The 144,179-nt window shown below is 39.0% G+C and overlaps 1 protein-coding gene across 1 annotated transcript; it reads right to left on the bottom strand.

Moving 5' to 3' along the window:
• Positions 1 to 62,099: 62,099 nt before the first annotated feature.
• Positions 62,100 to 118,309, bottom strand: LOC136874412 (uncharacterized). Its single transcript, XM_068227789.1, has 6 exons — positions 118,087 to 118,309; positions 115,833 to 115,962; positions 114,240 to 114,335; positions 97,209 to 97,289; positions 80,433 to 80,515; positions 62,100 to 62,223 (listed from the first exon to the last, which is right to left on the bottom strand). The coding sequence occupies exons 2-6, from the start codon at positions 115,896 to 115,898 to the stop codon at positions 62,100 to 62,102; spliced, it is 450 nt and encodes a 149-aa protein (XP_068083890.1). The 5' UTR covers positions 115,899 to 115,962; positions 118,087 to 118,309.
• Positions 118,310 to 144,179: the final 25,870 nt, after the last annotated feature.

The following is a 144,179-nucleotide window of genomic DNA, read 5'->3' as shown; positions in this document are numbered from 1 at the left end:
AGGAAGTTTAAGTTTCCTCCTACTTGAGTATAGGGATAAACTAACCGAGTGGGCATCATTGACCAGTCCTACCTAAGCGCATTTTGTAATAAAGGTTTCCATATTCACCTTAACACGATCCATTCTTTCTCTACATGCTTCTGCAATGTTTCTGTTTCAAAGTCAGCATTTTCATCATCTAACAACAACGTGGCCTTTTGATCGTCTAGTTTATCAAGATCCCCACGTAACCTATCTAACGTAGAAAACTTTCATTTCACTATTTCCTCATTCGGATTCTCAGAATCTATTTCTTGTGTAAAACTGTCATAAGTTTTATTAAAACATGCTCTCACCACTTTACGTTTCTTAAGTACTGCCTCCATTTCTGCTATTACGATAATAGACCTAAGACAACCAGATTGAGACCCGCCAGAACGGTATCTGCGTTATCAAACCACGTCGGAGTCACCAAATTATTTTGGTACAGCAATGAAACTATCCGGTTCACTACTTCCTCAAATACTCAACCGTACCGGTATATTTAGAGATTCAGCCAATTTCTACAGCAATCACATAGCACAACAAGGAGCGTCCGTCTTCGTTTTAAAAACTTAACGTACAAGTGCATCGCTTCCTCAATTCACAGTAACATTGGTTGTCCAGGCGCAACAGTACGAACCGGTTAGCCGCAAGGAACGATATTCTGTGCGTATTTCCGCTAAGTATTTTTCTTAATAATTAAATAAAATAAAGGAAGGAATCAACTGAAAAATCAATAGGGTATGTACAAGTTGCTTTTTTATCATTTCTATTTAGTCTATCATAATGTAAAAATTCAGGTGGCTAAAATGGAATTAAATTTAAATTTTCCTCCACAAAGTTGGGGGCAATTGATTCCTTCGCGCTTCCTAATCACAGCTACTAATCACAGGTTCATTTCGAACCAACAAAAGAGAACACTAAACCTCAAATATTGCATTTCATTTTAACAGATCTGACTATAAAAAGAAATCCATGTTATTCCTATAGCAGTAGCTCTGCAGTGTCTTCCTACAACAATTTAGAAGTAAACGGGAGTGAAATACGGCACTCTGTTATCTTCATAATTAATTCAGAATTTTAATGCGATAAGTAACGCATGCTTTTTAGTAAGCAGTGGCGATCTGTCGGAGCGAAGTCTAGCACACCTATCCTCCCGATTCCCGCACCAATCGGACGTACAGCAACAAGCCATGAGAGGTGAGTCGAGGGGGAAAGGGACGTAGAACGTGATCAGTCTCCTTTACCTTGCTCTCAGTAATACGTGCAAGGTTTTTTCTGATTGCTTTCAAGTTTTGTAAATGGAAAAATGTGTCAGATGCTTAAATTATAAAATGCTTTAGATATCCATAGTTCTCATTTGAAGTTTGGGCTTCACTGATAAACAGCTTTGGCAGCCCTCTACATTGCACCCATAAGGCGAATAGCCTAACGGATAATTAATTAATTAGTTTTAATATATAAAACTACGTACAGCAAATTCACTGAAGATACTTCCCAGGTTTTGCAACAAAGAGACATTCTAGAGACCAGAGCAAATTCCCAGTACTAGCTTAAAGTCACGCACCGGAAGACCTGAAAATCATGAAAACCTTAAATAAAATTTAATGGACCGCCTTGCAACATTTCTGTTTGGGCTTTTGCATGGGAAAGCGGATGTTCGGAACAATAGAGACCGCACCCCGAAGTAAGACGGAGAAAACAGACGATAGTACGATATGTAACGATTCCTTGCACCCCTTAAGAGAAATGGTTTAGTCCCTGTTGGAAGACCTTCATTAGAGCCTTAGACAGAATGCAACTAATCACAAAATTGATAAATATAACCGCCCTATCGAACTAAAATGTTAGTTAGTTATTTTTGAGATTGTTGAGTAAGTTAAAGAAGGAATACCCTGCTCTCATCTTATCTAATTAAGGATAAATTTGGTGATGATTTTAGTGATAAATTATTTCATAATTAATTAATAATCAACAGCTACGTCGTAAGTGTAATTGGAATGGACACATCCAAAGTGAAAACGCGCATGGCAGAAAATCATAGATGATCTACCTAGGTAAATAACACCAGTGACGCAAGTGCATTTATGTGAAAATGTACGATCGATTTCCATAATCATTTGAAACAGTGGAACGGCACCAATTTATGGAATCACAGCCTATTATTTAATGTTAAATCAAGGGATGAACATAAAAATTTCAAAGAGAGTTAATAAATATCATTCCGCCATCCCTTCTCCAGGGTAGTTCCGGAGCGTGGCGTAGGAAATATACAAAATGAGGCGTGGAAGCCGTGAAAACATTCAAGCTATATTCAGTCGTCGGAACGCAGTCTTCAGTTGTCGTCAGTGTGTGTCAATGTCAGTCAAGGTAAGTGTCAGTCCTAAACAATGACAGTCTTCAGTATTCAATCAAACTCACTCTTAACCGTGCAGTCTTCAGTATTCAGTGTTTAATCTTGTTTTTGAGGAACTGTTAACAATGTTTGATCGATGTGTATGATTCGAACAGTCTATGTAAATTGTCACGAACAGTCTGTGTATATGAGTGAAAACGTTGCTTTCTCACAATTCTACACTCAGTTTTGAATAGTCTACGACATTTAAATGAACTTAGCAGTATTAAATTAGCAAACGTTGAGACACGTATATTTATACCTTTACTGTAAATTAGAAATCTGAGAAGATTTATTTATCAACGGGAGTTCTATGCAAGGAATTTATCGTAAGGAAAGTCGGCACCATATACAGCGATTGGTAACATTTCGTAAAGACAGTAGCAGTGAAAGACTGAATGAGTCACACAACAGTTTGTCCGAGATGAATGGGTAAATGACCGCAGAGAGCAGATAACGGTAAGTGCAGATAACCAAGGACGAATTCCATAGTTCGAGAGAGACAAGTAGTTGACCGGTAAGCTTGTTCACAAATATATCATGAGGGTAGGAGCTGTAGCCGGAAGAGGATAGCTGACCAGCTTATCGAGTCAGAACGAATGTCTCATAGCGGAATTAGGTCATTCGAAATAGAAACTAGGATCAAGAATGTAAAAGTAAATTGAAATTATATTAGTTGTATAAGCTATATCATAGTGTAAAATCTCAGTAACTCGTGTGCAAGAATTAATGCGTATGCTTCGTGATATCATAATCTATTCAATTTGCGTGCCTTACACATGTTTTAACGCAATCATGAGGTCCAGTATGGAGTCAACCGTCATGTAACGGGGACCAGTAGGATGCAGTGTGCAGCAAACAGATAAGGTAAGGAAATGTTTAGTTTATTATCTATATAAATTAATGCCGTTGATCAGTGTGTTGTCCGTGTAGAATATCATGATATAGTGTAATTGCAATGTTGATTTCTTGCACCTGATAATAATAACAGTTCTGAGATATTAACATAGAGAAATAAATAAAATGGATGAAAGCCACTATATATATATCGATATAATGAAACGGGAATGCCCTGCGAACATTCGCGTTCATGTATTTCTTGAGGAAAACTCGCTAACACCCGGCTGTATGCATTCAAAACTAGCGCCGAGCGCGCAGCATTTTAGGGGACAGCATGCAAGCAAGCGCTGTTACAGCGTGCCAGCCAAGGCCAAGTGACGTCACACCGAAAGTTCTTTTCGATTCTATGGCATTTTATCACGAACGTAAGGTTAAATCATAATTTCGATAATGTCATATTGTAGGCCTCGATAACAAATGCTACTACCCAAAATTTCATTAAAATCGGTGGAAGGATGGCCGAGATATGAATTTTTTAATATGCTCACATTTACAATCTCGCCGTCCGACCTTGGGCAATAAAAGGTCACCAGCCTTGAGTGTGTCAGTGTGTCACTGTATGTGTCAGTGTGTAACTGTATGTGTCAGTGTGTGTGCGAGCGAGTGCATCGTCGTGAACCAGTCGCCTCGTTATGTAATACGGTTTGTTACTCTGTCCGGCTTAAGACCGGGGTTCGAAAGTACGTAATACTAGTGTCTAGTGTTGAAAGCCTTCTCTGTGAACTCTAACTTCGCGTGTAAGCGAAAGCTTATTCAATGATAATATCGCTCTGTCGAGCCGAGTAACATCATTTCGTTTTGTGAATTGTGCAATTGAAGAGACTGTACATTTTGAAACTGTGCTTAAAGGACTTAGGGCATAAAGACTGTGCTTTAGTTGTTTCCTCTACATGAAACTGTCTTAAGCTATCTCGTAAAATTGTTTCCTAGTGACTGAACAATTCCTTTTATGGACAGTGTCACTTTATTTCGTAAAGAACAGTGCCTACTTTTCTTTCAAAGACTGTGTCAATCTCTCCGTGAGAAAAAACAGTGTCGACATTTTCTTTTCATAAAATTGTGCCAACCTTCACTTTTAAAAGACTGTGTCAATCCATTTCACAGAACTGTGCTAACATTTACTTTCATACAACTGTGCCGATATTTCCTTTCAAGGACAGTGCTGACTCGTGGAATACGGTACCTTTATTTCTCTTCGAGGGACTATGTCAATTCCCCTCATAAAGACTATGTCTAAATTTACGTGTAAAATCGTGCCTCAGTGATAATTTTACCTCTGAGAAGTTACCGTACGTGATTTTTGTTAAGACTGAGTCGTAACAGAACTTGGTTCTCATTCGCAAGACTGTGTTATAAACTGTTTCCTTCTGTCTTCGCAGAAACTTTCATTTATTTCTACGAGTGTATGTGCTAGGACATTGCATGTTCTCATTGCAAACAGTGCAGAGACTGTGTCCGAAGGACTCAATTTATTTTCTTTTGGGATTGAGTGAAGTGGTAAACCATCGTATCTAAGAAAGTTCCAGATTATTTTCCTTGCTTATCACTTCAAGTGCGATAGTGACTATTGCATTATTCTCACAGAACTGTGACTTTGAACTCATCTCTTTTTTCTCAAATGTGCGTCCAACACCATTTACAGTGGAACTTACTCGACCAGCAAACAGTGTCTCGCCTTAATTCACAGTGTAGTGCGGTAGAGAAGTGTCGTGTCAGATTCCATTGACATTCTGTGCGAAAGCTTTACATTTCTCTGCTCCTTTCATGGGACTTAGTGGAATACAAAGCCCAACAACTATTCCAGGCCGCACTATCATCAGACGACCGCCCCAGGTTCGAGTCTCCTTCAACATCAAGGGCTGACAACAGCCGTGGGTCGACAGCGACAACGTGGGACGACTTCCACAACGTGGGACGACGCCGGCGCCGACGACGGGAGACGACGCCGACGCTGCGCAACGACGCCTCCTCCACATCTTCAAGGACATTCAAACTATTCGTCTGTAAAAGGTGATATAATTTCTATGCATTTTTAATTAACTGCCAGTTCCACTTTAAATATGAACTTATTTCACTACCCTTCTCTCGTACTCTCTAAAGCATGAACCGTACACGCCTTGGCGTTATGCATGCTCTCCGCAAAACTGAAGTACGAGCGTTTCTGTTTCAATATATATATTTAATAATAAAACCAAGCTTCATAAGTCTTCATATCACCACCCCTCCCAAAAATCAGCTCTCCTTCGAACGTTATATACTAGGGTGAATAATGTTGTAGACGATGATAACCGCTCGAGTGCATTGAGAGAACTGATAACATCCATGAAGAAAAACGGCTATACATCAGGAGACATAACACGAGCTGTTAAGATCAAGGAGCCTAACTTGGATAGTACCAACCAGAACTACAGCAAAAAGAAAAAAGTATTGCTTCCTTATGTGGCAGGTATAACTGACAGAACAGGGCGCATTCTTAAGAAGTACAATATAATTCCAGTTTTCACCGCAGACCGGAAGCTCAAAAATCCTGTTTCGACCAGTCAAAGAAAAACCACATCTTGAAACACCGAGCGTATATGAAATTCCATGTGGTTGTGATTGTTCGTACGTTGGCATGACAAAAAAGCTTGTTAGCACCAGGTTCAAAGAGCACATCAGGTCAGTAAAGCATGTAGCTCTTTCATCCTCCATGGAGAACGCTATAAGCCAGTCTCCCATAGCAGAACATTTCTACAGTACAGACCATGAAATCCTCTTTGACCAGGCGAAGGTCATCGCACCTGTAAAATACTCTTATGCTCGTCTTGCGAGGGAAGCCATATAGAGCTGTGACCAAATAACATCAACAGGGAAGACGGTTTCAAGTTATCAAATACATGGAGACCTGTACTGCAGAAATACATGCATAACACCACCATGGCACAGCGGGTCGCACTCAAACTGTCGACAAAGGGCAGTGAATCAGTAAATTCCCTCCCAACCACCACAGCACAGTGCCACGATCCTTGAGTCCAGTTAATGGGGTAGACCGTGTATAGTATGGGCATGACTTCCACGTTCCTTCGGAGAATTTCTTTCCTCACTGTCGGAGGCAAAACTTCACATGCCCTGATGAAGGCGAATGCAATTTGGCTGAAAGCTTGGCTTTATTATGAAATAAATATCTATATATATAAAATAAGAGTTTTGTCTGTACATTGCTCAAAATGAATAAAGGATGGTATTTCTGTATCAGTCATGTCCATAGTAACAAGGAAATGCATTTTTTAATTTTCCGTAATTTCTCTCTGTCTGTCTGTCTGTCTGTCTGTCTGTCTGTCTGTCTGTCTGTCTGTCTGTCTGTCTGTCTGTCTGTCTGTCTGTCTATATGTACACGCACCACAAGAAAACGGCTGAAGGGACTTTAATGAAAATCGGTATGTAAAGTCCGGGAGTAAGTCGCTACAATCTAGGCCGCAAATAATCGTTTTCATGCTGAGAGAAATGGTAGTTTAGGGGAAAACCTAAAATTTTATCCGCAAATATTTATGTTATTAGTGGTCCCATCTTAATTAAAATAGATATGCAAAGTCGGCGAATAAGTCGCTATAATCTACGCTATAAATAATATTATTCACGCTGAGAGAAATGGTAGTTTAGGGAAAGGCCTAAAATTTAATTCTCAAATATTTGTTATTAGTTGTCCCATCGTAAATGAAATCGGTATGCAAAGTCGAGGAATAAGTCGTTACAATCTAGGCCATAAATAACTTGATTCACGCTGAGCAAAATGGTAAAGTAGAGGAAGGCCCAAAATTTAATTCTCGAATATTTGTGTTATTAGTGGTCTTATTGACAATTACTAAATGAATGAAGTTACATAGTATTACATTTCCGATCATTTATGTCTTATACATTTTGACCGTACCGGCTATGATAAGGGAGATATTCGTGAATATGAATTTTTTTGCTAAAATTATATCAGCGCCGTTACGAGTAAATGGGTAAACAGAATTTAATAAAAATCGGTATGTAAATTCGGGGAATAAGGAACTACAGTCTACGCTATAACTAATTTTATAAGACGGCCTTATATTAGAGAGTCGAAAGAAAACTGAATGTGAAGGCCTACAATACAGAAAGCTCATAACATTGATCAACAATAACATTACATTGACCATTGAATATTGAATTTTCACGACCGCATTGTAACTGAAACCGACTTTCAACTTATTAGGTCGTGTTACGTACATTCAGTACGTTTTGAGGAGATGTTAAGTACAGAACAAAAATATAGATATTTATTTAATAATAAAGCCATTTTTGTTCTGTACTTAACATCTCTTCAAAACGTACTGAATGTACGTAACACGACCTAATAAGTTGAAAGTCGGTTTCAGTTACATTGACCATTGTTTGTTGTGATTTGCTTTGTGTCTCTGTTGCCATTCGTCTCCGATAGATGAGATTAATGCTGTACACCGAGTTTTTTAAATTGCTCTACGTCGCGCTGATACAGATAGGACTCATGGCGACGATGGGATACGAAAGGACTAGGAGTGGGAAGGAAGCAGCCCCTACGTTAATTACGTTATAGCCCCAGCATTTTCCTGGTGTGAAAACTGGAGACCACGGAAAGCCATTTTCAGGGCTGTCGACAGTGGAGTTCGAATCCACTACCTCCCGGATCCAAGCTCACAGCTATGCGCCCCTAACCGCACAGCCAACTCACCCGGTCGTACCGAGTATAACAGCCTGCCTGAAAATTGGCGGGAAGTAGCTGGGGAGTTAGATAAATTTCTGATACTACTGATACGTAACAAACTGGTTCATCATAGCATTCAAGCTATTCAATTCCTACTCTGAGGCACTGATTGGAATGACCATTGTGCATATTTAACGGAATAATGACAGAGAAGTGTTCACGGCTGTCTGCGGTTTGGTCATTGCAGCACTGGAACTTTGGACTGTTAGATCAGCACCGTAGTACTGTTTGTTAAAAGTGAGAAAATGTGCGCTTTATTAATTTGATTGAGTATTTTATATAACATTGCTTCTAATCACTACATTCCTGACGACTTCAGGTAGGAAAACCAGAAAGACAGTCTTTCTGAGAATCCCGTAGCGAAGCACGGGTACATCAGCTTGTATATATAGTGGCTTTAATCCAGTTTATTTATTCCTTTATGTTAATACAATGAGCCACAAAAACCTACGTTCATTAATTAGTAACATCTATGGAGAGGATATGTACTTGAAGGTTAGAAACTTCGGTGAATTGAGAAAGAAAAAGTCAATCACCAGACTAGCCTTCTTGAAGAGATGCCGTTACAGTGACATGATACCTTCATGGACCATGATTAAACATCATATGAAAACAACTGGAGTCAAGAAGATTCTGGCGGAAGCCAGCAGACGTTTGCTACGAAATCAAATTCAACAAACTAGGAGGTATTTGGGTAAGTACAATACAATTACACTCAGTCTCTTCATGGAGATTAGCATTAACTTTCAAACTGAACATTGGGCCTTGATAGACAGGATATCGTATGAGCAGGCCGAACGTGTAAAAGAGTATCGTAGAGACAATCAAGAAAGGAAATTTCAGAAAATGGTCCAACGCAAACCACCGGAATTAAATTATAACAAGTTCATAGTAAATCTGTCTGATAAAGTACTGAACCAGAGCTCAATATCAGTGCTAAAGAAAGGTTTTAACTTCGCCGTGGCGCCGAGGAGAATTCCAGTAGAGAAGATTGTCTGTGGGGCAGAGTGTGCCATCAGAGATTTACCGTTAAATAAGGCGGAAGAAATTCATCAAGATGTCTCTTACGTGCTGAGAAAAGCGAAGCCACCGCGTCAAAACCTGACCAGAGGTGAACTTAAAGAAGCTAATGTGTTTCGCAAAGACGAGAGTATAATTGTAATTCCAGCTGCCAAAGGTAATGTTTCAGTCATCATGAATACAACTGATTACGAAACAAAAATGAACAACCTACTAGAAGGAGAAAAGTATAAGAAAATTAGGAATCCCACTAAGAAAGTTAATACACAAGTCACTCGACTAGTGAAGAGTTCTACACTTCCAGAACACTTGCAGAAGTCCTTACTAAATTCAGATCCGGTATCTCCAGTCATTTATGGCCTCCCAAAAGTACACAAAGATGACGTGCCACTAAGACCAATCGTGAGTGCCATTGGTTCTGCGACCCATGAGTTAGTCCGCTATATTTCATCACTCCTACAGCCAGAAACAGGGAAGACAGAACATCACATTAAAGATGCGAAACATTTCTTGCAGAACTTACGTACACTACGGGTGGACGAAGGTGACATCCTGGTAAGCTTTGATGTTACGTCACTTTTCAGTAATATACCTGTAGAAAAACACTTGCTTACATCGGATAATACCTGACTGAGGACTTGACCAATCTGGCAGCATTTTAAAAAAATCTAATTACTTCTACTACTAAGGGGATTATTACGAACAGACAGAAGGAGCAGCAATAGGTTCACATTTGTCACCAGTGGCTGCTAATATTTTTATGGTTACGTGGATGACACATTTTCGGTCTGGCCACATGGAAGGGAAACATTAAATGAATTTTTGGAGCACCTCAATTCCATTAACAGTAAGATCAAGTTCACAATGGAAGTAGAAAATGAAGGAAACTTACCTTTTCTTGATGTGTTAGTATACAAGAAGAACGATGGTACACTAGGCCATGCAATGTACAAGAAACCTACATATTCTGAAAGATACTTTCATAAGTCTTCACATCACCACCCCTCCCAAAAGGAGCTCTCCTTCGAACGTTATATACTAGGGTGAATAATGTTGTAGACGATGATAACCGCTCGAGTGCATTGAGAGAACTGATAACATCCATGAAGAAAAACGGCTATACATCAGGAGACATAACACGAGCTGTTAAGATCAAGGAGCCTAACTTGGATAGTACCAACCAGTACTACAGCAAAAAGAAAAAAAGTATTGCTTCCTTACGTGGCAGGTGTAACTGACAGAATAGGGCGCATTCTTAAGAAGTACAATATAATTCCAGTTTTCACCGCAGACCGGAAGCTCAAATCCCTGTTTCGACCAGTCAAAGAAAAACCACATCTTGAAACACAGGGCGTATATGAAATTCCATGTGGTTGTGATTGTTCGTATGTTGGCATGACAAAAAGGCTTGTTAGCACCACGGTGATAGAGCACATCAGGTCGGTAAAGAATGTCGCTCTTTCATCCTCCACGGAGAATGCTATAAGTTCTACAGTACGGACCATGAAATCCTCTTTGACCAGGCGAAGGTCATCGCGCTTGCAAAAGACTTCTATGCTCGTCTTGTGAGGGAAGCCATAGGAGATAGAGCTGCACCCAAATAACATCAACAGGGAAGACGGCTTCACGTTATCAAATACATGGAGACCTGTACTGCAGAAATACATGCGTAACACCACCATGGCACAGCGGGACGCACTCAAACTGTCGACAGAGTGAGGTGAATCAGTAACTTCCTTCCCAACCACCACAGCACAGCGCTACGATACTTGAGTGCAGTTAGTGGGTTAGGCCGTGGATAGTATGGGCATGACTTCCACGTTCCTACGGAGAATTTCTTTCCTCACTGTCGGAGGCAAAACTTCACATGCCCTGATATAGGCGAATGCAATTTGGCTGAAAGCTTGGCTTTATTATTATATATAGTGGCTTTAATCCAGTTTATTCATTTCTTTATGATAATACAATGAGCCACGAAAACCTACGTTCATTAATTAGTTCTGAGATATATTTGTAATAATAATCATATCCCACTTTAGAGAGTAGAGCAATCAGATTTACGACCGGAATCTGAATGTTGTATACTCGCGTTGTGAATAATAATAATAATAATAATAATAATAATAATAATAATAATAATAATAATAATAATAATAAAGTTTATGATGTCATTTCTCATTGTGTGTGTATAAAGTGTAAGATCCGACGTATATTCTGAACCATAATAATTATTTCTGTTTCACGGTGGTGTTACCATAATAATCATTATAATAATAAATAATATTAATAATAATAATAAGGAAAAGACACCTGAATTTTTATGGACACTTGGCCCGTCTGGATTTCGAAAGACTCACCAACAGAATATTCACAGTCAAAGACTTTAATATTACTTATCTATACTCACAGAGCGCGCTGGCGCTATGCGGTAAATTGAATATCTTCGCGCATCGCCATGTTGCGGGCACTTCAGTTTTGAATGCATGGTTAACACGTGGTGATGTTGACAGTTTCTTGTGTGTTTTTCATGGTGATTCCTATGGGTTAGCGGATCTGTGATTGTGTTATGTGATAAAGTGATAATTTATAGTACTGGCAACTATTTCAGTGATAAGTGCGAGCTTACATTGATCGGCGATATTAAAGGAGAGTTGGCCTAAGTTAAGCCGTAAGTGCGGAGTGGAGATTTTTTCACGATGGTGTCCTCTTGTGCAGGTTTCAATTACCTAGTCGGTATCAGAAAGTATCTGGTATTTCTTTTCACAAGCGTGTAGAAATTGAAATGTTATAAAATTACCATAATCGAGAATGGGATACAGATTGATGGATTCAGGGATGTATGGACATGGCATTCTCAATATTTAAGCTTGTTCTTCTTAGCGTTGTTTCATTTCATAAGGGACAATTCTTAAGAACTAATCAGCTATTCTGAAAAAGCGCACATTTTGTTCTTACAGACTGTGTACCCGTATTCAAATTTCATTAAACACAGGCCTAGAATCCGAAAAATATGATTGATAAAGCTTGGTAAACCCATCTATTTTTAGGTCAAATTATGACTTCAGATAATTGACAATTATCAGAAAAATGATTTATTGATAGATACCATTATCCATGTTTTCACATCTTCTTTATAATATAATAATGGTTAAATATGCTGTTCCAGAGAAGTTTGACTAGGCTGACTCCTACTTTGCGCTAGAAAACACTATCAATCTACCTGTTTAACAGTTATATTCATATATGCTTAATATTCAAGCTCCTTTATCCTCTTGCTTATGTGAATCATAATGTTCCTGTAATAAAAAAGAACACATTTTCAATTTTAATTTGAGCTCAGAAAATCTCCTTTTAGTTTGAGTTGATAAAATCAGTAGGCCTAATATTGGTATTCATGATGAGAATAGTATGATAGGGAATTTTGCATCCTAAATGATATGTTTTTCCTCTCTTAAATTTAACCAACTGGTAAAAATATATTTAATTCAGAGAAACTTAAACTTAGCTATGTAATCTTTTCATTGTTAGACACATTTAGAATTATGAGGTAGAGTAGCACTAGTGTAATGAGTTTTTTTCAGGAAGAATATTTTCAAAATGTAAAATAATTTAGTGAAATGTGAATGATTGCTGGCTCCCCCACTCTGTTCTGAAATATATCACAGGAGGTTCTATTTATGAAGTGGAAGAATATTTTGTGATAAATCAATGGGAGAATGTTCTGTCATTGTACCAGGAAAGGTTGAGAAAAAAGGAGGAGATAGAAATATATATATTTCTTTGATTTCAAATACATGGCTAATGTTTTCAGACATATTGCTTACAGTTTTCCATTGAATAAGCCTGAACTTCTGTCGAAGTGGCTTGTTGCTGTTAAAAGAGGCAAGATTTTACAACTTATTCCCATAGACTATGTTCAATTCACTTCACAGAAGCAAGTTTTTGGCAATCTGAAGGGAACAAAATTCTGAAAGATGATGCAGTGCCTACACTGTTCGACTTTCCAAAGCACCTAAGAAAGGTACTTGTAGGTCAAGTAATTTAGATTAGATATTGTATTACTTCATTTTATTTTTATTTTTTATCAATGATAGGGCTTTGCTTACGGTAGACCCAATAGGCCTATATATTTTTATTTTTTCAGACTGACAAGGCTCTCCATAGGATTTTAAAAAGGAAGTTAGATTTTGGAAGGACAAATCAACAGAATAACACCATAGATCCCAGTCCATGTATCAGTTTAGTTAGTGCTGTTACACAGTGCATTTCATCTTAGCACAATTAATTTAGTGCAGAAAGTCCCACAAAACATATAAACATACAAAACAAATAAAAAAGAAAAATTTCATTCAGATGGGAATTAGTAAAGTAAGTAAAGTTACTTGTGGTGAACACTGGGCATAATTTTTTTTTTTACAGTTTTCTGCAGTCATGTACCTTTTCAACAATCTGTTCATAGTACTGAATAATATCTGCTGTGATTACTGATCTGAAAGGAAAAATCTGCCAAGTAACTTTCATAGAAAACATTCTCTTTCACAGGTTTTCTTTTTGCCAATGTTACAGATTCATGCTTTTGATACAGCTGTTTGTTAATACTGTAAATATTGAAAAAAAAAATGATGGATTATTGATGTTCTCCAGTCTCCTAAGTCACAGGTATAGGATTGTTTTACTCCTCATGATCTGTAAATCATACTGAAGTTGTAAACTGCTGAGATTTTAAAATGTCTTGGTATTTTCATGATAGCTTAACTGCCGAGTCTAGGATTTAATTGAATGTGTCTATTCCGAATATGTAAACAAACCAGTTAAAAACATGGTCATTATAGTAGGCCTAATGTGAGCTACATATTCTTTCTTGAAGATTATTAATTCTATGTACTGGTATACAATGCTTTTCTGTTTCTGGGGAGTGTTCTCTAGATTTAAGACATGTGTTTATCCACGTAGGTATATATTTACTATCATTACTAGTGTATTTTGAAGTCTTCTTATCCAGTTTTCTAAATGTTGTTTTATTACGTCTGTTACTTATAGGCCAGCTATCCTAATGATTTGCGGAGGTTTGTTCAATAACAATGCAAATGTGTTCAGTTTGTATGTATAAGTACCATTTCCATGTTATTACCGTCTTGATTGTTGTATATTTATAGCGTATATTCACGTTAGTCGGTGTAGGCTGTGACATTTTTATTAATGAATTAGGACCTGTGAATAGCTAAGTTTCCCTGGTGCTTGGAATGCAACATTTCCTTAAGGATCTTCTGTTTTCTAAAGCGGCGCCTTTTTAACATTTTATTTTGGATGCATCTAATGAACATATTTTCGTACCGTGTTATCCTGTATCACAGGAATAAAAATAACCTGTCGAGAGGTGTTTTCATTCGTGCGTAATTGAAGTTAATGCATGAATTCCATACTACTATTTCCTCAGCGAACTGTGGAGTGCCCGCAACATCGTGATACGCGCATGGACAGCTCTTCCCCAGTCACACGCTACTGCGCAGCCAACGGTGTAGGGCCTTGTTCACAGTAACAGGAAGAGGCAAGGCTTCTAAGAACAAATGGATCACGTCAGTTAAGTCGCATATGGAACAACTAGATATCCCACCGGAACAAACTCATGACCGACTATTGTTCCGTCAAGCCATCCGACACGGAGTTATTCCAACGTCCCTTACAAGTAAGAAGACTACAGGAACTAAGTGGATAGAGGAGAGAAAGCTGGCTCATAGCCAGCAAATGAAGGATAATTGGAAGAAGAATAAAGCAACAACTTTACCGAAGCGTAGATACGAGCCCCGTGGTCCTCAGTAGGCCTAAACGAAAGAGGAGAAAGAAGATTAATAATAATGAAAGAAATATACGTCAGTTCAATATTTTGTCAAATTATTCAGTTACTGATAATTAGCGTGCGTTTGATAAATAATGATCACAGTGATAATTTAAGTCTATAACAATCAATAGTCAACATGAGGTAATAATAATAATAATAATAATAATAATGTTATTTTGCTTTGCAACTTAAATAATTTGAGCTGAGGTGCCGTATAATCGTCAGATAGTGAAACATAATGCTATATTTTGAATAATGCTCATGCTATTAATAATATGATATCTGAAATTAAATGGATATATTCATCGGTATACGCGAATTTGAGTTGGGGAGCAGAAAAATCTATTGAGTAGACAGATATGTGTAATTGTAGATAGTCGTGCTGCATTGTGTATTAGAGGACTCATTGTTAACCTGAAGAAAAGAAATACACTTGAGATGAATACGAATAAGAGGTCCAAAAGAAAAGCTAAAAATAATGATCACAACTGTAAAAATGGTATCCGTGAGAATGAATAATGAAATTCGTCTTTAAGGAATAGAGGACGACTGATGACAATAAATAAGTTAAATGAGAAAATAGAGCCTATGAATTGCCATACTTGTCGCGAAAGATAAATTATATTCGTCTCTGAAGACAGAGGACGACTAACAAGTAATGATATTAATAGCTCAATAAATTGGAGCAAGTCTACGGTGATAAACATGAGGGAAATAGAGGTGTTGAATACACCGATAATGAACAGGGGGAATAAGGGATTAATTGAAGTAATGTGCTCATAGATACTATAGAGAAGAAATAGTGGAGCAGTAAGGAGGAAACAGCAGAGCAAGATAACAATGAGAATTATTATGTGTTGTTAATGAAATGTTTAATTGTGAGATGAATCTGATATATGATAAATGTTTAACAAGTGTGGAATGATTACCGACCACAGAAACTCGGCGTCTATAAAATAATACAAAATAAAACTTGTAACCGTATGTAAATGAAATGGCGTATGGCTTTCAGTGCCGGGAGTGTCCGAATATATGTTCGGCTCGCCAGGTGCAGGTCTTTTGATTTGATTCCCGTAGGCGACTTGCATGTCGGGATGAGGATGAAATGATGATGAAGACGACACATGCACCCAGTCCCCGTGCCGGCGAAATTAACCAATGATGGTTAAAATCCCCGACCCTGCCGGGAATCGAACCCGGGCCCCCGTGACCAAAGGCCAGCACGCTAACCACTTAGCCATGGAGCCGGACACAGTACGTCATTACCTCATTAACCGTGATGGTGATTTGTTAGATTTGTCGTGTTAACTCATGTCATTTAAAAATATTCTTTGATTAATTGATCTCGGTTAACGTAATTTCATGCAGGAACTTGCGTTATGTAAACATAATATTTTAATTGATGGATCGTGATTAATAAATTCAGATAGTAAAGTCGTGAATTTCAAATCATGGTATTAAAACTCAATGTACGTGTAAACTCAGATTTAGTGTTATGTTGTTTTCTTTTGTGTAACGCTAAGTTGACAGTGTTTTGTATATTTGTAAATGATGTACATTTTAAAGGGAATTTTGATCATACAGGAGTTAGTTAGATAGAAAGGATAGCCTGGTGGTCACGGTCTAATAAATTACAACATTTATCTTTACAATAAGAAAAGGCACAGCAACCATAGAAAATCTATGTCATAATAAAATGATTGCAATTTAAACTTAAGTCATGTCAACAAACCGATCTTGGTAAAGTGAATCAGTGTAAATCAATGCCGAAAACATAGTGAATGAGAACGGAAACTAACGCCAGTGTAATTGATGCAAAATGTTGCATAATAAATAGGATTGTTAAATGTGACAAGCGGCAGTAATAATTCTCAGGTGTAGAAAGAAGGTTTCAGTTGACCGCTGACAGTAAACGTGTATTTTGAGATATAAAGATTGTCCAGTACGTTTCATAGTGTATAGTTCTATTTCATTATGGCTGATAAATTTTTCAGTAACGTTATATTTGTGTTAAGTGTAAAGATAGCCACGATATGCATCATTGAGACATTTAAGAATGGAGTGTGTTAAATATAACAAGAAGAGAAGTAAAGTTTTATTGGAAAATAGCGTATGTTCATGGTGTTTATAAACTGAAGTTCAGTGATTTGACCATGTTGGAGTCATGAGTTTCAGTGTGACAAGTGCGTTTAAGTATTGAGTTGTTTAATCAACACTTTTCTCTTTTCTGTGAATTATTCATTAAATTTTTTGTGATTTTCAATCATTCTTTTTGAGTTCAGTCAGTTGACTAGATATATTTTGTTGGTATTTAAACGTAGAATAGATTTCTAGTGATTGTTATTCTATTTACAGTTACGTCTTTTGTATGACAATAAATGGTATTTCAGTTTTCTTTTACGATTTAATTTCAATTTCTTTCTAACATTTGCGTAAATTTAATTTCATATATTTTTATTACGGTATTTTTTCATACATTTGAGTTTAAATCTGTCTCGGCTTCCGTTACTTGGTAGTTACCTTGACCCGTAGTTATTTAATTACACTCCCAGCAGCCCTATATACGAGGAAACAACGGACGGTCCTGGCTGAGGTGAGAATCCACGTGTGCCGTAAGTAAAGTTCTTTTTCAGCAGCCGAGACATGAGTCTACGAGAGGATCACTGTCACACATGCTTTTTTGATAAGGGCACAATATACGCCACTGGTGATAATGCAGATGCGAGGCTGCTTACGAAACCTGTTGGGTAAGTAAGCCGCTAGCCTCTCTTTACCAGAACGCGGGTAGAATTATTCTCCTCTTCTACTTCAGCTATTGAGTATTCAGTTTTACTCAATTATGAGAGCCTTACGGTGTTTGTGCGCTTGTAGACTACGTCGTAACTCGTCTCATGAGACAGAGAGAGATATGTATTAAGAAATAATAAATCGTCCGTCCTGCATTGAGGGTGAACATTCAGATCCGGAATACAGTCAGCTTACAATTTCAATGGAGTTTAACCTATAAATGCATGAGACGAAAAGGGATATGGCGGAGGGTTTGCCGACTCCACAAAAGTACGGAAGACACTACTTTTAAGTGCGGGATGAGTGAGGTGGCAGGTGACGCCAGTACGTACACTCCCTTACAGGCCAAACGCCTGAGGGATGGTGCCTTGTCCTCTTCTTGGGGGACGTGACTTCAATACTAAGATCGTGAAAAAAGAAAGCACGGTCTCAGAGCGCAGCACTGATTATTCAGCCTGTTGACAGTTTACAGAGTGAAAGAAATACACATACAGAGAGGAATTACAGATGTTCATCTTCTCTCAGTTCTCCACATCATCCCAATCCTGGTCAATCTCGAGAGGGAAGACCAGCATTAAAGGCCGACTGACCTTGGTCCCGTTAGCCAACTGAAGGATGAGGGTTTGTACTTTACCGTCTCCCCCTTGTTTGCTTTCGGTAATTTGCACATTCTGTCCCATATATCTAGGTCGCACGTCATCCTGATGCAGTATGTTTTTTCCTTATCTGCACTCCCTCGTCTCAGTCTAGCGGAAGCCAGTAAGGAGAACAGACGTGTCGTGTGGCGTGCGCCTGTGGAGTGGAGTGGAGTAGGAGTGGGGAAGCGGTCGGGCCAAGTGGACGGAAAAGAGATGGATAGGATGAGCTGGGTAGACGTAGAAGTTATGAGAAAAGTGGTTAAAGAGGTAGTACAGGAGTTATGCCCGTTCGAGCAATTAAAAAAGATGCTTCAAGAGCAAGTCCAGGAGCACGGAAAGACGAGACAGTGGATCCAGGATTACATGGAAAATACGAAGGCAATGATGAAAGACAGCGAGAAAGAACTGGTGTCACTAAGGGAGAAAATAAAAAATATGGAAGAGGAGGTGGTAAACCTGAAGAAAGAAATAGCTGTTTGCAGACAGGAACGTAAGAAATCCATATTTATATACGGGGTGGAGGAAGAAAAGACAGAATCTAAAGTGGACATTAATTTTTATTTTTTTTTGCTAGGGGCTTTACGTCGCACCGACACAGATAGGTCTTATGGCGACGATGGGATAGAATAGGCCTAGGAGTTGGAAGGAAGCGGCCGTGGCCTTAGTTAAGGTACAGCCTCAGCATTTGCCTGGTGTGAAAATGGGAAACCACGGAAAACCACCTTCAGGGCTGCCGACAGTGGGATTCGAACCTACTATCTCCCGGATGCAAGCTCACAGCCGCGCGCCTCGTGGACATTATTATTTACAAAGTGGTAGATGTCATACAAAAGAAAATGAAAATTAATTTCAGTGAGGTCTATATAGACAATGTGGAGAGAGTTGGCAAGGTGGGAGGGTACAGGCCCATAAGAGTGTAGCTGCTATCTTCATTGATGGCAGATATAGTGATAAGGAACGCTGGTAATCTGCAGAGTGAGAAAATTGGAGTTAAGCGGGATTTCGGAAGAGAAGAGAGTAGGAATTTCAGAATCCTAAAGAAACACTTAGTGAAAGCGAAAATTCAGGGGCTGAGAGCGTATATTAATGTTCAGATACTTGTGGTGAGCGACAAGAATTGGACCCGAAAGTGGACAGTATCGAAACTGAAATCAATGGATGAGAGTTTGAGGCAAGAAGAAAAAAGCAGGGCTGAGAGTTCGAGGCAAGAAGAAACTACCAGGGCTGATGTACATACTGTAAAGGAAGGAGCACTGAGTAAATGGGATTCCTGGGAGGCGATCGTAAAAAACGCTGAAGAAAAAGGAAATGCAAGGAGGATGGAAGTAGTCAGAAAATTAATGAACGAACTAGTGTCGGAGGTCAGCGCGAGTGAAGAAAGCAGTATGCAGGAAGAGAAGATGGAAGAAGAATCACAGGGGAAGACAAGTGGACAGAATCGGAGCGAGAATAATGGTTTGAGGCAGGAAGCAGAAGTAAGAAGTGCCGTGGTTAAAGCGAGAAGCTTGAGTTTGAAGGAGCTATGGGGTAAAAAGGGAAAAATGGAAGAAGGAGTAATTACGAGAAGTAAAAAGACAAGTAACAGTAGTAAGTAACATGGTTCGCCTGTGTTATGAAATAGATGTCTGTAAGGGACGGTGGTAAGTGTAAGTGATTGTTGTGTCAAAGTTGAAGTGAATGATGGTGGAGTTCAATGGATGGATGATGTGGTATGGAATTGAAGAGAATGATGGTGGAGTGAGATGGATGGAAGATAAGAGAGGTAGTGAAGTTTAGATGGTATTTATTCAAGTGAAGAATGATAAGAGGTAGATATGTATTGATGTTTAGAAGTTGGATCAGAGTTTAGATGGATAGATGATAAGAGAGGTAGCGAAGTTTAGATGCTACTTACTCAAGTAATGATGTCTATATGTGTAGTGTAATTGTTACGAGTTTGGAGATATAAAGGAGGTTGGATGGTATCTACTGGAATTGAATGTTATGGATGAATGATAGGTAGCGAGGTGATAAGGTGTTTTTAAGTGTACTGTAATTGTATGGTACTTATTCAAATAATGGTGTCTTGAGATATAAGATGGATGGATTGTCGAGTTCGAAGGGCATTGTAATGGTTAAAGTAAAGAAGTGATGGTGTCTGCATGTGTATTGTATGATGGATGAATGATAAGAGAGGTAGCGAGGTGATAAGGTGTTTTAAGTGTACTGTAATTGTATGGTACTTATTCAAGTAATGGTGTCTTGAGATATAAAATGGATGGATTGTTGAGTTCGAAGTCTAGATGGTATTTATTCAAGTGAAGATGTCTTAATGTGTACTATAATTATAAAGTAAATGCGGACTGGAATTGAAGTGTTAAGTATGAAAGATGATGATGGATGAATGATAAGAGAGGTAGCGAAGTTTAAATGGTATTGGTAAGTGATTTATTAGTTAATGGTAAATCGGTAAGCAAAGTTGATTGTAGATGATTATTTAATTAGATTAGGCATAGATGAATAAGATGAGCAGGAACAGTTAGGTAGTGCAGTGATAAAGTTACAACATGAGTAGAATACGTAGTAGCAGAATGTGAGTGCAATGGAAGTATGGAATCAGCAATCACGAGGCAGTCAAATAGAGGAAATGTAGGAGGAATGGAATGTGCTAAGGTTAGCGTGTATAAGGTCTGTGTCATTCATAATACCGCTGAAGCATGGAATCAGCAACCCCGAGAGAGTCAAGTAGAGGAAATGTAGGAGGAATGGAATGTGCAAAGGTTTGCGTGTATACTCAGCAGGGGCATGGTGGCGAATGAATGATAAGAGAGGTAGCGAAATTTAGTGGGTATTTATTCTAGTAAAGGTGTCTTTATGTAAGAGGTAGATATGTAATGATATGTGGCTGATAGTGGTGTCATGGGCGGAAAGGATTCCCTCTCTAGCAAGGGATGCCACGATCAGCCAGTTGTCTTTTTTTCTGTTAGTTAGTTGTAGTAGAATATTAGTTTTAATGTAGGGTGGTGATGCTTACGGCCCGGAAATCCGCCTCTGCAGCGCCACCATACAAGTTAAGATATTGTTTGATTAGTGTAGGGTGGCACAGCCCAAGGTCTGGTGATCCGCCTGGGGGATGCCACCAAATTAGTTAGGGAAGGTAGGTAGTAGTTTTAAGAAACATAGATTAGATTAGATATTGTTTGTTCAAAGTTTTTTCTGTGTGTTTTTGTAGTCTTTATTGCCTGTATACCGATGGTGTATACTAGGGTGGGCAATAAAGAGATGTTCTATTCTATTCACTCCCTCGTCTGTCCATTCGGGCGTCGAGCTTCTTGGTAGTTTATGAGAGCAACAACATACCCTTCCATTGATTTCCTAGGATATCCTTCTCAGTTTTCTCCCGTAGTCTAATCTCCTTCGTCAGATTTACCTGGGTTGTGGGTTCGAAGGCAATTGACACAGCAGTCCGTCGTGTGCCGTTTAGGGAATGACATGTAGTCTGTGTTTCTGTCCCATCTAGAACCATTGTTCTTCTTCTCTTTCTTCCAGAAAAACAGTTCTTAGTGGCTCCTCACTAAGTCTTGTCTTCTCCAGCATTCCTTCCTAGGCATCTGAATCAGAAAGTGTTGGACCGAACTAGATGGAAGAATATTCTGGACGTAGTGCTGGAAAAACTAGATAGTTCTATATAGAAACCGAAGTATGAAATGAAATAGCATATGGCTTTTAGTGTCAGGAGTGTCTGAAGACAAGTTCGTCACACTAGATGCAGGTCTTTTGATCTGACACCTCTAGGCGACCAGAGCATCATGATGAGGATAAATGATGGTGAAGACGACACATACACCCAGCCCAGGGCCAGCGAAATGAACCAGTTATGGTTAAAATTCCAGACCTTGCCTGGAATCGATCCCGGGATCCCTGTGACCAAAGGGTAGTACGCTAACTATTTAGCCATGTATCCGCACAACCGAGGTAATAGATGGTATTAGTGATCCCAAAATTTTTGTCGAAGTTCAAAATAAACGTGATAGAAAGGAAGTTCGTAAAAGTAGGACTATTAGGCAATACCATATGGCTGATAAAACAGGCATGAAGGAGATTTAAAAAAGTAACTATGATCGGTAGAAAATCGTAAGCAACAATGTAAACACACTCTGGGATTGTTTTAAAGCAATTGTTGAGGAATGCGAAAACAGGTTGGTATATTTAAATGTGGTAAGGAATGGTTCACACATGCTATATTATAACAGAGCTGTAAAAGGACTAAGAAGGAGGTGCAGGCTACAAAGAAATACAGTTAAAATGGCTGTGGAAGTATGGATAAATTAAAGGAACTTACTAGGAAAATGAATCTAGCAAAGAAGTTAGGTAAGGATAACATGATGTATGTATGTTGGGTATTCAGCCCAAAGGTTGGTTTGCTCTTCTTCAGCTCCACCAACAGCTGTCATAGATAGCCTATGTGCCACTGAAGAGGCATACTAGGGAAATGAGGAGTGAGGTAGTTTCCCGTTGCTTTCCTCAATGAGCCAGAAGTTGCTATTACATATCAGTCTGCCAAGCCCACTGAAATGCATGCACCAACCGACCCTATGAGCGATATTTTTACACCATTCATAGCAGGGACTGGCTGCATAAGGAACGGTATTACTAGAATCGCTCATACCTCAGTCACTTTCATATTGTCAAAGTCAAGGAAGAGATTGAGACAGGTCAATGAAAGTAACAAATTTATTCTAGCCCATACCAGGAGACATAGTGCACTGTAAACACTGCATCCTGCCAGCAAAGGCATGATATCATGATAGCAAGCATAATTGGCAGTCATACGAATTTTAGGGAAAATGGAAGGATATGTATAGGTAGAAACAGGTTCCAAGAAGGATATTCTAGGAATTATTAATTAACAAGGAGAATGTGTATGTGAGGAGCTTCAGAGGGTAGAAGTATTCAGCCAGCAATATGTAAAGGTTGGCTGATACGAAGTTAAAGTGCAGATGAGGAGGTGACCAATACTAATGAAGTATAAAAATGTACCTATGATAACAATTAATTTTGCAATAAGATAAAAGAGCTGAAAACTAGAGAAGTTGCTGGAATTGATAAGATTCCTGGAGACATACTAATGATAATGGGTTGGGATATATAGTACCATATCTGAAGTACTTATTTAACTATTTGCGTGAGGGAGCTATACCAAATGAATGGAGAGTTTCTGTAGTAAGTATAAAGCTGAAAAATAACGGGCTACCACGTTTGATATGCCTTGCATGTAAGCTTTGGGAAAGCATTAATTTTGATTACATCAGACATGTTTGCAAATTTAATAACTGACTCGATAGAAGGCAGTTCTAGTTTAGGAAAGGTTATTCCACTGAAGCTCAACTTGTAGGATTCCAAGAAGGTACAACAGATGTCCTGGGTTCAGGAGGTCAAATGGACTATATCACGATTGACCTATCTACGTCATTTGCTAGGGTGGATCATGTGAGACCACTGGAAAAAATCAGGGTTATTGGACTAGACAAAGGAGCGATTGGACGGGTGGCTATATTTCTAGAAAATAGAACTGAGAGAATTAGAGTAGGTGAAGCTTTATCTGATCCTGTAATAATTCAGAAGGGAATTCCTCAAGGGAGTACTAATCAACCTTTATGTGTTCTCATATATAAATAATATGAATAAAGAGCTGGAGTCAGAGATAAGACCTTTTAAGGATGATGTTGTTCTGTATAGAGTAATAAATAAGTTTCGTAATTGTGAGCAACTGCAAAAAGACTTCGTCATTGTTGTGAGATGGATGATAAACGGGGTTAGAAGTCAGTTTGTGAATTTCACTTATAGGAAAAGTCCTAAATAATAAAGAACACTGCGTTGAAAATGTTAAAGTTCCTTATGGGGTTCACTGTAAGTACTTGGTGTTATTATAAGGAAAGATCTCCATTGGGGTAATCACATAAATGGGAGTGTAAATAAAAGGTGCAGATGTCTGCACATGATTAAGAGGTATTTAGGGGTTGTAGTAAGGATATAGGGGGAGTGCATGTTAGTCTCTGGTAATACCCCAATTAGAGTATGATTCCAGTGTATGGGATCCTAACCAGGATTACTTGTTCCGAGAAGTGGAAAAAATCCAGAGAAAAGCAGCTCGATTTGTTCTGGGTGATTTCCAACAAAATAGTAGCGTTATGGAAATGTTGCCAAGTTTGTGCTGGGAAAACTAGGGAGAAAGGAGACGAGCTGCCCGACTAAGTGGTACGTTCCTAGCTATCAGTGAAGAGATGGCGTGGAATGACATTAGTAGGCGAATAAATTTCAGTGATATTTTAAACGTGGGAAAGATTACAATATGAAGATAAGTTTTTAATTCAAGGGAACAAATTTGGGCAAATATTCGTTTAAAGGTAGGGGAGTTAGGAATTGGAATAATTTACCAAGGGAGATATTCAATAAATTTTCGAATTCATTGCAATCATTTAGGGAAAGGCTAGGAAAACAATAGATAGAAAAATCTGCCACCAGGGCGAATGCCATAATGCAGATCAGTGTTGATTGATTGATTTATTCGTTCCTGATACGTAAATTAATCTCTAGCTAAGTTATAGTATTCAGCAAGCAAATAACCAACACCGTTGGTGAAAAGTTAAAGAAAGCGCTGAGAAACTTGAAATAGGAAACTCACTAGGTAAAGTTCACAAGAAAACACAGGCTGACAAAAACATGATCTTAAAATTTACCTTTACTTTAGAAAAAGTATAAAATTTGCCATTTCTATAAAGTCAAAATAGGGGTGAACACACTAAAACTATACTCGAATATGACTGAGAAAGGAATGTCACAAATAAACGGCACAGTTTTGAGAGAAAACTAATTTAATTAATGAAAAATTACACATTATTTGGAAATGAATAGTTAAACACTTCCTTGGCAATTAATATATATATGAAAATAACTTTGTAAGCCGTGTAGTAGAAATTATGTATTAATATAAAAATTGTGGAATAGTCCAGTGGGCAATTAGTTTGGGAGTCAAATATTAATATCTAACTGAATTCCCAAGATTGATGACGTTGATTAATAATGCACATCCAAAAAGTTATCATTAACAAGAGTGTGGATTAATAATAATTCCAGCATAAACCCCAAAATATCACATTAATTAAGAGCAGTAACCAACATTGATGTCTATTTAAGTCAAAGTCTCCATAGCACTTCCCCATAATGAAAACAAAGCACACACTCACACAATGGGGGTGCGATCAAAGAATGTCATAAAACAAAGTACTAATTCCGCACAATGGGAGCAGTATTGCATGGGAAGCAATCATGAACCAAAGAGATTAAATAATCAGTTTTCAACGCCCATAAAATTACGGATTAAAGTCTCATTCAAAACTGACTTCATTACCTAGACTATTAATAAGGTTCCCCTCGAAAGTGAAAACTTCATGAGGTTCAGCAGCGGATACGAGAATACAGACTTGGAGGAATAACGATTACGCGGCCAAAATAAGAGAAAATATTACCACAGAACAAGGGAATATGTAGAAGAACAGAAACGAATGTAACTAGCCCTGCAACGTAAATTAGGAAAAAATAATCAAAGGATCAGTATCGTCATCACAGAGAGGACTGCGATAATAAATTTCTAGTGTTGTTATAAATTGAAGGAAGAAGGATGAGCTAAAAAAGGGTTGCGAAAGTATAAGAGAGAAAAATTAGTAAAATCGCGGATAACGCACGACTAAACTAGCCTCTGAATACGTTGTAGACTGATAAATATATGATAATTAAATAATATTATATTCTGGATACATTACGAACAGCATAGAAATAAACCATTTCCCTATTTGCGATAATTAAATAATCATAAATATATATTCCGGTCATGGCCATCCGTCAACGGCTACTAATTTCAGATAGAAAACAGCTATAAGGCATAGCCTGCACGTTACTACGTCTGACCTTCCATTCATACCTTGCATCTTTACCTACAGAGTTGCTACGGTTACACTTCCATCACACATTTTGTTGCGTCACGTTACACAACTTTTGGATGATCCCCAACTATAAGTCATATTTATGTCAAAGTGCTTGTTTCACTTTCATAAGGGGCCGATGGCCTTCGATGTTAGGCCCCTTAAAACAACAAGCATCATCATCATCATCATCATCACTTTCATAAGCCTACACAAGATTTCTCCTAAGAAATATGAAATAACTTAAAAATGATTCACCAGACTTCATACATTCCTAGTGCTGTTACAAAATTTAAAGAAGAATGGGGAAAACGAATTAAATTAATGCGTAAAGAATTGATACAAACATGAGCTCAAACAGGGCAGCGAAAATGTAAGACAGTTACAAGAAAATAAAATGAATAAAATAGCGCATAACGCACGATGAAATTAGCATCTGAAATTCATGGTAGACTGAAAAAACATCTTCTCATAATGTTTAAGGTAATATTTACTTGCTTCACATAATGGTGATTTCAAATTATTTGATACGTACTCGAAAGCAATGGCCCCTTAAAATACAGCAAATATATTACACACTTATGATTCATATCGTCTTCATATTCAGTAATTGCTTTACAATTTATTCAAATAATTTTTATTCCTTAAGACACAGTAACTCGAAAGTATTGGTAATGGTTTTAGGACGTTGATCAATTTCTTAGGCAACATAGACTTTGTAGTTTCGAAACAGGATTTATCTCACTGGAAATTTAATTAAACCAAACCGACATATAAATATAAATTGCAAATAAATATGCCGGTAGAAAGTTTTCCAATTGAAACGTATATTGCACTGGTAGTTGTCATGACGTTTCGATGAACCATCCAAAATCACGGAAGAATGTGACGAAAGTAGAATTCCAGTCTGAAATGCACTTAAATATCTACACCTGTAAACCCAACGTAATTAGACCCCACAATCACGTCAAGTGCCAGCACAATTATTGCTCTGACCATACAGGAAATAAGTAGTACAGATCAGAGATATGGAAGCGTATGAGACCCATAATAACAAGAAGTAAGGAAAAGAAACTAAGTACTCACCATAAATAAATCAGGTGACTCCAGAGGGGTGGATAAAATAAAATTCTGGTCATTGCATAGAATTCTTTACCATAAATCAAGAAAACCAACACCTTTTCATTAGGAATCAAAGAGGCTTTCAATTAAGAAAACTAAATTAATTACAAATAATTATGAAACGGACATCCTCGTTGGAAAGAACGGAGCAGAAAATGATGCTTAGTACTCAACTGACAAACGAAATTAAATATGGCTGGTCTTCAAAAGTTAAATAAAGAATTTATTTAAAGTGACGAACTTTCCTACAATTCTAAATTACCTTCTCAGATCTGAGATATCATATTCGATTAACTTCAAACACCTTCAAGTTTTCATCCTTCAGTTACATGCTCTTTTCAAATTAGTAATGAATTTAAATTAAAGTTCGACTTTCTTCATAGGATTATACCATTTGACGATAAATATCATCCAAGGAATTCCCATTGGGAGGGACGAATATTTGCATCATGTTTCCACGATAAAGATTGAAAAATGTTGTTAAGTTGACGTGATTTGACTGGCCAAACATTGCACGATAGGTGAGAAATATCACCCCAAATAATGATTAGGAGAATCAAACGTGTAATACAACCACCAAAACCACACCCTTTACAAGGACATCAGTTCATTTCCATAATCATTCCTTAACAATTAGCCATTCTCCACATCAACACTGGGATTCCTACGGCAACAAAAACACGCCAAACTCTTTAGGGAAGGGCCAATAATGGGCCACCAAACAACAATAGACAATTACATTAAAGAACAAGAGAATGTCAGGTCATCGAAAGACCACGAAATATTTAAAACAGAAAGAGAAAATGAAGGTAAAATGAGAGTGGGACAAGGTCTTAATTTCCAAACCCTTATATAAAATCACTTTGTTAATAACCCTGCCAAAACCACTTTAAGACATACTTAGTAGCAAGATACCTTCGCCAAAAGTCGTGTAGTAAAGTTACAATTTCAAATAATAGAAATAAGGTTTACAACTGACGCAAGTCCTTTTTGTAATTACAATGGGTTTTACTTTATTTTTCTTTTACGGCGCGATAAATGTTTTAACCCCCAGATAAATAATAGAATTTAGTTGATGCAATTTCGAACCGTCGTACCAAACATACGCACGTTCATGCTTTAAAATTTTAGTTCATTAGAGGCCAACATCACACGTAGAATTAATAACCAAGTAGATAAAACGTACAGTTTGTAGATCTTGTAGGAACCGTAAATGTGCTTTATTAGCACATCCTTACTTACAATAGAAGCAGTCGTCAGAAGGCACTCAAATCACACGAAGAAATTCCAAACGAGGACGGTAAAAGATAATTAGAAAACAGTAAAAATCTTTGAGGGGAGAAGCCTCCTCAAAAACTCATTACTTCATCCGGGATCAACGGGAAGTTCACAAGCCATTACGCGGAGCGGATACCTATCGCGTCCTTCCTCCATCATCGACCACAGAACACTCATGGATGACTTCACGATGCCGAATCAAGCGTTACCTCAGTATCAATATTCCGTGCGCTGATTGGCCCGACGCAAGAGGGGGCTAGAGGCGAACTATACTGAGAGTCAACTCAAGACCTTAGCGATCCCTTTGATGTTAGTCAGACTTCTGATCGGTGTAAGGGCTTTCGCAGCGCCAAATAGTTCCCTAGGTTGTTCCTGAAGTCAGGAGCTTTCTTCAGTTTGGTTAGATATTCTAGTGAACTGACTTGACGAATTAACATTTTTTTGCCCTGTATAAATATGGAAAATATATCACAGGTTGTATGTTATTCGGGTTCGTTACCAACTGTTATATTTCATACGTAGATGACTATGAATAGTTATTGTTCTTAGTGGTGTATGTAGCAAAATAATAATTATTTAATATGATATTGATATCTTATTGCACTGTGTACTTAGTAATCTTTATTCGAGTTCATTCCATTGCTGGTAAGTTCGCATAATATGTTGAAGATGGATCCAAGAAAACTGTTGGCAATACTCGCTGCAACAGCATGTTCAGTATTGATAATGGCTGCCAGCTGTGCGCAAGACGTGTGTGATGCTGTGACGCTTGAGTCCCCTGTAAAATACTTTGAAGCTAACAAAGTGGAAAAAAATTAAGTAGGAAATCTAAACCAAATTGTTTGAAACGTTTACAGTAGCCTACGAGATTAGAATCCACTGTGGACTGTGGAAGACGTGAAGAAAGACCGCGCAGCTGCGGGCGTTATTGTGTACAGTGTTTACGCCGCTCGCTTGGAATTTAAACTTCACGGAAAATCCCAATCTCCAGCGAAAGATCGATGTGTCAGCTCAGTTCAAACTATGCACTCGCCGTAAATAAAACAGGAAGGGCCTTAACATGGTATGGAAATAGGATCCTTGCCGTATTCGATGATAATAATAATAATAATAATAATCATAATAGTAATAATAAAATTTGTACTTTACTTTATATTCGTAACCGCCGTCTATGTGCAGAAATGTTGTCATGAGAGGATCATGAGTTCGGTTTTGAACTTCCGAATGACGAGACAACAATATTTACAACATTCCTGGAAACACTGTAATTTGCAATCCCACTCACGGGTGGGTTTTTCAGCTTTTTGAACTGTGAGAAAATGCCACTGACAGTCGTTGCACGAGAACGGAATCGTATACTTACGCTGTAAGTCTCCATGTGTCTCACACAAATTGCATTATGAAATAAAAGTAAACCTTGCTTGTCTTGCCTGGGTATTCGTCAGTAATCTGTATATTTTACATTGTCAATAAAGGAATAAATAGGTATGGTACGTAATCAGAGTACAGCTATGTGAAAGGAAGTGATTTCGTTTGATGCTTCACTATTTCAGAATGAAGCACTTGTCAGAAGGACGCATAGCGTTAATGATAAGCTGGTTGTGGCGGAGATGGAGAACGGAGACGGAAAGGGGGAACAGGGGACGTGCTCACATGCAGAGGCTTTTCCTAAGCTCCTGAGTTGAATTTCAGTATAGTTTACGGCACCAGAACGCTGCATTATGCATGAGCAGGCTCTCACTTGGCATACATAGCAAACTGTGACATATCCAACTTTCACACCAGCAGAAGTTCATGTTCACAAGTAGGGAATATCATGGTAACATGTGACTGGGAATCACGTATTAAATAACGCTTCGGCAAATATTGCCGGAGACACAAATTTCAACAGCAATGCAGCCAGCACTCAAAACGTTTACGGAGAGGATTTAAATACGTTACTCCGGTCATACACCTTTGCTATAGATTCAGGTTATGTGGTCATCATTTTAGAAACAAATACAAAGTGAATTATCCTTGCTGGTTTCACAAATTATAGATCGGGGTATCTCCATACACTTGGGTAGCTGAGAAACGATGCTAGCATAGATACTAAAAGAAAAGAACACCGTGTAGCAGGTAGTTACACCCCAAGACTTAACAAACAATGCGCTATCGTAGCTTGCGCGAATTTGTCAACTGCTCGCAGTCACTGGGCAGTCTGCTATCGCACAAATTTCAAATGCAATTGAAATTAAAATTACCAGCAATGCCTTGATTATTTAATTAAACACACCACAATACGTAATTCTGGATTAGAACTTCAGTCTAAGTCACGCAAGATTAGTACCGCGGTAGTACCATGGTTACCGCTTTCATCGGCAATATATACGCGCGGTATGACTGTTGTATGTTTATTTTTATCGTAGACGACTCGCACGATTCGCCGATGCTGCCAACTGCTGTACGTAGGAACTAGTCCATCTGTTAGCAAAGGGGGTCTGGGGGCGTAAGCCCCCAGTCTAAAGTCGCGATCCAGCGAAGGGGGTCTGGGGGCGTAAGCCCCCAGTCCGAGGTCGCGACCCAGCGAAGGGGGTCTGGGGGCGTAAGCCCCCAGTCTGAGGCCAGTTAGCCCTGGACCACAATTACTTTTCTTTTCACATGTTACGGAAATTAGCCCTGGACCAAAATTACCTTCATTTTCAGATATTAGGATACTTAGCCCTGGACCAAAATTGCGTTTCTTTAGCCCTGGACCACAATTACATTTCTTTAGCCATGGACCAGAATTACCTTCATTTCCAGATATTGGGATACTTAGCGCTGGACCACAATTACGTTTCTTTAGCCCTGAACCATAATTACATTTCTTTTTACATGTTACGGCATTCTATGTTGGTTACTGCTGCCCAAATGATAGGATTGATAGTAGCAAAGCCTACTACTTCTTTCTTCGTACATAGCGCATCGAGTTCATCTGTTCATTGTTGATACGGAAAACATATATTAACATGGCATCGTGTGATGGATGTATTATTAACGACTTCTTCAGCAAATTATAAGAACAATTTGAAGGATTTAGTTCAATTCTACGTATCTCCTAATTTGCTTACAAATAGCAGAGTGTGTGAAAAGTGTGGTCGTGACGTTAAGTTACTTGTTAATGAAAAGTTCAATCGTATTGCTTTTTCATGTCGTCGACGAGTACAAGGCGGTCACGAATGCGGTTGGTATGCCACTGCTAGAAAAAATACTTTCTTTGGTGAGTCTGTTTTGAACTTGTACCAAATAGGTTGTTTTGCTGTACTTTGGTGTGTCTTACCTAAGCCTCTGGGACCTGTTATCAAGCTGGAATTGGGTCTTGCTCCAGCGACTATCGTCGACTGGTGCAACTTTTGTCGCGAAGTTTGTGTAGCATGGGTTGATGCCAATAAGAAAAAAAAATGGTGAACCAGGAATTGTCGTTGAAACTGACGAATCTAAATTTGGAAAATCCAAGTACCACAGAGGGAGGCATGTTCAAGGCCAATGGTTGTTCGGAGGAGTTGAGAGAGATAACCATAAGAACTTTTTCGTTGTACCAGTCGAGAAAAGAGACAGAGAGACTTTGCTGGAAATTATTAAAGAGTGGATTTCACCCGGAACAATTATCATTTCAGACTGTTGGAAGGCCTACGACTGCCTTGAACACGAGGGATTTGTGCATCTTCGGGTAAACCACTCCATTCAGTTCGTGGACACCAGCAAGAGTGGTAAAGTTAATAGGGCAAACAGAAGGGTTATGCCAGACAACAGACCAGAAGTGCACACTCAAAATATCGAGAATAGGCGGAGGCACCTCAAGCACGGCAGCTACTCAGTGCCAGGGTTCGGGAGGAGAAGGCTTCATTTCGTCGGATACCTCGCCGAATTCCTATTTAAAACAACTTTTCCACTGGATACGAGGGTGCATGAATTCTTCAAGGCTGCCAGTGTACTGTATCCTCCACTACATTAAGGTTGGTTCCATTTACAAACATTCTTCTTGTTTATTATACATTGCATAACATCCACGTTACATTTCCTTGTGTTTTTTTCTTCCGCTACGTACTAGTAATAATTATGTCTCTATTCTCTTTTAATATTCAATCATAAGTTGCGCGGATTTAAGACTCTATTTCCTATTCATATTTCAGCGTAATTACCGCCATCTATAATTTATAGTGTTTAGAATTGTAATTACTGCGTTGAAACTTCTCAACTATTTCATCACATGCTTATTTAATCGTCGATTTCATCACGTGCTTATTTAATCGTGGCTGGCGTCGGCACGAATAGACTCTCCATGGCCTGAAGATTTGCCCTATGAAATGTCACTACCATAGTTCAACATGCCTCTTATTTGTTTCATATGCTCATTCTTTAACATTGCCTCACTCTTAGGTCTTTTCATCGCGTAAGTTGGTCATAACTTCTCTATTGAATTATGGGAACGACATTTTATTGGACTAGCCTTCAACCAATGAGAAAGTCCATTCGCCCATCGTCAACCATGATTAATGTAATACAAACTTGCGTGACAAGGTCTAAACTTTTACCCCTTCTGGGGATAGTAGAGGATTTAGCAAGTAGTTAAGAAATAATAAGATGTAAAATGACACTCATTTCTATACATTTCAAGAGTTGTGTCCTCAAGAGGAAAACATGTTCATAAAGGACGTTACAGTCGCCACCATTCTCCCCCATCAAACCTACCGTGATGCTGATGAATTCCACCGGACTCCGTTGTGGGCGAAGTCCTGGCTCGTTTATGGATCTGTGACGAATTTGCTGAGCTGTTTCAACTTCTTGTGTGCAACCTGGAACGTTCTGGCGTTGTTCTGATAGACAGTGTGCGAGAGTCGTCTTCTTCCTGTGAATCGTCTAAGAAGCAATCAGAAACTTCTTCGTACTCATAGGCGAAGCTAGTTCAAGAAGAAGTGCCTTTGAAGTTGCACTTGTGAAGAGTACAGTATACGACATCCGCAACCGCAAGCCCCCCCCCCCCGCCTACCTTGACGTGAAGTGGTCCTGCGAAGTCGACACCTGTGACCGCAAATGGTGCTGTAGGCTGGACAAGGTCCGCGGGCAAAGGGGCTTACATTTCGTAACCTAGCTGTGTCCTGGCGATCTAAGCCGACAGACAGGCTTTGACGTCCTGTTTTACAGGCCTGGCGGGCCTCCAGGATCCGAAATTCTTCTCGTAGTATTGACTGACTCCGATGTGGTGTAGCCGTTCGTGGGTCTGCTTGATCTGAATATAAGTGAAATGGAGTGTGCCGTCGAGTAGTAGTGGATGTTTCTGCTGTATCGGCAGGTGCACATGCTGGGAGCGTTCTACCATTCGAATAAGACCGTCCTGTGAGAAGGAGTGTAACGTGCAATCGTAGACTTTACAGGCAAGTGTTTCCTTTTTTTTCCAAGGTGCCGTATTCTTCTTAAAAACTCTCTCATTGGGACAGGCACAATGAGTGCATCTTTCCATTTAATTGGAATTTTGCCTGAAGTAAGACAGGTATTAAGTAAATGCGTAAAAATGGGCAATATTATATCGATTATGTAAGTCACGAATGAAATGGAAATTTCATCAGCTCCTGTTGCGTGAGATTTAATTGAAATAACTTCCCTTCTTACTTCATGCTCTGTAACGGTCACAAATTCAAATACAGGACGGACTGGGGATTGTTGCCTTAATATATTGTCAATGGTGTTTTGTACTGTCTTTGTGTCAGGAGTGAGACGTTCCGTGGAGAAATATGTATTTAATTCATCAAGGGACACGTCTGGATCAGTATGCTTCGCAAGTGGTTTGCCAATACCCAGTGACCGAAGTAGTCGCCATGTGGAACCAGTGTTAATGTTTTTGTTTAAATGCTGGAAATAATGAAATTTCTTATTACGAATTACAAGCTTAATTCGGTTTCGAAGAACACGGTACTGCTCAACGTCAGCTAGTTGAGTCTGCTTATAGCGTCGCTATAGTGCGTCTTGTTCTTTCATCATATTCTTTCATCGTAGTCTTAACATCAGTAGTCAGCCAAGGGCAGGGTGGACGTGTTACTCTCACATAACGCTTTGGTGCGTGTTTGTTGTACAATTCATGTAAATGGGAATTAAATATTTCCACTTTCTCGTCAATGTCACTCTTCATCATTATGACATACCAGGGGCAGAGTTGTGCATCTTGTCTCAGTTGTATTAAATTCATCCTTTTAACGTCTCTAAACGTTACAAATTTCGGTTGGTACTTCGGCACGCGAAGAGAGTATGCTAAGTACATGAGGTCATGTATAGATATGTCAGGAACAGATACTTGACCGTGGTGAAGTATTTTTTGAGGGTTATTTGTTATTACTAGGTCTATGAATGTATCCGCGGAAATAGTGGAAGTATGGACGTGGTGGGTGAGTTTAAGGGGTAATATAGTCATGTCACAGGATTTAAAAATATTTTGTAGTCGTAAGGCGTCGTTGTTCAGAGTTAATAAATTGGTGTTAAAGTCTCCAAAAAGTATCACGTGCTCGTATGATGGTAGCAGTCTCAGTAAGCTGTCTTCTAAGTTATTGAAGTCTCGCACTGCGTCAGGAGGCCTGTATACTACACCTACAAGTACTTTTACAGAATTGACAAGTACCTCTACAAACATATATTCAGAGGCCGTTTTACAGCAGGAGTAGACGTGTGAACAACTCTACTCTTGAGCATTGATTTCAAATATAGGGCAACCCCACCACTTCGTCTGGTCGTGCGATCATGCCTGCGACTATCATAGCCCGATCAGTCAACCATGCTTGAGGGAATCGAACTACGGAGCCAACTCTCGCTTATAGCAGCGATATGAGTAGGACTGTCTTCAAATATCGTCTTCAGTTCGTCGAGGTGAGCAACGATGGATTGGCCGTTGACATACGCACACAACAGGGCTCGATTAAATGACATCAGTTCCATCTCTAAAATGGTATGGGTAGAATAGGAAGGAGACAGTGTTGAGGAACGGTCAGAGGCAGGCCGTGTCCTTCCAGACGTTATGTTCCGGTGAAAGGGCTGTGAGGGAGAGTGAGGGGGTCTGTCATACAGAGGAGTGCTGAGGGGTGAGGGAGAGAGCAAGGAGGGGGCCTTTTAATAGCACTTCTCAACTCAAGCATGCTAAAGGAATGTAAAACATGCGGCTTACCTTAATTTCCTCGTACATACAGTGGCCAACTGATTCACACAAACACACACATTCACAACTATACACTAAATTAAAAATAAATAAACTACGTAGAATGCACATTGTTCATATGTTGCTTTCACCATATTTCCTGATCAATGATTGTAATTTCACGAGTGAGTTCACTTGGAATTTCTTGCCGGATACGTGAATGATTATCCTTCCATCTTGGCTGTATGTGTTCCGCAGTCCAAAAGTGTCTCGTGCCTTGTTCGAGATGTCTTTTCTCAGCCTAGTGAGGGATTCAGTTATGAGTAATTTGGAGCCTTTCAGCTGTCGTTTAGCTCACCAAACTTGATCCCGCTGGTGGTAGCGGAGGAATTTTATTATGATAGGCCGATTACCCTCAGTCACTACATCAGCAGTCGATCTACGTTGCCGTCCTAGTCGATGACAGCGATCGAGGGAGTCCATGGACAGTTCGACTTTCAGTTTGTCATGGAAAGTATCAATGACCTTTCCATAGATGTCCTCACTGGGATATTTCACTTCTAAAATATTATTCAGATCCCATGAGTACATTAAAATCACAATCTAATTACGGCACCTTAAATTCAAAGTTTACATTTACCATCTACTTGGTTTCGAACATTTTCACACCATTATAGGTTGATTTTATCTATAGTGAACGATTCAAGTTTAATTCTAATCAGGTGCTGATATCCATGTTGCAGATTTTGAGGCTAGAGTTTGTAACGCGGTTATAATGTCACCTAGGTCCTTCTATATTGCGGTTTCCTTCTGCAAGCTCAGAAAGGTTCATATTTTTTGGAAGTCGGGAATGTGGCATTCGAACCACATGACTTGCCCAGCGCAGTCTCCTGTCTAATTATTATTGTTTCAGTTCTTGTCATTTAAACCCCTTCCAGCATGCTAATATTGACGCGTGTGTAATACTATTTTATTCTGAGAATCCTCCTTATGATGATATTGTTCGAGATGTTCACTTTCTGTCCGACAATAATATCCATATAACTGTGGAACTCTTCATGGATACTTTTGTTCGACGGACAAAGGATACACCAGCACAGCCAACACGTCGCTGTTTTCGTGCATCAGATCAGGCTACCCAGATAAGAGAGCGATTTCACAACCTCAAAGATTTTCTCAGTTGGTGGAGACTTAACTACTCCTGGGTGTTCATCTGATACTGACTGACTTCGATGTTCGAGTTACTGCACCCTATCGGACATTTTATGAGACAGTCAGAGAGCTGCTAGTTCTCACACTTATTGGCAGGGAAATAAAACGATATGGGACTAGTTAAAGACAAACATACATTTAATGACTGAATGAATTTATCCTTAAGGGATTATACATTGGAAATATTTGACAATAATTAACATTCATTAATAAAGTTTGCACTTGGCAAAGAATGAAAGAAAAGGAAAATTTGGTAAATATGCCACATTTTTAACAAATATCAGCATTAAACTCAAACAGAAACAACTCCTCACATTCAGTTAACATTATTGTGGATACATTTTCCTTTAAAGCTAATGCAAGGATTGACCTTAATACAATCTTTTCTCTCGGAGAAGTATTATGTAAGTCATTACGCATGTGTTTGATCATATAAAAATAGAAAGGGAAAGAGGAATGAGCATAAAGTCTATTATAACAGGTCAGATAGCTTGACGTGTGTTGCATGTAAGCTATGCGAAGGCATTCTTTCTTATTATATTTAACATGTAGCGATTTTACTAATTAGTGTGACAGAAGGCAGTTCGGGTTTAGAGATGGTTATCAACTTGCAAAATTCCAGCACGTTATGATATATATTTTAAATTCAGGAGTTCAATTGGTCTGTATCGTCATTGATCTATACAAGGATTTTGATAGGGTATATGAAGATGATAAAATGAAGGCCATTGGACTAGATAAAAGAGGATAGCAATTGTCCCTAATCCCACAACGTGAAAACGACAGCAGACAGAAGATCTCTCCATATCTCAGTACACAGCAAAGATAGAACACGTTCACAGAACGACGTTTACTTAGCATTTACAGAATTGATCTGCTCCAAACATTATTCTCGAAAACACACGCACAGTCACAACATACATACTCTTTCATTTTACATCGGAAAATCATAGTGGACGATAGTCGCATTTCATAAGATGTCAGATATCAAATTCCTGATTTTCCACGAAGAGAAAACTTTTCTTTTTGTAAATGACCTGTAATAAACAAAATTGAATTGAATTGACAATAACATCAACATCGCTACAACTCCAACTCACTTCATATCGTGTTCACAATATCAGCATCACACAACTACAACCACTCGCTCACTCATCTGGAACTGGTAATTTACAACAACTGACTAACTAAACAGATCCGGAAACATAAAATACATGCTAGATCATGATTAATCCGCCTTTGCAGTATCAACATAGCAACAACTCTACAACATCCTGAACAACTCTCACTACTCACTCGACTCATACAAGTACCCAGTAGATCATGAGTGATCTGATGCGATCAATGTCAAAACAGTCGAGCTATGGCACCACAGCTCCACTACTTACAACTCACTCTCACTCCGCTGAACTCAACACTCTTAAATATATTTTGGATAATTCTAATTGCTTAAGACATAGTATTTTTGCAACGTTCTACAATTAATATCCAGAGGTCCTCGATGATTTCATGTTCTAGAATCATCATTACAGTGTAGTAGCTAAGGATAGCTAGAAACACCTAGAACACTATAAAGATGTCCTTGGTACAACATGACACCAAAATTGACAGATACAACTGGAAATTTGCTGAGCTCTTGGAACACAAAATACGAGTATTATTTACAACTGAAAACCACGACGTAACCTCAATCTACAGTTCCCGAATTGAAACACATTCAACTAGAAGTTTCCTGTAAAACTTACAATACACGAAGGAACATTTACAAGCGGTAGTCATAACCTAACTTATAATACACACGATTACACCTAAATAAATAACCTAACCTATAACTTATGAAAATTTGTTTTCAGCTATACTGATGTAACGATAACCTAACAAAAATTCACATCTATTCTAGGTGATGGGCTTGACAAGTTTAGAATGGAGGAGTGTAAAATAACAAATCTAATAAATTTGTACTTGTACGTATGCAACAAAGTGTGAACGACCTTGGTATCAATACAGTAAGATGGGAATAGAAGGAATTAAGACAGGAATATGTCTACACCATCCGTAATGATGACATATATATATATATACGTACAGTAAATCCGAAATCCTACAATCGGTAACACTTCACCTGATTGAAGAATTGATGACCATAGGCATAAATTTCTTATGAGATGGCGGAGAGCTCAGTCATAGTGTAAAGTGTGTGTCAAGGCTAACTCGTAAATCTGCAAGATAAACAGCAACTAAGTGCCATTCGAAACCTAATCTCCATAGTTTTAATAATCACCGTCCAATACTGACAAAAATCATGACGCTACGGGATGTAGTTCAAAAGGTATCGGCAATTGAAGATGCGATGCAGCATTTTCGCGCCCAACTCAAGGAGGCGACCAGCAGCGCCAACCGGGAGGAGAAACTACAGCGGCTGGAGGAGGAGTTCTGTGCGTTTCAATAGAAAGTGTCTGGTGAACTGAAAGACATAAAAAACAATATTTTAAAAATAGAGGAAAAGCTGGACGAGCAAAGAGAACGGATGGACGAAGCGGAACAATACAGCCGCCGAAACTGTCTAATTTTGCATGGCGTCCCGGAAGCACCAGGTGAAAACGTGTACGCTAAAGTATTATCAACTATTAAATAAAAACTGGATATCGAGCTTAATATGTCAGACATTGACCGTTGCCATCGCCTAGGTGTTCCGAAGCGGACAACGGCTGATGTGGTTGCCACGGGTAAACGCCCACTGATTATTAAGTTCCTGCGGTACCAGGATCGTGACCGCATTTGGAGAGCTAAACGTCGGCTAAAAGGCACGAACCTTCTCCTGACGGAATCGCTCACGGGTACCAGGAAAAACATTTTAAATCGTGCACGAGATCACATTGGCTTAAATCGTGTCTGGAGCCAGGACGGTCGCATTGTTGTGCAATGTGACAATGGACGAAAGGTGTTAATTACTACAATGGTACAACTTGTTAGTTTAATGTAAAACACGAGTGAGCATTGATACGGACTCATTACTGAGATGGCATTGATGGATAATGTTGTAGTTTTAAGTAAATGTGCGTGTATGTGTGTGAGTGAATGTGATTGTGCCCCTGGAAGTACTTGCGGTGAAAACAAGCTGAGTAAGCAGAAGTCTTTTCTAGATAATGGCTAGTCACAATACAAGTGCTATTTCTACCGATTGTAGTGACCTTGATGTCAGTGACCCGCTCCCACCCCCTCCCCAGTCGCCCCTTTCACCCTACCCTTCAACAGCGTCAGTGGGAAACATTCTCAGGGAAAGTCTTTCAAGATATCGGCGAGCCCTACAGTGTTGTCATATTAACACGCAATCGTTAATGGCTCACATTGACGAAATACAATTCCTCTTTCATGATAGTAATACCTTGCACTGCATATGTGTAACTGAGACTTGGTTACAACCCTCACTAAACTCAGGCCTGGTTGAATTAAATAACATGACTTTACACCGTCTAGACCGAAGAAAACGTATAGGGGGAGGGTGTGCTATATACTGTCGTAATGACCTCAAAAGTAAAATAGTGGCTACTTCAGACCAGACAATTCCCAGTCGACCTGAGTTTATGTTTATAGAAGTTTTGGCTAACAATCAAAAAGTACTGATCGGAGTAGTTTATAAACCCCCGGACGTAAGACATATATCGGACCTTGAAATTTGCTTAGCCAAGTTAATTCCACTGTACGAAAATATAATTATACTTGGAGATTTTAATACAAATCTGCTGACTGCGACAAACGACTCATTGCATTTACAAAATATGTTCTTTAGCTTAGACCTGAACATCCTACCTCTAAATGCTACTAACCATCTACATACAGTAAACCGGACGACTCATACTTTGATTGACTTGATCATAACTAACAATACTCAGAAAGTTTTAAATCACGGACAGCTTGCAGTGCCAGGTATTTCTACCCATGATCTAATATATGTCTGCTATTCATTAAAGATGCCAAAATATGAAACTAAATATATAACACGCAGGGATATAAAAAATCTGGACAAGGAAAGAATACGACACGAAGCATATTATCTGCCGTGGAACGATATTTTACACATGGATGATATTGACGTAAAAATAAATAAACTATCTGATCTGGTGTTAGAACTGTATGACAGATTTGCTCCCAAGAAAGAGATCCGGGTGACTCGACGACCTTCTCCGTGGTTGACTAGTGAGATTAAATCAGAAATGACAAAGCGTGACTCATGGTACAGAAGTTTTAAACGAACGGGTAATGCTAATGACTTTGAAAATTACCGCGTTCTCCGCAACAGGGTTAAACAGTTAATCAGAAACAGTAAATATAAACACATATGTCAAGTATCGAAATGCAAGAACTCGACAGAAATACGGAAACAATTACGAACGATGGGTATAGGTCGAAAGTTACTAAAGCAGGCGCCGAATGTATCCCTTGATGACTTAAATTTACACTTCACGTCGGCCGAATCCACTGTCAGAGCAAATAATAATAATCATAATAATAATAATAATAATAATAATAATAATAATAATAATAATAATAATAATAATAATAATAATAATAATAATAATAATAATTTTCATAACTGTACAAGTAATAATAATAATTTGTATAACAGTAATAATAATAATAATAAATAATAATAATATTATTCATTTTATGCCAATTCAAGATACATTTGTGTTTAAAGAGGTTGGTATAAATGACGTAAAACGAGTTATGTATTCTATCAGATCAAATGCTGCTGGACACGATGGCATACCTCTGTCTTTCTACAAATACATCATTGGCGCCATTCTGCCGATCGTAACACACATTATTAACTACTGTTTAACCCAAGGAATTTTCCCTCATCCCAATCCCAAAAAAGGATCGACCCAGTATTCCTTCAGATTACCGACCAGTTTCTATCCTACCACCCTTGTCCAAAGTGCTGGAACGCCTGGTACATGAACAAATCCTTACGTACTTACATAAATATGCTTTACTCGACTCTTACCAATCAGGCTTTAAGAGAAAACATAGTACCATGACAGTTCTGCTGAAAGTGACAGATGACATTAGATATGCAATGGACAACAAACAAGTGACAATACTTACTCTTTTAGATTTCAGTAGCGCATTTGATACTGTCGATCCTAGGTTGCTTCTTTCCAAATTACAGTCCTTAAACTTTAGCCAGAAAGTGCTGGAATTTTTCTATTTTTACCTCACAAACCGCCGGCAGTGTGTGGTTGCAAATAATAATAAATCAACGTGGCGAACAAAAAATATTGGTGTTCCACAAGGGTCAGTCCTAGGCCCTCTCATATGCACTTTATACATAAATGATATCACCAGATCAATTAAGCACTGCAAGTACCATCTTTATGCTGATGATCTGCAAATTTATTACCACACTAGAACTAATAATATACAAAAAGCAATATGTAATGTAAATGCTGACCTTGAGTAAATTAATAGCTATGCAATTAAAAACAACCTTAAATTAAACCCCCATAAAACGCAAGCCATTATCATAGGTACATCAAAGAATCTTCACATTTTAAAACAAAATTGCATTCCTCCCGTAACTTTAAATAATACTGTTATACCTTATTGTGAATCAGTTTTTAACCTTGGTGTTATTATAACGGAAACTCTAAACTGGACAGCGCAAGTTAAGAATATCTGCAAAAAGGTCTATTGTGGCTTGCACCCCTTAAAACGTTTCAGAAATGTATTCCCTCAATCACTAAAAATTCAACTTGTTCGGTCATTAATATTTCCCATTTTTGACTACTGTGATGTAATTCTTACGGGCATAACAAAAGAATTAAGCTTGAAACTACAACGCACTCAAAATGCTTGTCTTAGATATGTTATGGATTTACGGTATGACGCTCGAGTTTCTCCCTACTATAAACAATTATATTGGTTACGAATAGATGACAGGCGTAAACTACATGCAAATACTCTTGTGTACCAGGTACTTTCGGAAGACATCCCTGCTTATCTCTCCAGCAATTTTCGTCACCTTGGTTCTTTACATCCTCATGATACTCGCTCAGTGTCCCTCCTAGAAATACCTGTCCACCGAACAACCACATACCATCGATCATTTACTATCACCGCTTCGGGATGGTGGAATGCTCTTCCCAAAGACATCAAGGATGCTGCATCAAAAAGTATATTTAAAACCTCCTACCAGCAGTTCCTCGTTAAGTGCTTCCAGCAAGGTAAAGTACCTGTATGAGTGGAACGAGTGATTGTGTGTGAAAATGATATATTGTTGCACAATAAATTAAATATAGGTTTAATAATAATAATAATATGTGTGGTTAAGTGTAAGAAAGGGCCAAGAGCCCTAACTTCGCCACAGAAAATAAAGGCTTTATCTAATCTAATCTAATCTAATAAATGCCAAAAATCACAGATAAAATTTAAACCTTTAAAAATCATAGGCAATAATTAACGGTTACCCTAAATTATTTTGCAGACTCAATCGAACAGCGATACTACAGATGTATGTAAATGGCACTCTCGTACAGTACAGCCTAAACATAAGGATTCTTGAATAACATTTGAGGAACATCCGTTCTGGTCTGACAAAACTGTATCTGTATGAAGAAAAAATTACGGAACGCTACATGTCTCAGCAAATTAAAATCAACTCTCCCTTTTAAAGTAAAGAATATTACTGCTGAATCACTTGCAATTCCTCATCTTGATAGCGATATCGTTTACAACTATCTAGGAGTAGAATTACATTGTGCTCACAATTCTTGTGAGATTTATCTGCGCGATTCGTCGTCGCTGACCATGTCAAACCGTTGTACACGAAGTTCTGGTGGCTTCATTTACAAGAGCGCCGCACATTTCATATTTTTTTCATTTTTGCATAATATTCTTAAAAATCCTCAACCTGTAGACGACTTAGGTACCGGGCGGGGTGTTGTACTCGGTAGAGCAGTTGCCACGCTGCGATCTGTTGAGACTCAGCCCTAGCTTGGGGGATTCGTCTGGTCGGATGACGACCCCCAACAGTAGGGCCGTATTGCCCTAAAGAGCAGAAGGTCCCCGAAGGCCTCGTCGCCCCCGGTGATATCTCCGTGATAGCAGCAAACTCCTCTCCACAGATCATAACAATAATATCCGATCTTGCAGCACTACGTGTTTATCCCTTTCTGTACACAGAACAACAATTTACTCGAAATCATTCACTGTTACTGCAGATCGACAATGGAATCTCCTACCTGTGGACGTCAAAGGCATGTCGAGCAACTGAGCTTTTAAACATGCCAATGTCGAAGTACTCGGTACGCATAATGAATCAAATAGTTTTGACCTGAAAACATCTCCTCCTATTTCCTCTTCATTATTTCCCCTCTTCATTCAACAGATCTTTTTCTTATTACCATTCTTTCTCTCACCTCTCAATTGAAAGCGATATTTTTGTAATCTTCTTCAAATTTATAAATTTTTGAAACTTTCTTTTAATTAGTATATCTAGCACTTAAGAATCATTATTTTTATGTACGTACAATATATTTTATGTATATATATGATATGATTTGTATTTTTAATATATGATCAAGAGGTTTGATTATTTTATTCATACTAATACTGTCAATAGGGTTAATATTTTTCATTTAATGTCATCTAGTTATTATTAACTGTGTTTTAGTTTAAGAGCGGTTAAGCGCTTAATTTGCCACAATAAGTATATATTAATATTACAATTATTTTTATTATTGTTACTATAATCATTAAAAGGTTGACTGAGTTAAAACTAAACAAGTCGTACATCACGAATTCAGATACTGAAACTGTTTACGGTTCGAAAGGAACACTAAGATTTTCTTTAGCTTATCTGTAATTGCACAGGAGTAAGGTAACCTATAATATACGGTGCTTCTTCTTAAACCGGGCGAGTTGGCCGTGCGGTTAAGGGCGCACGGCTGTGAGCTTGCATCTGGGAGAGAGTGGTTTCGAACCCCACTGTTCGTTGCCCTGAAGATGGTTTTCCGTGGTTTCCCATTTTGACACCAGGCAAATGCTGGAGCTGTACCATAATTAAGGCTACGGCCGCTTCCTTTCCATTCCTAGACCTTTCCTATCCCATCGTTGCCATAAGACCTATCTGTGTCGGTGCGACGTAAAGCAAAATAGCTACAAATAGTTTCTTATTAAAGCATATCATGTCACCACATAATGTATTCATTCATTTCAAGCCTGCCTAAGTGAACATATTCTAAGGTTATATTACCTATGAGACTTTATTTGAGAGTTTTCTCAAAATACTAAAGATGACGGATGCTGACGCTATCAGTTATGTTTCGAAATGTTTCTACGTGTTGAGTCGACCCATTATACCTGGTCATTTGTTTTCTGTTTTATTATAACACATTATTTATTTTAGCTTTTACAACACCCCTCACAAGGACCTACATATGGCGTATGTATAGTAATTAATTTAGCTGATAAATAATTCGCTTTTTAGGTTCCCAAATTCTGTTCATATTTCAATGCCCGCTTCATCAAGTTTTATTCCTTTGCTGCTGTAATTTTAATTCATCTCTTATTTGTAGCTGTATTGGGTCAATTAACACCGAGTGAAGTCAACAATTTCACCTGAGCCAACATCTCCCAATTTACCTACGACATGAATGTTATCTCTTATGATTATGGTTCAAGACCTCCCTACCTGAATGTTATCTCTTATGATTATGGTTCAAGACCTCCCTCATTAAATTGGGCTCCAAATTTATTATAATAACGGCATGTGGTCTCCGGAAAGGCGTGGTGTAGGTCTTTCGAGATTATGCTTTATAGGCGCAACCTGCGGGTCTGGGATTCAGTCGATGATGAATTCTAATGCTGAATAAGGCACAAACAATCTAACAGCTTATGGAGCTGTGATGCCGTAGCTCGACTGTTTTGACACTGATCGCATCAGATCAATCATGATCTACTGATTACTTATATGAGTCGAGTGAGTAGTGATAGCTGTTCAGGAGGTTATAGTGTTGTTACTATACTGATATCGCAAAGGCGGATCAGTCATGATCTACCAGGTATTTAATGTTTTCCAATCTGATTCGTTAATCAGTGGTAAATTAACAGTTCCAGATGAGTGAGCGAGTTGTTGTAGTGGTGTGATGCTGATATTGCGAACGCTATATGAGGTGAGTTGGAGTTGTAGCGTTGTTGATGTTATTGTCGTAAATAAGTCGTATCAATACCGCTTCGCAGATTGACCGTAAATTACTGTGTGTATATTTCTACATGTTACCTGTGTCAAGTTGAACATAATAATATAAGTGTCTTTGTCTTGAAAACTGGGTAACTGCATCATGTGAAATTTAAAACAAAAAGACGTACAGCAATCTCATTAACAAGCCACGCTGTGTACCTTACGCGGTAGAACGCTGGTCTACGGAGCTCAAATACCCAGGTTCGATCACGGCTCAGTCCAGTGGCATTTGAAGATGATCAAATACATCCGAATCGTGCCAGTAGATTTAACGGTACGTTAAGAACATCTGTGGAAGTAATTCCGGCACCTCGGCGTGTTCGAAACCCATAAAAGTAGTATGATGTAAAATCAATAGCATTATTATATACACTCTTAGTTCATTTTATTTAACATAATCCTGTAGATTCAAAATGTATCTACCTTTGGTAGGGTGGTAAAGAATGCACTTCAGCCACAACCTTCCTGTATCGTCAGTTCACAAATTTTATCAATATTGTATGTAAACGATCATAACCCTGAAATTGATCCCCACTATGAGTGTTTAATATACTTCAATTATGTATAATACTGCTTCTCCATGCATTTTCTTCAGGATCTTTAAAAGAAGATTACATGTACTACTGTACTGATAAATTTTTTCAAATAATAGACATTTCAGCAGTAATTATTTTGTTAACATTCATGCATTTATATCCTAGAGCTTACAAAATATGAGTTGTCATCATTTACCCCTGAAATTTTCAGTTAATCCCTTTAATCAATCCAATAATTTCAATGATTCCAAACTAATTATTCTAATTATTGATAATTAGATTCTCTGGAAGTATTTATGAATTATCTATATTTTGCTCATATATTAGTTGGAAATATAGATGCAGTATTTGCTGTTATGGAACACCATAGGGACATTTATTCATCCAAAAAACCAAACCAAACCCCATGCCAACACAGCCCCTGAGGACCTTGGCCTACAAAGCAACCATGTTTAGCCCGAAGGCCTACAGATTACCGGGTATCGTTCGGTTAGCACGACGGATCATCTCGACCGTTATTCTAGGCTTCCTCGCCCCACTTAATTTATCTACTTTATCAATTTTAAATTGATAACTATTCATATCTTTAATATAATGAATTCACAATTAATTTATAAAATTGAATTTATGAAAATGGGCCATCTTATTTAGATAGAATTATTTATCCTTGGTGATACTTATCAAATAATCAAGGAAGATTTCGAGTGAATGAAATAGCTTTCATCACATTTCCCAAGGAGTATGATTTTAATTTAAGTGAAATACTAGCTGGTAACGGTATCATCGTACGTGATTATCCTGCTTATCTGTTTGATTTATATGTTTAAAAATTTTTCTATTTACCTCAACTACCTTACGCAGTGACAATTTAAATGTACATTTTCGCTTGTTTTTCGGTGTATTCCAAATGTCGGTTGCAGGGAATGGTAACCGAGCGCGGTTACAAATGTTCAAAGCTAGAATTCTGCAGCTGAAAATGAAGTATTTTATCTATACTTCCTATTTATGTTGATTAAAATTTCCTCCAGAGGGGCCTCAGGCAAGTTTCCACAGTTGATATATTACAGGCAACCTGCTCGTCTGTGAGGTTGGAGTAGGCCTACTGTATACAATAACATCTACTGCAAAAATAAAATGGCAAAACGCATGAAGACCTGGAGCCACCAGTATATAAAGGTAGAAATAGCCAACAGAGCAACAACCAGAACCAGAGACCACTTCATGTATTCATTTATTACAAGGCAGTTTGAATGAATATATTCTAAGTTTATATGATCAAAGAGGACTTCTTTGAGAGTTTCCTCAAAATATTAAGAATGGCAGACACTGATATAAATAATTGCTGCAGTAGGATGGGTGAGGTCAGGCTATAGGCAATAAACTGTAATTATTTTAGAAAATTTTTACTTTTACCCCGCTTTGTAGTCAAACATTATTAGCATAGAAGTGAATAGAGTTTTGAGTTTAGAGGTAGCATTTTAAACATAAGTAACGCTATTTTGATAATATGAATCTTTGAAAATTATAACTTAGGACTACACACCCTATTATTTCCTTCAAATGCCCATTCTACAGTATGAACTACCGTGTGATATTGCAGATATTGCAATGTCACTTGTCTTAGGAGACAACTGGGATGAGAATATGTGCGAGTGGAAACATTATTCCTCTTGCCTGTATCGAGAATGAATACGCGAGTTCGGAGATTACTTCTACATCTAAAGGTACCGTTGAATTCTTCAAAACGGAATAGAGTTTCTCGAGTAAGAAGTAGCATGTCGACTAGAAGACTACATCGTTAAGTAAACGTACTAATGCATTCATACTACGGAACGACCTCTATCAAGTATAAATTATCACACTGGATCAGAGACTAGTTATGTGTATAAACATACTAATGCATTCTCTACACAAGTACGACATTTGACCTTTGTGAATAACAATTGGGTTCGCAAATTATTCCGATGAAAGAACACCATAGTGGATATCTACAATTGTTTTTCTCTAGCATGAATTAAGAGGTGTTTTTTGAGATTACTCCCACTAGTAAACGCCTTATTGCATTCAGGACAGGGGAACGGTCTAATGCCGTTATGAACTAGCATATGTTTTCTGAGATTACCACGTTCAGTAAAAGTATTATTGCAGACTTTGCACTTAAAGGGCCTTTCACCAGTATGTACTATCATGTGTCTTCGAAGATTACTTCTGTCCTTGAACGATTTATTGCATTCCCGACAAGGGAAGGGTCTATCATCAGTATGAACGGACATGTGCTTTTGGAGATGGCTTCTTTCAGTGAACGATTTACTGCATTCCTTACAACAGAATGGCCGTAATCCGGAATGTACAATCATATGTCTTCTAAGATGACACTGCAGAGCAAACGCCTTTCTGCACTGTTTACAAGAGTACGGCCTATGACCCGTATGTTGTACCATATGCTTTCGGAGACTACTTAATTCAGTGAATGATTTACTGCAGTGATCACACTGGAATGGCCTTGCTCCGGTATGAATTACCATGTGTCTCTGGCAAGCACCATTATCATTGAACGCTTTATTGCAATGAGGGCACAGGAAAGGCCTGTCACCCCTATGTATGGCGATGTGCCTACGGAGGCTGCCCTTGGTTGCAAACGCCTTATTACATTCTTCACAAAAGTAGGGCCTAGACCCGGTATGAATTAGCATGTGCCTACGCAGATCACTTAATTTAACAAACCTCCTACTGCACGCTTGGCACTGGAAAGACCTCCCTGCTGTATGATAAGCCACGTGCCTTCGGAAGGCACTCCTGTCAGTGAATGCCTTATTGCAATGGTGACAGCAGAATGACGGTTCAGAGGTATGGATAGCCGTGTCTCTCCCGGGGCTGCTATTCTTTGCACACTGTTTTTTGTATTCCTTATTAGAGTATGGACTTGCATCAGCATGAACTACGATGTGATTTTGGAAAGCTCTACGTTGCGTTGACGTACTATTACATATATTACAAACATACAGTCCTCCTTGAGAATGAAATAATTCTCGTGATAACATCACATTGCACATAGAACAACAATGCTCCTTTTCTCTAGTGTGCATGGTCAATGCAAAATTCTCCACACTGGAACACATGAGAATAATAGAAAATCATAAGAAACAGAACACATTCATATTTTCAGAAGGAAACGCTGAAACACACCAATCAAGTACTATTACTTGTGCTTCAGAATTTACAATTTTGGACATTTGCTGCCAATTTTTAGATGAACACCCAAGGCAATACCAGCTTAGCAATGCTGAGCTACAACTTGGTCAACTATTTTAATGCTAATTTGCTGGAGGCGAGGGAAAGTTTTGTATAGCGAGGGAAACTTGGGTAAAAAAATTTTTGTACCCCATGTATTCCCATATTCGTAGAGAACAGCGCGGTGAGAACCTCTGTAACTGAGTCCACAACTCTTTACAAAATTTTACTGCCTTTTAAAAGGAATTGACTTCGGGAGCAGTTGTTTTGGACGGCAAAGTGTCAGAAATTATGGTGGTGAATAAAACATTAGTAAATTCACTTATACTGTGATAAACTTGAATGAATAAAAATTAGTCAAACCTATGTTAATTTATTTAATAATTCATTTTGGTTTCGTTCTTTATTGCATAACAAATATTAGCAATAATCTTCTTGTGAAATGTGTAGTATTAACAATTAGTTGAAATACGAAAAATGGAATAAAATTAATAGGAACAGTAAAAATTTCTGAGCAGTATACAAGGGCTTTAAATAAAGTAGTGACAACGTAGACCAGAACCTCGAAGGAGACTGGGCATGCGAAAACAGGATATGGGAGCTGTGAAGTGGCGCTGTTGTCGATACATGGTGTTCATTTGACGGTTATAGAGTTGGGAGTGTTTTTGCTGTGTGGCGATCCATGGCAAATAAGCATCTGAATGTAATCGAAGATTACGTGAAGCCTGCAGTGAGTATGCATAACCGTATAGGACGGTTGCACGATGGGTCAAGGCATTCGATCGGGGTCGGAATGAAACTGTAGAATTTCAAGAAATTGATGTTACAAGGCAAACAGGGAAAGTCCCGCTGCTCATGTTAGTGTCAAACCTGGCATAACGGAAGAAAAATTTCAAGATGACTGTCATCGTGAGTCGTCTCGTTTCCGTGGACTGACTGGTCGGGAATTCTCCGCTGATGTGGATACCAACAGCGCACAATTTCCCTCATGTTAAGAGATTTTGACAGTACGTGCCCCACCGTTTGATGACTGAGACTAACCTCTGCATAGATATAAAACTTGAGTGGACTCACAATACCTTATTCACGTTGGAAGTAAAACATCCGAAATAAGGATGATTAGTGTAATTTTAATTAGCCATGTATTGAGCTTACTTCTGAATTAAAATGGAAAATGATAGCAAGAGGCAAGATTGTCCTATGCTCCTTAATCACTGGAAAATACGAGTGATAATGAAGGAGAATGTGACCGTATTCATTGTAACGTGTAAGATAATGTATTAGTTGAAAGTTTCACAAAGATAATGAGAAGCAGAATTGCAAGAAATCGATGGTAAGAGCACTGCTGCTAGTGATGCTGGAAACGTACGGTCGCCGCCATCTTACATCACTACAGATTGACTTAAACATACATGCACCTATGTTATGTGCAGTTTTATGTTGTTCTTATTTACATTTCACATTCATTTTCGGAAAACTACTGTATGGCAGAATGATGAACACCCATGTAGGGTTTGAGTGTGTTTTTTCCCATTCTCGAAAGAATGAGGAAGGAATAAGAGTTTACACCGGTAGGTGGCGTACCTGTGCTCGTGTACACTTGTTGCCTATTTCTTAATGCAACTAAATTTATGATTAAAGATGCCTAATTCACTTCGTTCCGGTGTATTTGCTGACGTTAGCCCCTTTGAGATGGAGTGCGGCATAGGACCTAATAATAATGCTACTACAACATTTGGTTATCATTTCAGTTTATGATTTGCTGGTGTTAGTAATTGAATAACAGTGGTCTTGGTCTCTTCTAATCTCCTAAAATATATTAAAAGCATGTCAAAATTACTGTTAAAATTAGAGTGGAAGGATTGGTAAGCTTGCATCGATCGCAATATCTCAGGATTTGTGGAAAGATTTTAGCCAATTCTGTACAGCGTGGTACTTGTAAGGAAGTTGTACAAGAGGAAGATCCTTAGCCTGGCTGAGTAGCTCAGGCGCTTGAGACGCTGGCCTTCGGACCCCATCTTGGCAGGCGCAATCTTGGCTCAGTCCCGTGGTATCTAAAGGTGTCGTTATTCAAATATCAGCCTAGTGTCGGTACATTTGCTGAGACGTAAATCTCCTGCGGGACAAACTTCCGGCACTTCAGCACCTCCGAAAACCGCAAAAGTAGTTAGTGAGACGTAAAATGAATAGCATTCAACATTATTATTAGAAAATCCTTATCCATTCATTTATTTCCAGAGTAGAGGTAATCTGTATGTTTCTACGAAAGATGTTCATGTGTGCAATCATACTGAGATGTATTTCCGAGAGAATACATGCAATGGTTCAAGCTCAGTCATGAAAGGGAACACACCAAATGAAGTCACAGCTCAGTTGTATGTAACATATTTTCAAGTTAAAATTCACATACTTTAGACCTAATCTCAAAGGTCACGCACGTTCATCGCCTTATTACTGTAATTTCATCATTGTACTTGACAGTACATGGGAGAACTCGCCTGGTGGCCATGATTTTTAAGACGTTCAAGTCTAAACGGTCTGACACCGTGGTCAGCCAATTCGAGTCCCGTTGGTTTAAAACATTTTCAACATCAGATTGTTGGCCTGCAGGCCACTAAATTGCGTGAAAAATGCCTCGATTAAATTCCAAACCACTCCTCAATACTCATATGGAATTATGGCATATCACCCTGTTGATGGTGATTCGACCGTCGGATGAAGAGGTTAAGCCTTGAACAGACCCATTTGTGCTATTCGAAAGGAAAGGTCTATCTGCCGGCACCAGGTTTTACCCTCGCCCTTCCTAGTATCATATATCACGTGATTCATTTCATGTCATTAACAGCTCTGGTGAAGATATCAGGAAGGGCATCCGGTCATAAAACTTCCTACGGCAGATTCATCTCTCCTCATACCCGACCCCGTAGAGTAACGGTAAGGATTGAACAAACAAAAAACCTGAAAATTCCTGTGAATCATACTGTAAGAGAGTTGAATGAAAGCAGATTTGACCAAAGATAGGTCTAAAGCAGGTTGGTTCTTTTTAAGCAATGGTAAATTGATATATCAGTCTTTCTTCTTTTATCAGTAAAATAAAGGAGCTATTAGGTCCAATTAATCAACGTTATTGTTATTATTTCGATGTGCTTTTAATTATGTTGATAATCTCCTGTCCAGTATTCCCGGTTTGGCTTCTATTTTACATGAATGCATCGGGGTAGTGTAGTGACGTAAGATGGCGGCAGCCGCACGCTTCCGGCTTCAGAATCCTGTTGCTCATTGCTGGTCTAAATCTATAGGTCTTTTCTCCTTGAGAACACTTTGACTGGGAGAAAAACATCTTACGCGAGCAATGGTGGGTGAGTAAAAGTACCATCACATGATGTTTGCATCATTTAACCAATGCAAGAATAGAATCAAATATTGAATGTCATGATCTAGAAATTCCTTATAGTAGGTTTGCAGTACACTGAAGTGCACCGCAGCGGAACGATTTTGTGATGTAGTCTTGTACATGTACAGTTTTTACTTGTCTACTACACTTATCCGACCAGTTGTATATTGTAGAAGTTTGAAACCCTTTCAAACAAAATGGCGACAGCCCTCTACACATTGTCTCAAAACGCCTTGACTGATCTCTGTGAAACTCGAGGTGCAGGTTTGGCATCAAGAAGTAAAAAGGTTAGGACAGATTTTACAAAAACAATTTCAAACTGGAGGTACAAATTGGGTTACTACGATTATTACTACTGCATGCATTATTATACAAAAGTGAAATATCTGTTTTGTTAAGTCCATTATTCTAGATAATCCAATGTCCTTCAGAGAGGAAAATGACCAATAATTCTTCATTGTTAAGAACTACAAAAACTAACAGCAAAATTGCTCGACCTTCATATGACGTGAGGAAACAATTCCCTGTCAGCCATCAGTTCACAAGCTGTATCAAACAAGAACAGTTAACACCAGTTAATGTTATGGTATATGGCATGAATCTATAATACATGATTTACTACAATCACTAACTTCCTGGTGACACTTGCCCGCTTTCTATGTTCAATAAGGAAGGAGAAATTATAACTTGTCTTGTTAACCTTCACAAAGAGGAACCAGTATCTTATCTGCAGAATAACATGCACTAGAATCTTTAAATAGTAGAGAATGCACCTGCTACATCAGACATACTGAATTCTTCACATTCAGTAATTCAACCAAAAGAGCAAGATGAAAGGCAGTCAGCAACAGTTTCATCTCAAAGGTATAGGATCTGCTTGCCTTAACACTGAAAAGCTGAGGCCAGAGATGTAAACGCTACCAAGTGGCACAAAAGGACAACTCTCACAGCAGAATCCAATCTAGTGCTCTTAAAAATTCAACATTTTTGTTTTGACGTTATCCCCTTAATTTCATTCTTATGTGGTTAGATTTTTGAAGAGATTGCTATGACCCAACTTCAGTTTTTAGTTAGGTGATCCTTGAGAAAGGGATGAATGAGTAGTAGTATTTTTGTTATAGATGTTCATACAGTAGTTTTGCGCTTGTATCAAAGATTGTTCAAGATCATCAGGTGGTACAGATATCAGTTCATGTTTTCTAGTCAAGCTGCAAAAGCAAAGATTGTGAATGAACTCTACGAGACAAAGTTGACTATCAGAGAGCAGTGAAGACTTGGCATGCAGACAACTGTACCCAACATCACATAAATAGAGGGAGCTGTGTTTTTAATGAGATGAGGAAGAATTAATACAATACAAATGAGGGAATATAACCTTATGGATTTATGGGTGATCCTGAGGATCAGCATTGGAGATCAAACTTCAGGATGCCAAGATTACGAGTTCAAGCACTGGGATTTCAGATTTTCAAAGAATAAATGTTTAGCTAATAAACCAATTTGAGAGCATGAAGAATATGGATAACTAATCCTAATGAATCAGATCATGGAGTAAAGGACAGAATCCAGGCAGGCTTTTCATGTTATTTTTCCAGCTGAAAAACTTAAACAACAAATCTCTACCTAAAACATCAAGACAAAGACCTTCAATGCCATTATAATTTATGACTCCGAAGCATGACCAGCCATGAAAGGAGACCACCAAATCATGAATAGATTAAGACAAAAAATTTGGAAGCTAATGGTGCTAATGGAAGAAAACTGGGTTGGATAGAAAGGACCAATGGACTTGAATGGAGAGATAATCACTTGTCCAACAGGATGCAGATTGATTCAGTGCACTGGTCCTGTTGCAATAAAGAGCAGCAAGGGCACTCAGAATGAGACCCTCAGATGACCTTGAACAAAAGGGTACTAGATCTAGAACAAGAATATTAACAATAATTGTAATGCCTCAGTTACCATGTTACAGTCCTGAGGAGATGCTATCTAGGTGGCCTACGCATCAATAGTGAGATGCTGATTGTGCTATCTAGATATAATAGCAAAATTCTACTGAAATTAAGATTTTGGATGTGACATTGGGTGTGACACAAGATATTTTTAACATTCGAACAATGACATGCTGTTTCAAGTTTTCGGTCTGCCTTTCCAAACTAGACCACCTCAGTGAGGATCAAGTCAACAACTTGGAAACATGAGTCAGATGTTCTACCACTAAACTCAAGAATGATCTAGATGAAATAGCAGTAGACACTGTGTGCATTGACCAGGGTAGGAAAATTCAATTTGGCTCTCAATGTTCTACGAAGTTGACATGTAAAAGATCCCTTATGATGTTAGTGTGTGCACCTGCTGAATTGCCATTTTTCTACAATGTTCTCTCGCACTGACACAAACAGTTCCTATGGTGACAATGAGAGAAAACAGGCAAGGGAGCAACCATGGCCTTAATTAAGGAACATCCCAGGCATTCGCCTGGTGTGAAAGGGGGAACCACAAAATCTCACAATAACCAACCATCTCCCGAATACAAGCTGAGAGCTATGTGACACACAGCACAGCCACTTGCTCTGTAATTACTTAGAAACTCAGCTATAGTAGCCAAATACAGTTCCTATTTACCTGACAGAATAAAACACAAAGTGTAAGTCGACAAAAGGTCAGGCTGAACAGAATCAGATCATAATGCTTCCACTTTGAGTGATGCACAGGGCATCTACAGTATAAGTTTCTGTAATTTTATTGAAACACATATATTATGAATGCCCTGGACATTATTTTTAGGGGATGATTATTTGCACTGCATTTAGTTTTCATTATAGCAAATGTCTCTGTTCATCTCAAGTAATCAAGATTTAATGTGTCTTCTTTTTATCTGTGGTGCACGGGACATTTGTTATGTGCTACTTCTTTGAAGGCAATAACCTATTCCTTCCAACAGCTATACACCAGAGGTTAATGATGTACAATCAGGTCTATAGTATTATAGAGCCTATTGTGCTTGTTAGAACCCACTTTTTAAGATTTTACATAATATAACTCTCACATCTGTCAACTATTTTTCTCAACAGTTTATTCTGCTTACATTGCTAGATGAAAAACTTTGTTTTACCACCTTAGGAAAGACAAGCAATGAGTGACAGAGTAGGGAAGTATCTGAAGCCCACCCCTTTCCATTTAATCTTAAAACCAGTTATTTTGCAATATGCATTACAGTGCACTGATGCAGACAGGTCTCATTCTGGCAATAAGAAGGGAATGGACTGGAGCCTTTATTAAGGTACAGCCCCCAGTATTTTTTTGTGCCAAAATGAGAAATATAGGTAATTACTTTTAGGGCTGTTGAACACTGGGTTTGAACTCTCTGTTTCCAGAATGCAAGGTCAAAAATATGTGGCTCAAATTGTGCAGCCACTTGCTTGGTAACAAAATGGTGTGGCCATAAGTGAAAATCCACATAATCGTTGTGAATGTGTATGATCACATCTTGTTACTGCTCTTTGACATTCACAGAGCCTATACTTTTTTAACTTCCAGTTTTCTTGTATCCTTAGCTTATTTCATTACCACTATCTAGTTGTTAATAAATTAGTATGATTACAAATGAGATTACAATATCAATCGTACATCCCCTTCTTTACCTGAAACCAGTTCATCCTTTGATCGCATAAAACCAAAAATAAAATCATCAAAAGCTATGTTACTTCACGGATTGTAAGATAGTTTCTTAAGAACTCTCTCCTTAAAATATTCGAGATCCTCACAATTGACTGAAATTCATGTGATACTCCTAAAAGATTGTTTTAAGAGAATGGCATCATTATTTAAAACTAGTAGTGTTTTCAGGTGACCAGTGAAGAAAACAAACACAAACAATATTACAAGGTGTTGCTCATCAAGCAAATGTAGACTGAAAACATATAGTGAAGCCTTGTCTAGTCAAAATAAGTTTAAATCCAATTTGTCACACCATTAAAGCAGCAAGCATTCCATTTAAAACTCTGGAACACATCTATTTAAGACAATCTTTAATAAAGTTCTGTCAATAGTCAGTCCCATCAAAGTTGTTACATATTTGGACCCAGCCTATGATAGAAACTATTTACAGAATCAAAGGAATTTTGGAGATTTCTATTTATGTATCTCTCTTCATGAAACAAAAGATAGCCATCACGTTACAAAGCAAAGTTGATTATTGTAAATCTTAGCACAAATGCTCCCTTCAGGTTTGACTTGATCTACACGGATCAGTTTATTACACTAACCAGACCACGGTGGCTCATTCTGTGAATAGTGTGCTATAGGTTATTACCTCCAATGAAGACAAAAGTCCTAAAATCATAGAGGACTCCTCTTCCATGCATGGCTCCTGACTTTTAATAGAGCAACAAGAGTATTCATTACTCAGCACAATGAAACATGTGCTAAACAGAGCTCCATTCTCCCCCTGACTGCCTTTTGTTTTGAGAATCCCTTGGATGTACCAGTCAATACAAGTTAGCAAACCACACTGTGAGTCCAGCTTACATCAGACAGTCAGTAAGAGGAGTCATGTTGTAATATGGATAGATTAGTACATCAGAAACTACACTACCCCCACCTATATGCACCTTAGAATGCACGTATTCTCCATCAGGATTTGTACAGAGCCTATGGATATACTGGTGCTCAGACAATTCTTCCAACATTCACACAACCTCAACATCCATGAAATAGCACTGACAGCACCTTTTCTGCACCCTTCATACCAAGGTCAGGAAAGTGAAAAATTTCTAGAAGACTGTGATGGCGAAATCAGAGTCGTAGCAATTAACCTGATGAATATCACTCCCGCCTACAGACGGGTTGATGCGACTGGTCCAGTAGTGCCACATCCATCTGTAGATGGTGCACATTAAATTTAAATTTTTGAGTTTCCTGGTTCACCCTTGAGTGCTGATTTGATCTCTGGAATATCCTGCCATCTGTTGGGCATTATGTAGAACTAACTGATCATGGCTTATAGCCTTGGAAAGTAAATTACAGAGTTTTTTACAGACATCTGTGAACTCATGGCTCTCGTAACAATGTAATTTTGGATCAAAGAATCTTTCAGTTATTAACCACAGTGGAAAGTGATGATGAAGATGACAATTTTAATAAATTGTTAGGCATATTTGACAGTGAGAGTGATACAGAGAGTGCAGAAAATATTGTAAGTGAGAAAGAAACATAGCCTCTTTCTAAACGAAAGAAGAAAAATATGGTGAGTTTGAAAGCTATTTGATGACTACTTTAGTGGCGGATGGACGAGTTTCTCCACCGGACTTTCAAGGTACAGTGACAGACTCTGGAAGCCAAGTAAAATTTAATGACAACACAAAACTCATGGATTTTTAAAAACTTTTTGTCAGTGGAGTTAGTGCAGCTGATTGTTGATGAAACAAATCAGCATCACAAACAGCTGGTGGAAAACATTAATCATTCCAGGTTTAGAAAGTCTTTAAAATATCAACTTATGTACTTGTTAAGGAGTTACATGTATTAGTTGCCTAAAGAATTTAGAAATTTTTTTTTTTGGGGGGGGCTCTTTACATTGTATAAAGATTATGTACGCATGGGCACAAAAAGTGTAACATTTTTCCTCTCAAAATAATATTGAACATACATAGGATTTTTCCATTTGCATTTAGAGTTATAAAGAACCAACATTTATAAACATTATAAACTGATCACCCCACTGATAAGTTAAAAACTGAGGCTTCTACAATTTTTTACATATAAATGAAAAGACTCTGGAATGAAGTACCAAATAGTCAACTGGTAACTCAGCACTTAAGAAGTTAAAAATTGTGTAAACAAGCGCATTTTGAAATGAACTATTATTAGATTAATAATACCTGTATATCTTGATTCAATTCCTCAGTAATAGCTTGCCTGAATCACCTAACAATGAATCCTATAATATGTCTAGTTTTCTTAACCAATATGCACCCAACTGCCATGTGTACTGACATTGCTAAGAATCTGTCAACTTTTTAGTGTGCAACCTTGGCGTTGCAAGCTTTTGGTAAAAACAGTACAGTGGGTGATCAACTGCATGTATTATCACAGGACCTGTTTTATATAATTGAGAAATTCCGCACTATTGCTCGTGACACAAAAAACAGAACAATACAGACATATAACACGTAAAAAATCCCTTTGAAAATTCTTAACTTTTCACGAACTTATCTTACCTCAGAAGTTCGTTAATGTGTAATATGGCTGGAAATGCTCCATACAACGTGGAAATTTACACTGATCACAATACCAGGTGTCTCCTTCCTCTGCTTGTGTTTCAGACATGCAACACACAGTTTTGTTTTTCTGGAACCCTTTGCAGTAGAGGGCTCCACTTTGATTGGAAAGTGGCAGCCAGTCAATCTTGATGGTAATTCTCCAAGTGTGACAGACCATCTAGCTACAGCCCCCTCTTGAAACGAACAACCAATAAATTAGAACTTCTGCCAATTTCTGTTTGGAAACATTAAATGTTCTGTCCTGCTTCCCAGTGACAATTCAGTGCAGAATGTGGGAATTCAGAAGGATCATATCAAAATTATTAGAAAATCTTTTTGTATGCCTTGTGTGTTTTATGTACAACATGAAATTGACTAAGAAATTGGTCTCCTAAACCTACACCTCCCATGTTAGCATTATAGGATATAATAACTGTCGGTTTGAATAAGATAACACCAGTATTTCGGTCAATCTTGCCAGTGCAAGCAAAGTCCAGTCCATGCATTGCTGAGAGCAACAAAATATCTTTCTTTTCTTTCCATTTGATTGCACACATATTGTTGCAAGAATATACAGTTGCCTCCCACTTCTGGAGCTGTACCTTACCTAATTTTTGGGGCATATTTTTCCTATTAAGCCTGCCTGTTCAACATACATTTGTCCCTTTTGAGTGTAAATAAAGATACAGATCCAGTGATTAATACCAATTATCTACATATAAACAACAGCCCTGATCCAGTAAATTATAATGTGACATCTTATCTATCACTATCTTGCTGCTCTAGCTGGCATATCATTGAGTTTATCTCGACCTACATAAATTTTTAAGGAATGTATGTAACCATTCTTTGAGTTTGACAGTTTATAACCATGCTCGCTTACATTTGTTGTACTGAATGAAATGAGGGCGACCTATACATTTCATCAGTGATTCATCTAATGAAATGTTCTTGCCGGGTATGAACAATGTTCTAAATTTGGTTTCAATCATTTACATAACCGGGGGCAACTTTCTAAGAGGATCGGAAGTATCAACTGCCTCATTGTTAGCCAGATGTACATATTTGCTCAGCTCGAGAAATATGCCGTGAGGCATGACAGTTCCAAAGTAGGGTGTATCAAAACTTACATCTTTTCACCAGTAACTATGAACTGTTGGTTTTGTACCAGTCCTGTTAGAATATGAAGAGTAATACATACACATATTTCATTCAAGTTCATCTGAGAAACGTTGGGATCAGCATTGTCATACCTATTAGTTTCACCTGCTATGAACTGTACAATGTTTTCACCTAAGTACTTCTGGAAAATAAAATCTCTACTGACATTTCTACATATACCACTACCAGGATCTACTCCACTTATTCCAGAAAAATTGTGAATAATTGGAGAATTCTGTTCAGGCACCCAATTCCATTGAACAGGTTACTCATCATTTTCACTAAAATCACTTTCACTCTCGCTTGAATCATTCGATATAACAAGCACATGATCACTAATAACTTCTTCCTCATTATCACTGCTGAAATCAGAGCCTAAAATCTCAAGTAACTTTTGAATTTCCCTATTACTGAGAATACAGCACGAGCAAGCAACTTCCTTCTCAGCCATCTTGTCAACAACAGAATACTGATTTCTCGATCGATATTTTAATCAATTCTCTTTGCCAAAGAAGCATACCAGAGCACTCTGGTGACACTCTGAGACTCCGAGAAGAGATTTCAAGTAGAAATGTCTTCAGAAAAAGCCAAAAGATGTCACAAACATCTCCAATATGGGACCTTGCACCCCAGTGTATCAGGCTGCTTGTGGAGTCCTGGCCCAACCACTCGAGCATGTAACAGTCCGCTTATGGGTGCATAGGAGTTAAATAAATACTGCAACTGGTCCAGGACTCACGTGAAGCATGAAAATGACAATAAATGCAAATTATTTTGTTGACAGATATCAATTCCTCTTCTGAATGTAGTGTTGTTTTTTGCAAATACTGGCCTAATTACATTAAGGAGATACTGCAATCTGTAGAAGGCATTCTAAAGAAATGTTTATACTGACAACCGACTTCTACGTTCTTTGAAATATCCAGTAAATTCAAGCACCATTTCCAATCATGTCCCTAAAAAGACCCATTTGCAACCACTATTTCTGATATCATTTCTCCTTCTGTATACACCACCGTCCCTTCACAATTGAAGCAGCAACAGTGACATAAATGAGATTTATATCAATTTGTAATGCAACATTTGCTCTGTCTAAGCATTACATTACACTCCTGGGCTCCAGTTAGTCACTGGCTTTCCTTCTCCTGTCCATGTGACACGCCGTGCTATGACGAACTACAGTTTACTCTCCATGGCTTTCCTGTGAAATCATTAGGCTGTGCCAAGCCAGAAGTTTGTAAAGAGTTTCTCGCTGTACATGTCAATGGGTATCCAAGGGAAATACTTGTACAAACAACAGCGCAGGTCACTACAGAGGAAGTCATTACAATGTTCCCTGAAAAACAAAATCAAGGAAGACCAGTGAATCCTTGCAATTTAACACAAATATTTATTGCAGGACAGTATATGGGGTGATATATATATATATAAACAGAATGTACTTCAGAACGACCCATTTCCATCTTTCTGCAGATGGAAATGTGAAGAAATTTTGAGGCAAATATTTGCCAACAATATGCAAGTTCATGTTTGTTAACACATTGCGGACCGGGTGCCCTTCACCCCATGCACAGCCCTGCTCACGGCCACTTTCTAACTACCTCCAAACTGGAGTGCATGCATTCAAATAAACCGCCAGAACTTCACTAGCCTTTGAAGGACTACTGTGTTTTATTCTGGAGGCATTCCTGATTAGTAGTTGAAATGCAGTTAGGTAAGTATTTGCTGAAATCTATTTCGGTTCACAGTTTTCTGAAATATATGGTTTTCTATTAGGGGATCGGTTGGCCAGTAATCTTTCAGATACGGTTTCTTAACTTTGCCCTATCAATATACACAAAACAATTTTTTAATTTCCCTCCTAGGGACATTAGTCCACTTTAGGTTTTATGGGATACGTTATGAGAATGTGAATTCTGCTCATAGTATAATTTTGTCTGCTCAGCTACATAATGAAAAAGTCCTCACAAACATAAGTACCAATACTTGTCCTACGTCTCCAGGTTCATTAGGCCATACCTTTATATCAGGAGCACGTTCAAAATCCTCTAGCCTAGGTTTACTGTTGTCCATAACCTAGTTGTCAGAAAACACTATATTATTTACAATGTTCAGAATATTTATACCCGTAACACAATTATGAGACTCGTCCTGCGCCACATGAGTTCCACACCTTGAAGATAAGGATATCTACTCATCATCACTTGAAACATTTCCGTTAGAATGTATTTCATCATCGAACTCTAAATATTCAGCATCACTTCGACATTCTGAGCCTGTATCAGCACATAATACACGAATAATTTCATCCCTGTCTAAACACGTGTGATCCCTGAGTGCTGCCATCTTGCATGGCTCTTCAAACTTTGTAAACATGTTGTCAGGAAATGCAAAGAAAAGCTATGATATGAAGAATAATCGAAAAGAAATTTGACTATCGACTGTGTAGAACCATACATAAGAGTTCTAGCACCCTTGACCTCCAAATAGTTCCGGTATATATCAAAAGATAGCACTAAACTTCAGTCTGCTGTTAACACGAGATAACTCAGGACCAGTCCGCAACGTTCGGCCAGGCATGCACGAGTTTTCTCGGGACCGGTCCGCAATGTGTTAAGTATCTATTGCTTCCTCAATTCTGCTTGATATTTTACCATACATTCAATCTATGTGCAATATACTGTCCCCTTCTCCGGGGTCGCTCAGTCGGCAAAACGAGAGTCCCAAAAGGGTGGACCGTTCGCAGGGCCGATTTTGCTATTAAGGGACAATTTCATAGAGTTTATATTTTCAGGACCCTTGGTGACTGGATAGGTGACACAATATAAATGAAAATCAGGGCAAATAACAACAACGTTTATTAAAACATAACGGAAACTCAGTCTGGACAAATGCATGAAAGAAAAAAAAAATTTTTAAATACAATGTGACTTTGCAACAAAAGAAATATCTCAATCTTTAATGGCTTGTGAATAAATGAACACGACTATACGTCCTCGCATGCTTCTGGAGTTAGATTCCATTGCTTCTTCAATGAAACTCCACCCAGTATTTTACTCTGCAACATCGAATGAACCACAAAATTAGCAAAGCTGTCATTTCCCGTTATAACTCATGTTTAGTCATTTACAGGTAAAATAATTTCATACATTTTGAAGAAAAATTACTATTAGCTCAGCATTTACTTGTTCGAGGAAATCTCTTGAAAATTCATTCACTCTACCTGTGAAAATCCTCTAACTCATCTTGTCATCATAAAATTCCTTTACAATTTCATTTTAGTGTTGGGAAATATTTTTACAATTTCTTTGGCATAACTCCCTCTCTCTCGTAGACTACGCTTGACTGTATTCTTTCCTTACTCTATTTAACTTTTCTAAATTACCTAGCATTTCATGAGATCCTACACGGAATCAACAACAACAACAACAATGCTTCACAGTCACCAAAAAAAAATATACAAGATAAGTTTCCTTGGAATGATATAAGTAAATGACATCAAACAACCCAATTCTACCAACTGGTTAAGTAAATTTTTATCACACAATGAATCTGTAATATTTATTATTATTATTATCATCCAGTCATTTATCTCGTCTTTCCCTTGAGTTTTATTGAAGATCCTTACAATCATCTGACCAGAATAAAAACTCGCTCATGACTGTAGTTATGATGATACAGAAAGCCAAATTTCTCTCTCGAAGAATAACTATCACCATCATCAGTGATAAGAGCTCACGAGCCTCGAAAACATCTAATAACGATTAAGTCATGTATTATTCATTTCAGTTGTTGAGCCAGAAATAGACCTATTATTAGTCACTAAATTCGTACATCCTCATAAATCATTATCGCCATAATCATTCATTACAATCACTGTGACTCATAATACCTTTTAGGCCCGACATGCACCCTAGTAGTCCCATGTCGTCCATTAATGGCGAACTCCATTATCACAATGACCATACAAGTTTAATCTCAACAACTTTTACATTATCCGACCTTTACTATTATTAGCATTATTATTATTATTATTATCCTATAATGGCTCCTAGATCGTTCTCTCGAAGAATATTTCTCACATTCGTCGTTCACTTTCCCTTCTACCATCAATCACTACACATGACTAACAGGGTTTTAAAACTACGATTTAATTATAGTGTACTCCTACATCTAATCATATCTTCATTTACTATTTTTATGAGTTTAATTTATTCTTATTATTATTATTATTATTATTATCATGATTGTTAGTAGGCCTTACTCCCTTAAAGTCACTTTCGAAGATCATAATCACTCACTCTTGTCAACTCAAAAACAACTGGGATTATTCATCATCACGTCCAAAATAAAACTATCATTATTCCAAGGAAATGCAAAGATAGAACAATATTGAAATCACAAATCAACGAAGTAAGGAACGCTCTCCCATCACCATTAAATACAAATTACTAAGGAAACTACTTTACTCTACGCAAGAATACAATCTAGTCATCTACTAAAAGAGAAGAGATTTTACAAGGGTACTCATATTTCCGGTGAGAATCCTTGGCGTCGGGATGCTGCTCCAGGCGACGACATCTCTTGCCTCATCTATGGTGGTTTACGGATGTACAAAGTCATCGCGTTGGCGTGCACTCTGGAATTTAGTTCCACATGACTGTAGCTCTATTCAGCGTCTTCCTTTTATTCCAGCAAAGTCCCAGAAAATCTCTCGATTTCCCTCTTGATCGCCGCATGTCGACAACTTGGTTTCCTCGGAGATAGCTGAAACTAAAATATTCTATTAGCACAGGGATCCACACTAGCTATAACTCACTAAGTTATTTTCAACACTTAACTTGGCGCAACGATGTACTTCAGGTCCATTATTACTATAAGCTTCGTCTTCTGAACACATTCATTAAGTTACGATGCGCCTTAGGCTGACAAATAATAGGGCTGAATATTATGATGATTAAATAAAGGTTAGATTTCCTCTCGTCTATCCACTTGAGATCGTGACTTCCTTTCATAATGTCCAATGGAACATTCCTAAAGCTTCTATGGCAAGAATCGGCTTTAATGAGCACGCTGACTGTCTGTGGTTTAACATTTTCCACCCGGGAGAATGCATGACTGTAATAAGCTCGCTGGATACTGCGTTGAGCTAACAATGAATTACACTGGCATTCAAGTAATGTAATGATCGTGCCCTACAAGGATTACACTAGTATTCACGTCGTCTGAAAATATTCTTCTTTCCCGTAGAGAATACACGGTTCGACTTCTCGTAAAAAAACCACTGTCCGACGTGCTCTTGGAAAACTGTTCTGGCCGTCGTCTCGTGAAATTTCTCCTGAACTGTTCTGTCGTTCATACACAAGAACGTCCTTCGACTTTTCCAGAACAATCCTAACATTTCCAGCACTTTCCTCAATTTCTATTGGCTGGTAATCGACCTGCGCCATAGCTCGTCCTTGACCGCTACGAGTGGATTTTATGAGAACATTTCTCCTCCCCTCTGTCGTCTGCTGGTGTCATGACGTAACTGCGCTCTGGTCACCCTCGATCAGCTGTTGACCTAGTTTCGGCCGGCTCGCTCTCGCACAACTATGTCACAGCTGGTACACGCGCACTCGTAAGCAATGCTCCGTAATAAATATTCCCAGCTTTCCCAAATTAACTGAGGTACCATTTAGACGGGTACAATACATTGCCTCAGTGCATGTTTTGGTGAAAAATTATTGGATTACGAAGACAACCACAACCATACAGAAGGACGTTAAGAAGAGAGTGTGGTGTGCATGATCCTCCTGAGACAGGATACTGACTATAATGAAAAAAATAGGAAAAAACTGGAACTGTGTTGAATGAGTCTGGCCAGTATTAAACTGCCATTCACGAGTTCCAAGAGCTGGATAAGAAAAAAATTAGTCCATTACTGACTATGATTCTTGGATTTAACTGTACGGCTATACTGAAAATTCCAATCATCACTTGGTTCACACGAGGCCTGGTTCCATCGGACTGATTGTGTGACTTCTCAAAACACAAAAATGTGGGCTAATTCTACCAAAGAGAGTACTCAGGAAAGACCCCTGTACCCATGGAAGGTCACTGTGTGGTGCACAGCCTCGGCATGCTGAATAGTGAGTCCATTCTTCTTCTCGGACATGTTGTTTACGGTTACCACTTGTTTTTAATAGACATAATAGTCTTATTGACTGGTTTAAATTGTAAAAATTAATTTTTATCAATGTAATATTAGACCTTCTGGAACATTTTATATTATATGACCTGGATACTGGGCCCTGACCTACCTTAGTTCAAGTACCTTTCTAGCTGATGATGCTTACGAAGTATAAATGAAACATGTCCTAGTTCTAACATCTGTGTTATGTCTGTATCCTAAATGTAAGCACTATTATGTATTGGAAAGGTGGTTTTAATGTTGTAATTTCTATATATCGAGGAATATCATCTGGGTCACAATTTTTTTTTCATTTTGGTTTGTTAACAGCATTTTCAACTTCTCTTTCTGTAATACCTGTGACATTCGACTGTGGATAATATTTCAGTTAGCAAATTATGCATTGTTGCCTAAAGATTTACAGTGCCAACATTTGAAGTTGTTTCTGATTCATATACAGACCTAAAATAATCAGCAAATGAATCCAAAATATATTTATCAGTGGTAATAATGTATTTCCCAACTTCACGTACTGATAAGATTATCTATTTTTTGCCTTCTTTCTAATGAAATTCCAAAAACATTTAACCCGTAGAGAGCCAGACAACGATATATCGTTGTTTCGTATATACGCATAAAGTGCCAACCACGATATATTGTTGTTTGGATAGCGCGCAATTCTATACGAGTTTGTACAACTTGAGCCGTCAGATTGCAACATTTTATGTGTCCAGTTCATAGAGAATTGTCATTAGATTTTAACTACGTTGCTAGATAGTGCGTAAATTCATTCGTTATTGAATTTCTAAAGTCCGTGTTCATCTACGACGTATGATTTCCATGCCGCGTGAGTAAAATGGCGACTAGCAGGAGAAGTTATTTTGTTAACGATGGCGAACTGGCTGTATATCCTAATCATTTTTAGTAAAGAAGGGGATGATGAAGACTCAGATAAGGAATTCACTCCTCCAATAAGTGAGGAAGGGTAAAGTGAAAGTGTTATTTGGAGTGATAACGGCGAGTTTTCTGTAAACACTCAACCACGTGCTCATTGTCCGAGTGTAAACATTGAAAGTGGTAATGACCGTCTGAGTGACAGTACTGACGATGACGGCTGTAACAATACCCAAAAGCAAAAATTGCATGTTTTCCGTGAAATTCAATTAGGTCACGATGCAAAATACCAACCCTCACGTGATTATTATGATACTCCTGGTCTGAGACACGCCCCTTCGTCAGACGCAAACCTATAGCGTATATTTATTTATTTTTTCATGGCTCAGTTATGGAACCTCATAACTACAGAGACAAACAGATATGAGAAATCATGTCTTGTCACCACATGCCAGAGCACAGCAGTGGCGCCCGGTTACATTGATTGAAATGAAGGCTGTTTTGTTGGGAATGGATATAGCTAGAGGGCCGACAATATTTTCTTATGGCTAAAAAACTCCCGTTATATTCCATGGTTTGGAAATATGTTCTCAAGAAACAGATTCCAATTGAACTTGAGATTCTTTCATCTTGTGAACAGTGATAATCTAACACCATCTGGTCACCCTGACTACAACCCATGTGCCAGGTTCGATCCCATTGTTGGCCATGCCAATTGTATATTACGATACAACTGTACATAACTCTTAAAATACTCAAGATAAAAATGTAAAACTTTACATGTTTATTCATCTGAAATAGGACATTGCAAAGAAGTCATAAATATATATCGTTGAGTTAAATTTTCTGTTTTTTTCTGTTTTGTTTCTGATTTTTAAATTTTGGTGTTTGAAAATTGTTTGGAAATTTTTTTTTCAAAATACCCAAGGGCATTTTAGTGTTTTAATTTCGTTCACCATTAAGAGTGTATTCTTGTTAACATGCAATAAAAATTTCAAGTCATAGTTATAACATTTGTGATCTATTTAGTCCAGAGAGTGAGAACCTGCAAAATTCTCTAAATCTGTCTGGCACTCTTGGCATACTGTGAGCATCTGGGCCTGGCACTAAGAGGGTTAAAAATTGTATTCAGATTTTCTTCCATTTGTTTGAAATAGAGGTATCAGGTTGTGATTACTAGGTAATAAAATTATGATTGCTAGTTGTATGACCTTGACATAAAGTATTTCAATCTCTGTTTACTTTTCTGCTCTGAATAAATTTGAATGTTTTAGAGGGAAAGAAAAGGCTCATCAACATTTTTATAATTCCTCTGTAGAAGCATTTAAAAATTAAAAATCTCACAGAACGTGTTCTGTTACTGACCTTTCAAGCCAAGAAATTCACAAATCTTGGACCATTTATTATAACTGTGTAACTTATTTTCATTACAACATTTTAACAAACAATAAGGCAAAATAATTAAGTATTTTTGTTACTAAATGCATGTGCAGGAAAGAAGGGGCTCATTGCACTGACCTATTATCGTATGTCTCTGTATTACTGTTTATTTCCATTATCATTTGTAAAGCAACAAGAACAGTTATAAACCATGACAACTTTCAAGTCTCTCAGAAGCACAATATCACATTTTAAAACATTTATAACAATTTATCAATTAATTTAGTTACTATTAAATGCATCACATCCAATAATACAGGGTACAGTTCATTACCCATGAGGAATAATTGAGAAATAATTGAGAAATAATCAACTACCTCATTACCACAGAATCTCATTAACTCTTGTAAGTCTCTTCTCAGCAAATATGGGTAAAGCTCCTAGGGAAGTAAATCATTGTGGTATGTTGGGATAATTAAGTGAATATGAGAATGACATCAGGAAGGGAATGGAACACTTAATTCATAAGCTTCCTCTGATTGGTCAAATTAGACGTCGCGATGATTGAAGGAATCATGTCTTTTCCGTTATGCTGCCAAGGTGAGGGATTCCCAAGCTTAGTTGAAAGTGGCCTGAAAGCTCAAAAATGGTCCTCTCTGAATCTTGATCTCTGTTTCTGCTAGGGATAGAAAGGGTGAATTCTTTGCATACAACGTGCGTTCCATAAGTAATGCGACTAATTTCTTTCTGACGCAACTGTACACCGCAGCGTCTTCTAACCTGCTGGGCTAGGTGGAGGGGGGTGTTAGCTTCAAACGCTCTTTGTCTCATTTGGCAGCGAGCTACCAGAGAGTCAGGACGTGTGTTTCCGTCAAGCCCGTTTTGAGTTCATGTAACACGGCACAATGGATCATTCTGTAGAGCAAAGGTACACTATGAAATTTTGCGTTAAACTTGGGAAGTCCGCCACCGAAACGTTTCCATTACTTCAGCAGGCCTTTGGGACTGATTCATTGTCCAAATCACAAGTTTTCCGATGACACAAGTCATTCATGGAGGGCCAAGAGGAGATCACTGGCAAACCTCGCAGTGGACAGTCATCAACCTCACGAGTCGACGAAAATGTGACGCGTGTGCGCGATTGTTTGAACTCTGACAGACGGCTGAGCCTTCAATTGATAGCACGAACTCTAAACATGGCAAAAATAACCGTTTTCCATATTGTGACTGAAGATTTGAACATGCGAAAGGTGTGTGCCAAACTGGTCCCAAAAGTGTTGACCGACGAACAAAAGGACATGCGAGTGTTTCGGTGCCAAGAAATGTTGGAAATGTGTGAACATGATCCTAACTTTTTAACTCAGTTATCACTGGTGATGAGTCATGGATTTTTGAGTACGACCCTGAGACAAAAAGGCAGAGTTCAGAGTGGCACACCCCATCGTCGCCCCTTCCCAAGAATGCACGCATGAGCAAGTCCAGGATCGAAACCATGCTCACTGTCTTCTTTGATGTCAGAGGCATTGTCCACCATGAATTCGTACCTATCAGGACTACAGTGAACTCAGTCATTGGAAGTGCTCAAAAGACTGAAAAGGAGGGTCTCGCACTGCTGAAGTGATATCAAGGACACGTGGAAAGTTCATCACGACAACGCGCCGAGTCACAGCGCCTTCATTGTCAACGACTTCCTGGCCAGGAGCAACACCCCATTGGTTTTCCAGCCCCTCTACAGTCTTGACCTGGCTCCTGCTGACTTTTTTTGTTTCCTCACTTAAAAGGAGTCACGAAAGGAAAACATTGGGACACGATTGAAAGAATCCAGGTGCATGTTACATCGGCTCTAAAGGACATTCCGGAAAAGGCCTTCCAGGATGCCTTCCAGGCATGGAAACACCGCCTCCAGAAGTGTATCGATGCAAGACGGTGCTATTTTGAAGATTTTTGATTATTTGTACGAATATATTCAATAAATGATTTTTTATGAATTTGGTCACATTATTTATGGAATGCTGAACTGTGATGATTTCTGACATGTAACTTTGATGATAGATATTCAGTCATTGGGCTTTTTAATCATCAAACCCACATTTTTATCATCTTCCAGATAGGAATGTCCCCTTATTGGGAAAGTTACTCTTTTCTTAACATTCATCATGTTGAAGAGGAACCAAAATAAAATGTTTTCTTTTGTCCTCTACACATAAGTCACAGGACATACTCAGGTGCATTACATTACAATGTTTTTTTAAATGAAATGATACAACAAGGAACATCATTGCCACTTCTCGTTTTGGCTTTCGGGTTCATATACACACAAGAAACACTTTGGAAAACGGACAGTACATGAATGTTAGATGAAAACACAGAAAACTGTATCCTGTATGGTTGGCATCAACCCAAGTCCTAAGCAGTCCCTTTCATGTTTTACTAGTAGTCAAGTGAAGAACTGAGGAAAATATCCTTCTGCAGGTGAGAACTTACCCTCTTTCCCCTTCTCCATCCTTGTTCTCGTCCTGAATCAGGCGGATAACTCAAGCGGTTTTTATATAACATATACAACATCAAAAGAGACCGCTTAGGACTTGAGTTGACTCCGAGTATAGTAGACATCATTTCTGGAGATATTCGGAAGAGCCAAATTTCTCAAATAGTTGAAGCAAATCACCTCAAATTCACATCAACTTTCGATTTCTCCTTATGTCTTCATCTTCTCAAAAAAAAATATATGTTCTGCTTAGGTAACCTCCTGCTGCTCACACACTGAGCTGCAGGTATGTCGATGAGCACCTTCTTTCACTGTATGATCTTTTTTCTTCAGATCATTTCTCTGGAGGGAGCTCCTTCCTTTATAGACAGAGTTGTCAACTAGGAAGTTCAGCAGACAGAGTGAAGATCATTACGTTTTCAAGAAATGCAACAAGCTCCTTCTTTCCATGTACTCTTCATTTGTTTTTATCTGGCTTTACAACAAATTTTACCATCAAAGCAGCTGGAGAGTGTTGATGAATTGTATTCTTCAAACTGTGGCAGTTTTCAATCATCACTTCACTCATACTGAAACCAAGTGCTGGTTTGATTTCGTTTACCAGATTATATGGGTGTTTATTTGGCAAGTCTGGATTACCAAAGATCTCTGCTTCATTTCTCCTGCTGGACTGTTTCACATAATCTAGTTTTAATTCTGTATCTTTCAGTTGTTTCACCTTTCAATTGTTCTATAAGTGTTTCATTTTAATATTCATTTGCTATTTTCATACATATTTTGGTGTATTGACTTCAAAGATTCATAATCTTCTTTCTCATCACTGCTGATTTTTAAATTAATTATACGTTTCTTGATGCATCATACTACTTCATACAAGTCTTGCACAGATTTTGTGTCTTCATTCCATTGTTTGCAAATATCACCTACTGTATGTTTACTGCAACTCGGATATTTCAACTTCATTTCATCACTTCTAACACATTCTTGTTCTTCCATGCAAGTTCAACACACTTCCCATTGTGGCCTTGTTAATGTACACACAACACTTATTACTACATAATGTCTCATCTCATTGTTTGTGGATTCATGAACTTGAAACTGTTATCGACCAGAGTGCTGTGTATATTTTATCCTGATTTTCTGAAATAAACAAACATGTCCTGGACTTGTCTGCCATCCCGCTGCACAAACATAAACTGTGGGCTTGTCTGTGAGCCCATATCTTTGTGCATGTTCCTGGAAGGAGCAAGTCTCCACCTCCAGGCAGTAACTAGTCTGTCATGTATCTGTATGGACACAAGAGTGTAATGGCTGCCAGATTCTATCACGACCAAGTAATGGCAATTCTTCTTTATACATACTGAACAGCCTGGTTTTATAATTTTCACAGCATCTCTGTGCATTTAGGTAACCTTTTAAAAATTTACTTTTAAGTGCGACTATGCCGAGGAATCTCCAGTACTTCCATAAGGACTAATTTTTTATCTCCATGATCATTCATACTATGTGAGTATACTAAATTCACCCATTGAACTAGAAGAATTTCTGCACGACTTCTGAACTTCTGCGAGTGTTCTGGTCTACTACAAGAAAACAATGTGATCACAATTTAACAAATCTGAAGTGAGTATTTTATAATTCACATGTACTTCATCAGGTAGAATTGTGAAATTATTTACACACAAAAACAATTATCTATGTAATGACATTTCAAATTATTCGTGTTCAACAGGAATTTCCATTATGGTTATCCGTGTGTGATGTGATTATCATATGGAAAGTGTAACGTGCATTAGTTAAACACTATTACTTGGATCATATTTAACCTGTTTATTGGGAAACTATTTCTGTTTAACCATCCATTATTTGGTACAGCTGTTTTATTGGTATAATTCTACGGTTCCTAATTATTTAAAATATGTGATATGAAATTGTAGTATCCTTCGCCTCTCAGAAAAATCAATACTGGCCCGCATGCGCTGGAAGCTGCTTCTTGCTCAAGCGATCTTGTTTCTGGGTACTTCGCCTGTGTCTTTGATTCAAGGTGGATGTGCATATGTATGTGTCCTTAATTAATAATACAAATAGAGTTCACTTTACAAGTATAGGAATAAAATTTGTTGGAATAAAATACACCATAATAATATGAAGAAAGTCACCCCAAAAGAAAATCAGAAGAAAATATCAAACACAAGCAAGATACTCCAGGATAGACTGATTTAGGCTATCGTACTTAATTTTCTATATGTAGATCTCGTTTTGATTTTTTTTTATGTGGACCGAAGTGCTGTGATGTGTTAAAATTTACAGATTGCTCTATGCCAATCCTGGTGAAAGTGATATCACAAGGTTTGGATTATCTTCTTTATTTTCGTCTCGGCTGATGTAAGTAATTTCAATTTTTTCCATAAACTAACCTATTCTACAGCCCGGTGGATTGGTGCAGGAGCATTTTACCTCAAGTTTGACTCAACCTTAAAAAATCATTATGGCACCTACGCAAGCTACAAGCTATTAATGATATCATGGAAAGAAGAAACAACTGTTGATATCATATCACCTAAAATAAAATTTGCTGGCGATTTTAATGCAAAATTAATTCTGAGAATTATTATGTTGATGAACTATTCATATCCTCTCTTCAGAAATATTAAAAACATAGTCTAAGTTCTAAATTTGTCTTGTACCAATAATATTTTTAATAGGCAACTAAGGCAAAATGGAATTGTGGTGTGTGGGCTTATGAGTGTAAAGTCCAATTTTTATTTAATTACAATTCTTGCTTGAGTTTGATATTTTCTTCTGATTTTATTTTGGGGTAACTTTCTTCATATTATTATGGTGTATTTTATTCCAGCAAATTTTATTCCTATACTTGTAAAGTGAACTCTATTTGTATTATTATTTAACTGTGGGTTTTGTCTGTGTTTGGTATTTTCTTGTAATGGGATTATTCTTCTTTATCTTCTCTGTCTTCTGGTGTTGGTATTTAAATTCTACCTCATAAGTCCAATAAGCCCATCATGTCACTTCCTAGGGTACCTTACATTAAATTCAATAACCAAGATTTTGTCCTGTTATATTAAATGATTATGTACATTGAAATTTATATCATAAAGTATAATATAATTCTTCTCCACATTATTATTATCCTTACCGTGGTATGTAGAGTTGAAATTTGATTCTCCTAAATCTTAAGTTTTCTTTTCATTGCTAAATTATTCTGATCCACATCTGTGTTTTGTTTTCTTCCCTTCCATCATTAGTAGCATAGATTTTTTTTGAGTATGCTTTGGTTAAGCAGGTTGTTAGTAGTAGCTTGGCTTGGTCAACTTCATTCCTCTTCTTGTGTTATTTTCTTCTGCAGTTTTGGTGGAAAACTCAAATTTTCTTTAATGTTATGTGATTATATTGGGGGATGTTTAACTATTTAATTGGAAGTCTTAATTAGTTTGAGATTAAATTCAACTTCCATAGAGGTTGAATTTGAAGTGCATATTTAATTTCAACTTGTTACTATGATTTTAATGTAACCACTTTAATATAAAGGTTATTAGGTTGAAAAAATTTCAACTTTAATTAATTTCACTATGTACTACTTATTTTCAATTGGATTCAATTAACTTAATTGTTACTATCAAAAGGAACCATGTTATATTTGTCTACAGGCCAGTACTTGATATTTATATGAGTATTGTTTTCTGTTATCCATCAATATTTTTTTTAAATCTCTGCTAAACTCTATGATTATTTGAAACATCTCCCAGTTTGATTAATTGTAAGTTAAATTTTGACTACTTATTAAATATTTTCTTTCCACCTTGAAAAGATCTCGTCTTATAATTTGGTATACTTGCCAAGTGTCTATTTTCATTTGATTCCAGGCCTTTTGACCTCTAATTAATTTAATGGGTGCTTCCACACTTTGTTTATTTAATTAACCATGGCCTAGCTAAGTAGATGTCTTTCATGATCTTGTATTTGGTCATTTGAGCCATGTTTACTGTTAAGTATTCCTTATGCCCGTTCAGAAAGTGCTACAAGGAATGCATTGTTTGTTTCATTTAATATTTTTATTATCATTATTTTACTTATGTCAACTTGTGTGTTTTCTTTCCGCATTTAATTTATAATGGTTGGTGCTCGTTTTGGTAATAACTACTTCTTCTCATAGTTATGATGTAAAATTTTAATAATTTTGGTTAATTCTTATACTCAGTTCAGGGCAAAATATTACCAAGTTTGAATTGTTGTTGCTTTCATTGTAATTATTGCCAAGCATCAACTTGGGCTCCTTATCTTTGTGGTGTTCATTATCTTACCTTATCTATGCTTCTGCCCATTATCTACTGTTGATAAATTGTGTTGGTTCAACTGGATTGTTTGTAAGAATATGGGCATCTCAGTGTCCTTTGCTCTGTTTCATCTGTTGTAACAGAAACTTCGACATTAATTCCTTTCCAGTTTTAACTTGTTGGATATGTGATATGTGCTTCAGTGATTGATGCAGCTATTTTTCTTTCATGTCTTTTATTCATTATTTTATGACAATCTGTGAGAAATTTAATTCAATGGTGACACACCTTCAAGCTTCATAGCATTGTGTTCAAAACTCAAAAGGGTAGTTTAGATTAATGAAAACTCAGTGAAATCTAAATTCGCTGTAGGCGACAAATATATATGCATGTGAAATATTGGTGAAAGTTACAAAATATAATTACCAACAGCTTAAGGGTAATTGCATTCAATTTTATAGGGGCCTCCTATTTATTATATTTCAGACTCCATAACAGTCCATAAATGGTACTGATATTTCAATAAGAGAAAATATATTAGAATTATCTACACATGATGAATTGTCGACATTGATTCTGAGTTTCTTACATACACACTTAATTATTTATTAATTTCTGTTGGATTCTCAGTTTAATTATTTCAAATGTTATTCCCTTTAATTTATTTTGTGTTTTAATTCTAACTGAATTTTCATTTATTTAGACTTAAGTGGAGAGCTCAGTACACACCAGCCTACTGCCGGGTGGGGAGCGATTTCCCTTACTGAAGAAAATATTTAATTACTTGCATAAAAACAATCTTAGAATAAAATGAACTATAGAATGGCTCTAAGAAAAAATATTTACTTGAATGTAGTATTTTTAACTGTTGAAAAATCCTATTATTTTAATTTTTCAAAACTTTGTGCAAGAACATACTAAGTGCTGTGATATGAGCTTGTTTCTTCCCAACAGCAATGCTCTGGTTTTTGTTTACTCAGAAAATTATGCCTAAATATTTTAGCCAGTTTACTAACAATCTCTGCCTGGAAATAAATTTTTCTGTACATGTAAATTGTAGATTTACAAAGTTTACTTATGTTTAAAAGATTTGTAATGGAATAAATTACAAGTCTCACAAAATTTTTGTTATGTTGATTAGTGCTTGTGAAGGATCCAGTTTATACACCTACAATTCATAAGTGACACACACAGACTATATTACAATACACTACAGGTAATATCTACAGTCTTCACAGTTGTTATGTCTTTTGCAGCTATTCATTGTGATACACACGGAAGCAGATCATATGACATACCCTGTCCCGGCTGTACATAATTAGTATGATTCCACTCCGAAACGCGATCATTTTCCTGGTATGTAAACTTTCCACCCTAGCCACCCTTTCCACAACAGGAGTTTCTGATCAATTGACACTTAGCCATCAGGTATATAAGCTTACAAAAATTTCCTACCAGGTGGTCAAATACTGGTTTTATCTTGTATATTTTGTGAGGAATTTGTCCACTGTCTCCTTGTCAGAGAAATGTAAAAAGCTTGATGATGATGATGATGATGATGATGCTTGTTGTTTCAAGGGGCCTAACATCGAAGATCATTGGCCCCAAATGTAAAAATAAAGCTGTGGAGCAAAAATCTAATAATAATAGTAATAATAATAATCATAATAATAATCCTGCACCAGTGGGTAAACGCTGGGAAGGGGAAGAAGAAGAATGTTATGGGCTTTACATCCCACTAACTACTTTTGCGGTTTACAGAGACGGTGAGGTTCTGGAATTTAGTTCTGGAGGAGTTCTTTTGCATGCCAGCAAATCTACCAACACGAGGCTGACGTATTTGAGAACCTTCAAATAACACCGGACTGAGCCAGGAACGAACCTGCCAAGTTGGTCAGCGTATGAGCCACTCAGGCCGGTGAGGAAATATCTCTTCTGTGTCATCACCTCACAGAAAACAGGCATAGTCAATGAGCGATTGCAAGAAATATCATGTCCTGCGGCAACGGTACACCCATAAGAAGCGTTATTTCATTCTTATTTGTCCGGGCCCGGCCTTGATCTCAGCTCCTTCATTTCACCTACTAAACTGGGTTTAATGTGCGATTTTCTGCTATGTATCTTTTATTTGTTCAGTTATGACCTGGCATATCTTGTCATCAAAAAGTAATTCAAATATTTTTCTCGGTTTTATTTTCTACAAAACTCTCCCTTTACAACTTTCTTGCTAGTTGTTTCACGTCGCACCGACACAGATATGTCTTGTGGCACCGATGGGACAGGAAAGGGCTAGGAGTGGGAAGGAAACAGCCGTGGACTTAATTAAGGTACAGCCCCAGCATTTGCCTGGTGTGAAAAAGAAAACCATTTTCAGGGCTGCCGACAGTGGGGTTCGAACCTACTATCTCCCGAATACTGGATAATGGCCGCACTTAAGCGACTGAAGCTATCGAGCTCGGTCCCCTTACAACATGATGGAATTTTGAATCCAAGCAGGACCTTCTTTGTCCATTTTCAGTCTAAGTTGACAAAGAAGTTGCACTGGTTGTAATATTATCAGTATTACTGTCACCAGTGTCACTGTCATGATCACTACTTGAACTGGAATTGAACACGTGTTGTCTCTTTCATGACTGCTGAACATTAGCATCAGCCAGGCCCAAACCCTGTACATTCTACCCTGAAGTACGTTTTCCAGGTAAATTCCTGTCACTTACGAATTCCCCTTCAGTAGAACTTACTTCGCTAAAATCACTATCCTCCCCACTAAATTCCAACATTTTGTCTATCATGACCCGTAAATAATCTTCTCTAATGGTGTGGGCTGGTAATTGCTTTCAGATATTTTTGTGGAAAAAATGTAAGAAAAATAATTGAATATAACCCTGGTCCCTGCAGTTTGGAAGGAAATCATAAATTGTGGCCTGTATTATGGAACACATGCGTGTGATAATAAAATAATATTGTGCAACTCATGATAAACACACACTCCAGTCGAGAAGAAAGAACTCAAACTGGGCATAACAAATCAAGTCACTGTTCTAAAGTGTCATCAGAGGAGTCTGTTTAGTATCATAATCTCCAGAAATCTCCTCTACAGAAATATTATTGCAACCAAGGGACAATTCGGTGATGAGCTAAAGCTTCTGTGCAAGGCTATTAGGCTTTAGGTCGTTCTTGCCCGGATGTAATTTGTGTTCTTTATGATGAAACTCATGGATGGCACATTGGTATTGGGAGAACGTAGTTGAAAAAATTCACATCAGAGGGAAGACTCATCCAGAATAGACTTCTGAAAAAGAAATAAACCTCTGCAGAAAGGCAACTAAGATAAAAATATAATTAGAATCAGCGGATACATCTACGTTCCCCGCCGAGCAAGCTACTTGTAGCCGTGGATCTCGCTACATCGCCCACTGAACGGTTAAAGTTTTGGGCATTAAATTGATATTGGTAAATTGATTGGTGTGTATCAGTGGGTAGAGTTAGTGATGAAGATGATCCTCTATGGTAGCAAACCCTTATTTTCCCCACCTTTTTATTATTTTGTTGGTATGCATATCTTGATGTCTCCCACATGGTGAAGGAGTTTCTGAAGATATTTTTACGTAAGTGTCCTGTGTTATTCTGTTCTTACTGGTGAATTGTTACGTTTCCTTCTCCAACCTTCGCTTGCTATTGGCACTACTGCTCAATTGATAAGAGCCCTCAATGATGGTGACATTGAATCGTGATTGTGGTAGAACATGTCACCATGAAAAATGCAACCACACTCATTACATTCAACTCTACTTACCTAGGTATATTCTTCTTACTGACATACCCCACATCAGTTTAATGTGATGAGCAAGCGTGATTACAATGCACTCCATGTAATTCCTCAACAATGGCAAGAAGGTGCTACGGTAATAAAAAAATTACTTGGTGAAGTAATATTCCATTAGCACTTCCATAAACTGCATCAAGCACTTAATAACAGTAATGTCAAAAACAAAACCAATACTCATTATTTACCTGAACTGGTTTGATTCTGTCCAACATATGTATTTACCACCAACTTTATACCAATTTTATGGAGCATGCCAAGGGTCAATCTTCTTTTCCCAATGTGTAAACACCAAATGTTTTGACAGATATATATTATATACTGACACTGTACTAAATTAAGTTCTGAACAGATAATTTTTCCACCCTGCAAAAACCGAATACCTCTGCCAGGTTTGAAACAGAGGCTAACACTCAACCACTGATCCACAGAGGGAGCTATACATTCCATATGGTGTAGCATCAGGAGACTAAAACTAAACTGTACTTGCCTGTTTTCTTCTTTGATGCATAAGACTCGTTCATCAATTGTATGATCCTCAATGAATATTCCATCTTTAATGTCTGTAGCATTCTATAAGTAAGAAATAAGGACAGAAATTCATGATATGGTAGGAACATAGCAAAGGTAAAAATACATAAATAGACAAGAAGCAGCTAATACAATAAATATTATATTTGTATAGTAAAAATGTACTGAATTTATGAAATGTATACAATTACAATACTCTAAAATTTGTTGAAGAGCTGTGCCTGTTGGAATATATTTCTTTAAAACAAACACCTGCACTGATGCACCTTATTTTAAGGACATAAAATGCTGAGAAACTATATTATTATTGTATTGAAACTCTGCTACATTAAATTCTGTAACATGGAATCATGGAAAATTTCCCTCCTTCGACTGTAGTTCCTACTTGCCTTTGAACGACTCCAGTTGCAATCGAGTTGTCGAGTGTATGCCACCATGGCAGCCAATGTGTATATGAAGACAAGACTCTAGCCAGCATTGGTTGGTGAAATGAAACTAAGGAATCAATCCCTACAGTCCAGGCAAGGTTAAGTAACAAAGAAACCACTGAAACTGTCATAATTGTGAAATATGGAGTAAGTTAATGTTATACAAGTATTGCTTGGTATTGGTGAGTATAACAGTCAATTTCAACAAAAGACTACATCACTTGAGTTATTATTATTATTATTATTATTATTATTATTATTATTATTTGCTTTATGTCACACCAAGACAGATAGGTCTTAAGTCGACGATGTGATAGGAAAGGGTTAGGAGGTTAAGAGTGGGAAGGAAGCAGCTGTGGCCTTAATTAAGGTACAGCCCCAGCATTTACCTGGTATGAAAATGGGAACCATCTTCAGGCCTGCCGACAGTGGGGTGGCTTCAGTCACATTTAGGATTTACTGCTAAGATGTTTTCATCATTGCTTTAAGAGTTCACTAAACTATAATATGTATGGAGAAAGGGACCACTAGTCTAGCAAAAGTATTCAGTTTTCAGACATGCCAACTTTCAAAAGTGAAAAATCAGGAGAAATTTCGCAGCGAATTGCGACGTATTACGACACATCACTGGTGGCAGAACATGTACAAATTCATTATAATTCAATACATTATCAATTCTATTTGCCCATATATATATATATTTCATCATTTACATGTGAATACTAAATACTGGACATACCTGAATTGTAAGAACATGTGACTTCTCATCCTTCAACATTGTGATCCAATTACGACTAACTGTTGTTCAACACACCAGTAGCTGACTTAGCCCTCTTCAGAAACTTGGAACTAAATTTTTGCTCAAAGCACTTGCCTTGCTGAACTGATTTCAAGGTTAAAAGTTTCTCCAAAGTTTGTTCAGACAGCAAGGATCTGAAATGTGTTTTTGTCTTTGTGACTCTGCTAAAAATCCTTTCACATTCTGCACTACTATGTGGAATTGATAAAATAGCAAGCATCACCTTATAAAGTCTGTCATATTTAAGTACACCATCAGCTGATTTCATCTGACCTACCAATGCCCATTGAACATCAATTCTTCCTTTTGGAGGGTCTGTTTCTTCGAGCTGAAACTTACAGAACTGGGAGTGCAGAATATCAGTTTCTTTATCCAAATGTTCCATTTCACTAGTCATAATGTTTGGATACTTGTTAATGAAAAATCTAAGGCTAGAAAATGATGCCTTACTTATAGCAGAAATATTTGCAACTTCTGCATTAATTAATTAAAACTTCATCTTCGAATGGAAATTTGTGTACCATGTAGTCACATGATGAAGAGAAACACTTTCTAATAGACTAAAATAATATGCATTTTTCCTCAGAATTCAAGGTGTTCACTAAAACAAATGCAGAGTTCCCTATCATCAGATCACAATCATCCTTTTGATTTGCTGGAGCATGATAATTTACATCAAGAAGAGAGAAGGATCTTTTAATAACGTCTGGTTTCACAAACCTTGTCATCACATTCTTCAATAGTTCCTCCAAAACTGACCTCAATAAGTGGGTGTGCCGCATACTTGACTGAAGAGCTACGTTTGGATTCTCAAAGATACCGTAAAACTTGAGGGGAAAAGGCAAAACGATTTATGTAAATTTGATGAAAGGAACATGAAAAGTCGTTCTTCACGTGACAATGCATGGCTCTTAGTGTCATAAGTAATTTCATTTTTTTTTAAGTGAAACTGATGACTGGGTTTTCCTTTTAACTGAGGAGTGAGGTGAAATGTTACGACAATCCTTAACCTTTTAAGACAAACAAGACACATCTGCACTTAAACTGTGCTTAGGAATTTTGTAGTTCTTCAAAGTTCCCATCTGAGAATCCTTACTCACAATTTTGCTCCTGAATAATGTAATCAAAGGGTCCCACTGAAGCAAAATCCTATCCAAACACCTTCTTAATGATAACCATCGAGGAGGCACATGCTTCAGAATTTTCCTGATCTCTGTGTTGTGTAAAGTCTGAAATTCTCTGAACTTTTCTTTCCTCTTTGCACTACTTTCCAGATAATAAAATATATCAATTATACTTTCAACTACATTTACAGGCAAGCATGCCACACCCTTCTCGGCAGTAAGATTAATTAGGTGACAAGAGCAGCCTACGATGATTATGTTACTATTTTCCTGCTTCAAACATCCTGCCACACCATTCTTTACTCCTACCATTACTAGAGCATTATCAGCACCAAGAGCTAGGCAGTTTTTTAATGGAATGCAGAACTCCCAAAAAGTTGAGAGCAAAAGATTGGCAATGTTAGCTCAAGTATCATCCCCTTCTAAATTCGACACAGAGAGTAGACAACTCTGAATTTCATTGAGTTCAGGCCTAAAAAATTGTTACAACAATGGGATATATTTTCAAGTCGCTTTTATTGCTACCATCAGTAGCAACAGAAAATGCATTTACCTGCAAAAGTGATACAATTTTCGCCCTTTCTTCCATGCACATTTCTGTAATGATAGCCGCCGTTTCGTTCTAGCACACCCATATCGTTTAGCGATTTCCGAATCAGGAAACATTTTGTGAAACAAAGGTCCTGCATGATCGGCACAATTTACAGGCAGGTTATATTCTACTATAAATGACGTAAATAACGCCTCGGCATTCGTCATAGGATTTACATCTTGGTTCTTACGTGAAAAGTTCAGTTTCTGGTTTCTTTCTACACACTGGACACTCTCCTTATGCTTTTTCGTGTGCATATGCTTGAGTATATTGCATTTCCCACCATGCGCAACTGAAAAATCACACCTACATATAGTACAGAATGTAAACGTTGGTCCCTTTCTGGATTCACTCAAACACGGAAACTCTTCCCTATAAGCACTTTTAAACACTGCATCATATTTCTTTTTTAACATTTTGGCCAAAACAAATATTAAGGCACAACACGAGCACTTCTGCAAGTCTTGCCCCGGGTAGAACGACTATGGTGAGCTACTTCTGAGGTTAGGTTACTCCAAAGAGAATGTTACTCACTTGACTCGCTTGCAAAGAGAATGACTATTATAGACAAAAGAGCAGCACATGACTCGCCACTGTGCTCCGTACTGCCATCTGGTATCATTATTAGAACTATCGACCAGCCATACTCAGCCATATATCGATAGAACGAGGAAATCTATGGGAGTTTAAAATAATACGAAAATTATGGATATTGCTCTGAAAATCGGGAGATCAGACCCGGCGATCGGGAGGAATGATGAAAAATCGGGAGTCTCCTGCTCAAATCGGGAGACTTGGGACATCTGAGTTTTCAACAATAAAAGTAAGAAAATTGGTGCTCACTTCAACACTTTGGCAATATGCCTAACCTGTGTTCATTTAAGGTAATATTCTCTAACCCATCAAACTGTAAATTACTTTCTGGTACATTATGAGTTTCTGATTCATGGTTAATTTAGTTTTGAAGGAGAATTTTCCTCAACTTGTGTTATGTTATTTAGTAATTATAATAATAAAATTATTAACACTGTTATTATTACAGATGGAAGTCATGAAGATCTGTTTCTCAAATATAAGACCTGTTTGATTTTCTTTCATTTTCAAATTTCTCTTTCACCTTGTTATTTCAAATGTCTCTTGGTTAATTATGATTCCCTAGTTTTGTGCTAACCAATTTCTGAATTAATATTTGTTTGCAACTCAATTAAATTAAGTAAGTTAAGTCTGGACAAAGTGAATGAAAACCGCAAGTTCATAAAACTAAATATACTTTCCTTTTGTGAATGGATCAAATGTAAATTGAATTTATAATATTCTAATATTTAATTTTCTGCTAAATCTAGCTGGCATAGATATTAATAGTTCATTTAACATAATTTAACGTAAGAATTTCTTGTCCAACATTCTATTATGAGCAAATTTAATCATTTTTACATGGAATATTACACCTAGATGGACATAAATAATTAAGAGTTTGAACTCTATAACAAAACATCATTAGTGAATTTAGTTTTACTGTTTTGAGGAGTCACCGTTACTTAACCTACAAATATTATTTAATCTCACTTATTTTATATTTTCTCAATAGTCACTGTTATTTAGCTAATAAACTATATTTAACCTCAATTAATTTTCATGTTTCCTCATGAATACATTTAACAGAATAAATATATGTTTGGTAACTGTTCCATGGAACGTATTATTAATAATTTTAATTTACTGTTAATGTACTTCTATTTTATTCATTAAATTTGTTAGTTTTATTTGAAGAGTTACTTCTTACATATATTTTTTAAATTTAAGTGCCAGGATTCTCCTTCTCTTGAGAGCAGATGGTAACAAGATCCTTTCTCTTACCCATTATTATGTTCATACCCTCCCAGGTCTTCACTTCTGTTCACCGTAAAGTAAGAAATGGCTTATAGCATTGTAAGTAAATTTCATCACTCTGCTGTTGAAATATTTGTTGTTTTGGTATATTGTATCTCCTTTTCCTTATATTTGGACACATTTCATCTTTGTGTATGCTGCTGCATGGGGTAATCCAGTTGTTTTATCCAATATCACGTTGTTCAGTTCTGTATTGCCTACTGTTATTTCCCCATTAATTTATCCTAAAACGTATCATTTCTGATCACAGTAGCCTTCCCAGGGTGGTTACCAATAGTCACCCACTATGTGGATCATGGCGTGCAAAAAATATCTTTCATTTAACTTGAATACACAAAAAGAAAATGAAATAGTAATTAAGAATGTAAAATTAAGGAAGACAATGTTTACTACAAAGAATGGTATCTCAATATCCTTAATTGAAGAGGAGGAGAAAATTTAACAACTAGATGAACTCTTTATGATAAAATTTTATTAGGTGAAGGATCTGTGATGAATAAATTAATTTCCCAATAACTAAAAGCATTAATTCACAACTCTTGAAACCTGAACCAAAAACAATTACATTAAAGCAGTTTATGTGCCCCAGTTTTACATATTTATTCAACACATTAACGGAAATGGTTTGTGTCCAGTGCAAATATGCCTTTGTAACATTTCAGAAATCTCAAAGAAGAAATTCACAATAGTTTAAGACATCTTAACCTAATAATAATAATAATAATAATAATAATAATAATAATAATAATAATAATAATAATTGTACCGGGCGGTACACCTCCACGCCGCTAATTTAAAATGTGCGCCAGTTAAAACTCCTCTGCTGGAGGAAGTCTGAACTTTATTGACGGTATTAATTTTCAAGTTTTTCAGAAGATGTCACTACGTGGAAATCTTGGAGTTTTTGAACTGTGTCATTTTTGATGCGTTTTTGTTTTGCTTGAAGTAAGAAGTGTGAACTTTCCCTTCTAGAGGACACTACTGAAGATCAACAATAGTGCACCCTAGTGCTGAGCAAAAGAACTATTTCTTGGAGAAATTTTTATTTCAAAAGTTTGTTTCTTGTTAAATTTCTTTCTGTTATTGTTTAAGTTGGCTGTAAACCCCTCTCCTTTCCCCTTGTTTTGTATTTAGCCAATCCCGAATTTCTTTTATTAATTCCTGACCAATCGGACCTATCTTCCCCCAACTTGAATATGTTGCTGTATCCTACCCAATAAAGAATTTGCGGGAGGGTGTTTTCATTCCCCTAACGCCTCGAACCTTCCGCGAGAGGATATAAACTGCTGATTTTAGGGTCTCCGGGCCACTTCTGTTCCATCTTTCTGTGTGCAAAGTACATAGCAGGGGGCGGGAAGCGCCTCTTTCTTCACCAGCAGTTCAACTCCAGGTAATGGCCTCTTAATAACTTCTTTTCTTGCTAGGTCGGCAGTTTAACTCTCGGGGCGGGTTCGAAGCATTCCACCATGTAACCTTTTCCTAAAATGTAACTACTCTTTTCATCTATTCTCTTTTAAAGCTACATATTGGGATAGAGAGTGCTAACCCTCTCGAGCTCCCACTCATATTGTTTTGAGGTGAACTTATTTTTCTCAACCTATTCTTCGTTAACGTAAAACAAATTGTTCTCTTCTTAAGTCACCTCTTTAGTATGGGATTAGCCCTTGTATTAACGGCCTAGTGCCAAGTAGGTCTTAATCAAAGTGTATTAGGAGTGCAAGTTCGCCTCCTCTCAAATTGTTATTTTAGAGGTCATGTAATCTACCTTCTTTTCATTTAATAGACCTCAGTAGGTTGGGTATTTTACCCCTGTGTAGATGTCCTTAGAGGACAGCTTGAAGGTGGAGTTTGGTGTGGCCTGGGATTGGCTTAAACTTTGAGAGCAGATTGCTCTTTTGGAATTTGACTTTTGTATGCCTCGAGGAGGCTTTTCTGTGTAAAGAGGAGCTAGTGCTCCTGGGCATGATTGGGGTCTTCTGCCCCTTTGGTTGAATTTTGTATATTGTAGGGTTGGACTTCTAGCTCAGGAATCGTGTGTTTGGCTCTTGGAGCCCAAATTCTGTAATTGTACATTTCAAATTGTGTTTTTGGCTACTAAGTACCTGTTCTGTTTGTTATTACTTAATCGCAAAAAGAAAATATAACCTTGTTAAATTTTAAATTAATTTTACTTTAGTAGCTTGAGAGCTTTTCACCACCCCGCACCTTCTTTCACCTCTAACTACCACGGAAAACTCCGTAACATGTGGTAGCAGAGCGTGGTTGAATGGGTCTCAATTTAGCCCCTTTTGACGGCTAAACATTGCTGTGATCCGAACTCTAACAATTTTCCCAGTTGCTGGAATTTTTGATCTTTCTTGTTTCAAAATTGTTCTGTCGTCATGCCCGGCCCTCGCGATGTTCTCCACCTTAACTATTTGCGCAAGGAGGAGTTGATATATGAGTTAACTATCAGAAATGTGCAATCTGGAGGCACGGTTGCAGTAGACACTAACAAGCTTAGAGAGTCCCTTGATTTGCCCATTTCCATCCCCACCTTGGGAGAGAAAGAAGTTGACGACTCTCTTTCCACGATCGTCGAGAATATTACTGGGCTAGCTTCTGTAGTTAGTTTTTTTGATGAAAATGATCCTTCTCCTAATCAAATTAAGCGTGTGCAAGCCAGGCTATATCACTTTTCAAATAGAGTTAACGATCTGTTGTCTCTAAAGCTGAATGACATTCAGAAGAAGGAAGCTAGTACGCTGCTTGAAAATATTTCGGAATTATCTAGCAAGGTCACTCAATTGTTAACTGGGGAGGTTCCGCCCAAAACTGATCTACCCGCCACGGTGAATATAGGTAGTGAGGAAGATTCTCATAAGGGAGAAGTCAATAGGATAACTGTTGCTGCTCAAACTATCTCTGCCCCATTGGACAACGAATCTGAACGCCGTGCATCGTTGAGTAACATCCGTTCGGAATTAACTTCCTCGCCATTGAAACCTTTACCTACTATGTCACCCGGGTTCAGCAGCTTGCCTCATCCATTGGCAATGCTGCTCAGAGGTATATCGAAGTTTTCCGTTAATACCACCAGCGAAGTAATTCCATTTTTAAGATTTCTAGTTGAATTTCAGGATCATGCCCTTGTGTTTTCTCTTTCTCCATGTCAAATTTTGCAAATTATCTATCCGTATGCTATTGGTATTCTCTCAGATAAAATCGTAAGAGCCATTTCCGAGCAATCATCTATTGAGGATTTCCATGCCCACTTGCTAGCTAACTTCATCCCGGCTAGGGCCAGGTCCTCCCTTATTCAGAAGTACTATTATCGGGTACAGCGCTTGGATGAAAACTTGGCAGACTTCATCCAAGATATTAAGTTTTATACTAGGGTGTTTGCTCTTCACTTCCCTGAGGATCAGATTGTACAAGCTATTGTGGAAGGGATCTCACCACCCTACAAGTCATATTTGTGTTTCGCGGCGTGCCCGCAAACTTTCTCGGAACTTGAAGCATTGGCCGTCTCAGCGGAAGGAGTTAGATACGCCGATTCTTTGCGTGTCGCGAAAGAACCCCCGCCTTCCTTTAGTAATACTCGGCCTCCACCTCGCCGATCAGTCACCCCTCGTAAATGTTATGCTTGTGGGTCGCCTGACCATCTGCGCAATAAGTGTCCACTGATCAAGTCTAGTAGGGCAAATAACGGAGCTGGTTCAGCACAAGGCTGTTTTAAATGTGGGGCTTTCTCACATATCGCCAAGAATTGCCCAAACTTGAATAGCACCCCCTCCTGCTCAACTTCTGGTGCAAATTCCACCTATGCCAATAATAAAAAGTGACTAGTGGCTTCGGCTGAGTCGACTAATCCATCTTCCCGAGACTCAGCCCCTGGTAAACAGGTTGTAAATTCAGGGAATGAGCAATTTTCAAATTCATCCTTTGAATGCCCCAAAGAGTGTCTTAGGATTGCGGCGGATTCCCCCGCACCTGTTCCTTTTCTTAAGATTGAGTTAAATAACGAGCCTATAACAGCTCTCTTAGATTCAGGCAGTGTTTGTTCGATTATTTCGGCTGAATGGTATTCTAAATTGAAATCTGTTTGTAAACTACCTGACTATGTCTCATCTCCTGTTCAATATGTTTCGGCTAATTCATCCCCATTAGAAATTCTAGGTTCCTTACTGGTCAAAATTCGTATTTTTAAATTTACATGGAAAATCAAACTGTTTGTGGCCAAGCACTTGTCTTGCCCCATTATATTGGGCGCGGACTTTATTTCTCACACTGGTCTTGTGATCGATCTTCAGAGTAGGTCTTGCACTTTCAAATTTGCCTCTAATTGTAAAATCCCACTATTAAAGTGTAATTCTGCATCATGTTCTTCTATTTCGCCTACCCAGGATGAGATGTTGTTAGACCTTAGACATCTACCTGAGGAGCAGGCTGATAGTATTCGCAAATTGTGTCAGTCGTTTCTAGAGGTGTTCTCTGATACTCTTGGTGTTACTGACCTTATTGAATACAAAATTGAGGTCACGGATTCGATTCCTGTCCGTTTTCCACCATATAGGCTATCTCCACCTAAAATGAAGGCTCTGAAAGAAATCATCGATCAGATGTTGAAGGATGGTATTATTAGGCCCTCAAAGCCAGCGTATTCTTTGCCTATTTTTCTAGTCCCGAAACCCCAAGGAGGCTTCAGGCCTGTAATTGATTATAAGGCTCTCAATCGGAAGGTGGTGTTGCAATCTGTGCCCCTTCCTGACCTTCATTCTTGTTTTTCATTGTTTCGTAAGGCCAAGTTCTTTACTATCTTGGACTTGAATCAAGCCTATAATCAAACTCCCCTTGCCGAAGAGTCTAAACATCTTACAGCGTTTGCCACGGACTGGAACTTATACGAATACAACCGCGTGCCTTTCGGGCACCCCACGGGAGCAGCTGTACTCACTAGGCTACTAGATAGGGTCTTCTCCGACATCAAATTTGAGTACTTATATCACTACTTGGATGAAGTCGTCGTATTTTCCGAGACTTTTGAAGAACATCTAGATCATCTGCGAGAAGTTCTCAATCGCCTTCGTAAGGCTGGGTTAACTGTTAAGTTGTCCAAGGTTGCCTTTGCTAAGCCCTCTATGTCATTCCTAGGGCATATTGTGTCACCTGATGGTGTAGCAGTCGATCATTCTAGAACACAGGCCATCCGTGATTTTAAACCTCCCAAGGACATTAAAGGTATCGCCAGGTTCATTGGTAGTTTATTCCTAACTTCGCTAATAGAGCGGCGCCCTTAAACCTTCTTCATAGGAAAGGCATCAAATTCGAGTGGGGACCTTCTCAACAAGCTGCTTTTGAAGATCTTAAATTAGCTCTCTGTAATGCCCCTGTTCTTGCTATGCCTGATTTCTCAAAGAAATTCATCGTCCAAACCGACGCGTCGTCGTCAGCAGTAGCTGCAGTCCTTCTTCAAGAGACTGAACTAGGGAGGCGACCCATCGCCTATGCACCTAGGACCTTGTCGGCTCAAGAAGCCAAGTATTCCATCTATGAGCTCGAAGGTTTGGTAGTTTTATTCGCCTTAGAAAAGTTCCGTCTCTATCTGGAACACGTCAAATTCGACCTGGAGACAGATAATCAAGCCTTAAGCTGGGTCTTAGGTAGGCCGTGTCGTACTGGTCGTATAGCCCGTTGGGCCATCCGTATTTCTGCCTTCCAATTCAATGTCCGGCATATCAGAGGTACCGAAAATGTTGTTGCTGATGGACCCAGCCGAATGTTTTCCAACGACGTTGAGAACCATGAATCGGTCGATAGTTCATCTCCTCCCGAGTCCATGCTATCTGCTGTTAATGCCATCTTAACAGATGCTCCCATGCTCTTTAGGGATATCGAGAAATACCAACGTGAAGATCCGACGCTGGCTCCGATAATGGAAACCCTTTCTTCTGGGGAACATGTTGTCCCTTATGTCCTGAGAAATGGTGTTCTATGTTGCCCTTCGAGGCATGATAAGATGATGAAGGTTGTCGTTCCAGCTGTTCTTGTGCCTATGATCTTCAAATACTATCATGAGACCCCATTAGGGGGGCATCTTGGAATCTTTAAAACTCGTGAAAAGATTCGTGAAAGGTTCATCTGGAAGGGTATGGACGGTGAAATCCGTGAACTAGTGAAGGCTTTTAAATCTTGTTTGTTCAGTAAACCAACCATGTCCACCAAGGTAGGCCTTCTGTCTTCCCATCAAGCGTCGCGCCCCATGGAACGCCTGTATATTGATTATGTAGGACCCTTCCCCCAGTCAAAGGGTAATGCTAACAAGTTCATCTTTGTGTGTGTAGATGGTTTTACCAGATTTTCCTGGTTATTTCCGACTAAGCTGGCTACCGCTCAGTCTACCATTTCTTGCCTAAATTCTATTTTTGATTCTTTTGGTCCGTGCCAATATATTGTATCTGATAATGCTAAGGCGTTCACATCAAATCTTTTTCGTAAATTCTGTTTTGACTTGTCCATTTCTCATGTAACTACTTCTGCTTATTACCCTCAACCATCTCTGGCTGAACGGGTTAACCGTAATCTCAGGTCCGCACTTATTGCCTATCATCATGAAGATCATTCCAGGTGGGACACGTCCCTGCATTGGATAGCTTTTGCTTTGAATTCGGCGGTTCATGAATATCACAAGTTTACTCCAGCTTCTTTGATGTTTAAGTTCGTTCCCAACACGCCGCTCTCGAACCTCTGGTCTCTGAGTGACATTCTACCCGAGACAATAGATCCGGATAATATTAAAGATCTTTGGAAGAAGGCTAAAGCCAATCTTAAAGTGTCTCATGAAAAGGTTAGGGAAAGGTATGATCGTGGACGGAGACCCACCACTTTAAAGGTAGGTGACCAGGTAATGGTCAAAAATTTTGTTCCCGCGGGCAAGCTTGCCCCCAGATTTCATGGGCCTTGTATCATTCTCGATTTCCTTACGCCGGTTACCTTATTGTTAAGTAATCCAGCCACCGAGAGGATATTTAGAGTTCACTTGTCGCAGGTGAAACCGGTATAATTTCTGTGCTAACTTGCCTCATATTATATTGAAAGAAATATGAAGGTTATATTTTTTTTTAGTTTTCATTTTTTTGGCATTCTGCCCCTTTTATAGTATTTTGTTTTATATGTAAGCATTTTTGTGAAAACTGCCCCGACCCGTTAAACTGCCATCCTGTCCTTACCACGGCCATTACCACGCTCCCGTCTCCTGCTATACACACTGTGGCTTGATTATATTAAATGCCATGGATATCTACACGCCGCTGGCCCCTCTACCTCTCCACAAAGCCTGTGCCCTCAAAAAAGATGATGGTCCAACAATTCTGCCGCCTAGCTTTAATGTTTCAGTGCCCCCGCAGCCGCGCGGCGCCGTGCCGCGACTGGGCTTGAGGAAGGGCCCCCTCGACCCCAGCGAGGACGACATGTGCACGGCGAGCCGGAGCTCTCCTCCCGGCCATGGCTGATGTGTGGCGCACGACCTGCTACTTGCCCGCAGCCTGTATATGTTCACCGCGGGCGCGGCGTACTTCAACACCTCTGCTCCCCTCATAGTGCGGGCGAGCGGTATCTCAGGGTACTTGAGGGGCCCGGGCGGCCTCCTCTGAACGCAAGCAGTGGCGGCTGGTCTGGCCGTTAAAGGCATCAACGTGTGAAGTACATATCCAGCTATAAGGACATTTCAGTTCAACTTTAATACCCTTTCTTGGGAATTCAACAGCAATATTTGGTGGACATTGCAAAATTTTTCTTCACTTTTAAGTATTAAAAGTTTATCTTCAGAATTCAACTACTACAAACATAAAGACTTTACTTCACCTGCAACAACAAAATTTTGAAACTGAATCAAACCAAATTAAGAAAATCTTATAAATGCTTCTGCAATCAATCTTCATATTCACATCATAACTTGGACCTTGTTTCAAACTGACTTCATGTGTCACCCCTGGAGGAACTTTTGGGGGGGGAGGTCTGTACCGGGTGGTACACCTCAACGCCGCTAATTTAAAATGTGCGCCAGTTAAAACTCCTCTGCTGGAGGAAGTCTGAACTTTATTGACGGTATTAATTTTCAAGTTTTTCAGAAGATGTCACTACGTGGAAATCTGGGAGTTTTTGAACTGTGTCATTTTTGATGCGTTTTTGTTTTGCTTGAAGTAAGAAGTGTGAACTTTCTCTTCTAGAGGACACTACTGAAGATCAACAATAGTGCACCCTAGTGCGGAGCAAAAGAACTATTTCTTGGAGAAATTTTTATTTCAAAAGTTTGTTTCTTGTTAAATTTCTTTCTGTTATTGTTTAAGTTGGCTGTATACCCCTCTCCTTTCCCCTTGTTTTGTATTTAGCCAATCCCGAATTTCTTTTATTAATTCCTGACCAATCGGACCTATCTTCCCCCAACTTGAATATGTTGCTGTATCCTACCCAATAAAGAATTTGCGGGAGGGTGTTTTCATTCCCCTAACGCCTCGAACCTTCCGTGAGAGGATATAAACTGCTGATTTTAGGGTCTCCGGGCCACTTCTGTTCCATCTTTCTGTGTGCAAAGTACATAGCAGGGGGCAGGAAGCGCCTCTTTCTTCACCAGCAGTTCAACTCCAGGTAATGGCCTCTTAATAACTTCTTTTCTTGCTAGGTCGGCAGTTTAACTCTCGGGGCGGGTTCGAAGCGTTCCACCATGTAACCTTTTCCTAAAATGTAACTACTCTTTTCATCTATTCTCTTTTAAAGCTACATATTGGGATAGAGAGTGCTAACCCTCTCGAGCTCCCACTCATATTGTTTTGAGGTGAACTTATTTTTCTCAACCTATTCTTCGTTAACGTAAAACAAATTGTTCTCTTCTTAAGTCACCTCTTTAGTATGGGATTAGCCCTTGTATTAACGGCCTAGTGCCAAGTAGGTCTTAATCAAAGTGTATTAGAAGTGCAAGTTCGCCTCCTCTCAAATTGTTATTTTAGAGGTCATGTAATCTACCTTCTTTTCATTTAATAGACCTCAGTAGGTTGGGTATTTTACCCCTGTGTAGATGTCCTTAGAGGACAGCTTGAAGGTGGAGTTTGGTGTGGCCTGGGATTGGCTTAAACTTTGAGAGCAGATTGCTCTTTTGGAATTTGACTTTTGTATGCCTCGAGGAGGCTTTTCTGTGTAAAGAGGAGCTAGTGCTCCTGGGCATGATTGGGGTCTTCTGCCCCTTTGGTTGAATTTTGTATATTGTAGGGTTGGACTTCTAGCCCAAGAATCGTGTGTTTGGCTCTTGGAGCCCAAATTCTGTAATTGTACATTTCAAATTGTGTTTTTGGCTACTAAGTACCTGTTCTGTTTGTTATTACTTAATCGCAAAAAGAAAATATAACCTTGTTAAATTTTAAATTAATTTTACTTTAGTAGCTTGAGACCTTTTCACCACCCCGCACCTTCTTTCACCTCTAACTACCACAGAAAACTCCGTAACCATAATAATAATAATAATAATAATAATAATAATAATAATAATAATAATGGCCTGATGCAGGTTTTTAAGTTAACGCCATATAGGTGACATGCCCAACTATGAGGGTGGGTCCCTCAGGATGATTTCTAATGCTTAAGACAAAACACACCCCCAGGCCTTGAACCATAGGAATTAACCAATTAAGGTTAACGTACCAGGCCATGCCGAGGATCAAACCTGGGACCCCTTGGACCAAAGGCCGTCATTGATGTAGACTTTTTATAAAGGAAATTATAAAGAAACAGTGTGATGAGGAATCTGAAACACAGAAAAGCTAATATTGTCATTGCAGAGGTGAATCTCTTTTCTCAGAGTGGGAGATATCTAACAATTGGATATACACAAAGAATGGACCACCTTCTTCTCAATGGAAAAATACCATTAAGTTGGAACTACAATGTTGTCAAAGTGCACAAATTGTTCCTGGCAAAAGCTTGGACACTGGTTGGCGTCAGTAGAAAGAGACTGAAACTCTTCCTCATGTTATCTACCACAAATGGGAACTCTTGAAAAACAACAGGCACCTTAGATTCTGAAGAGGGATAGCTAACAGCTTTAGAAATACAAAACAGTTCAAAGTATATGATGACCTGATCTGTACATCAACTGACGATTCATTTAATCAAAATGAAGTTGTAAGTCACCAACAGGAGACATACCATGAATGCTCTGCTAGTTATGTCAATTGCAATTTTGAATGATTCCATTGAAATTATACAAAATCATCTGTACAAATTAAAATAACTGCTAATGAAATAAGTAGAATCCATCAGAGTGTAGTTGCCAAAAATGAATTAATACTGCAATTAATATCCTTTAAATAGCAATAAAAATCAAAAAGTAATTTCATTTTTATTGCCTTCAGAGATTCGACAGGAATTTGAACCTGGAGTTAGAACAGCTATCCATAGTGAAATTTCCCTCTCTTGTCAAAATACAAGTAATGGAAATGGACAAACAAGTCATTGTTATATTGGGAGATGGGAACATTGAAAGGAACACATAATAGGATAAACATAAAGATACGACAGTACCAGAAAAGAGAACAAAGGAAAAGGGGGAACTTCAAAGGACAACAAGAAACTCCACATCTTCACACAAGGCCATCCATTGTCTTCTCTTTTAGTTCTTTCTTTTTTCTACTCAGTCACGTCATTGTGCTCATGTGTCATATGACTTGACTCCCGACTCGTTGGCTGAATGGTCAGCGCACTGGCCTTCGGTTCAGAGGGTACCAGGTTCGATTCCCGGCCGGGTCGGGGATTTTAACCTTTTTTGCTTAATTCCAATGGCTCGGTGACTGGGTGTTTGTGCTGTCTCCAACATCCCTGCAACTCACACACCACACACAACACTATCCTCCACCACAATAACACGCAGTTACCTACACATGGCAGATGCCGCCCATCCTCATCGGAGGGTCTGCCTTACAAGGGCTGCACTCGGCTAGAAATAGCCAGATCAAAAATTGGATGGGAATTTAGTATTACCATTGGAAATAGCCACACAAAATTATAATTATTATATGACTTGACCGGTCACTTGCTGATTCCTTTCCAAAATTTTTATTCCCAGAGAGGATACTTATCGCTGAGCAGACTTACACTAGTCTTCATCAGAACGAAGCTCTACAAGTTGATGATTTGCATTCTATATCTAAGTTCAGTCTTGTAATGGTCAGACTTTCCAGTTGTTCTTTGCCTCCACTGACTTTGAAATCTTGATTAATATCAACATGAAATATGCAATGTATTTTACTCTATCTGAAAAAGCCTATGTTCAGGTAATTAAGTTTAAAACTACTGTATGACATGAGCAGAACAGCGTAATTCTCATTCAACAGGCAATGACTTGGCAATGCTAACACCAATGGTAACTCCTGGGTTTATGAAAGACACAAACTGTAGAAAACCTTTGTTTTTTTTACTCATGACTATTCAGATTATGGTGATGGTTGTATGTACTTAACTGTCATTAAGCATTTTGTCAATAGAAACTGGGTCAGCAGAATTCATCAATCTGAACATAATCTATGTTGTATACCTTGAAGCTACACTCAGCAAAAGGTAAGAAAAAATTTCAAAGACTGGCAATTCTCATGATACATCACTAGTAGCAACAAAACCAGCTGCCATGGTCATGTACACACACTAACCAGTATAGTGTTTTAATACTATTCCTGCTACTACACAACACACGGAAATACAAATTTAAGAAAATATGAAAAATGGGCCAGAAAATTAGCAAATTACTATTTTTCAAAGGACCATCAAATTGTGACCTAAAAGGAGGAGTTACTCACTGATATCTGTTCAGTAATTTTATGACAATTTCACTATCAGGCAACAGCTCATCAGAGAAATAGATTAATTCAAATGTGTTTACCTGTGTTGATCCTAGCTCCAACAACTCTGGTTTGATTTCATCTTTCAAATGTGTCACTGATGACTCAAGTTCAAAATTTTCCTGTAGAAAAGTTCATATGTTAAGCAGACTGTTCAGACACATCAGGCAATCTATCATAAACAGGGACACAATGGTTCAAGAAACATCTTTTGTGTTGATGGGAATTACAGACCTGCCTCTATGAGGAGAAATTATTATACAATAACAATAGATATTGTAAACCTTCCTCTATAAGTACACAGTAACAAAATAAAAATTCATATAACAAAACTACAAGTTTTACGGTCATAAAAATTATGCTCACTATAAGAACTCACAGGATTATTATCTACACAGACAGTAATTACAGCAATAATAACTTTGTAACAACATTGTGTTACACACTGTTACTCGACAGCCAGCATAACTTAATTGGCAGCCATTTTATTCACCTCTGCCAAATCTGTCACAATTTTGTCTGACAAATATTCGACTATAATTCTACTCTGATGAGTAACTGAATTAGAGTTAAGTGAGTGGTGGTATGAGGCACCCCATTACACCCCAACGATGGAAATGAGGTGAGAGTGGGACTCCACAAGGTAATGAAAAAATGTGAAGTTGTACCGTTTCATGACCAATGCACAGCATCCATAATGCACATGGATTGTTTGGACCAGATCCACTGTGTTGACAGCATCCTAGAAGTGCTTATTAAGAGTGAGGCTAGGTGACCTTAGGGACCAGGCAAACATCTTAATGATAAGGAGTGTTCAATGAACCAATCAACCACAATTCTGTGACTGGACGGTGCAATTTCTTACTGTACTTACAAGTCTCCTGCCGTCTACTGGTGGACATGATTTGACAGCAGGTACCCGTAACGTTCCTCAGTGAACGACATTGTTAGATGCACCAGAAGTCCCATTTCATCCCAAGTGAGCAGTCCCCATATGATGATACCACCGCCTCCAGCCTAAACTGTACCCCACTGACAAGACTGCTTCGAGTACATGGTGACACTCTCGTACCCTGCCGTGCGGCATTTATTAACTGGTACTACGACTAAATTTTGCAGACAATGTTTCTCTATGCCTTGAGAGTTCAATGGCAGTGTTCCTGAGCCAGGGTCATTTTTGTGCCTTAAGTCGTGTGGTCAACATTGGGACCCAAGTGGAACAGGAGGTTCCGTACCTTACTACAAGAAGGTGGTCCCATGAGACACATGGCTGCTCATATCTCTTTGTTATCCAGCATTTCATTCATGAGTAATCTGCTGCACTGTAATCCATCTAACCACTCTTACGATCCAAGTCAGCCAGCAGTGACCCTTGTAACATGTTGTACTCCAGGGGAGCTGACCCTGGTGATGGTAGTTTTACCTGAAATGGTACAATTTCATCAAGGTGACAAATTAAAGGCCCATTGCCTGCATGACATTAGAGATGGAAAATTTCATGGGTATGGCACTGGCAATCTGGACTCAATCAAACATGCCGAGATTTTGTGTCTTATCCTTCTGGTTCTCACCCGTTACTCAGAGGGCCAATATGAGGTCTTATGACATCACAGTATTGTACCATACTGAACTATTACATTGAACAAGCCAGTCAGTGCCATTTTGCAAAAATTGCAGCTATCTGTAATTTTATTGCTCATCAGTGGATGTTCTTACATTTCATATTTCTTTACAGAAACTGGTATTTGAATTCAAAAATTCTTCTCAATGCTAACAGGCCCAGTTATGCTATTGGTACTGATGAAATAGGAAGCAACTCTAGCCTTAATTTAGGTTCTGGTGCAAAAATGGGAAACAATGGAAAAACCATCTTCATGGCTACTGATGATGTTGTTGAACCCACCATCTCCGAAATGCAAGCTCACAACTATATGACCCAAATACCACAGCCAACTCACCTTGTAAGACACAGCATTACAGACTGTAATAATTTCTTTCAGCAGTTACAATACCATGGCCATGTACTAGTTTTGAGCCACAATTCAGCATTTTGAAATTTAATTTACTGAAATCCCCTGACACATTTTCCTCTTGCTCATACATCCATAAATAATGCAAATGATAATGACTGTAGTATGAGGATTGATTCCCAAATTTCAATTATTCTATTATTACATCTAAGAACTGACAGTGGTAACTGCAATTAAAAGTAATAAACCACCTTCTCCTTGTTTTTGAAACAAAATTAATTTTCATTCACATTTTAATAATTTTCCTATTTTCATGTTATTATTCAAAACTTGGGTTTTCAGTACAGGTTCAGAATAGAATGAAGACAGTTTTTTTAGGTGTGTGTTATAAAAGAATGATGTCTTTTAGGAGAAAAATAGAAATTTTATTCTATACTGCAGGGCTGACGTGAAAGACATACAACTTAACCTAGAAAAGGGCAAGCAAAATGTCAGTGATGTTGCAAAATTATACTGAAATCTGATCGGTAGTGAAGAACTATGATAGGTTTTAATCTTAATCCATTCACAAACAATTTCTTGGACTGAAAGTGTGGGTGGGAATGCAATTGTACTTTATATTCTTGGTAAGGAATGCTACCTGTATTTAAGAAGTATATTGCATTTAGTCAACAACTCTCCGGGGTGAATTTTTAGCTTTCTGCACTTTCATAAAGTGTAAGTTGATAATAATTAACAAAGGCTGTAACAATAAGGTACCACTAAACGTTCAGTACAGATTCCTCACACCTAAAAGAAGACAACATGTTACACGGACATTGGTTGGCAAACACTTTATTTCCATGTTACAGCTTGTTGCTACAGCTCTACATTGAACACGAATCAGGGGACACACACAAGAACACAACACAATGAACCACTATATCATATGGAAAAATTCCTTAGATGAAATGTTAGCATTGCTACATCCATCAACCTGCCAACAAACTGAATGCCAGATGGGCTGAGAGTAAGAACTGACTTTTTGAATCTTCAACAGTTTTAGAGTTATTTAAAGCAACCAGATTACTGACCTATATATATGACTTGAAATTTATTTGTTTGTTCTGTATGCTGTTCTATACAATTCCACAAACAAAATTTGCACATTACTTTCACAGGACACTTGGGTAACACTACCTTTCTATGTTTAAACACCCTCTTGGATAGAGAGTAATGAATTCTACTTCTTCTTCATGTGCCATACCACTGGCTCAAGTTGCCAAATGACAATGTCCTACTTCTCCCTGGACCATGTTTTCCGTTAATATTCTCTTGGAGTATTACTTGCAGAAGGTGGTGTTTACTGTTCTGCATCATGTGACCAAAGTATTCTAGCTTCCTTCTCTTGACGGTAGTGAGAATATCTGGTTCTTTGTTCATATGGTGCAAAACTTCTATATTGGTCATTTTAATTTGTCCAATGTATTTTCAGCATCCTTCGGTACATCCACATTTCAAATGCTTGCAACTTCTTGCACATGGTCTCAGAGTCCATGCCTCAACACCGTATAACAGAATGCTGAAAACGAAGCACAAGAGTAGTCGTGTCCGTAGTGTATTGGAAAGATCATGGCTTGTCAAACGTTTTCTAAGTCTCTGAAAAGAAGTTTTGGCCTGCTCAATTCAACATCAGATCTCATCAGCAAGGTCCCAGTCGTCATTGACGTGACATATCAAGTAGTTATCTATTGCCAATCTTGCAAACTGGTCCTTTGCTGTTCTGAGATTAATTCAAATGCCATCTTCTTTTCTGTTTATGACCATCCACTTGGGCTTCTTTGCATTACACCTCGAGCCTATGGTACTGCTGGCATCATTGACAGCATCAGACAGTTCCTGTGGATCCTGGAGATTGTTTGCAAGTAACACAGTGTCATCAGCTTACCTGATGTTATTTCTGATGAAACCATTAACCACAACTCCTTGAAATTTTCCATAAAGAGCATTTTGGAAAATCTTATCTGAATAGTTGTTGAAAAGCATGGGTAAAACTCCTTTCATAATTAAGACTTCTTCCGAGACATGACCATCAACTCATATACCAGCACTCTGATTCCAGTAGAGATTACCAATAGTACAGATGTCCCATCCATCAAGTCCTAATTCTTGAAGAATATTCATGAGTTTATCATGGCAGACTGTACCAAAGGCTTTTTCGTAGTAAATTTTAAAAGGAAAAACATCAACATTGACATCTCAGCACCGGTGGACTAATACCTGCAGACTGAATAATGCCTCTCTAGTAATAAAACCATGCCTGAAGCCAAACTGTGAGGTTCCGATATTCTCCTCATATTTATGATAAATTCTTGAATGCAAGATCTTTAGTAATACTTTCAGAACATGGCAAATCAACTTAACTGTTCTATACTCATTGCAGAATTTTGCATTGGCTTTCTTAGGCAATATTATAAAAGTTGATTTGAGCCAGTCGCGAGGAATGCTTCCATTGTGGTGAATACTGTTGAATAGGTCAACTAATAATGAAAGGGATTTTTCTTTCTCAAGCAGTTTCAGTATCTCAGCATACATCTCATCAGGGCCCGGAGCCTTCCCATGCATTGCTGTTCTTATGGCATACTCTACTTCTGCAGGTATGATATCCACACCATCGTCTGCCCAAGCACCATGATCCTCATTTCTGCGGTCCAAGAAGAGGTTTTGTACATATTAGACCCATTCCTTTAGTTTCTCTTCTGTGCTCACTAAGATGTGACCATTCTTATTAAGGAAGACTCCACTACCCTTCTTGTTGTATGCACCAGTTACTTATTTCACTTTCTAGTACATGCTGAAAACATCTTGTTTTGAATTCTGTAATTTTATTTCGATGCATTTCTCAGAGAGTTGTTGTTCTTTTGCATTCCTTATTTTTGTCATATTAACTTCTGCAAACTTTTGTACTTTGCAGGATTGTTGTTCCTAAAAGACCTACTCTGGTCCATCAGCTTCAAAAAATTTTCTGCCATCCATGACTTGTTGTTACTTCTTCCAGCAGCCCATAATTTTACTTGACTTATGTTGTTAATTGCACAATTGTTGTGATTCCATTTCCTTCAACAACATTTACATCCATGCTGTTTTGAACTTCTGCAAGTTTTACACATAGAGCTGACTGAACTTCATCATTCAGTGCTTGACCTAGAAATTTCTGAAAGGTGCAAACACTTAAATTTAAGGTCATTGGAGAATCCTCTACTATGGTGGGTAGGGCATTACGGGATATTAACAATCACCGGTCTCATGTTCTTGAATAAGAGCACAAAAATGATATTACAGAAACATTATACCATTCGATACTTTGTGGTGCAGTCACAGAAGAGAGATAACATTGGAGGAATAGGTTCTTCCTAGAGAGGTTAGGGAAATCTTTTGTTTGCAATTTTAAATCTTAGTTCAGCATCATTTACACGGTTCAATACCATGCAAAAGGGTGGTTTGGTACAAGAGATACAGATTAATGATGCATTATTATATCAAGCCTTCTCTTTGTAATTTTCTCTCAGCAAAATTTATAATTGTTAAGTTCTTCAGTCTGCCGAAACTGATTTTGAGAAACAAATTTATAGTAACTTTAATGCAACCATATACAAGTATTAGACTATTGTAAATTAATAAAAGTACTCCTCCAGACAGAATTTTGTTAGGCAGGCCCCTTTTTGGGGGCACTTAACAAGATATCTCTCACAATATTGATTGCAATGGTGACACACACACACACACACACACACAGAGAGAGAGAGAGAGAGGGGGGGAGTCTTCATCAGGAGCATGATGGGTTTGAGAGAGAGTTAGGGAGAGGGAGTCTTCATCAGGTGCATGATAGTTTTGAGAGAGAGAGTCTTCATCAGGTGCATGATAAGTTTTCCTTCTGCATAGGTGGTGGTGCAAACCGTGCAGGGCCATTTGGGTCACCAGGTGTCGCAGTTTGTAGTTTGCTCCCGACCATCTGTGAGAAGTCACGGCCTCTGTGGCATAGAATTCCATCCGTACGCCTGCTCTCTTTTGCTGTAGTTCCTTGAGTAGCTGATTATAGGCTGTAGTAGAGGCATGAGGCATCTATGATCCTCCATAAGAAATGTCTTCTTGTCATCACATTACCTACATGAGACACTGTATATTTTGATAAACATAGCAACTTCTTTAAGTATGCGGCTTCATCTTCCCAAACTCTTCAATGTCTCTCAAGGTGGGGTAATCGCGCATCAAATTTAGGCCATACGCCACAGTTGGTATCATCTTGATACTGAAGAGTTTAACCCTACAAGTGCAAATGCTATACTCTGTAGTGCCATGCGTTAATGCTAAAAGTGTAGTGGTTCATAAAATAATACATAAAATTTATAAATATTATCAGAAACCAACAATATATGCACCATTTGACCAGAAAGAGTAGCTTGAAAATAAAAAGATATAAAAACCAAAAATACTGAAATTAAAGATTATTTATAGAAAGCAAACTTTTTGTTGGTTTCAATTTTTGTTATCTTGGACACAAAGTGAAATTGCACAAGAAAAGTCACCATAATAAAAAAGCAGATATATGCAAAATTTTCCCCACACAATGCCGAAATAAGCCTGAAAGTTTCAAGAAAATCCTCATATAATTAACACTCCTAAAACAACTTATGTTACAATACGGGAAAAAGAAAATGTTCACTTTTTACTTGTAGCTTATTCTGATTCTACTTCCTCTTCCTGGGCTTTCTGCCTTTTGTGTTCCCTTGCTCTGAAGAAGTGCTCTTAATTGATCCGGGGATGCTTCGTGGACTCCCGCATTATATCCTGGATACTGTACCCGTAAAAATGTGTTCATATCTTTAAGGCGCTTGATATTAAATGAACGAGCATGATTCTTAATCTCGGTTGTGGCTTTATCATTGGAGCTGGTACAGAGAGAGGTATAGTTATCAAATTGAGAGATTATTTTGATAAATTGAGTTTATTGATCATCAAAAGCAAGTTCATATCACCTTCATACAGCAGCGTGGAAATGTCGTGGCTGGTTGGTACCTCCAAGTCCTGGGATGGTGCTGGACATCAACTGGGCAGGGACCACACCTGCTCGGATGAGGAGTTCTGGAACGTCTGGAGGTTCTGGAAGTGTCTCGACGTTCTGGAAGTCTCGACGTTCTGGAATGTCTCGAAGATTGGTACGCGTTCCTGGGTTTGATTCGAGACGTAATTCACACCTGAATTTCCTGTACGGCACTCCACACATTCAGGGCACTGTCTGAACAGATATGACCTTTTAATTATGATTACTGCAAAAACGTTCTAGAATAATCACTCGAAGAACAAGTACTGGTAGAAATGCAAGTTCATAAGGCAAGCTCACTGTAAGTCAGGATGTTCTAGAGGATTACTGTTACTGCAGTCCTAAATGCATAGTTCTGAAGGTTTAAAACATATTGGCAATGAACTGAATAAGTAGCACTCGGAAACTGTACTGTTGCATTAATAAGCGAAGTGAATAGCCATTAAAGAAAATAATATTTGAAAGAAAAAGTCTGACTTCATAAATTATGGATCACTCAAAATACTGGAAAGTTCTAGGCTTTAGGGAAATGCGATATGCGTATTCCGAACTGTCACAGTCTTTAAGAATCAAAACATAAGTCCCTGTGCAGCACTTGGAAAGCATTGCATATTTCACAATTAAACGTAATGTTGAATGTCCCCTAAGTTCAATGTTCCAGAAATTGATTCAAAAATATAAGTTCGCGTAAGTTCAATGCGATACACAACACACGTGAAAATTCAATCGTCGTCGAATAAGTAAGTCCTTATGTGGCACTTAAGAAAAAAAACAAAGTTCCAATGTGTAGAAATAACAAAGTTCCAATGTGCCGAAATGTTAAAGTCCCAACACGACACTCGAAGAAAATAAAGTTCCAACATGTCGAAATGTCAAAGTCCCAACACGACACTCGAAGAAAATAAAGTTCCAACGTGTCGAAATGTCAAAGTCCCAACACGACACTCGAAGAAAATAAAGTTCTAACGTGTCGAAATGTTAAAGTCCCAACACGACACTCGAAGAAAATAAAGTTTCGATGACAATGTTCCAGTATGTCACCTTGAGAAATGATAAAGTCTTATCGCGACACTTGGCGAAAATAACTAAGTTCCAATGAGACGCTTGAGAAAAAAAACAAAGTTCTTATATGGCACCTTAAGAAAATATCAAAGTTCAATCACGACACACGAAAGAAAAACAAAGTCCCAATGCTTCAATATGACAAAGTTCCAATACGATGTCCGCAGAAAACAAAGTCCCATTCAGGCACTTCAAGAATATGACAAAGTCTTGATACAACACTTAGAAAAAATACCGAACCTGGATTTCGCAGACTGTCGACTAGAAGTTCGACACGCACAACACTTCTCTTGTCACCCGTGTCACAGAGACGGCGGAGTGACAGACACACTGAATTCGTAGGTCGGGTGGTCTTCCTTTTATACACGTTCGCATGGAAGTGTCTAGAACTCGGGTACTGTCTACCCTTATAACTTCTATAATACTCGGCGGATTTTCTTGATATCTGAAGAGATGATGTCCATTGTAAGGGCCTTTAAGATGGCAGTGTCAAAATAGCGATAAATTAGCTCAAAAATGTACTTTTGAGGACGAGCTGGATCATTACCATATATGGTAGCGGATAGCTGGCTTACGGCGGCCACGTCACTCGCTGGGTACGTCACTGCGTTCGGCGGGCTGCCTACCTTCCATCTCGCGCAAAGTTCAACAAACATACTTCGAACTTCTCTCGTAGCGGTGTTCCCGGTACATGCCCCCCCTCTTAGGGCAAAGAAAATTCGACAAGGATTTTCTTTAGGCTTCTCTCTCGAAGTATGTTTTTAGGCTAGAAGCGTTATATATTCCCTCGGCGGTTCCATGATGTGTGTTCTTGCTTATGCTCTACATCTCCATACTATGGAATAGGGACGTCTTTTATAAGTGGAAGTATCCTCGACATCTAAATGATATTTAAAATCTCGGATCTCTCCGGGTTTATCATTGAACACGTCTGGATAAGTTTCGAAGATTTCCTTGACTGAATCCGCAACGTCTTTGTTGGCCACTGGGTCTTCAATCACACTGATTACGGAGCTGACATAGTCTGGACCGTCGTCGTACATCTCATCTATCAGGGGTACATCTTCGACGGGTCCCACTTCTTCGGGATCACCCTCTTCATCTCTGACTGGTGTAGCATCGCTATTTCCACCATCGAATTCTTCTTGCGGGGTATCTATCCCTTGTATCCGACCGTCGTCTCCTTCGATCAGCTGTAATTCTACAGGGTCAACGTTATAAAATGTACTGACGTTTGCTGTATAATCAATCACTCCTCCATATTTGATGAGAAAATCCGATCCAAGGATAACATTGAATTTCATCTGAGAGATTACTAGAAAAACATGCTCAAATTGAACATGTCCTACGACGAATTCCATAAAAGTCTGTAGTTTACATTTAATGCACTTATCTGGAATATTCCCTTTGATCCTAAGTTGAGAAACAGGCATCACAAGTACATCACGTCTCTCCTTTATGGCTTCTAATAGTCTGGCTGAAATAAGTGAGGCTTGAGCTCCTGAATCTACCAATGACATAACTTTAATATTGCCAACCCTAATGGTGATTACTGGCAAGCTACGTTGGATTCTTGGCCTAGACGGTGTCATGTTTTCATGGAGTAGTTCCGAGTCCTCTACGTGCCAATAATGTACCTGAGTTACGCAGAGCGGCTCTTCCCTCCTTCCATTTTCAGGCAATCTTTTTAAGAAAACATTGGAGTTTTTTTTTTTTTTTGCACCCATTGTGTTAGGGTTCGGGGCAGGCGTTTCGTTTTTCTTACCTGCGGCTTGCTGATACTCTAGCGAGGTGGCTCCTTCTTGATCCTCGCCCTTTCGCTGTTCTTTTAAGTATTCTTGAGTATCTCGCCATCCTCTATTCAATTCATCTCGATAAGAAACCCTATCCTCTTCTTGTTGGGCCTCTGTTGGCTTTTTCCATGTTAATCTATTTTGGTATGGCGCTTTCCCTCGGTCCGGCCGTCCTGTATACCCTCGATATCGGGTAGGTGTGTTTCGTGATATAGGCCGTTCCTCTGGTACTTCCGGATCTGGACGTCCTTGTGTCTGTTTTTTTTTTTGCTAGGGGCTTTACGTCGCACCGACACAGATAGGTCTTATGGCGACGAGGTCCTTGTGTCACAATAGCGACAGGACTGGTAGTCATTTCTTTAGTCTTACTCCCTTTCGGTAAAGATTGAGCGTGGGCTGTGTCCAATCTACGAAGTATCCCATCCATTTGTTCTAAAGATTGTATGTTAGCAGCTACCAAAATCTCCTGAACTTGGGCTGGGAATTGCAACGTGATCGCCTGGATCAGCTCTTGCTCAGGCAATGGTGGATCCAAAAATTGCATCTTCTTAAGTTGCCCGATAAAATAATCTGAGTAACGGGATGTGTTTATAGAAGTATTGTACTTCTTAGCATACAACTGCAACTTAATTAAATGTTGCGTCTCTGAATTCCAAAAACGCTTCAATAGAACTTCCTTGAATTCAGAATAAGTGTTAAAGCAATATTTAAAAGCAGAATACCATGATAGAGCGCGTCCCTCTAGTAACTTGGAAACGACACGAAGCTGTCGATCAGGACTGATTTTATTTTCTTGAAAATATTCTTCAATGTTGAGTAAAAATTCCCTAGCGGTGTATTCCTCTTTCCCAGAGAATTTGGCAGGTTTTTCATCGGTCATTCGGATGATAGTGGTAATGTTTGCGTTTTCATTAGTTTTTAATAGACTAGACGAAAATAAGGGAGTATCTTTCAGTTCTAAATTGGAGACTTTACTACCAAGGGTTTCTATCTGTCCTTGTAGTTCTGTTTTAACATCCTTCACCTGTTGTTTAATAGTATCTTCTACTACCTTAACTTCATCTTGGAGATCCTTTTTTAATTCGGATACGTCTCGACATATACGCGTAACCTGAGTGTGTGTAGTATCTAATTGAGATGTAAATTTTTTATCAAACTCTCCCTGTTTACTCTTTATAAGACTGACTTCATTGTTTACTCTTTGAATGTCATTTTTAAGTGTATCTCTAAGGTTCTCCTGAATAGAAGCTATTTTAACCTGGGCTAAAGATAATTGTGAATGTGATTCCTGTAACTGAGTTTTTAAGCCTTCCATCTCTTTAGCAATTGCCTGAGAAGTGGGGAGAATGGCTTTGAAGTCATCTTTAAGAAGAGCTACAACTTGGGTTTTAATTTCATCTTTCATGACCTCCATGTTACTTTTCAATTGGTCATTGATTTCGGAAAATTTTTCATCTACCCTAGCGTTGGACTCTTTAAATTTTTGTTCAATGCGAGCACCAGCCTGAGTAAGTCTTTGTTCTAGGGCGGCATTCGCTTCTACAAACTTCTTATCTACTTCAGCATTAATTTGAACTACGGATTCCCTAAGTTGACGTTCAAGGTTAGAACTAGATTCATTAAGTTGACGTTCAAGATTAGAATTAGACTCATTTAATTGTTCTCTCTGTTCTCTCAAAGACTGTTCAAGGTTAGAACTCGATTCATTTAATTGTTCTCTCAATGACTGTTCAAGGTTAGAACTAGATTCGTTAAGTTGTTCTTTGGTCTCGACGATCCTACGTTCTAAGTTTTCATTTGCTACTTTCATACTAAGCCTAAGGGCTTCAATCGCTGCCATAATCTCCTCCATTTTGTTAAAATATATAACTCTAGTACCAAGTACAGAAATAATGATTGACACACTTCAAAAAAAAATGTTTTTAAAGATTGTCAAAACTTGCATTCAGTCAAAAGTTCAAAGATTTAAGTCCTAGTGCCAATGTTTCAACAGACATTAATTAAACCAAGTCTTTGCAAATCACCTCTACCAAATCACTTAAATTATGCACTTATATTTCAGTTAAGTTAGTGTCCACTGAAATTTGAAAACACTCCTATTCTGATTGAATTTAGTCACCATAGTTTGAGCTGTATGTAAGTCTTTCATGTTAAGCTCCAATGAAGGCCCCACGTTGGGCGCCACGTATACTACCTCCTCTCTGTACCAGTAAAAATGTGTTCATATCTTTAAGGCGCTTGATATTAAATGAACGAGCATGATTCTTAATCTCGGTTGTGGCTTTATCATTGGAGCTGGTACAGAGAGAGGTATAGTTATCAAATTGAGAGATTATTTTGATAAATTGAGTTTATTGATCATCAAAAGCAAGTTCATATCACCTTCATACAGCAGCGTGGAAATGTCGTGGCTGGTTGGTACCTCCAAGTCCTGGGATGGTGCTGGACATCAACTGGGCAGGGACCACACCTGCTCGGATGAGGAGTTCTGGAACGTCTGGAGGTTCTGGAAGTGTCTCGACGTTCTGGAAGTCTCGACGTTCTGGAATGTCTCGAAGATTGGTACGCGTTCCTGGGTTTGATTCGAGACATAATTCACACCTGAATTTCCTGTACGGCACTCCACACATTCAGGGCACTGTCTGAACAGATATGACCTTTTAATTATGATTACTGCAAAAACGTTCTAGAATAATCACTCGAAGAACAAGTACTGGTAGAAATGCAAATTCATAAGGCAAGCTCACTGTAAGTCAGGATGTTCTAGAGGATTACTGTTACTGCAGTCCTAAATGCATAGTTCTGAAGGTTTAAAACATATTGGCAATGAACTGAATAAGTAGCACTCGGAAACTGTACTGTTGCATTAATAAGCGAAGTGAATAGCCATTAAAGAAAATAATATTTGAAAGAAAAAGTCTGACTTCATAAATTATGGATCACTCAAAATACTGGAAAGTTCTAGGCTTTAGGGAAATGCGATATGCGTATTCCGAACTGTCACAGTCTTTAAGAATCAAAACATAAGTCCCTGTGCAGCACTTGGAAAGCATTGCATATTTCACAATTAAACGTAATGTTGAATGTCCCCTAAGTTCAATGTTCCAGAAATTGATTCAAAAATATAAGTTCGCGTAAGTTCAATGCGATACACAACACACGTGAAAATTCAATCGTCGTCGAATAAGTAAGTCCTTATGTGGCACTTAAGAAAAAAAGCAAAGTTCCAATGTGTAGAAATAACAAAGTTCCAATGTGCCGAAATGTTAAAGTCCCAACACGACACTCGAAGAAAATAAAGTTCCAACGTGTTGAAATGTCAAAGTCCCAACATGACACTCGAAGAAAATAAAGTTCCAACGTGTCGAAATGTTAAAGTCCCAACACGACACTCGAAGAAAATAAAGTTTCGATGACAATGTTCCAGTATGTCACCTTGAGAAATGATAAAGTCATATCGCGACACTTGGCGAAAATAACTAAGTTCCAATGAGACGCTTCAGAAAAAAAACAAAGTTCTTATATGGCACTTTAAGAAAATATCAAAGTTTAATCACGACACACGAAAGAAAAACAAAGTCCCAATGCTTCAATATGACAAAGTTCCAATACGATGTCCGCAGAAAACAAAGTCCCATTCAGGCACTTCAAGAATATGACAAAGTCTTGATACAACACTTAGAAAAAATACCGAACCTGGATTTCGCAGACTGTCGACTAGAAGTTCGACACGCACAACACTTCTCTTGTCACCCGTGTCACAGAGACGGCGGAGTGACAGACACACTGAATTCGTAGGTCGGGTGGTCTTCCTTTTATACACGTTCGCATGGAAGTGTCTAGAACTCGGGTACTGTCTACCCTTATAACTTCTATAATACTCGGCGGATTTTCTTGAAATCTGAAGAGATGATGTCCATTGTAAGGACCTTTAATATGGCAGTGTCAAAATAGCGATAAATTAGCTCAAAAACGTACTTTTGAGGACGAGCTGGATCATTACCATATATGGTAGCGGATAGCTGGCTTACGGCGGCCACGTCACTCGCTGGGTACGTCACTGCGTTCGGCGGGCTGCCTACCTTCCATCTCGCGTGAAGTTCAACAAACATACTTCGAACTTCTCTCGTAGCGGTGTTCCCGGTACAATACCAATGTCTGGATTGCCCTCGCCTTTTTGTTGTTGCACATACATCGCACTTCCAGTTGTTTGCAATGGTATATGGTCATCTGACAAATTATCCAAACTTCCTTCAACCTCACATAGATTTTCAATGTCCTCAGAATCACCTTCACCATCAATTTCACTAAAGTCACTACCCTCACCTAAAGGTTGTAAAATATCGGATTCAGTCAGTAATGTTTTTGATTTTGACGCTGATATGTTTCTTTATTACAGTCACATGGCAACTACTAGATACAAGATTTTTATACACATGAAACTCTAACAAATACTACTAAAAGTGACAATAGTGGTGATAAGTGTGAACTAGAGACATTCATGTTGATGTAGTACCAATGTTTCACCAACAGTTGACATAACAGTCAAGAAAAAAAAACATTTACTGAGGATCTCAACAAGCAATCCTGGCAGTACAGGAAGGCGCAGTGAGCCACTTTTAGAGATCCTTGGCACTTCTTGGGTTAAACACCATTCCTAGAGAAACTTGGTTCAAGTGTGAAATGTCACTATCACAGTACTTGGAGAGAAGTGAGGACTTCATTAAGATATGTTCCAAATGTCAAGTTTTAAAGAATTTAAAGTGAATTTAACATAAATGTTTATACATTTATACACATCATTGAATTTGATTTGATAGAATTTGATGATGTTCCTTCAAGAACAAAACATGTCGATTCTATTTCAAATAAGTTGTTCCTTCTTCAGGAAATATTCTGTGACAATGTTTTCCTCTTCAGGTAGTTTATAAGTGACGTAATTCAAAAAAAATTCTGCAGAGTGAAGAACATAACAGTTACAAATTAACTGAATGAAGACTGAATAGATATCACCAACAGTACTTCAAAAAATTTAAAACATATATATGTATTTTTTTTACAATTTGCCTTTCATCGCACCAACACAGATAGGCTCTAAAGCAATGATCTGATAGGAAAGATTTAGAAGTGGGAACGAAGTGACCATGACTGTAGTTAAGGAATTGTGAAACCATGGAAAACTATCCTCTCGGCTGCTGACAGGGCAGTTTTAACCGCTGTCCCCTGAATGCACACACAGCATTGCAACCCTAACTGCGTGGCCAATATACTAAGTTATTCAAACTACTACCCTGACAATGAGCTAACATGCCACTGCTTGAAATAGGCAATTCCCGCAATATACCGCTCATAGCAATGACCAGCTAACACACACTATGTATTTTGTAATGAATCACAGAACCAAATCAGCTGTTGTATGGTATGGAGCAGTGGGCCTTGGAACAATGCTAGTTGTCACACAACACCTAGCTGTGCATTACAGTTAATAGTAGGAGTCCTTGGAACTACTTCAAAAATATTATAATATTGTATGCAAATTCTAGCAATCCTAGAAAAACTATTATGTTTCAGAGGATATTCTGAATTAATGTTCTAAAATAAGGACTGTTTCTTTGAAATCTGTTTAATAGTTTTCTCATATTATTCTACATAATGTCAATAACAGTAACAAAGAATAATAATTCGTAGAAACTCTGCATTCAAAGATTTTAACACAGTCAAAAGTATTAGTAGCAACAATGCAAGCTGCCACATGATGTGTAGTAGAGGTCTTCAGAAATATACCATCTTCCACATGATAGCTAATTAATAACTTGGAAACACTTGAAGCAAATATGAAAAATATGCAAGAAAACTACACTGACTGAGCAAATGTCATGGGATAGCAGAACACTGATGCGCAGGTGTGTTGTCTGCGCACCACATGCCCCCTGTGCCAGCAGCAGTTGTATAAGAACCTTGTGAGCAGTGGCTGTGCATGTGACAGGTGTAACATGGAACGTTGTTGTGGGCTGATACTGTTCGAATGGGGTATGGTGGTCAGTGCTCGACAGATGGGAAGTGCGATATCGGAAGTGGTGCGGGAATTCAGCTTCACACGATGAATGGTTGAATGCGGGTGTCACTGTCCACAACAGACGAATGACCGGTCGTCCAGCCACCCTCGATGACTGTGACCGGTGACATCTGAGACAGCGACAGACGGGCAACCGTGCAACAAATCACAGCTCAATTCAACACAGACCGTGCTAGACACATCTCCCAGTGGACAATCCATAGGAACATGGGTTCTATGGGGTATGGGAACCAGCGCCGCACATGGGTGCCACTGTTAACCCAACGTCATTGGGCACAATGATGTGCATTTGTCGCCAGTCACCAGGGATGGACACTGGAACAATGGTGTAACGTGATATGCTCGGACAAATCACGATTTCAACTGCACCATGCCGATGGGAGGCACCGTGTATGGCACAGACCACATGAAACGATGGATCCCGCCTGCCTCGAAGGTGTGGTCCAGGGCACTGGTGTCTCTGTTATGGTCTGGGGTGCATTTTCCTGGTATGGAACGGGCCCCCTAGTTGTTTTGGAGGAGACTTTCAATGGTACGCAGTATAATGAGCTGCTCGGAGACCATCTGCACCCATTTTTGGCCTTCCAGCGCTCAGATGGTTCTGCGGTGTTTCAAGATGATAACGCGCCGCCACATCGCTCCCATGTTGCCCTGGAATGGTTCCAGGAACATGCAGTGGAGGTCCAACGACTACCATGGCCACCCAGGAGCCACGATATGAACCCTATCGAGCATATCCAGGATGTCCTGGAACACAGGTTCCGTGCCATGGATCCTGCACCCACGAACAGACCAGCATTGGCGGCCGCTCTGCAAATGATTTGGTGTCAGCTGCGTCCCGAGGACTACCAGGGACTTGTCGACTCACATCCACAGCGTCTCACTGCAGTTCGCAGGGCCAGAGGAGGCCCCCCACGCTATTAGGTGACTAACCCATGACATTTGCTAAGTCAGTGTAGTTATAAAAATATGTATGTTCCCTAGGACCTTCAAATCATATGCATTGAAAGGCATGTTGACCCACTGAAACCTGTTCAGCCAACTCCTCACCACTCCATTAACAATCAGTGACTTCAAATTATATACATTACCTCAAATGCACTTTCCGTTGTTGGTACTGGCTCTGTTAACTCTGATTTGCCTTCTTGCTTCAGGGATATCATTTCTGATATGTGCTCAAAATTCTCCTGTGGAAAAGAAAATTAGCATAATATATATGAAATCTATGCAGATGAAGAGTCAATTGACATTATCCGCAGGATCATAACTGACATCTGAATGACAGAAACACTACCAAGGGATTGGACTTCAGCTATCATTCAGCTACTGCACAAAAAAGGAGGCAAGTTAGACCCTAACAACAACAGAGGGACCTCTCTCCTATCAGTGACTTACAAAATCTTCTCCAGAGCACTGCTTAAAAGAGTGGAGTCACAATCAGACTCCTCCATAGGAGATTAGCAAGCTGGATTTAGGAAGTCAAGTTCATACACACAGCAGATTCTGAACCTCAAAACTATCTTTACCTACAAAAACTTCAGCGCTCACCCTATGTAGCAATTTCCATTGACTTCCAGAAGGCCTATGATTCGGTAGACTGGCAGTCCCTTTTTGAGATGATAACTGAACTGGGACTAGATAAGAAAATTCTTAATCTTGTGAAGGCTACTCTAATGAACACCATGTCCAGAGTCAAATTCAAAGCTTCGAGATCAAAACAGATGTTAGACAAGGAGATGTTTGTCCCCCATCCCGTTTAATACATTTTTGAAAAGCGATGAATCATTTAAAATAACCCTCTTCGTTCATGAAGAAAACAGCAATCTGTTATAAGATTTCAGCTCTGACACTAATTTCTTTAATATAGCCTTGATATTTAGGCAGATCTGACACGTTAACATTATAAAAAACATTGAACTTAATAGTGAACAGAAGTGTGCAGGTACGTTAGGTTAGAGATTGATGCAGTAAGATAATAAGAATTATCATAGCTACAGATGAAAAAGAGTGCACTCATATGTCGGATATATTTAGAAACCACGCTGTTCTGTAGTGCATGTACACTGGAACTCTTCCAGCACACATTTATTCTGAGAACAGTGTACATTATTTGCAGAACTTTAGCTTTTAGAAACTCTTAGGCAATATCACATCTATGAAGTAAAAGTTCACAGTCTTTGGAATAGATTATTAATGTCAAGTTGCAGCAATTTGTTGAATGTGCGTCTTACAACATTTAAGGTTTCTAAACACACCAAGGTGCCAGAATGTCGCCACTGATGAATCACTTACATTCCATTCTAATTAGCCACAAGTGCTGGGATATTTCAGCATCTTCAGATACCACTGTACTGAACCAGGATCACACTCGCCAACATAAAATTAGCATGCTATTGCTTGATCCCATGTGCTACTCAGACTGACATTGTTCCTGGCAAGACTAAGGGCCCCTGAACTGCAAGTCACACACTCAGAAAATTAAAACTGACCACAATGAGTTTAGCAACCAACAGAGCAAAGACAGTTAATTAAAAACCATCACATTTTCTCCAAAACCTCCCACTGAATTTTAGTCTTCATCACAGTGTTTGCTTTGAGGTGTGCTATACTGACAGTAACCTGCAAATTTATTCCACTAGGCCCCTACTTCTAATCAATATACAGTTATCTGGTATAACACTTACAAGTGAAGTGATATCTACTCCTTCAAGCCAGACTGGTTCCTCTTTGACCTCTACTTCCTGGTCCATTTCACACTGCAAATGAAACAGTTGGAAGGTGCTGAGGTTGTAAATTGGTTCCAATAACCCTGCACTGAAACATAGCCCAGAAATATATATTATTATTATTGTTGTTGCTGCTACCTAGACCATAGTGCACTAGACAAGCAACAAGCTTGTGGCTTTCCCAGGCTGTTGATTTGATCATAGTTATACAACATTTAGCTTCACATGACTGCCAATAACATGATAATGGTCATAGCACCCAGAGTTTTATATGACTGCCAATATCATGACCATAATCATATGACTCTGAGTTTTACAACAATGCCAATATTGTGATAATGGTCATAAAACACATATTTACATAGAAATAAAACAATACGGATGTGACTTTCCAATTAACAAGTCCCATGTGCACTGATCAAGATCAAATAGCAGCAAAAATAGTGAATAAAGGAGAATACTCTTCATTTCTGGCAGCGCTTTGCTTATTTGCTGGGACAATCCTACCAACCATTAGTCAAGCGCCTTTCCTTTACTGGACAGTGCATGTCCCGACTAATGACACAACGTATGGGTGCTGAGCAGAGAACCTCTTCAAAGGAATTTCATGTCAGACCATTGGTCTAAATGATTAGGAGTATTTATAATTTCCCAGGTGGTAACGAAACCTGGCTGTGTTGAATATTAGGACTGATTTCAGCCAATAGCAGTTTTTTTCCCCTGACAACAAAAGTTAATAAGGCAAACAGGTTGGTCCTAAGTAAAGACAATGAATACTTCAATTTCTCACACATATAATACAAGGTACGATTTGACTTGTTAATTTTATATTTTAATGTGCAAGATAATAGTACAGGGTACCAGGCTTACTTCTTCTGGCCACCAGCAGTTATTCTATTAATATATTAAAGGTTATTAAAATGTAAACCCATGACTTCAAATATTGGTCTGAGCAGAGTGACTGTATTTTCTTTTCTTCTTGTGGCCTTCTCAAAGAGGATATGGCTGGGGCGGTGGACAAGACTGCCAGCCTCTCTAGTTACATACTAAGATGGGTCAAGCCCCCATGTTAGAGCCGCAAAGTGGCCTTGGGCCTCTACTTTTCCCTGTGCAAACACCATGTTTCTCAGTTGGTTAGAGTAGGCATACACCAGACCATTGGTCTGGATGGGCTAGGGTAGGGGTGGACAAGACCATTGGTCTGAATTGGCAATTGGTTAAGGTGGGGGAGGGGGGGTGACAAGCAAAGGGGTCTGGGTTAGAGCAACAAAGCAGTCTTAGCCCTCTCAGTTCCCCTGTGCGAACACCACTAGTGTGCAATGGTTAGGGTCCGGTTTGGGTGATAGCAGTGGGCTAGTTGTGGAAAGTGGAATTATAAATTTTTGTGTACCAGTACTTATGATTCAAGAGAGGTGATTAGAATGCATTTTATAGGGTACAGAGGTGGAAAGCTAAATCACAACTGTTTTGAGTACTTTTCAAAATAAAGATTGCTCCAGGCTGATAACAATTGGCTGGGGTTCGGTTTAACACTTTTCAGTACTTTTTAAAACACAGATTTGTTCTAGGCCAATGAGAACGGAATCCGGTACTCAGCATTGTTTGTGCTCTTATTCTGTGTGGCTTGGTAATACAACCTGGTTATTACGATTGGCGATAATGACGCCAGATGCAACTTTATGTTGGCCAATAGGAATGCAAGTTCGTACTTCAGGAATAGGACAATGGCGACCAATCCTGAAGAAGTTTTTCAGCACTGATATTTCTCAGGAAATATCTTAAAAATGAGAGGTAGCCTGCATTTTGATATCACAATAAAGAAAATGTTGGGGTTAAATATCGGCTATCAACTGAATAGGGCCTATAGCTCTTGTGAGGTACAGAATAATCTCTAAAATACCAGTAACATTGATATACAAAATAATTCTACAGAAATGCAGATATAGGCCTAATATTACAGATAAACTAAACAGAACAAATCTCATAAGAGGAACATAAGAGGAACATTACTACCAACATGTTTTGTAGTCTACATAGTAAAAAACATCATTATTCAGTGTACGCTCTTAAGTTGCACTCTTAGGAGATAAATAACACGCAAACTCAATAATTAAAATTATTCAATACATCTTGTTGCTTCTTTCTAAGATTAAATTCAGATATCCCATGCAGGTGAAAATCAGGTAATAGGCCTTACACTGTTACAACTTACCGGCACTTGTAACGCTAAAGCTAATTGTTTTCAAAAACAAATCAAGTTACTGTATAAGCTTAACCACAACAAAAATAGAGCTAACACAATTTATATGAAATTCTGAAAAAGTCTTGCATGATTCCTGATTAAGAAGTTATAAAGTTCACTACTGAGATCTAGAAGATCGGCAGAAGTATATTATTAAGCCCTGAACTTGAACGACAATATGTTAGATGTTGTGAATATAGTGCAGAATAACAAGTAAACACAATTCCGTACGGTACGACGCATCGCATTATCCCCAGTACGTATCACACAAAACCACATTCCTACCACTTCGAAATAAAATCTCATGTTGGGAGGCACGCAGTAGGTATAAATGGCGAATGGCTTTAAGCAAATACAGTAGAGACAATACACGACACTGAGCGAGATATCGAGGGACAGCTATTGGAGCTCACTCTAGCGGATAGACCTGAACGGTACTGATTCTGTCATAAGAGCACGTGTATTTTTGTGTGAAGTTTTTGGTGTTATTTATGCGTTTTCAGTGAGTTGACATAATTAAATAGTAGCGTGTGTCATTCCTTGATATCTCCTCTCAACATGAGGAGAAAGGTATGTGCTGTGTTTGGCTGCAGTACTAACGAAGTAGAGAAAAATGCGCGCTCGTTCTTCAGGTTCCCTCGTGACAAGAACATGTAAGTAATATTGTGTTTGCATATATATTCTTCCAGTGACAGAGATTTTTATAGTACTTCATAATCTTCTGACCTGCTCGACCCATGTTTTAACGGGCTTAAAATATAATACGCATATTTTATTGTATAGTGCAGCAGTTAACCTTCAATACCGATGTGTTGTTGTAGGTGTGATCTGTGGGTTTTGAAATGTCACAGAAGCGATTTGGATAAAGTGTACAAGAAAGAAGAGGCGTTACGCTTGTATAAGAATTATAAGATCTGTTCAGATCATTTCCAGGCCAGCGACTTTAAAAATCGTCGACTATACAGCCAAGGGTATGTTACATTTTTACTCTAATTGTACGTAAATATTCCTCAAAGCATCACTATCGACAACATTTTCAAACTTTTCTTTCTTTTATCCCTCTTCTCAGATTAAAGCCGGGATTTTATAGATTTTCTTTCTGTTAGTAGGCTTCATGTTAAGAGGAAAATTGTCCAGCTATTAAATGTTAATTCATTGCATCAAATGTGTAAGGAATGTGCCGATATTTTTATTGACAAGTGTCTTAATGTGATGATACATTGTTTTTAAATGAGGAAAAAAGACAAATCCAACCGTAAGATTTCAGGCAGGTATGCTAAAGCTAAAAAAGTAATGCCTAAATGAAAGATCAAGCAATTTCACAGCAGTCCATTTCACACCTTGTTTATATGTCTGATTTCAGTCTTTGAATAATAACCTTTTAAATAATTCTTCATTCATTTATCCAGAATTGCTTTAGCAACTTCGAAGTTAATATCTCAATACCACTGTCTTTCTAGACGTAATTTATTTATACATTTCCGTATATACATTTCCATTGATATTTGAATTTAGCGCGATTTGTTCAGGTCAAGTCACTAGGAGCGCCACCGTCGAATTGTCTCCCATTTTAGCAAGGCGAAATCCGTAAGTGTCGTGTATTGTCTCTAGGCCTACTGTATTTGCTTTAAGTGCCGGGAGATGTCCAAGGACTCCGGCTCGCCAGGTGCAGGTCTATAGATCTGACGCCCGTAGGGCGGCCGGCGCGTCGTGACGAGGATAAATGATGATGAAGACGACACATACACCCAGTTCCCGTGCCAGGAGGAAAAAATTTCCCGACCCTGCCGGGAATCGAACCCGGGACTCTTGTGACCAAACGCCAGCACGCTAAGCATTTAGCCATGGAGCCGGACATGTAGCAACGGCCAGCACGCTCAGTAGTGACGACTGGGAAATAAAAGTGCGGGGTCAAGAAAATATAGACAACAAACATACCTACCCGAGTTTGCGGGATATGGCGGGCGAGGGCGGGTTGTGTGATATACATCCAAACTGTAAAAGAAAAGGTACAAAAGTGTAAGGGTTTTTTTATGCTCTCTAAGCGAATTTCGCAAGAGAGGTAAAGGTTGACAGTTTAGCAATGTAAGTGCGGCAAAAATAGTTTTGTTGTTGTTGTTGAGATTTTGATTCAATACTATGCAATAAAACTTTCATCAAAGGAACAATATTACGCATTCATTACAATTAAAACGAAGTACGGTGTGATTATACAATTAAAATCATTTAGTATTTGACTACACACTAAGAAACTAACAACAGTAAAGAGACTGCCAGACTGACGAATGCGCGCGGCAAGCGGGTGAATCATACCTAGTGTCCATCACATTGGAGAAAAAAAATAGAGCCTACCCCTGCTATATAAGTCTCCGCTACCTGCTGCGACGCTATGCAAATCGGTTAGCTGGAACTAACGACATTTTGTTCGTATTTCCGCTAATATATGTGTAAATAAAATAAAGGAACGAATTAGCTGATGCCTCTGTGGTGTAGTGATTAGTGTATTTCGATTCCCTGCTCTGCCACGAAATTTGAAAAGTGGTACGAGGGCTGGAACGGGGTCCATTCAGCCTCGGGAGGTCAACTGAGTAGAGGGAAGTGGAAGGTTTGATTCCCTCCTCAGCCATCCTGGAAGTGGTTTTTCATCGTTTCCTACTTCTCCTCCAGGCAAATGCCGGGTTGGTACCTAACTTGTCTATCCCTTCCAATCCTCCCATCCCCCCGCAAGGTGGACCTGCTGTTCAACATAGCAGGTGAGGCCGCCTGGGCGAGGTACTGGCCATCCTGCCCAGTTCCATCCCCGACCCAGAGTCTGAAGCTCCAGGACATTGCCCTCGAGACGGTACAGGTGGGATCCCTCGCTGTATCCGAAGGAAAAACTGACCCTGGATGGTAACCGATAAAGAAGAAGAATAATGAGAGAAAATAATGGAAGGAATTAGCTGATTAGACAACAGAGCTTGTATAAATTGCTGTTTTTAATAATTTCTAGTTTCAGCCGGCCAAAATGAAATTAAATGGTATCCTTTCCCCCCTTAATCGCCGCTACTGGACACGCTAACCATTTAGACATGGAGTCGGACATGCAGTAGGTAATCATAAATTATAAACTACTAGCAAGATACCCGTGCTTCGCTACGGTATTATACTGAAATTTATAATTAAATGCTTAACGTTTGATATATAATCCTCCGAAATTCGCGATCTGACTCGTTTTCAGAGATTACGGCAAAGTTCCTCACATTTTTCAATCTTTCTTTCCAGCAATCGATTTCGTACTTCCCGAGGTAGGTCCAGGTATTCCACGCGGTCAGTTCGGCCCCTAAATCTTTGCCATCTTTTCCTATAAGCATTTTTAGTATGGATCAAATCCTGAAGGAGATCCGGCGTGGTGTCGTCTTGGGTGCCCTGGCGGTACTGAACCCGCGGCTTGACTGTATTCGTAGTCATTACCAGGCCAGGACCCGTTTCCAGCGCGGTCCGCACAATTTGACGACGGTCCAGAACATTATTATTATTATTATTATTATTATTATTATTATTATTATTATTATTATTATTATTATTATTATTATTATTTTTATTATTATTATTATTATTATTATTATTATTACCGTGTTTTTGCGGTAGGTAGAGGTGGAAGAAGGTGCGGGCTTGAACGGGTCTCAAACTATGAAATTAAAGTTAATGTAAAATTTAACAAGGTTATATTTTCTTTTCAAAATTAAGAAATAACACGAATGGCAGGTACAGAGTAGCAAGGTAACAAATTACAAATACAGTATTCACAAGATTTGGGCTTCGAGCCCCTAACTCACAATTCTTGGGCAATCAGCCCAACCTTACTCCAAAATAAGTTTTAACAGAGGGGCAGAAAACCCCATTCATGCTCAGGAGCACTTGCTCCAAATTACCCAGAAAAGCCTCCTCGAGGCATACAACACTCAATTTTCAAAAGGAACCACTCGCTCTCAACCTTAAGCCTGTCAAAGGCCACACCAAACTCCACCTTCAAGTTGTCCTCTAAGGACATATACACAGGGGTAATATACCCAACCTACTGAGGTCTATTAAGTGAGAAAAAAGGTTAATTACTTGACCTCTAAAATAACAATTGAGAGGAGGCGATCTGCACTCCTAATACACTGTTTAAAACCTACTTGGCACTAGGCCGTTAATGCAAGGGCTAATCCCATACTAAAGAGGTGACTTTTAGAAGGAAACAATTTACGTTACATTAGAAGGGAAGAAACGGTTGTGAAAATAAGTTCACCTCAATGCAATATGTGTGGGAGATCGAGAGGGTTAAGCACTCTCTATCCCAATATGTAGTTTTGAAAGAGAATAGAGGCTAAGAGTCTTTACATTTTAGGGAATGTTACATGGTAGAAACGCTTCGGACCCGCCCCGAGAGTTAAACTGCTGAGCTAGCAAGAAAAGAAGTTATTAAAAGGCCATTACCTTGGTGTTGAACTGCTCCCCGAAGAAAGAGGCGCTTCCCGCCCCCTGCTATGTACCTTACACACGACAAGATGGAACAGAAGTGGCGCAGAGACCCAAAAATCAGCAGTTTATATACTCTCGCGGAAAGTTCGAAGCGTTTCAGGAAGGAAAACACCCGCCCACAATCTTTTTATTGGTGGATAAAGAAAACCCCTACACAAGATGAAGAAGAAACACATTATTGGTGGAAAATTAATTTAAGAAATTCGGGATTGGCTAAATTCAAAACAAGGGGAAAGAAAGGGTTAATATTGCCAACTTAAACAATGACTGAAAGAAATTTAGCAAAGAACAAACTTTTGAAATTAAATTTTCTCCACAAAAAACAGTTCTTTCACTCCGCACTAGGGTGCACTATTGTTGATCTTCAGTAGTGTCCTCTAGAAGAGAAAGTTCACACTTCTTACTACAAGCAAAACAAAAATACGTCGAAAATGACACAGTTCAAAAACTCCAAAATTTCCAAGTAGTGACATCTTCTGAGAAAGTTGAAACTTAATACCGTAGATAAAGTTCAGACTTCCTCCAGCAGAGCAGTTTCAACTGGCGCAAATTTTAAATAAGCGGCGTGGAGGTGTACCGCCCGGTACAGACCTCCCCCCCAAAGGTTCCTCCAGGGGTGACACATGAAATTTGTTTGAAAACAAGGTCCAAGTTATGATGTGGATATGAAAATTAATTGCAGAAGCATTTATCGAAATTGTTGAAATTTGGTTTGATTCAGTTTCAAAAATTCTTGTAGTAACAGCGGAAGTAATGTCTTTATGTTTGTAGAAGGTTGAATTCAGAAGGAAAACTTTAGTTTTAAAGTTGAGGAAATTTTTTTCTAAGTCCACCAGATATTGTTGTTGAATTCCCAGATGTAGTGATTGCTGATAGTTATTGTCCATGTAGTTGATTAAATTGGATGGCCAGACTGGCCGCTGCAGCTTGTGTCCAGAGGAGGCCGCTCGGACCCCTCAAGTACCCTGAGATACCGCTCGCCCGCACTATGAGATGAGTAGTGGTGTTGAAGCACGCCGCGCCCGCGGTGAACATATACAGGCTGCGGGCCAGTAGTAGGTCGTGCGCCGCACATCAGCCTTGGCCGGGAGGAGGACTCCGCCTCGCCGTGCACATGTCGTCCTCGCTGGGGAAGAGGGGGCCCTTCCTCTATCCCAGTCGCAGCACGGCGCCGCGCGGCTGCGGGGGCACTGAAACATTAAAGCTGGGCGGCAGAATTTGTTGGACCATCATCATTTTGAGGGCACAGGCTTTGTGGAGAGGTTGAGGGGCCAGCGGCGTGCAGAAATTCATTTCAGAAGCGAGCCACTGTGTGTAGTGGAGCAGGAGACGGGAGCGTGGTAATGGCCGTGGCAAGGATAGGATGGCAGTTTAACCGTGCGGGGAAGGTTTACAAACTACTTACATATGAAACAAAATATTATAGAAGGGGCAGAATGCCTTAAAAGTGAAAACTCAAAAAAATATAACCTTCATATTCCTTTCAAAATAATATGAAGCAAGTTAACACAGAAATTACACCGGTTTCACCTGGGACAGGTGAACCCTAAATATCCTCTCGGTGGCTGGATTGCTTAATAACAACGTAACCGGCGTAAGAAAATCAAGAATGACACACGGCCCATGAAATCTGGGAGCAAGCTTGCCCGCGGGAACAAAATTCCTGACCATCACTTGGTCGCCTACCTTCAAATTGGTGGGTCTCCGTCCACGATCATATCTTCCCCTAACCTTTTCATGAGACACCTTAAGATTGGCTTTAGCTTTCTTCCAAAGATCTTTGATACTATCCGGACCTATTGTCTCAGGTAGAATGTCACTTAGAGACCAGAGGTTAGAGAGCGGCGTGTTGGGAATAAACTTGACATCAAAGAGGCCGGAGTAAATTTATGTGATTCATGAACCGCCGAATTCAAAGCAAAAGCTAACCAATGCAGGGACGTGTCCCACCTGGAATGATCTTCATGATGATAGGCAATAAGCGCGGACCTGAGATTACGGTTAACCCGTTCAGCCAGAGATGGTTGAGGATAATAAGCAGAAGTAGTTACATGAGAGATGGACAAGTCAAAACAGAATTTACGAAAAAGATTTGATGTGAACGCCTTAGCATTATCAGACACAATATATTGGCACGGACCAAAAGAAGCAAAAATAGAATTTAGGCAAGTAATGGTGGACTGAGCGGTAGCCAGCTTAGTCGGGAATAACCAGGAAAATCTTGTAAAACCATCTACGCATACAAAGATGAACTTGTTAGCATTTCCCTTCGACTGGGGGAAGGGTCCTACATAATCAATATACAGGCGTTCCATGGGGCGCGACGCTTGATGAGAAGACAAAAGGCCTACCTTGGTGGACATAGTAGGTTTACTAAGCAAACAGGATTTACAAGCCTTTACTAGTTCACGGATTTCACGGTCCATACCCTTCCAGATGAACATTTCACGAATCTTCTCACGAGTTTTAAGATGCCGAGATGCCCTCCTAATGGGGTTTCATGATGATACTTGAAGATCATAGGTACAAGAACAGCTGGAACGACAACTTTCATCATCTCATCATGCCTCGATGGGCAACATAAAACACCATTCCTCAGAATAAAAGGGACCACATGTTCCCCAGAAGAAAGGGTTTCCATTATCGGAGCCAGCGTCGGATCTTCACGTTGGTATTTCTCGATATCCCTAAAGAGCATGGGAGCATCTGTTAAGATGGCATTAACATCAGATAGTATGGACTCGGGAGGTGATGAACTGTCGACCGGTTCATGGGTCTCGACGTCGTTGGAAAACATACGGCTGAGTCCATCAGCGACAACATTTTCGGTACCTCGGATATGCCTGACATCGAATTGGAAGGCAGAAATACGGATGGCCCAACGGGCTATACGGCCAGTACGACGCGGCCTACCTAAGACCCAGCTTAAGGCTTGATTATCTGTCTCCAGGTCGAATTTGACATGTTCCACATAGAGACGGAACTTTTCTAAGGCAAATAAGACTGCCAAACCTTCGAGCTCATAGATGGAATACTTGGCTTCTTGAGCCGACAAGGTCCTAGATGCATAGGCGATGGGTCGCCTCCCTAGTTCAGTCTCTTGAAGAAGGACTGCAGCTACTGCTGACGATGACGCGTCGGTTTGGACGATGAATTTCTTTGAGAAATCAGGCATAGCAAGGACAGGGGCATTACAGAGAGCTAATTTAAGATCTTCAAAAGCGGCTTGTTGAGAAGGTCCCCACTTGAATTTGATGCCTTTCCTACGAAGAAGGTTCAAGGGCGCCGCTCTATTAGCAAAGTTAGGAATAAACTTCCTGAAGAAATTCACCATACCAATGAACCTGGCGATACCTTTGATGTCCTTAGGGGGTTTAAAATCACGGATGGCCTGTGTTCTCGAATGATCGACTGCAACACCATCAGGTGACACAATATGCCCTAGGAATGACATAGAGGGCTTAGCAAATGCAACCTTGGACAACTTGACAGTTAACCCAGCCTTACGAAGGCGATTGAGAACTTCTCGCAGATGATCTAGATGTTCTTCAAAGGTCTCCGAAAATACGACGACATCATCCAAGTAGTGATACAACTACTCAAATTTGATGTCGGAGAAGACCCTATCTAGCAGCCTAGTGAGTACAGCTGCTCCCGTGGGGAGCCCGAAAGGCACGCGGTTGTATTCATACAAATTCCAATCCGTGGCAAACGCTGTAAGATGTTTAGACACTTCGGCTAGAGGAATTTGATTGTAGGCCTGATTCAAGTCCAAGATGGTGAAGAACTTGGCCTTACGGAACCATGAAAAACAAGAATGAAGGTCGGGAAGGGGCACAGATTGTAACACCACCTTCCGATTGAGAGCCCTATAATCAATGACAGGCCTGAAGCCCCCTTGGGGTTTCGGGACTAGAAAAATAGGCGAAGAATACGCCGACTTAGAGGGCCTAATAATACCATCCTTCAACATCTGATCGATGATTTCTTTCAGAGCCTTCATTTTAGGTGGAGATAGCTTATAAGGTGCAAAACGGACAGGAATCGAATCCGTGACCTCAATTTTGTATTCAATAAGGTCAGTAACACCAAGAGTATCCGAGAACACCTCTGGAAACGACTGACACAACTTACGAATACTATCAGCCTGCTCCTCAGGTAGATGTCTAAGGTCTAACAACATCTCATCCTGGGTAGGCGAAATAGATGAACAAGATGCAGAATTACATTTTAACAAGGAGATTTTACAATTGGAAGCAAATTTGAAAGTGCACGACCTACTCTGAAGATCGAGCACAGGACCAGTGTAAGAAATGAAGTCCGCTCCCAATATAATGGGGCAAGACAAGTGCTTGGCCACAAACAATTTGATTTTCCATGTAAATTTAAAAATACGAATTTTGACATATAAGGAACCTAGAATTTCTAATGGAGAGGAATTGGCCGAAACATATTGGATCGCAGACAAACAATAGTTTGGAAAACGGACAGGAATCGAATCCGTGACCTCAATTTTGTATTCAATAAGGTCAGTAACACCAAGAGTACAAATAGATTTCAATTTTGAATACCATTCAGCCGAAATAATCGAACAAACACTGCCTGAATCTAATAGAGCAGTTATAGGCTCATTATTTAGCCCAATTTTGAGAAAGGGGACCGGTGCGGGGGTATCCGCCGCAGTCCTAAGACACTCTTTGGGGCATTCAAAAGATGAATTTGAAGATTGAACGTTCCCTGAATTTTCGACCTGTTTACCTGGGGCTGAGCCTCGGGAAGAAGGATTAGTCGACTCAGCCGAAGCCAGTAGTCATTTTTTATTATTGGCATTGGTGGAATTTGCACCAGAAGTTGAGCAGGAGGGTTCGCTATTTGAATTTGGGAAATTCTTGGCGATATGTGAGAAAGCCCCACATTTAAAACAGCCTTGTGATGAGCCAGCTCCATTATTTGCCCTACTAGCTTTAATCAATGGACACTTATTGCGAAGATGGTCAGGCGACCCGCAAGCATAACATTTACGGGGTGTGACTGGTCGGCGAGGTGGAGGCCGAGGATTACTAAACGAAGGAGGGGGTTCTTTCGCGACACGCAAAGAATCGGCGTACCTAACTCCTTCCGCTGAGACGGCCAATGCTTCAAGTTCAGAGAAGGTTTGCGGGCACGCCGCGAAACACAAATATGATCTATAAGATGGTGAAATGCCTTCTACAATAGCCTGTACAATCTGATCCTCAGGGAAGTGAAGAGCAAACACCCTAGTATAGAACTTAATGTCTTGTATAAAATCAGCCAGATTTTCATCCAATCTCTGTACTCGATAATAGTACTTCTGAATCAGAGATGACCGCGCGCGAGCAGGAATAAAATTTGCAAGCAGATGTTCATGAAAATCTTCAATAGATGACTGTTCGGCAATGGCTCTTACTATTTTATCTGAGAGAATACCAATAGCATAAGGATAAATTATCTGTAAAATTTGACACGGGGAAAGAGAAAAAACAAGGGCATGATCTTGAAATTCAAAAAAATCTTAAAAATGAAATTACTTCACTGGTGGTATTAACGGAAAACTTAGAGATACCTCTGAGCAACATTGCCAATGGATGAGGCAAACTGCTGAACCCAGGTGACATAGTAGGTAAAGGTTTCAGTGGTAAGGAAGTTAATTCAGAACGTACATTATTTAATGAGTTACGGCGTTCAGACTCGTCCAATGGGGCAGAGGTTGTTTGAGCAACGATGGTTTTCCTATTTACTTCTCCCTTAGGAGGCTCTTCCTCGCTACCTACATTCACTGTGGTGGGTTGATCGCTTTTGGGAGGAACCTCCCCAGTTAACAATTGAGTGACCTTGCCAGATAATTCAGAAATATTTTTGAGCAGCGTACTAGCTTCCTTCCTCTGAACGTCATTCAACTTTAGAGACAACAGATCGTTAACTCTATTTGAAAAATGAAACAGCCTGGCTTGCACACGCTTAATTTGATTAGGAGAAGGATCATTTTCATCAAAAAAACTAACTACAGATGCTAGCCCAGTAATATTCTCGACGATCGTGGAAAGAGAGTCGTCAATTTCTTTCTCTCCCAAGGTGGGGATGGAGATGGGCAAATCAAGGGACTCTCTAAGCTTATTTGTGTCTACTGCAACCGTGCCTCCAGATTGCACATTTCTGATAGTTAACTCATAGATCAACTCCTCTTTGCGCAAATAGTTAAGATGGAGAACATCGCGAGGGCCGGGCATGATGACAGAACAATTTTGAAAAACTCAAAAAATTCCAGCAACTGAGAAAATTGTTAGAGTTCGGATCAAAGCAATGTTAGCCGTCAAAAGGGGCTAAATTGAGACCCATTCAACCACGCTCTGCTACCACTTGTTACCGTGTTTTTGCGGTAGGTAGAGGTGAAAGAAGGTGCGGGCTTGAACGGGTCTCAAACTATGAAATTAAAGTTAATGTAAAATTTAACAAGGTTATATTTTCTTTTCAAAATTAAGAAATAACACGAATGGCAGGTACAGAGTAGCAAGGTAACAAATTACAAATACAGTATTCACAAGATTTGGGCTTCGAGCCCCTAACTCACAATTCTTGGGCAATCAGCCCAACCTTACTCCAAAATAAGTTTTAACAGAGGGGCAGAAAACCCCATTCATGCTCAGGAGCACTTGCTCCAAATTACCCGGAAAAGCCTCCTCGAGGCATACAACACTCAATTTTCAAAAGGAGCCACTCGCTCTCAACCTTAAGCCTGTCAAAGGCCACACCAAACTCCACCTTCAAATTGTCCTCTAAGGACATATACACAGGGGTAATATACCCAACCTACTGAGGTCTATTAAGTGAGAAAAAGGTTAATTACTTGACCTCTAAAATAACAATTGAGAGGAGGCGATCTGCACTCCTAATACACTGTTTAAAACCTACTTGGCACTAGGCCGTTAATGCAAGGGCTAATCCCATACTAAAGAGGTGACTTTTAGAAGGAAACAATTTACGTTACATTAGAAGGGAAGAAACGGTTGTGAAAATAAGTTCACCTCAATGCAATATGAGTGGGAGATCGAGAGGGTTAAGCACTCTCTATCCCAATATGTAGTTTTGAAAGAGAATAGAGGCTAAGAGTCTTTACATTTTAGGGAATGTTACATGGTAGAAACGCTTCGGACCCGCCCCGAGAGTTAAACTGCTGAGCTAGCAAGAAAAGAAGTTATTAAAGGCCATTACCTTGGTGTTGAACTACTCCCCGAAGAAAGAGGCGCTTCCCGCCCCCTGCTATGTACTTTACACACGAAAAGATGGAACAGAAGTGGCGCAGAGACCCTAAAATCAGCAGTTTATATACTCTCGCGGAAAGTTCGATTCGTTTCAGGAAGGAAAACACCCGCCCACAATCTTTTTATTGGTGGATAAAGAAAACCCCTACACAAGATGAAGAAGAAACACATAATTGGTGGAAAATTAATTTAAGAAATTCGGGATTGGCTAAATTCAAAACAAGGGGAAAGAAAGGATTAATATTGCCAACTTAAACAATGACTGAAAGAAATTTAGCAAAGAACAGACTTTTGAAATTAAATTTTCTCCACAAAAAACAGTTCTTTCACTCCGCACTAGGGTGCACTAATATTGATCTTCAATAGTGTCCCCTAGAAGAGAAAGTTCACACTTCTTACTACAAGCAAAACAAAAATACGTCGAAAATGACACAGTTCAAAAACTCCAAAATTTCCAAGTAGTGACATCTTCTGAGAAAGTTGAAACTTAATACCGTAGATAAAGTTCAGACTTCCTCCAGCAGAGGAGTTTCAACTGGCGCAAATTTTAAATAAGCGCCGTGGAGGTGTACCGCCCGGTACAATTATTATTATTATTATTATTATTATTATTATTATTATTATTATTATTATTATTATTATTATTATTATTATTATTATTATTATTATTAGATGTTCTGGACCCCACAGCAAGATGCAAGACCGCTACTTGGCGGTAAATTACATCTGCTACCATTGTCATTGTTGACATAGTGACCAGCACCATTGTCGCGCGTAGGCAAGTGTGCGGGATTTCTGGCGATACGAATGACATACTTCCGTGCATTATTGACCTTATTATAGAGGTGAATAATTTGACGGTCAATCTCATTCCTATCGTTTATAACCGGGCAAGTTGGCCGTGCGTGTAGAGGCGCGCAGCTGTGAGCTTGCATCCGGGAAATAGTAGGTTCGAATCCCACTATCGGCAGCCCTGAAAATGGTTTCCCGTGGTTTCCCATTTTCACACCAGGCAAATGCTGGGGCTGTACCTTAATTAAGGGCACGGCCGCTTCCTTCCAACTCCAAGGCCTTTCCTATCCCATCGTCGCCATAAGACCTATCTGTGTCGGTGCGACGTAAAGCCTCTAGCAAAAATAATAGCCTATCGTTTATTTCAAATGTGTTTAAATTTTTATTTATATGCCAGGAGAGTCTACTGTAATCTAAGAATGTACACCGAAGGAAAAGATGGATGTTGAAATCGAACCCAGGAAAGATTAAAAATGATCGGTTTATGATCAGAATAAGTACATCGAAAATCTGCAGCCTGTTTCCAGTCATTCGACAGGGTCAGGAATGGAATGAATAAAGCCCCATCTAACGGCGACAATAGAAATTGTGCCGGCTGCCGAAGCACTCCTCTGGGGCAATAAGCGATGAATGACAAATTAAATTAAATATTGGACAGTCTTGCTGGAATGAATGATGACAGAGAAAACCGGAGTATCCAGAGAAAAAACTGTCCCGCCTCCGATTTGTCCAGCACGAATATCACATGTAGTGATCGGGATTTGAACCACGGAACCCAGCTGTGAGAGGCCGGCTCGCTGCCGAGTGAGCAACGGAGGCTCCTTATAAGTACATTATGAACAGTAAAATCAATTGGTCTCACCTCCTTTTACACACCACCGCCCTTAAGTTTATTCCCCCCCCAAAAAAAAAATTAAAAGAAGGCGTGTTTCTTTATGTTTAAAGGAGACTCCAAACACCAATTTTCACGTCTATTATCTTCAGTTTTGAGATAAAAGGTATCCCCATACAAATAATTCACCTTTTTTCACTTCCTTTCACCACCACCACCCCCCCCCCCCGCGCGGGTGAATTTTCCGGCAAAAAATACTTGTTTCTTTAATAGTAAATGATCTTCTAAATACCAATTATCACGACTCTTAACTTCTTCAGTTTTTGATTTGTGTGTCCTCATGAAAGTAATTCAACTCCTTTTCACTCCCGCCGCCCAAGATGGTTTCCCCTTCAAAACGCGTTTTTCTTTGTTTATAGAGAGCCAAATACCAATTTTCACGTCTGTAACAACTTTAGTTTTTATTAGATGTATGTATTAAGTCAATTCATTTTTCAATTCTTTCACCCCCCCCCCCCCCCCCCCCCCTTCATTGGATTTTCCGAAAATACGTGTTTCTTTACTTTTAAAGCAGATTCCAATATCAAATTTCACGTCTGTAACATCTTCATTTTTGAGATATCAGTAGCCTAATTAAAAGAATCGACACCATTTTCAGTCACTTTTACACACACACACCCTTCCACCCAAGTGGTATTTCCGAAAACCCCTCCTATTGGGATTTACAGAAAACAAAACATACGTTTTAAAGGAGATTCTAAATACCAAATTTTACACATATAAACTTTAAAAGTTTTGAGATATAGATATACTCATTTTAAAAATTCACCCTCTTTTCACCCCCCCCCCCGCATTAATTGGATTTTCCAAAAACAAGAATATACGTGCTTCTTTATTTTTAAAGGAGATTCCAAACACCACTTTTCAGGTCTGTAATATCGTCAGTTTCTGAGATATAAGTATCCTCATTAAAGGCATTCAACCCATTTTTCACCCTTTTTCACCCCTCCTATTGGGATTTTCCGAAAACAAAAAAATAAGTGTTTCTTTATTTTTAATGAAGATTCTAAATACCTATTTTTACATCTGTAAACTTTAAAAGTTTTGAGATATAGATGCACTGTTTTTAAAAATTCACCCCCCTTTTCACCGTCCCATTAATTGGATTTTTCAAAAACAAAAAAATACGTGTTTCTTTATTTTTAAAAGAGATCAAAAGTACCAATTTTCAGGTCTGTAATATCTTCAGTTTCAGAGATATAAGTACCGGTATTCTGATTAAAGGCATTCAACCCCTTTTTCACCTTTTTTCACCCCTCCTATTGGGATTTGCTGTAAACAAAAAAATATGTGTTTCCTTATTTTTAAAGGTGATTCTAAATACCAATTTTTACATCTGTAAACTTTCAAAGTTTTGAGATATAGATACACGCATTTTAAAATTTCACCCCCCTTTTCACCCCCTTGGCAGAGGAATATCCAAAAATCCTCTCTTAGCGAGCACCTACATCTTAATGTGAATCTATGCCCAAAATTTCATTTCTTTATGTCCAGTAGTTTTGGCTCGGCGATGATAAATCAGTCAGTCAGTCAGTCAGGACAAGTTATTTTATATATATAGATTATCACTCAAACCAAGTGCTTCACGAAAACGCTTTACTTTTGTTAGCTAGAATGACATGCTGGATTCATAAATAATAATAATAATAATAATAATAATAATAATAATAATAATAATAATAATAATAATAATAATAATAATAATAATTGTTACGGAGATATCCGTGGTAGGTAGAGGTGAAAGAAGGTGCGGGTGTGAATGGGTTTCAAGCTACGAAATTAACGTGCAATGTAAAATTAATTTAAAAGTTAACTAGGTTATATTTTCTTTTCAAAACAAGAGATAACAATCATAACAGGTACAGAGTAGCAAAAAGTAGGTACAATATTACTGGATTCGGGCTCAGTGCCCTTACTTCATAACTCTTGGGCAATCAGCCCCGCCTTACTCCAAAAAAAAAAAAAATTTTAGCCAAGGGGCAGAAAACCCCATTCATGCCCAGGGGCACTGGCTCCAAACATTACACATAAAGCCTGCACGAGGCATACAGAAACAAATTTCAAAGAGCGATCCGCTCTCAAAATTGTAAGCCTATCACAAGGCCACACCAAACTCTACCTTCAAGCTGTCCTCTAAGGACGTATTCACAGGGGTAAAATACCCAACCTACGGAGGTCTATTACATGAAAAGAAGGTTGACTACATGACCTCTAAAATAACAATTTGAGAGGAGGCGATCTTGCACTCCTAATACACTTTGTTTTTAAAACCTAATCTGGCTCTGGGCCGCTAACGCAAGGGCTAATCCCATACTACAGAGGTGACTTAGAGAAGAACACTTTACATTACATAAACGAAGAATAGTTTGAGAAAATAAGTTCACCTCAAAACAAATGTGAGTGGGAGCTCGAGAGGGTTAGCACTCTCTATCCCAATATGTAGCTTTACAAGAAAAAGATGAAAAGAGTAATTACATTTTAGGAAAAGGTTACATGATGGAAATGCTTCGAACCCGCCGCGAGTGTTAAACTGCCGACCTAGCAAGAAAAGAAGTTATTAATAGGCCATTACCTGGTATTGAACGGCTGAAGAAGAAAGAGGCGCTTCCCGCCTCCTGCTATGTACTTAATACACTGAAAGATGGAACAGAAGTGGCCCGGAGACCCCAAAATCAGCAGTTTATATACTCTCGCGGAAGTTTCTAGGCGTTAGGGGAATGAAAACACCCGCCCACAATGTTTTTATTGGCTAGGGAAAAGAAACCCCTACATAGAGGAAGAAGAAACACATTATTGGTGGAAAATTAATTAAAGAAATTCGGGATTGGCTAGATCCAAAATAAGGGGAAAAAGAGGGGTATACAGCCAACTTAAACCATGACAGAAAGAAATTTAACAAAGAACAAACTCTTGAAATAAAAATTTCTCCAACAAAATAGTTCTTTGATTTCGCACTAGGTTGCACTATTGTAATCCTTCAGTAGTGTCCTCTAGAAGAGAAAGTTCACACTTCTTACTTCAAGCGAAACAAAGACACATCAAAAATGACACAGTTCACAAACTCAAAAATTTCCAAGTGGTGACATCTTCTGAGAAACTAGAAAATCAATAGAGTAGATAAAGTTCAGATTTCCACCAGAAGAGGAATTTCAACTGGCGCAACTTTTAAATGACCGGAGTAGAGGTGTACCGCCCGGTACAGACCTCCCCCCCCAAAAGTTCCTCCAAGGGGTAACACAGAAGAGCATAACTTTTGATTGAAAGTAAGGTCCAAGTTTTAATGTGAATGTGAAGATAGTTTGCAGTAGCATTCATGAGAATTAGGTTTGTTTCAATTTCAAAATTTTTTGTTACAGGTGAAGTAAAGTTTTTCTGTTTGTAGAAGTTGAATTTCTGAAGATAAACTTTTAATACTTGAAAGTGATGAAAAATTTGGCAATGTCCACCAATTATTGTTGTTGAATTCCCAAGTGTAATTATTGCTTATGGTGACTGTCCATGTAGTTGATGTAGATTGAGTCGGATGGCCAGACCGGCCGTTACAGCTTGCGTCCAAAGGAGGCCGCTCGGACCCCTCAAGTACCCTGAGATACCGCTCGCCCGCACTATGAGGGGAGCAGAGGTGTTGAAACACGCCGCGCCCGCGGTGAACATATACAGGCTGCGGGCAAGTAGCAGGTCGTGCGCCGCACATCAGCCTTGGCCGGGAGGAGAGCTCCGGCTCGCCGGGCACATGTCGTCTTCGCTGGAGAGGAGGGGGCCCATCCCCCTCCCCAGTTGCTGCACGGCGCTGCGCGGCTGCGGGGGCACTGAAACATTAAAGCTAGGCGGCAGAATTGTGTTGGACAATCATCTTCTTTGAGGGTACAGGCTTGTGGAGAGGTTGAGGGGCCAGCGGCGTGTAGATATCCATGGCATTTACTATTATGAAGCCACAGTGTAAGGTGGAGCAGGAGACGGGAGCGTGGTAATGGCCGTGGCAAGAACAGGATGGCAGTTTAACGGGTCGGGGCAGGTTTTACACAAGGCTTACATTTAAAACCAAAATATTACAGAAGGGGCAGAATGCCTTAAAAGTGAAACTCAAAAAAAAAATATAACCTTCATATCCTTTCAAAATAATATGAAGCAAGTTAACACAGAAATTACACCGGTTTCACCTGGGACAGGTGAACTCTAAATATCCTCTCGGTGGCTGGATTACTTAGCAATAAGGTAACCGGCGTAAGAAAATCGAGAATGATACAAGGCCCATGAAATCCGGGGGCAAGCTTGCCCGCGGGAACAACATTTTTGACCATAACCTGGTCACCTACCTTCAAAGTGGTGGGTCTCCGTCCACGATCATACCTTTCCCTAACCTTTTCATGAGATACTTTAAGATTAGCTTTAGCCTTCTTCCAAAGATCTTTAATGTTGTCCGGATCTATTGTCTCGGGCAGAATGTCATTCAGAGACCAGAGGTTAGAGAGCGGCGTGTTGGGAACGAACTTAAACATCAAAGAAGCTGGAGTAAATTTGTGTGATTCATGAACCGCCGAATTCAAAGCAAAAGCTAACCAATGCAGGGACGTGTCCCACCTAGAATGATCTTCATGATGATAGGCAATAAGTGCGGACCTGAGATTACGGTTAACCCGTTCAGCCAGAGATGGTTGAGGGTAATAAGCAGATGTAGTTACATGAGAGATGGACAAGTCAAAACAGAATTTACGAAACAGATTTGATGTAAAAGCTTTAGCATTATCAGATACAATGTATTGGCACGGACCAAAAGAAGCAAAAATAGAATTTAGGCAAGTAATGGTGGACTGAGCGGTAGCCAGCTTAGTCGGAAATAACCAAGAAAATCTAGTAAAGCCATCTACGCACACAAAGATGAACTTGTTAGCATTACCCTTTGACTGGGGGAAGGGTCCTACATAATCGATATACAGGCGTTCCATGGGGCGCGCCGCTTGATGCGAAGACAAAAGGCCTACCTTGGTGGACATGGTGGGTTTACTAAGCAAACAAGATTTACAAGCTTTTACAAGTTCACGGATTTCAGCGTCCATACCTTTCCAAATGAACATTTCACGAATTTTTTCACGGGTTTTAAAGATTCCAAGATGCCCTCCTAATGGGGTCTCATGATAATACTTGAAGATCATAGGCACGAGAACCGCTGTCACGACAACCTTCATCATCTTATCATGCCTCGATGGGCAACATAAAACACCATTCCTCAGAACATAAGGGACGACATGTTCTCCAGAAGAAAGGGTTTCCATTATCGGACCCAGCGTCGGATCTTCACGTTGGTATTTCTCGATATCCTTAAAGAGCATGGGAGCATCTGTTAGGATGGCATTAACCTCAGATAGTATGGACTCGGAAGGTGATGAACTGTCGACAGGTTCATGGGTCTCGACGTCGTTAGAAAACATACGGCTGAGTCCATCAGCAACAACATTTTCAGTACCTCTGATATGTCGTACATCGAATTGGAAGGCAGAAATACGGATGGCCCAACGGGCTATACGACCAGTACGACGCGGCCTACCTAAGACCCAGCTTAAGGCTTGATTATCTGTCTCCAAGTCGAATTTGACATGTTCCAGATAGAGACGGAACTTTTCTAAGGCAAATAAAACTGCAAACCTTCAAGCTCATATACGGAGTACTTTGCTTCTTGAGCCGAGAGAGTCCTAGATGCATAGGCGATGGGGCGCCTCCCTAGTTCAGTCTCTTGAAGAAGGACTGCAGCTACCGCCGACGACGACGCGTCGGTTTGGACGATGAATTTCTTCGAGAAATCAGGCATAGCAAGTACAGGGGCATTACAGAGAGCTAATTTAAGGTCTTCAAAAGCGGCTTGTTGAGACGGTCCCCACTCGAATTTGATGCCTTTCCTACGGAGAAGGTTTAAGGGCGCCGCTCTATTAGCAAAATTAGGAATGAACTTCCTGAAGAAATTCACCATGCCAATGAACCTGGCGATACCTTTAATGTCCTTGGGAGGTTTAAAATCACGGATGGCCTGTGTTCTAGAATGATCGACTGCTACACCATCAGGTGACACAATATGCCCTAGGAATGACATAGAGGGCTTAGCAAAGGCAACCTTGGACAACTTAACAGTTAACCCAGCCTTACGAAGGCGATTGAGAACTTCTCGCAGATGATCTAGATGTTCTTCAAAGGTTTCGGAAAATACGACGACATCATCCAAGTAGTGATATAAGTACTCAAATTTGATGTCGGAAAAGACCCTATCTAGTAGCCTAGTGAGCACAGCTGCCCCCGTGGGGAGCCCGAAAGGCACGCGGTTGTATTCATATAAATTCCAGTCCGTGGCAAACGCTGTAAGATGTTTAGACTCTTCGGCAAGGGGAATTTGGTTGTAGGCCTGATTCAAATCCAAGATCGTGAAGAACTTGGCCTTACGAAACCATGAAAAACAAGAATGAAGGTCGGGAAGGGGCACAGATTGCAACACCACCTTCCGATTGAGAGCCCTGTAATCAATGACAGGCCTGAAGCCTCCTTGGGGTTTCGGGACTAGAAAAATAGGCGAAGAATACGCTGACTTAGAGGGCCTAATAATACCATCCTTCAACATCTGATCGATGATTTCTTTCAGAGCCTTCATTTTAGGTGGAGATAGCCTATACGATGGAAAACGGACAGGAATCGAATCCGTGACCTCAATTTTGTATTCAATAAGGTCAGTAACACCAAGAGTATCAGAGAACACCTCGGGAAACGACTGACACAGTTTCCGAATACTATCAGCCTGCTCCTCAGGTAGATGTCTAAGGTCTAACAACATCTCATCCTGGGTAGGCGAAATAGATGAACATGATACAGAATTACACTTTAACAAGGGAATTCTACAATTGGACGCAAATTTGAATGTGCACGACCTACTCTGGAGATCGAGCACAAGACCAGTGTGAGAAATGAAGTCCGCTCCCAATATGATGGGGCAAGACAAACGCTTGGCCACAAACAATTTGATCTTCCATGTAAATTTAAAAACCCGAATTTTGACATGTAAGGAACCTAGAATTTCTAATGGAGATGAATTAGCCGAAACATATTTAACAGGAGATGAGTCATAGTCAGGGAGTTTACAAACAGATTTCAATTTAGAATACCAATCAGCCGAAATAATGGAACAAACACTGCCTGAATCTAAGAGAGCTGTTATAGGCTCGTTATTTAACTCAATCTTAAGAAAAGGAACAGGTGCGGGGGTATCCGCCGCAATCCTAAGACACTCTTTAGGGCATTCAAAAGATGAATTTGAAGGCTGGTCGTTCTCTGCATTTACAACCTGTTTACTAGGGGCTAAGTCTCGGGAAGATGGATTAGTCGGCTCAGCCGACGCCACTAGTCACTTTTTATTATTGGCATAGCTGGAATTTGCACCAGAAGTTGAGCAGGAGGGGGTGCTATTTGAGTTTGGGCAATTCTTGGCGATATGTGAGAAGGCCCCACACTTAAAACAGCCTTGTGATGACCCTGCTCCATTCCTTGTCCCACTTGACTTGATCAGAGGACACTTATTCCGCAGATGGTCAGGCGACCCGCACGCATAACATTTACGGGGATTGACTGGTCGGCGAGGTGGAGGCCGAGTGTTACTAAAGGAAGGCGGGGGTTCTTTCGCGACACGCAAAGAATCGGCGTATCTAACTCCTTCCGCTGAGACGGCCAATGCTTCAAGTTCAGAGAAGGTTTGCGGACACGCCGCGAAACACAAATATGACCTGTAGGATGGCGAAATACCTTCTACAATAGCCTGCACAATCTGATCTTCAGGAAAGTGCAGAGCAAACACCCTAGTGTAGAATTTGATATCTTGAATGAAATCAGCCAAGTTTTCATCCAAGCGCTGTACACGGTAATAGTACTTCTGAATCAGGGAGGACCTGGCCCTAGCCGGGATGAAGTTAGCTAGCAAATGGGCATGGAAATCCTCAATAGATGATTGCTCGGCAATGGCTCTTACGATTTTATCCGAGAGAATACCAATAGCATACGGATAGATAATTTGCAAAATTTGACATGGCGAAAGAGAGAAAACAAGAGCATGATCCTGAAATTCCACTAGAAATCTTAAAAATGAAATTACATCACTGGTGGTGTTGACGGAAAACTTAGAGATACCTCTAAGCAACATTGCCAATGGATGAGGCAAGCTACTGAACCCAGGTGACATAGTCGTTAAAGGTTTCAATGGCAAAGAAGTTAATTCAGAGCGGATGTTACCCAATGACGCACGGCGTTCAGATTCGTTGTTCGATGGGGCAGAGATAGTTTGAGCAGCAACGGTTATCCTATTGACTTCTCCCTGAGGAGGCTCTTCCTCGTTACCTACATTCACCGTGGCGGGTTGATCAGTTTTGGGAGGAACTTCGCCGGTTAGCAATTGAGTGACCTTATTAGACAATTCAGAAATAGTTTCAAGGAGCGTATTAGCGTCCTTCCTCTGAACGTCATTCACCTTTAGAGACAACAGATCATTAACTCTATTTGCAAAGTGATACAGCCTGCCTTGCACACGCTTAATTTGATTAGGAGACGGATCGTTTTCATCAAAAAGCTGACTACAGATGCTAGCCCAGTAATATTCTCGACGATCGTGGAAAGAGAGTCATCAATTTCTTTCTCTCCCAAATTGGGGATGGAAATGGGCAAATCAAGGGACTCTCTAAGCTTGTTGGTATCGATTGCAACCGTGCCTCCAGATTGCACATTTCTGATAGTTAACTCGTATATCAACTCCTCTTTGCGCAAGTAGTTAAGGAGGAGAACATCGCGAGGGCCGGGCATGATGACAGAACAATTTTGAAAAACTCAAAAAATTCCAGCAACTGAGAAAATTATTAGAGTTCGAATCAAAGCAATGTTTAGCCGTCAAAAGGGGCTAAATTGAGACCCATTCAACCACGCTCTGCTACCACTTGTTACGGAGATATCCGTGGTAGGTAGAGGTGAAAGAAGGTGCGGGTGTGAATGGGTTTCAAGCTACGAAATTAACGTGCAATGTAAAATTAATTTAAAAGTTAACTAGGTTATATTTTCTTTTCAAAACAAGAGATAACAATCATAACAGGTACAGAGTAGCAAAAAGTAGGTACAATATTACTGGATTCGGGCTCAGTGCCCTTACTTCATAACTCTTGGGCAATCAGCCCCGCCTTACTCCAAAAAAAAAAATTTAGCCAAGGGGCAGAAAACCCCATTCATGCCCAGGGGCACTGGCTCCAAACATTACACATAAAGCCTGCACGAGGCATACAGAAACAAATTTCAAAGAGCGATCCGCTCTCAAAATTGTAAGCCTATCACAAGGCCACACCAAACTCTAGCTTCAAGCTGTCCTCTAAGGACGTATTCACAGGGGTAAAATACCCAACCTACGGAGGTCTATTACATGAAAAGAAGGTTGACTACATGACCTCTAAAATAACAATTTGAGAGGAGGCGATCTTGCACTCCTAATACACTTTGTTTTTAAAACCTAATCTGGCTCTGGGCCGCTAACGCAAGGGCTAATCCCATACTACAGAGGTGACTTAGAGAAGAACACTTTACATTACATAAACGAAGAATAGTTTGAGAAAATAAGTTCACCTCAAAACAAATGTGAGTGGGAGCTCGAGAGGGTTAGCACTCTCTATCCCAATATGTAGCTTTACAAGAAAAAGATGAAAAGAGTAATTACATTTTAGGAAAAGGTTACATGATGGAAATGCTTCGAACCCGCCGCGAGTGTTAAACTGCCGACCTAGCAAGAAAAGAAGTTATTAATAGGCCATTACCTGGTGTTGAACGGCTGAAGAAGAAAGAGGCGCTTCCCGCCTCCTGCTATGTACTTAATACACTGAAAGATGGAACAGAAGTGGCCCGGAGACCCCAAAATCAGCAGTTTATATACTCTCGCGGAAGTTTCTAGGCGTTAGGGGAATGAAAACACCCGCCCACAATGTTTTTATTGGCTAGGGAAAAGAAACCCCTACATAGAGGAAGAAGAAACACATTATTGGTGGAAAATTAATTAAAGAAATTCGGGATTGGCTAGATCCAAAATAAGGGGAAAAAGAGGGGTATACAGCCAACTTAAACCATGACAGAAAGAAATTTAACAAAGAACAAACTCTTGAAATAAAAATTTCTCCAACAAAATAGTTCTTTGATTTCGCACTAGGTTGCACTATTGTAATTCTTCAGTAGTGTCCTCTAGAAGAGAAAGTTCACACTTCTTACTTCAAGCGAAACAAAGACACATCAAAAATGACACAGTTCACAAACTCAAAAATTTCCAAGTGGTGACATCTTCTGAGAAACTAGAAAATCAATAGAGTAGATAAAGTTCAGATTTCCACCAGAAGAGGAATTTCAACTGGCGCAACTTTTAAATGACCGGAGTAGAGGTGTACCGCCCGGTACAATAATAATAATAATAATAATAATCAACATCATCATCATCATTTCGTGTGGCGATTTCTAGCCAAGTGCAGCCCTTGTAAGGCAGACCCGCCGATGAGGATGGGCGGCATCTGCCATGTGTTGGTTAACTGCGTGTTATTGTGGTGGAGGATTGTGTTATATGTGGTGTGTGAGTTGCAGATATGTTGGGGACAGCACAAATACCCAACCCCCAGGCCACTGGAATTAACCAATGAAGGTTAAAATCCCCGACCCGCCGGGAATCGAACCCATGACCCTCTGAACTGAAGGCCAATACGCTGACCATTCAGCCAACGAGTCGGACATAATAATAATAATAATAATAATAATAATAATAATTGTACTGGGCGGTACACCTCCACGCCGCTTATTTAAAATTTCCGCCAATTGAAACTCCTCTGCTGGAGGAAGTCTGAACTTTATCTACGGTATTAATTTTCAAGTTTCTCAGAAGATGTTACTACTTAGAAATTTTGGAGTTTTTGAACTGGGTCATTTTTGATGAATTTTTGTTTTACCTGTAGTAAGAAGTGTGAACTTTCTCTTCTAGAGGACACTACTGAAAAACTACAATGGTGCACCCTAGTGCGAAGTGAAAGAACTGTTTTTTGGAGAAATTTTTATTTCACAAGTCTGTTTCTTGTTAAATTTATTTCTGTTATTGTTTAAGTTGGCTGTATACCCCTTTCTTTCCCCTTGTTTTGAATTTAGCCAATCCTGAATTTCTCGAATTAATTTTCCACCAATAATATGTTTCTTGTTCGTATTGTGTAGGGGTTTTCTTGGTGAACCAATAAAATCCTTGTGGGAGGGTGTTCTCATTCGAAAAACGCCTCGAACTTTCCGCGAGAGTATATAAACTGCTGATTTTTGGGTCTCGGTGCCACTTCAGTACCATCTTTTAGTGTGTAAAGTACATAGCAGGGGGCGGGAAGCGCCTCTTTCTTCGGGCAGCAGTTCAACAACCAGGTAATGGCCATTTAATAACTTCTTTTCTTGCTAGCTCAGCAGTTTAACTCTCGGGGCGGGTCCGAAGCGTTTCCACCATGTAACTTTCCCTAAAATGTAAAGACACTTTGTATTTATTCTATCTTTTAAGCTACAAATTGGGATAGAGAGTGCTTAACCCTCTCGAGCTCCCACTCATATTGTTTTGAGGTGAACTTATTTCTCACAACCGATTCTTCCTTAATGTAATGTAAATTGTTCTTTTCTAAAGTCACCTCTGTAGTATGGGATTAGCCCTTGCCTTAGTGGCCTAGAGCCAGATTAGGTTTTAAAACAAAATGTATTAGGAGTGCAGATCGCCTCCTCTCAAATTGTTATTTTAGAGGTCATGTAATTAACCTTTTCCTCACTTAATAGGCCTCAGTAGGTTGGGTATTTTACCCCTGTGTCTATGTCCTTAGAGGACAACTTGAAGGTGGAGTTTGATGTGGCCTTTTGATAGGCTTAAAATTTTGAGAGCGAATCGCTCTTTTGGAATTTGTTTCTGAGTGCCTCTAGGAGGTCTTACTGTGTAATTTGGAGCAAGTGCTCCTGGGCGTGATTGGGGTTTTCTGCCCCTTTTGTTAAACCTTATGTACATGTAAGCTTGGGCTAACTGCTCAAGAATTGTGAGTCCGGGGCTCGAAGCCCAAAGCCTGTAAATACTGTTGTTGCTCTTTTGTTGCCTTGCTACTCTGTACCTTCCATGCTTGTTATTTCTTGATTTTGAAAAGAGAATATAACCTTGTTAAATTTTACATTAACTTTAATTTCGTAGGTTGAGACCCGTTCACCCCCGCACCTTCTTTCACCTCTACCTACCACAAAAATACGGTAACAATAATAATAATAATTGTTACGGGGTTACCCATGGACCGGCAGAGGTGAAAGAAAGTGCTGGGGTGAATGGGTCCAACTACTAAATCAAAGTTAATTTAAAACTTTAACAAAGGTTATAATTTATGAATTTCAACAATTAACAACAAAACGTTAATAACTTTTCACTTAGTGAGATAACAATGATATATCAGGTACCATGACAAGGTTTAGACAAAGCAATAAAACCCAAACTTTAGTGACTGTTTAGTAACCAGGGCTTCCAGCCCCTCGCTTTATATTACCTGAGCTCTCAGCTCAACTTT

Source organism: Anabrus simplex, chromosome 5 (genome assembly GCF_040414725.1).
Source record: "Anabrus simplex isolate iqAnaSimp1 chromosome 5, ASM4041472v1, whole genome shotgun sequence".
Taxonomy (NCBI): Eukaryota; Metazoa; Arthropoda; class Insecta; order Orthoptera; family Tettigoniidae; genus Anabrus; species Anabrus simplex.
Note: the sequence above shows the minus strand (reverse complement) of the source record. Positions and strands in the feature narration are given on the sequence as shown.

Coding starts and splice junctions, on each gene's coding strand:
- LOC136874412 (XM_068227789.1), bottom strand. CDS start 115,898: ATGGACCAGGAAGTAGAGGTCAAAGAGGAACCAGTCTGGCTTGAAGGA. Junction 97,290..114,239: donor CAACGGAAAGTGCATTTGAG/GTAATGTATATA, acceptor ACTTTTCTACAG/GAAAATTTTGAACTTGAGTC. Junction 62,224..80,432: donor TGCATCAAAGAAGAAAACAG/GCAAGTACAGTT, acceptor TTTGTTTTTCAG/GGAACATTGTAATGACTTCC.